General features: G+C 35.8%; 10 protein-coding genes and 2 pseudogenes across 72 annotated transcripts; 6 read left to right on the top strand and 6 right to left on the bottom strand.

Moving 5' to 3' along the window:
• Positions 1 to 250: 250 nt before the first annotated feature.
• Positions 251 to 5133, bottom strand: LOC105168846 (uncharacterized). Of its 3 annotated transcripts, none has more exons than XM_011089008.3 (6): positions 5014 to 5133; positions 2591 to 4510; positions 2060 to 2186; positions 1322 to 1960; positions 1033 to 1081; positions 251 to 635 (listed from the first exon to the last, which is right to left on the bottom strand). In XM_011089008.3, exon 2 carries the CDS (start codon positions 4481 to 4483, stop codon positions 2666 to 2668), a length of 1818 nt encoding a protein of 605 aa, XP_011087310.1. In that variant the 5' UTR covers positions 4484 to 4510; positions 5014 to 5133; the 3' UTR covers positions 251 to 635; positions 1033 to 1081; positions 1322 to 1960; positions 2060 to 2186; positions 2591 to 2665. The 3 variants fall into 3 exon arrangements, with proteins under 3 accessions (XP_011087310.1, XP_088739135.1, XP_011087311.1); XM_088883009.1 differs by having other exon boundaries at positions 2591 to 4590; positions 5014 to 5121; XM_011089009.3 differs by lacking the exon at positions 2060 to 2186.
• A 1524-nt stretch (positions 5134 to 6657) lies between these two features.
• LOC105168844 (putative disease resistance protein At1g50180) lies at positions 6658 to 9867 on the top strand. 2 transcript variants are annotated; one of them, XM_011089007.3, is made up of 2 exons: positions 6658 to 8427; positions 8654 to 8845. In XM_011089007.3, exons 1-2 carry the CDS (start codon positions 6841 to 6843, stop codon positions 8705 to 8707), a joined length of 1641 nt encoding a protein of 546 aa, XP_011087309.1. In that variant the 5' UTR covers positions 6658 to 6840; the 3' UTR covers positions 8708 to 8845. The 2 variants fall into 2 exon arrangements, with proteins under 2 accessions (XP_011087309.1, XP_011087308.1); XM_011089006.3 differs by having other exon boundaries at positions 6659 to 8427; positions 8839 to 9867.
• Positions 9868 to 12352: 2485 nt separating this feature from the next.
• LOC105169388 (putative late blight resistance protein homolog R1A-3) lies at positions 12353 to 15669 on the top strand (annotated as a pseudogene). Its single transcript, XR_016066874.1, has 2 exons — positions 12353 to 15170; positions 15495 to 15669. The product of XR_016066874.1 is annotated as a putative late blight resistance protein homolog R1A-3 (transcript).
• A 474-nt stretch (positions 15670 to 16143) lies between these two features.
• On the top strand, positions 16144 to 23413 carry LOC105168847 (uncharacterized). Of its 2 annotated transcripts, XM_011089010.3 has the most exons (8): positions 16144 to 16455; positions 17519 to 17676; positions 18759 to 18861; positions 18959 to 19152; positions 19264 to 19371; positions 19483 to 21644; positions 22029 to 22101; positions 22988 to 23413. In XM_011089010.3, the coding sequence occupies exons 2-8, from the start codon at positions 17641 to 17643 to the stop codon at positions 23141 to 23143; spliced, it is 2832 nt and encodes a 943-aa protein (XP_011087312.1). In that variant the 5' UTR covers positions 16144 to 16455; positions 17519 to 17640; the 3' UTR covers positions 23144 to 23413. The 2 variants fall into 2 exon arrangements, with proteins under 2 accessions (XP_011087312.1, XP_020551756.1); XM_020696097.2 differs by lacking the exon at positions 16144 to 16455 and having other exon boundaries at positions 18748 to 18861.
• A 2222-nt stretch (positions 23414 to 25635) lies between these two features.
• On the top strand, positions 25636 to 35226 carry DGK1 (diacylglycerol kinase1). Of its 2 annotated transcripts, XM_011089014.3 has the most exons (9): positions 25636 to 26000; positions 27229 to 28714; positions 29617 to 29983; positions 31773 to 31849; positions 32818 to 32937; positions 33196 to 33360; positions 33659 to 33796; positions 34079 to 34247; positions 34660 to 35226. In XM_011089014.3, exons 2-8 carry the CDS (start codon positions 27530 to 27532, stop codon positions 34226 to 34228), a joined length of 2202 nt encoding a protein of 733 aa, XP_011087316.1. In that variant the 5' UTR covers positions 25636 to 26000; positions 27229 to 27529; the 3' UTR covers positions 34229 to 34247; positions 34660 to 35226. The 2 variants fall into 2 exon arrangements, with proteins under 2 accessions (XP_011087316.1, XP_011087315.1); XM_011089013.3 differs by lacking the exon at positions 34660 to 35226 and having other exon boundaries at positions 25638 to 26000; positions 34079 to 34415.
• Positions 35227 to 35415: 189 nt separating this feature from the next.
• On the bottom strand, positions 35416 to 50468 carry ESP3 (RNA helicase family protein). Its single transcript, XM_011089020.3, has 27 exons — positions 50116 to 50468; positions 49428 to 49523; positions 49104 to 49234; positions 48822 to 49004; positions 48638 to 48709; positions 47928 to 48014; positions 47015 to 47048; positions 46108 to 46162; positions 45114 to 45173; positions 44940 to 45011; positions 43740 to 43803; positions 43294 to 43373; positions 43080 to 43147; positions 42938 to 42995; positions 42681 to 42738; positions 42525 to 42590; positions 41813 to 41881; positions 41634 to 41723; positions 40500 to 40586; positions 40013 to 40128; positions 39868 to 39934; positions 38241 to 39287; positions 37831 to 37893; positions 37264 to 37488; positions 36526 to 36588; positions 36358 to 36430; positions 35416 to 35814 (listed from the first exon to the last, which is right to left on the bottom strand). The coding sequence occupies exons 2-27, from the start codon at positions 49516 to 49518 to the stop codon at positions 35765 to 35767; spliced, it is 3129 nt and encodes a 1042-aa protein (XP_011087322.1). The 5' UTR covers positions 49519 to 49523; positions 50116 to 50468; the 3' UTR covers positions 35416 to 35764.
• Positions 50469 to 52256: 1788 nt separating this feature from the next.
• Positions 52257 to 60252, bottom strand: LOC148787331 (pentatricopeptide repeat-containing protein At2g03880, mitochondrial-like). 50 transcript variants are annotated; one of them, XM_088883732.1, is made up of 6 exons: positions 56504 to 60252; positions 55815 to 55912; positions 54344 to 55383; positions 53501 to 53533; positions 52779 to 52848; positions 52257 to 52671 (listed from the first exon to the last, which is right to left on the bottom strand). In XM_088883732.1, the coding sequence occupies exon 1, from the start codon at positions 59731 to 59733 to the stop codon at positions 56635 to 56637; it is 3099 nt and encodes a 1032-aa protein (XP_088739858.1). In that variant the 5' UTR covers positions 59734 to 60252; the 3' UTR covers positions 52257 to 52671; positions 52779 to 52848; positions 53501 to 53533; positions 54344 to 55383; positions 55815 to 55912; positions 56504 to 56634. The 50 variants fall into 50 exon arrangements, with proteins under 50 accessions (XP_088739858.1, XP_088739859.1, XP_088739854.1 ...); XM_088883733.1 differs by lacking the exon at positions 52779 to 52848 and adding an exon at positions 53334 to 53409; XM_088883728.1 differs by lacking the exon at positions 52779 to 52848 and adding an exon at positions 53334 to 53409 and having other exon boundaries at positions 52257 to 52715.
• A 2779-nt stretch (positions 60253 to 63031) lies between these two features.
• On the top strand, positions 63032 to 67511 carry SNAP29 (synaptosomal-associated protein SNAP25-like 29). The gene is made up of 6 exons (XM_011089026.3): positions 63032 to 63356; positions 64263 to 64858; positions 65882 to 65975; positions 66132 to 66262; positions 66974 to 67071; positions 67203 to 67511. The coding sequence occupies exons 2-6, from the start codon at positions 64364 to 64366 to the stop codon at positions 67300 to 67302; spliced, it is 918 nt and encodes a 305-aa protein (XP_011087328.1). The 5' UTR covers positions 63032 to 63356; positions 64263 to 64363; the 3' UTR covers positions 67303 to 67511.
• A 3-nt stretch (positions 67512 to 67514) lies between these two features.
• LOC105169390 (putative disease resistance RPP13-like protein 3) lies at positions 67515 to 76716 on the bottom strand (annotated as a pseudogene). Its single transcript, XR_016066800.1, has 2 exons — positions 76097 to 76716; positions 67515 to 73363 (listed from the first exon to the last, which is right to left on the bottom strand). The product of XR_016066800.1 is annotated as a putative disease resistance RPP13-like protein 3 (transcript).
• Positions 76717 to 77257: 541 nt separating this feature from the next.
• LOC105168853 (putative late blight resistance protein homolog R1B-16) lies at positions 77258 to 79932 on the bottom strand. The gene is made up of 2 exons (XM_011089027.3): positions 78311 to 79932; positions 77258 to 78226 (listed from the first exon to the last, which is right to left on the bottom strand). The coding sequence occupies exons 1-2, from the start codon at positions 79930 to 79932 to the stop codon at positions 77479 to 77481; spliced, it is 2370 nt and encodes a 789-aa protein (XP_011087329.1). The 3' UTR covers positions 77258 to 77478.
• A 928-nt stretch (positions 79933 to 80860) lies between these two features.
• LOC105168854 (putative late blight resistance protein homolog R1B-17) lies at positions 80861 to 85125 on the top strand. 7 transcript variants are annotated; one of them, XR_016066890.1, is made up of 3 exons: positions 80920 to 83850; positions 84380 to 84544; positions 84645 to 85125. XR_016066890.1 is itself a non-coding variant. In XM_088884045.1 (2 exons), the coding sequence occupies exon 1, from the start codon at positions 81270 to 81272 to the stop codon at positions 83781 to 83783; it is 2514 nt and encodes an 837-aa protein (XP_088740171.1). In that variant the 5' UTR covers positions 80861 to 81269; the 3' UTR covers positions 83784 to 83821; positions 84288 to 84557. The 7 variants fall into 7 exon arrangements, 3 of the variants coding, with proteins under 3 accessions (XP_088740171.1, XP_088740170.1, XP_088740172.1); XM_088884045.1 differs by lacking the exon at positions 84645 to 85125 and having other exon boundaries at positions 80861 to 83821; positions 84288 to 84557; XM_088884044.1 differs by lacking the exon at positions 84645 to 85125 and having other exon boundaries at positions 80861 to 83821; positions 84380 to 84557.
• Positions 85126 to 86748: 1623 nt separating this feature from the next.
• On the bottom strand, positions 86749 to 90976 carry LOC105168855 (putative late blight resistance protein homolog R1A-10). The gene is made up of 3 exons (XM_011089031.3): positions 90453 to 90976; positions 87168 to 89413; positions 86749 to 87040 (listed from the first exon to the last, which is right to left on the bottom strand). Exons 1-2 carry the CDS (start codon positions 90876 to 90878, stop codon positions 87194 to 87196), a joined length of 2646 nt encoding a protein of 881 aa, XP_011087333.2. The 5' UTR covers positions 90879 to 90976; the 3' UTR covers positions 86749 to 87040; positions 87168 to 87193.
• Positions 90977 to 105079: the final 14103 nt, after the last annotated feature.

Genomic DNA, 105079 nt, shown 5'->3' on the forward strand with positions numbered 1-105079 from the left:
AAGATTGAACAACATCAGCCTTCACACTTCACACCTATTAAATAACTTTTAATTTCTTTATTCACTTCAAGAATGAAGCTAATTTTGAAATTTAAGTACAATCATTTATATAATTTATTATGAAAATTGTAAATCTATTATCCGAAAGTAATTATTCCAAAAATCAATTCTCTCATAATTAATTATGCAACCATAAGTTCAAACTAAGCCTACATAAGAAGGTCTAGTTAATAAATAATACGCATAGATCAGCACGAACACACAATTATGTGTGTGTGTGTGTATATATGATGTTATATGGCAGAATTACTGTCCAAGCACATCCCAACAAGAGCTGAACAAATCAAACATTTGATTAATACATGGGTAGAATTTTGTTGATGCTCAAAAGTGTCAAAAGTAATATGCAGCGTTGGAAATGCAACAAGAGATGAGTAAAATCTCATAGTTGAGCTTCCCCACAGTTTATTAATAATACAAAAGCAAAAGCTCTGGACATCAAAAGATTGAGTCAACTTCTGAAGAAGCAGCAGCAGCAGTGTACTTAAGAATGGCTTCAAGTCTTGAATCCTTATTTCTGGTTTGAAATACCTATAATATAACTCCAGTTTTGGGAAAATTGAGAAGCCAACAGTCTGCAACAAATCGTTTGGGTTAGTTACGGATTGGCAGAATTTACTTGATACATAATATTGTGAAAACAGGAGGAAATGAGTGAAGTCTGAAAGCTAATTCGATCAACTTTATGCATCCTCAGACTTGTCCGTTCACACCATCTGTATATTTATTTGTCTAATAGTCCAGAATTTAACCATAAATATGTGGTGCAGCTATTGTGGATTAGTAAACATAGTAAAAAATTGGCCATAGCTTTCCATTTTTTTTACAAGGACATTCAAGTGGCAAAGAGAGCGTTGCTTTATCATTCAATGAATTAATTCCTAATACCTTGTCTAGAGAAAATAACAAGCAGTAATTTCACATTCAAATTCCCAAAACTGAAGTTAAAGCCAATATTGTATGGAGTATTACCATATAGCTGTCCAGCACGCTCGAGTTGTCCACCGTATTCGTCAAGTACCTGCAGTAATTCACCAAAATAAGAACTTTGTTCAGTATTCATCCAAGAAACAATAACTACTTGTTCTTGGGAAGAACTGATAATAAAGGTCTCACTAGAAGACTAACAGGTTCAACTCCCATAACATTATATATGTGGTGTGTTAAAATTATATCAACTTTAGAACCATTAACTCCATCATTAGACTAATAAGGTAGCACTTAGCAAAAATGAGATAAAAAATAAACTGCCTGTACTCACTTGTGTTTCAGAGGAAACTGGAGCTTCACGATTACCAGATCACCTGCATAGTTTGCACCCCGTTTGATGTACTTGCAGCTGCCACAAGAAGCTTGACAACATACACAGTAGCTAAAGCACTTAATTCACAGACATTCTATAGAATTCTGAAGAGTTCATTATCCATCTTAAACTCACTCACTCACTTGCTCAACAGGGCAGAACTCATCATTGTCAGATTATTCTCAAAATTCAATCCAGAATGCTCTCAATTTAGATAAGTTCTTTATAGGAGCTTCCTTCACCAATGATAAAGCAATTCCAGTTCGCAACGGAATTGTTGCAGTCACATGAGTTGTGATACATCTACCCAGAAACATACCAAATACTATGGGATCACCACAACATATTCGTCCATTTATTTTCCTCAGGGCTTTCTGACAAAGAATACCTTCTGTTGAATGGAAAGATAGTGCAAAATCCAAAGACAACTTACATGCAGGTGTGGAAGATCTTAATACAAAATTGTAGAATGCAGTAATATGCAGGGTCTTCATGGATCCTCTTTATCATCTTCGGATATTATATGTACGAACTGTAACCGTCATCCAGATGGTTACCACATATATAAGAGAGTCTTGCCAACTTTCGATGCAGAAACTGTTCACAAGAAACAAATTTACATCAATTGATTTTTGCATTTTGTATATTGCAGATCATGGTTTATAATGACCCACTATACTCAATATTCAATTCAACCTCAGAGGAGACTTCAAGAAGCATATCCAGATCTCAAAATTTGCCAAAGAAAAGGTTTTAGTTTGGAAACTTCATTTGCTCGGCCATCCTCAAGTAGTGCGCGCATTTAAATGAACATGATTCATCGCTGTAGAAAACAAAAGGATGTAAACATGTAGAAATCCAGATTTCTCTTCATTCCGAAATCATTACTATGAACCAGCAGAAACAATGAGAATATAAGGAAATCAAATTTGCAAGAGATGCCTAAAAGGCTGTCACTCTTTGCCAGATGCATCTTATGTTCGCATTGTTTCACTGACTATGTCGAGCTAGTCATGTTTGATACATATGTTCATTAAAGTTTAAATTAAAATTAAAAGTACGATCGCCTCCAGTGTCACAATTGTGTTGAAGTCCATCAATACTGCAAAAGCACAGATTTCTTTGCTCCGCATCATTACCCCATCTATTATAAGAGAATGTTATACTTCCAGGTTTTAGCATCTCGTTTACATTCCTATCTGATAGTTCAAGGAAAAATTTGCTTACTTGGAACGACCAGAAGAAACCAAGCTTTGAATTCAGGTTCTCCTCAAAACCTTCAAGCAAGATTTCCTCCTCCAATTACAACATTGTGTTCTCTGGCGCAAATTTCTGAATCATATTATGAAGAGTAAGATTATTTTCTCTCGTCCGCCATAAATCAAGCAACAATGTCAATGTAGAATAATCAGGGGACAACCCTCTGTCAACCATTTCCTCATGAAATGTTGCGGCCTCACCAAATTCACCCTTCGCAAGAAATCCTCGAACAATAACATTGTAGATAAGACTATTTGGTAAGCAGCTTTTGAGTTTCATGTTCATAAGAATATTTTTAGCTTCCACTAGTAGACCTTCTTGACAATACCCCTTTATCATTGCACCGTATGTTACAACATCAGGTTGCAATCCTTTAGACGGGAGGGAGCTGAAAAGAGCTCGTGCATTATCAAGTTTTCCAGCTTTGCACAATCCATCAATTGCGATATTGTAGTAATTTATGTGAAGATCTAATCCCTTTTTCTCCAGTTCATCTAAAAACAAGAGTGCTCGTTGGACATGACCATTCCTACATAGACCATCCAACATATTACAGTAAGTAAAAAAATTAGGTTTTTGGCCCACAACTTGCATCTCATCAAATAGCTCTAGTGCAGCATAACATCTGCAGTCACAGAACAGCCCCTGTAATATGGTGTTATAAGTAGTCACATCTGCCGCCAACCCTTTTTGTGCCATCTCGCGGAAGAGATGCAAGGCATAATCAATTTTCATCCCCTTGCAATACCCATTTATTAAGATGTTATAGCTGAAAATATCAGGAACAATGCTCTTACCAGCCATAGACTCAAAAACCTTCCTTGCATCATCGAATCGGCTTTGCAAACAGTATCCATCCATCAATGAATTGTAAGTGATTATATCAGGAACCACATTATTCTGTATCATGATGCGAGCTACATCCTCTGCGTCATCCACCAACCCTTCCTTACATAAGGCATCAATCACGATATTGAATGTGATCAAATCAGGATAAACTTTGCAACCCAACATCTCCTTCATTAGGATTTTAGCCTCTTGCAGTCGACTCAGACTGCATAAGCCATGAAGTAATGAGGTGTAAGTTACAACATCCGGGACGATGCCCTTTTCAAGCATTTCATAGAAAAGTTTCACAGCAGGATCTATCAACCTGTCCTTGCATAAGCCATTAATAAGTGTACTGTATATATAGGTGTCGGGCATACAACTCCCTCTTTCCATAACTCTGAACAGCTCAAATGCCCTGGCAGTATTGCCCGCTTTGCAAAGTCCATCTATCACAGTCCCATACACAACAACATTTAGTTCACACAATTCTTCACTTACTATCTTTTTAAACAATTCTTGTGCCTCATCAACCCGATTTCCTCGAAACAAACCCTTCAACAAGGGGCTGAAGGTAGTTGCACTGGGTACATAACCAAGCTTAAAAAACCAACCCAAAAGTGAAAATCCATAATCGACCCGATTGGAAATGCAATAACTGTTAACGGCGATACTCATGGTATACTCACTAACTGGAATCCCTAAAATGCGGATTTCTTTGAAAAGGGAAAGGGCGGTGGAACATTCTCTTAGCTTGACAATATGCGAAAGCAGCTTATTAAATTCGCGCACACAGGGCCGTGGGTTCATTTTGACCATTTTTTTATACACACTCAAAGCATCATTCAACCCATTAATAGTGCCAACATCAAGCTTGAATTTCTCCCCCAAAGTGCACTTTGATACTGATTTTGTAGAGAAATACCGATGTACTAAGCAAAACAGAAGCGGGGTTTGATGAAAATGGGTAGTACTTAATTTAATGTAGATCTTCTGAGAAAATAGCAGATGACCCGGAACAACTTTCCTCATCCTCCGCAGCAACCCAACATCCAATAACTGCAACACATGCGTTCTCGATTGTGTTAAAGTTCAGTCCAAACAAACATGGCATTGCTGTAGAAACTTGATTTCGCCACCTAATCAGAAAGAAAAGTGCAGTAGTTCTACTTTCATGGTAACACGCACTACCTAGTGAACTTAAAGGGCTTTAGCTTTGCAAACTGTGTGAAATCACACTACATTATTAATATTCAGAAAATTTAGCATATACAACTTAAAAACACTAAATCCCTCCACTTCAATAGCATCAATTCATGAACTTCATCGAAGCTACGGAAAATTGTCAGCAACGAAACGCAAGCATCCATTATCAATCATGAAATATCCTTACTCATCACAAGATTCAACGACTTATATTGCACCTAAATTTTAATTCAGCAACACAAGTTATGGGTCTTTGGCAGAAAGAAGGGAGAAAAAAGACAGAAAACAGGTCATGAGAAGAAGTAAAGATAAAAGAAGGAAGGAGAAAAAGATAAGGAGGATGGAGAAGGTAATACTCGGAGGGTGGAAGCGGTGTAGCCGCCGAGGTGTAGGTGGTGCGCCCTGCCCAGGAGAACTTCGCCGTTTGCTGTTCGTTTTTCTTATGCTCTTGACTCGTTTTTTGACGTACTGTTTTTCTTTAGGCCAAAACTTAAAAATAATTGCATTTTTCAAAAGGAGATTGTGAATTTTAAATTTGTAATTTCATATTAATTATACAAATTACAGGTTGCAGCTAAATTTTAATATTCACCTAATTTTTATAATTAAGAAATAATTAAAAATCGTTTTTTATAAGTATAATAAGTAATTAATAAAAAATAATTATAATGTGAAATTAAAAAAATTGCAAAAATATGATTTTGATGAAATTTAATTACAGATATAATTATTAAGAAAATATGAAACCAAATAAAAGAAAAGGGGTTAAATACATTTTGCACATCTGAATTATACATAAAGTGTACTTACATTTCTGAACTATAAAACGTAACAAAATAACCTCTCATGATATATATTAATTCTTTTATAACGAAAATGCCCTTACTATTTACGTCTTTAGAAAATCTCTATTATAATCATTCTTCTAATTATAATTTGAATTATTATAAATTTTTTATTTAATATAAATACTACTCAAAATTTATAATTTTTATACTGAGCATAGAATCTATATAAACTTCATGAATTTATAATTCTTATATTTTTTACACAATTGGTGAAAAATTTATATAATTTTTGTCTGTGTTGTTATATATATTTTTAAAAGTTAATCAATACAAATTTAAAATATTACATCAAACATATATATACTACAAAATATGCAAATCTATAATATAATTAATATATAATATTCTACTTTTTTTTAAGTAATGATGTGATATATTTTTATTATATCGATATATAATTGAATAAAAAATTATAAGTTATATAACATACTTTTTTTATAATACTATATGCATTATGTAATGACCCATATTTACATGTACTTTTTAATATAATTTATTTACTTTATAAAATATATTTGTATATATTGAGCTTATAAATACTTTTTGTATTTCACAATTAATAAAAAATTACAAATATATTATTTTTAAAATAAAATGTGAGTAAAATTTTAAATCATTAAAAATAACTTGGGGTAGATATTTTAATAAAGTTTATTTTGGAAAGTACAATAGAAAAAAAAAAAGGGTAAATGAAAAAGGCATGTTTATCTTATTAATGTCAAATTATTTTATCATAAGTGCTTTTATTACCTTTCATACTTTAAAAGTATAAATAAGATGAAATACATAGTTTAAATTTGAAAAAGAAAATATATTCCTAAAACTGAAAATATTTTGTTAATCAATCTAAATACATTTTTTATTATATATTAGTGTGTGTGACACATTTAATTGGGTGTGTGTAATTAAATAAAAAATAAAATTTAATTTTTATTTTTTGAATATAGTTTAATTGAAGGAATTAAAAGTATGAAAAATTAAAATTAGTAGAAGTTGAGAAGAGAAACAATTACTATAATTTAAGACATAAAAAATCTTACTGATATGCACTTAAATTGGGTGGATTTTCCATTCCGACCCATTTGCTTTGTACTACTTTTGATCTATTTATTTTGGACAACTTTCCTGTTTCCTTCTTTTGTCTTTAATTGTTGCAGCTTATTTATTTATTTTTAAAAACAATGACAGCCTTCCATCTTCTTCTCCTTCTTTTTCTCATAGCTGCTGCCACATTCGACACCTCCCCCTTCTCCTCCTCTAGATTTACCCACTAACAACGCCACTTTCCCTCCAACTCCCCCCCCACCTCATCTTGTGCTGTGAAGAAGGTGAGAGATGGCTTATGCTGCACTTGTTTCACTCTTGCAAACATTGGAGGAGTCCCCTCAACCTATGCAACAGATCCCGTCTCATCTTCTTGAGAAAGTTGGTCGTTTGTTAAGGATTCTTGATGATCCTTCCCGGAAAAATATCTTATCCATTAGGGATTTGGAAGGCAAAATCAGAGATGCATCATTTGAAGCACAAGATATCATAGAATCCCATATTACAGCTGATCAACTAGAGCTCTCCGAATCTGTAAGTAGTGGAGTTGGCAGTTGTTTCTGTGACATCATTTCGGCTCTGCAGAACATGTTTCCTGTCATCCATCTACGTGAAACATCCACGGATTTTATGGATCAAGGTATGAATCTGGAAGTCAGAGGCTTAGAGAGGGTGATAGATGAACTTGATCTAATACTGGAAGCACTGTCTAAGATCAAGGATGGGAAAGAAGAAGCTCCGGAAGCAGGGAATTCGCGAGCTGCTGGTTCGTCAAGATTTGTTGCTAGTAACGAGAGCGGGCTGGTGGGACTTGACGAAGATTTGATGCACCTTAGAGATCGGCTAACTGGATTTTCATCTAACCTCGACATCATCTCGATAGTCGGGATGGGTGGTATTGGCAAGACGACTCTTGCAAGAAATCTTTACAATGATCGGCTTATTGAGGAGCGGTTCGACACCCGTGCTTGGGTAGTTGTATCGCAGGACTACAGTGTGCAGGAGCTGTTGATGGTTCTCGTGAATTCCACGAGACGAGACGGCGGTGAAGTGGATAAGAAGATTGTTGAGGAATTAAAGGTTAGTTTGCACAAAAATTTGAAGGGTAGGAGGTACCTCATCGTGATGGATGATGTTTGGGATACCAAAGCTTGGGATGAGGTCAAAAGATTCTTTCCAGATGATAATAATAGCAGTAGGATAATTTTGACTACTCGCCAATCAGAAGTGGCTATGTATGCCAACCCCAGAAGCGATATTCATCGCATGAATCTTCTTAGTGTAGAACCAAGTTGGGATCTACTGCGCAAGACGGTATTTGGACAAGAAGATTGCCCTTATGCAATGAAGAAAATTGGACGGAAGATTGCAAAAAATTGCAGAGGGCTTCCACTTGCAATTATCGTGATTGGTGGCCTACTTTCAAGAGACATCACGGAAGAAAATTGGAAGCGCATTGCGCAAGACGTAAAGTCATCAATAGCTAAAAATGATGGTGATCAGTTTATGGAAATTCTATCTTTAAGTTACGATTTCTTGCCCCGTCATCTGAAAGCATGCTTTCTTTATATGGGAGTATTCCCTGAAGATTATGAGATCTTTGTCTCCCAACTCATCAAGCAATGGGTTGCAGAGGGATTCATAAGACCACTACACGATGAAAGCCTGGAAGGGCTGGCAAAGGATTATCTGAGTGATCTTATCAACAGAAGTCTCATTGAGGTACGTAGGAGAAAGCACAATGGTGAAGTTAAAACCTTTATCATCCATGATATGTTGAGGGAGTTGTGTCTGAAAAAAGCTCAAGATGAGAAATTTCTTCAGATAGTGAACTCCTATAGTCATGTTTTTACCCAAGGCGGAAACAATCATCGCAGAGTAAGTATTCATTCTGATAGTTTGCTTCCCCTTAACGTTTTTCATGACTCGTATCTCCGTTCTCTTGTTTATTTTTGTGATCTTCACTCCAGTAATCGCCTAGTGTTCTTTATATTGAGTTTTAGAATGCTCAAGGTATTGGATGCACTCACTATAAAATTCAATGAATTTCCACTTGGGATACTGGAGTTAGTCCATTTAAGATACCTTGCATTTTGCCATACAGGCAAACTGTGGTTGCCTGCATCAATATTCAAATTTTGGAATCTTCAAACTTTAGTTGTTTATCGAAGGGGTTTTGGCATATTAGGTCCGTACAATTTATATCTACCATTGAACATTTGGACAATGCCACAACTAAGGCATCTTGTGTTTGACAAAGGCTTCTTGCCTTCCCCTTTTCTTGCAAAGGCCATACTCAAAGATTCAGTTGTTCTGGAGAACCTGCAAACACTCTCAGAAGTAAAAAACTTTAGATGTTCCAAGGAGGTCTTGGAAATCATGCCAAATCTGAAAAAGTTAGGAATTCTATACGTCCACGACAGTAGCACCGAATGGTCAACCTATGAGTTCAACAATTTCGTCCACCTACACAAACTCGAGACGTTAAAGTGCCTCTTCAGTGCCAAGGATGATCTAGTTAGAAAACCTCTGCCTTTAAATCTAGCTTTCCCTCTAGATCTCAAAAAGCTGACTCTCAGTGGTTGCAGACTTTCTTGGGAGAAAATGACTGTAATTGGTTCGTTACCTAATCTTCAAGTGCTAAAACTGAGAGATTATGCCTTTGAGGGATCTGTGTGGGAACCAAATGAAGGGGAATTCACCAAGTTAAAGTATCTGCTCATTGATAGAAACAAGTTAGAGCGTTGGTGTGCCGATTATACACATTTTCCGCAACTTCAACACTTATGTCTGTGTCATTGCTTCGAGTTGGAGGCGATCCCTACTGAAGTTGGAGATATTGGAACTCTTGAAATGCTTGAGTTGTTCAGATGTCGCTCATCTGTCGTGGCCTCAGCAATGCTAATACAAGAGGAACAACGAAACTTGGGGAACGAAGGCCTTATAGTTCGTGTGAATTCCTACCGTGATTATGTCGACTCCCTCGAGGGTACCTCTCTGCGAAAGCGAGTGAAAGCTAGAGGCTGATGAGTTGGGACAAAGAATGTGAAGAACAACCCGGGTTCAATCCTGCAATGTGAGGCAAGTTTCTTGTATGTGGTGTTTTGGATGGTGGATGTTCTTAGATTTCCATCATGTGGTTATGTGATTTGATGAGAGGTGGAAGTTAGAAAAATAGTTTAGCCCTATCATAATTTAAATATTAAATTCGTTAAAATTCAAAAAAAAAAAAAGAGAGAGAGAGAAGAGAAGCTTGATCATAACAATTTTAATTTTTTCACTAATTATATATATTTAGTGATGATAATTTTTATTTTATCTCAATAATGAATTTTATTATTTCAAATAGGGGTTATTATTTTGTAGAAATAGTTTGTTATTAATAAAAATAAATAATAAAAGTAGTGCATAAAGTTGTCATTATAGACAATTAGATTCGTATATTATGACGAACTAGTGATAATAAATAATCTATGTCATTATATTTTATTGCTATTAAGTTGTCAATATAGATGTATCACAAATTATTTATAGTGATAACTTTATACACAATCCTTTCCAGTTTCCACTAATAACTTTATAATGACAAAATCAAAATCGTTATAACTTAATATATTTTTTTATTGACAACTTTAAACTTATCACTCATAGTTTGTCACTAATATTATATCGAATTAAATTCATCTTTGGTCCCGTAACTTAAGTCATTTGACGTTTTTATCCTTTTATCAAGTAGCATCTTGGTCATGTATCTTTTAATTTTCACAATTTTAATCCTTTTGTTCGCTGGAGTATGCCTCCACCAGCGAGAAGGCTGAACCTTTTAATACAATTAGTGACTCATGTATAGCTATTTATTTTACATAAGGGATAACTTGCTCATTTTCAATATTAACAAAGAAAAAATTACATTAAAGCCAATAAATTTCTCCCCCAAATTTGCCACTTAACAAGCCATGTTTAGTTATTCTCGGCAGTTTTCTGATGATGGGATTAATTTTGCATTAGAAACAGAACCTCTTAAGACTAAATTTGACTATTTTAAAATAAGTAGGACCACATTTTTTGACATCTCCCTAAACTGAGACTAGAAAACCATTTTCCCCTAATTATGTGTTTTTAAAGTTACAGTGTTACTTTCAACTGTTGCATTAACAACTTACATTAATATACAGTGATTAATTTAATAGGATCAGTTGAATTAAAACTTGATTTGAATGTAATAAAATATACATCTTATCCCGCCATTTGCGGTTTGATTTGGGTCAAACGATTAACTGGGAATCCATCACTCCATCTGTCAGCAGTTGTCCCATTTTATGGGCTAAGTATATTAGCTTTTTTTATTTACATTAACAGTCAACCCACACGCCATGTGTAATAAAAAAAAATTATGATAAAAATGTAAGAGTAAATAACATGAATATATCTCGAGCTTAGGCCAAATTATACAAATATATATATATATTGCAAAATTACAGTTACACCCTCAGAAGTTATAGTTGTAATTACAACTACACTTCCTATTTAAATACTAAACTTACACAAACACCCCCTGAAAAGTTTACACTACTAGACTAACACCCCTCAGCGGGTGTAGCTGTAATTTTACAAAAAATAGGGGGTGTTTGTGTAAATTGACCTAATATCAAGGAATGTCAATGTAATTTATCAAAAATATTAATATACATTAATCAATGTGTTTAATATATTTTGGTCAATTTTAATGCATATATAGCATCAAGTGAAATGACACAAATATAGTATGAGTTGAGGTAAAAGAAAGAAGTTTGTGAGAAGAAGAAATACCGGTAAGATGAGAGAGAAATAGTTATAATTATGGGTTTATTAAATATATAAAAATTTGTGTGGAAGAAAAATATGGAGTAGTGGATAGAAAGAAAAAAATGAATTAAGAGGTAAATTACAATTCCAACCCAATTTTGTTTTGAGAGAAAGAAATGCATGAATGGGTAAATTTGAGTATTCAAAAATTAGTATGATAAATAGAATATTTTTTTTTATAATAGTATAGATAAAAATTAATGTGGCACGCTGTCTTTATATGTATACAGTAAATAATCTTCAATGCTTCAAAATGTATTATAAATAATAATAAAATATATAAATCAAAATATCATATTTTAAATATTAAAAAAAAAAGCAAAGAAAATCAACTTGAAGATATTATCAACACAATAAAAAAATTGGTATATCAGTAAAAAGTGTCTTTTCTTTTTTTTATATTAGTATAGATAAATAAAATATATTAATGATTTAGATCATAATGTTATAAATGAAAAGAGTTGACCTCCCATACTATTTTGTTTTTCTTTTCAAACCACGCGCAATTCACACACACTCAATAAGTTTCAAACAAATCGATCAACTACAGATTTTTATTTTTCTTGTGGTTTTCAAATATCTCAGTTAATACATTTGAATATCTGCCACTTGGACTAATTGCATTAGATAACTTGAGGAATGCCGCACAAATTAAGCTGCAATAACAACGAGATTTTTAAATTTTTTGAATGTTTGTACGTCTATTTTTATAATAATTTATTTGTTTTTTATTTGGGTTGGACGTATATGTATTAATAATATATTGAATTAATTTTTGAATTTGAATGTCTTGAATCATATAATGAATTCATATATAGTATAAAAAAAAAAGAGTTAAACAGACAGCAACTTGCTTAGTAATAAATTCCATTCCTAATAATGATTTATAATGTTCAATCCATTCTTGTGCACAGTTTTCCTAAGATGTCCGAATTGCCAGCTTTGTGTTTATTAAGATTATCCAAACTTAGTACTATCTCTTACATTTATTGCTGAACATAACTTGACGATCTCCTGTTGCTGCCAACAGGCTTCAACAACTTATAGTGTGCTTATTGTTTCTGTGTGTGTGTGGTGAAGGAGGTGAGAAGATGGCTTATGCTGCACTTGTTTCATTCTTGCAAACGCTGGAGGAATCCCCTCAACCTATGCAAAAAATCCCATCTAATCTTCTTGAGAAGGTTCGTTATTTGCTAGGGATTCTTGAAGATTCTGTATGGAAAAACAGGTTATCCAATGGGGATTTGGAAGGGAAAATCAGGAACGCATCATTTGAAGCACAAGATATCATAGAATCCCATGTATTAACTCAATCAGAGCTCTCCAAATCTCTAAGTTGTGGAGTTGGTAGCTGTTTCTGGGAGATCATTTCGGCTCTTCAAGATATGTTTCCTGCCATCCATCTATGTGATACGTCGATGAACATGGATAAACACAAAGGCTTACGGAAGGTGAAAGAAAAATTTGCTTCCATATTGACAGCACTGTCTAAGATCAAGGATGGGAAAGAAGAAGCCCCGGGTGCAAGGAATTCGTGGGCTGTCGGTTCATCAAGATTTATTGCCAGTAACAAGAACGCACCGGTGGGACTTGACCAAGACTTGTTGCACCTTAAAGATCGGTTAGCTGGATGATCGTCTAACCTGGACATCATCTCGATAGTCGGGATGGGTGGTATTGGCAAGACGACTCTCTCAAGAAATTTGTATAATGATCGGCTTATTGAGGATCGTTTTGATACTCGTGCCTGGGTTGTTGTATCCCAGGACTACCACGTGGAAGATGTGTTTATGGTTCTCGTAAATTCCACGGGAAAGGATGGTAGTGAAGTGCATGAGAAGAGCGCTGAAGAATTAGCTGATCGTCTGTACAAAAATTTGAAGGGTAGGAGGTACCTCATCGTGATGGATGATGTTTGGGACACCAAAGCCTGGGATGATGTCAAGAGGTTCTTTCCAGATGATAATAATAGCAGCAGGGTCATTTTAACTACTCGTGAGTCGGAAGTGGCTGTATATGCCAACCCTGGAAGCTCTATTCATCACATGAGCCTTCTTAGCCCAGAAGCAAGTTGGGATCTATTGCGTGAGACGGTATTTGGACAAGAGGATGGCCCTTATGAATTGGAGAAAATTGGACGTGAGATTGCAGAAAATTGCAGAGGGCTTCCACTTGCAATTGTTGTGATCGGTGGCCTCCTCTCTAGAGACATCAAGGGAGAAAACTGGGAGCACATTGCGCAAGACGTTTATTCAGCCATGGCTAGAAATGATGGCGATCAGTTTATGGAGATACTATCTTTAAGTTATAATTCCTTGTCCCATCATCTGAAACCATGTTTTCTTTATATGGGAGTATTCCCCGAAGATTATGAGATATTCGTCTCCCAACTCATCAAGCAATGGGTTGCAGAGGGATTCATAAAACCTAGAACCCCTAAAAGTCTCGAAGAGTTGGCAGAGGATTATTTGAGTGATCTTATCAACAGAAGTCTTGTTGAGGTTCGTAGGAGAAAGCATAATGGTGAAATTAAAACCTTAATCATCCATGATATGTTGAGGGAATTGTGTTTGAGAAAAGCTCGGGATGAGAAATTTCTTCAGATAATGAAATCACAGAGTCATGGTTTTCCACAAGATAGAAAGAATCAGCGGCGTGTGAGTATTCACTCTGATCGTTTGCTTCCCCTGAACGTTGTTCATGACTCGTATCTCCGTTCTCTTGTTTATTTTTGTGATCTTCATTCCAGTAATCACTTAGTGTCCTTTATTGTGAGTTTTAGACTGCTCAAGGTATTGAATGCACTTACAATAAGGTTCAGTGAGTTTCCATTTGGAATACTGGAGTTAGTTCATTTAGAATTCCTTGCATTTTGCTATACAAATAAGCTATGGTTGCCTGCATCCATACGCAAACTCCGGAATCTTCAAACTTTAGTTGTTTATCTAAGGGATGTCAGCATGTTCCACCCAGACGACACTTTATATCTACCATCGAGCATATGGGAGATGCCAAAACTGAGGCATCTTATGTTCGAAAGAGGCTTCTTGCGTTCCTCTTCTTTTGAAGAAATCAAAGGGGTTCTGGAGAATCTTCAAACACTTTCAGATGTAACCAACTTGAAATGCACCAAGGAAGTCTTGGAAACCATGCCGAATCTAAAGAAGTTGGGAATTTCATACGTCCACGACACTCTCACCGAATGGTCATCCTATGAGTTCAACAACTTCATCTACCTACACAAACTTGAAACGTTGAAGTGCGTCTTCGTTACCAGGGATGCTTCAGCTAGGCAACCTTTGCCTTTAAATCTCGCTTTCCCTCCAAATCTCAAGAAGCTGACTCTCAGTGGTTGCAGAATTTCTTGGGAGAAAATGATTGTTGTTGGTTCGTTACCCAATCTTGAAGTGCTAAAACTGAGAGATAATGCCTTTGAGGGATCGGTGTGAAAACCAAATGAAGGGGAATTCACTAAATTAAAGTATCTGCTCATTGAGTCAAACCGGTTAGAGCATTGGTGTGCTGATCCTACACATTTTCCACAACTTCAACACTTGTGTCTCAATTTTTGCTCTTGGTTAAAAGCAATCCCTCAAGGAATTGGAGATGTTGCAAGTCTTGAAATGATTGAGTTGTTTGAATGTAGCTCATCTGCTGTGGCCTCAGCAATGCTGATACAAGAGGAACAACAAAGCTTGGGGAACGAAGGCCTTAGAGTTCGTATCAATTCCTATGATGATTATTTCAAGGCTCGTCGCAACACCTCTCTAGGGAAGGTAATCGCTTCAAGTGATTTAAGGACAAATTATCATGTGTTTTCTTAAAATTTATCATAATTATAAATAATTAATCGTTGTTCGAAAAATTACAAAATTGCACAGAATTAATAGACGACTAACAAATACCCTCTACATTGAGTTGTCATGAGAGGGTATTTGTTAGACGGCCGTTAATTTTAGAGGATATTTGTAATTTTTTAAGTAAGAAATAAGTAAATATAATTATATCAAATTTTAAGAAAACCCAACGTAATTTATCCTTGATTTAGTTCCAATTATGATCAGTAGCATTTCACATTTTTCCTTTTGTGTGTGCTGCAGGTAAGAACCTGAACGTGTAGATGCAGTGGCAATTGGTCTGCACAAATATTTATTCGATTGGCATGTAAAATGTTGTACGTATCTCGGTTGCATGAGGCGTAGATAGTACTCTTGTGGACTCTGAAAAGCAAAGTTTAATTTCTTTTGTATATATTTTGTTAATATTATATTTAAATTGTTTGTTCTCATTGTTAATGATCGTCTAACAATTAGTTTAATCTGTTAGATTTTCATTTATTTTTTGTGGTGAAATGATCAAAATATCCATATGGATTAAAAATTATAATTTTATTTATTTTTTAAAAATTTTCTTACTTTTTATTATTTTTTTATAATTTTTAAAATTTTCCATCCACTATATCTGGTTTTTATAAGTTTTTAATTTTTTTTAAAAAATAAAAAAATATTATAAGGGCAAATTTTTTGCTATCTTAAGTGTCTTTTTAATTTTTATTGCAAAGGAATGGACAGCCAACCAATACTCAGTTTTGTTAAAGAATATCATGCCAAGTTTAAATTTTGGGTCATATGTATCAACATTGCTGAAATCAACAATATATAATTATATTATAAATTATAATGAATATATCAAACTATAATATCTAAAAATAATTTAACTTCAAAGAAACTGGCCGAAAAAGAAACAAAAAGATAAAAAATGAAATAAAAGAGCTAGACAAGTAGCGGACATCCGTTACCTATAAACGGGCCGAGCACCCAAATTGGGAGCGATAGAGCGAAGGTGCAATTCCCTGCGGGCTACATGTTCGACGCATAATTACAACTACGGAAATCGAAAAGCGGCGGAATTCCAGATTGAACGGACAGGTTTAACTCAATCACTCTCGGAGTGTTCCTGTAATTTTCCATGATTACAGCGAATAGGAAATCGATCGGTAGAACTTCCAGATTGAGCATGCAGGTTTAACGGCGAGATTCTGGAGAGTTCGCTTATTTTCCGGTGAATTTTTCTCGCCGTCTTGTCGTTTTTAGTTGCTTCGTTCTAGTGTATTCATGTGCATATGTGTTTTGTTTAATGATATGTTACACTCATGTGCTCTCAGGGAAGACAATGATGAATTTTTGTGTGCTCTTCGATGTTTTGTAGTTAAAATGGTACCTTGGGGACGAAATTGGATCCTATGACTAATTAAGATTAGATATTCGAATATGGAAGAAGAGGAGAATTAAATTTGTTGTGTGCTGTGTTGAGTGATGTAGGAAGGTTGGAAGAGGAGGAATTTCTAGAAGAGGAAGGGAAATGTGGAGGGATGTTTTAGTATATCTATCGTTGTGCAGTGTAGAAGGAAAAAGACATAGGATGATAAGTACGAAAAGGAATCATATATGTTCATGAGATAGGAGATTATGGAAGAAGCTGATTAATGCTTGTTGAAGGTGAATTGAAATTAGAGGTAAGAGAATTAGGAGAATGAAAATAGATGAGGAAATGTGGAATTAGGGAGTTAGCAGTGTCTCTGCTTTGTGTAGTTTGTCAGAGCACGTGTTCAAGTGAGTGCATCTTAGTGGTACAAGCCAAGAGGACGGGATCACCTACCAGTCTATGCTAGTAAGAAATATGATCAGATTTAGTTTTCCATGTATTTGACTTTTTGTTTGAGTAAAAGGATTTATACATTTCATAGCTTCCTCTCAACTGTGGTGTTATTATCTTCCCTGAGTTCTCTATTTCTCAAGAGAGATAAAAAGAAGAACTTCACCTGTATTTGGGCAAAATTGTTGATACTAGCGAGAACAGGATAAGTGATTTGAGTCTCTATATTAGTGAAAAGTCTTGGAAAAGTGATGTAAAGAAAACAAATCTTGTTTGTCGTGTGGATGTATTTTCTGGAAATATGAATTAAGTGTACAGTAAAAGCAGGAAGAATGGATTGTATGTTTGTAATGCCTGAGATTCAGTTTCATTATTTTATAATTACTAAGTTATTTTACTTGATATCCCAATAGTCAAAATAGTCTCAGTGATAATGCTTTTATGCTGGAGTGCTTATATTGTAAATCAGGCTTCAAAATTACAGCAAAGAGTGCATTTTGGCTAGCACTTCTCTTATAGGAAAGATGCTTGTATCAAATTCACTTGGCTTGGTGAAAGATAGGTGGGAAAAACGCTCATGAGAGGTGCATCATGTTCCATCCAAGAAACACACCAAGATATCGCAAGGTAACACTCATCTAGTTTGATTTATTGGTATCACCAGCGGGATGATTTTTTGTTAAAGTTGTATGTCACATGACTGTTCTGTTGCACTCCTGAAATGAAGAAAAAGATAGCTGAATGAGTTGTTTATAAATGGTATTGACAATGCCAGACTTTTATCTGCTACTTGGTGGCGGTTGATGGTTGACATTCTGGTTCCAATTGACATTTATGAAAGAATTGAATGATTCTACATGCCTAAGGAATTGCTTGTCTGAAGCTTATGGTAGGATAACAGAAATATTCTGGTTTCTCTTGGTATATACTAAGAAAAGTTTGTTCCTAATACATTTGGTGAAATGCCTTTGTGAATATTGATGTTTATGTAAAAGGAACTGCACTAGCTGATTATCATATATTTAACTGATGGTGTTTTGGAAAATCTAACATGCATACTTATTTTTTATACCTTCATGTTTGGCTAGTTATGAACCATCTGCTATATAGATCTCGTTTATTGAGAAAGAAGCTTTCTAGTAGTCAATACTTGGATTTTATTCAGAAAATACATGACTCAGTGGAACTCTTTACATGGAATATGGAAATAAGAGTGGCATAATTGGGGGTCTGTTGGAGTAGGCGTGCATTAGAGAGTGTCATCAACCAGCTTCACTTCTCAAGCAAAGACTTTTAACTAGGAAAAAGAAGAAATAGAAAAGAATTGCGGGTGTTGGAGGTATTAAATATTAAATGATTCTCTTGTCTCATAGTTTAAGCTTTTAGATGACGTGGAAATTCAACATGTTATTAGAACCAAGCTAATGAAGAGGTTTTGAGTTTGAATCTTACTGCCACCCAATTGCGAAGAATAAAGTTTCAAGTTGCTTTGTGTTATTAATTATTTTGATGATCCAGTTCTGGTATGCGCTGCACGGCAATGTTGTTTTTTGCTAGTTACAGTGCCGTAATGTCATGTTTCTCTTGCATATTTGGCCAGACATTATCTTTTAGAGGATTTAATTTGCACATACCTTAAAATGTGACTTTTGTTACATCTTAAAAGTCACTTATGAATAACAGGGTATTTTTTTTTAGCTTTGAAACAGTCTTTGATGGATTGCCAGCATTCCTGTACATCACCTCTTCCACGGATCTGGGTCATCGAGACACTAGCACACTCTAATCGAGTAGATACATCTCTTTTACTAGGTACACATGGTGTGGCCTTATTTTGGTGGAAATTTTAGTTTATGGCTTTTGTAAATTGTTAATGAGAGACTTGAGATTTCCGTATTCATGGTCGTAGATTTGCTTGAGAAGACGCCAGAAATATCTGATGAATTTGGTAATAATGCAAGAGAATCAGTGTCCTTGAGAATTTTAGAGAGTTTCATTGTTCAAGGTGGTCCTGCGAATCCTGTATCTTCTGCCTCAAGTAAAAAAATTAGATTAAATCCATCTGACCGTTGTGAGGATGTCCTCCGACTAATATTAACCGAGGTACTTCACATGTTTGTATTTCAGAATTTACGTTATTAAGCAAGACAACATGCCAAGAAAAATGTTTGACCATGGAACTGCTACTCTCATAATTTATGTAAATACTGACAGATGCCTCCACCCCATCCTAAACGTGCTGGACCAGAGATAATGAAGTGGGATCTTCAGCCTTTTATAGAGCATAAAAGATCTACCTTGGCTAAATCTGCTCTACAACAGGTGAATGGAACTGTTTTACATTTATATGCTGCACTTTTAAGTAACAGGAATTCTAAATTTCTTGACTTCACTTTTACTTTGTTCTAATTTCCTCTGCTTTCCTTGAAACAGCTAAAGGATGCAATTCTGACAGGAAGCTATTGTTTTCTTGCATCTTTGAAAGGACAAAGTGGTTTGCCAGTTAGAAATCAACCTGAGCATGAGGCCCAGGTGGATGATGGTGACTGCAATGGCATGAAACAGAGACTTGAAGGATGTCGTACAAATGATATTCACCTCTTGAATAGAGATTTGGCTGATGAAAACTTAGTACCAGTTAACAGGAAAAGAAAAGCGACTAGTGAAAATGCAGGAGGAAACTCTTGTCAAGATCATATCCTGTCGGAGAATGGGTGTGAAACCGGTATATTATCCGTCAAGAAGTATAAGCATGACCGCGGTTGCAGTGAACAACATGTAGGTGGGAGATTAACATCAGCAGGTATAGATACACAAGTGGCAGATACAGTATGCCTGCAAGACCATGGAGGAGACAGATGCAGCTCCAGAAGAGAAACTCATGTTGAGGGAATGGCACTAGATAGACCTCCTGAGGGTGATAATAGTAAGAGTACTTCTTCTAATGGGCTTGTTGGTACTGATGAAGTTTTGCCTCGTGAAAAGCAGATTCCTCATTCTGACACTGAACCAAATAACAAATCTGAGGGGGAACAGGAGCAAGCCAATGACAAGAAGGGAGCAACAGGTGACAAGGAAGGCATTTGTGACTCCAAAAGAACTACCGAAGATGTGGATAAAGTGCAAAATACTCAAAGAAATATCCTCGATGTTGGTGAAGTTGAAGATATTTCTAGTGATAGTGATGGGAAGAATGATGACAGGACTGCTATTGCTACAAACAATAATGCTTCTCCAGGTCGTCTGTGTGCATACAGCCATGATTCCCTGGAAACAACCAATCTGAGAGATCAAAATCTGTCTTCAGATACAAGTAAAAGGGACAAGGAAGAAAGGTGCAGCTTAGGAAAAGAGACTATTGTAGAGGTTGATGGACGAAATGTACCTCCTGGAGATGGTTATATTGAGTGTATTTCATCAAAGGTTCTTGTTGGCCATGATGAAGTTTTGCCCCAAAAAAAGCATGCTGCTTGTAGTGGCACTGAAGTGCCAAACGAAAACTTTGAACCCAGTCCAGATCCTGATGGCGAGAATGCAGAAGGGGATAAGAACGGTTCCCATGGGCTCACAACTGCTAATGAAGACATGGATAAATTTGAGCAAAATGTTCTATTAAGAAATGACCAGAATGTCGATGAAGCTGTAGAAGATGTCAATATTTCTAGTGACAGTGATGGGTATTATGATGAGAGGTCTAATATTGATACAAAAAAGAGGAGATTTCTGAGCTCCCAGTGCACCTACAGTCAAGATTCTTTGGCAACAACTGATTGGAGAGAGCTAAATCTTTGCATGAAGTGTAATAAGGGTGGAAAATTACTGGTTTGTAGTTCTAACTCCTGCCCTTTAGTGATTCATGAGAGCTGTTTCGGTTCTGATGCAACCTTTGACACAAAGGGGAAATTCTACTGCCCTTTTTGTGCATATTCTCAAGCAATCTCAAAGTACATGGAAGTTAAGAAAAAGGTCTCCTTGGCGCGAAAGGACTTTGCAACTTTTATTTGCTTGGGGAGCCCAAAAGAAAAGAAGGAACCATCTCAGAGATCATGCAGGCTAAAGCAAGATCATTTGGAACAGGATGATGATTTTCCTGAAAGTAATGAACTTAACAAGGGAGATGTCGTAGAAAAGGTCAGTAATTGTCAACATAGGAAGAGATTGGAGTTTGAACAAGCAGGGCCTTCAGAACACCCTGGTAACAGTCCCCATTTTGGAGGAAAAGCTGTAGATTCAACCAATAGATTAGCTCGAACTTTGAGTAAAGACAAACAAGGGGGGGAAACAACAAGGCAAGAATCCCAATCTCCCAAAGTTCATGGACGAAACCAGAGGGCTGCACGGGCAATTCGTAAATCTCGGGGTGAAAGTACATCCTTCCAGGCTTCAAGGAGACCTGAGGTGAATGAGAAACAGAAACATGCCAATACCAGATCCAAGAAGGAGGTCCAATGTCCACCAGAAACAGATTTACCTTATGAAAACAAGTCCTCACCAAGTTCTCACTCTACTGATTCAGAAGAAATACCTGAAGAAGAAAATGAAGATTCTAGTGTCTCCAAGTATTTTATAAGAGTTCGAAAGCAAGAAAAACAATGGTAAGTCCTTTTCTTCCTCAATACGATTATATTGCCATTATTTATCTCAAAGAGATGATACTCATTGAAAGACGTCACTTGTGCACTAAGAAAAGCCATGGTCATTAAAGGTTAATAATGATTGGTCAATTTATAGGTATTAATCCATAAAGTTTTGTTTTGATTATATTTCTTACCCAGGTCAGAAGCATAAGTGTCTTTTTGTAATCTTTCTTGGCATTTAGTTAGATTTCTGTCCTCAGATCAATAATCTTGTACATGGTACTTGTTTGTCTGATAATGATACCAGCCTGAATAACTCAAATTTTGTAACTTTTGGAACATTGATATATAGATTGTGTTTCCACTTGAGAACAACATGAGGATCTTTCTCTTAATCTGCAGCTCATATCCAGCAATTCCTCAATTGAGACGGAAAAGACTCCCATGGACAAGTGCAGAAGAAGAAACATTAAAGGTACAAATTATTTTTCTCAATATACTGACCTTTAATCTCCTTGCTGTCATCTCGTTTGCTAATTCCAAATCTGGAATCGAATGCACAAGTACAATAGAAGGGAGTCACGTGGTTTTCATGCAAATTAAAGTTACTTTTGTCTCCTTGTATGCTTATATTCTCAGCTATTATGTCCTAAGAAAGCAAAGCTCCTTTCTATCTAGTACAATAAATAACAGAAAAGGTCTATGTAGCTGCATCAACAGGTCTGCCCTATCCTTCGACTTTTAGTAAAGAACTGTTTTGAATAAATATAAATATTAGCATACTGTCCTGTCAGGATCTAGGTTTTTTCAGTTATTACACCCGAGCTTCCGTCCTCTTGGGTTATGGTGGGGAAACCCATTTCACCAGTTACTAACCATGTAAATGTGGCCCAGTAGCAGTACCGCTATTCGGCCTTTGCTTGGATGATTACTTATTTTGCTGATTAGATTAGAGATAAAAGAATTGTCAATTGACAGCACAAATAGGAAATATTATAAATTCTTCCTCTTGCTTCGGCATTGAAAGGAAGATTATAAATTATCGATCTTTTAACTTGATCGGAAGTATGACTTCCATGTCAGTGGAAGTGCAAGAACGCATTGCTTCCACATGATATGACAAGCAATTGGATTCATAGAGAATAGGATGTGTAAGATTGTATATCAAATCCTTTTGATCATTAGAACTCTCTCTATACAACTTTTTTATTGTAGAGCTTTTGTTTGTGAATAAAAGGCAAATTGGGGTTCTACAATTAAAAATTCAGCTAGAGTTCTAGTTCAACTGTAGGTTTTTCTTTTTGTGATTGGTGCTGCTCAGTCCTTTGCTCAAGAATAATTTGCGTTATTCTCTGAAACAGAAGGGAATGCGGTTATACTGTAGCCCCTACGACAAAATTATTCCATGGAAGAAAATTCTGGAATTTGGGGCCAATGTATTCGAGCAAAGCCGTACTACGATGGACCTTAAAGATAAATGGAGGAATATGTGCAAAGGAACCCCAAAGTCAAAATAGAGTTCTGTGCGTATGCTGGAGTTTGTGCAGTCTCCTAATTTCCATGCTGACCACGCCAATGAAATTACCGTCCGAGACATTGGCTTGGGCATATTGTAAGTAACGCTTTGCTCGACGTTAGTATGCGTATAGAGTTGTTGTAAGTAATGATCACTCTTTAAGTTTGGGGGTCTGGACTGTAGTTATGAAGCTCTAGTTACTCTTAGCCTTCGCCGTCAGCTGTTGCCGAGCTCTAGATTGCTTATGTTTGAAGTTGGTTTCCTTTCGCTATCCACTTGAATGTGACTGTGTAGCTATTACTAGTTTCTCTTTTTAATCCGCGAGGAAGTCAAAAAGAGGATACTCTCAACTGTCATCTTGAAATTATATCGATTTTGTTTTTGAAATTAAATCGATTATAATTAAAATTATTTTTGTCAACATCAATATCTAACAAAAATTATTACAATAACATAATTTGCTCAATAATACCTACTATCATAGTAGACAATAACTTATATTATACAGTAGACAACATCCATGACCTTAAAGATCATAGCGTCTCAACTTTACAAATTAAGCTAGGTTTTATTAAATTGATAAATTGATTTAACATTGCAATTCAATACAAAATTCAATTTCGTTAGCCAATTCAAATATATTTTTATTTCAAATGAAAATTTATACAAAATTAAATATACATTTTCCACTGAAAATGAAAACTTAAATCCTTTAACCTGAACTCGACAAGTTGAACCAAACGTAGTGGGACGCACCCACCCGTTAAATTTGGTAACCCTATCATGTAGTGTATATATATCGGGCCCTTGACCTAGTGCTCTTTCAGTAGCATTTTCACTACTGTAGGCTGCAGCCTAATCTACTTTGTCTTGCCCAACAACTGCCATAAGTAATGATGCTACTTACTTATAATTGAACATTAAATAGTTGTATTTATTTAAATGTCTCTGGTCTGTTACTAATGACATTTTAAATTATCTTTTACCATTTCTTTTTTTGAAAAAGAAGAACACTTTCTCTTTATTTTTTCTCTTCTAATCCCAAGTTTTACTTGTCTTAAGCAATTTATTATTAATATACTACAATTTTCTTCTTTATCTAAAAGAAATTAAGTATGAAATATAAATTTTTTTAATTAGAACATAATTTATTACTGTTAGAACATTTCATACACGGTATCAGGGTGACACGCGTACCTGTACCTCTAATACAAGATAATTATGTTTGGTTGTAAAGTGCATCTCATCTCAATCCATCTTAACAAAATTAATATTTCAATCCCTATCACATACTCCAAATAAATTTTATCTTAACAAAAATATAATAGGAGATGAAATCACAAATTTAGCAACACGATGAAAGAGCAGATGCATGCACCAGCACCAGCACCGCATGGAGCAGAGTAAGGAACCACAGCAACACCAATGTGAATGTGGTATGGTGCAGTGAGTGTCACTGATTCCAACTCCCAAACCCTGGCCCACAATATCAAAACCAAATCTAATGGCTTCAGTTTATCGACTCGGGACAATAAAATAATATCATTTATTGTTGTAGGACCCCACAAAATTAGCAACCACTTTATGCCCAAATTCCAGCTCCTCAACTTACAAAGAACATGGCCTTCCATATTGCACGGATAGTTGAGGTATTATAAATTTAAATTTCATCAATCAATAAATTTTGATATGTTTTATTTGTAGTGGTTGATTTATTATATAGTAATTACTAATTAGCATAAATATTAATGGATAATGATATTCTTCTCTTTTAAAATTTAGCATAATTATATATAGATTTTATATAATTGAAAAAATTATATTTAACACTCTTAAAATTTGCTTTTACTTAATAAATAAGCAGGATGAGAAGAGAGAGAAAATATTACACGACCAAAGAAAAGGAAGAGAGAAACTCTTTCGACTTCCTTAACGTGGTTAAATTCGTCAGTACACTTAAAAATGTGCTTCTCCATTTGATTAAACTTAACCGATTCAGCAAATTCCATCACATTAAACAAATTTAGATTATTTGAAAGTTTGTTACTTCTTCATGTGGAAAGCAGGTTAATTAGATTATAAAATGTTACGTAATATATGACAAGATTGATATTTAATTTTATAATGCGATTACAATTTATATAAATAATTTACTTTTTATGGAATCAATACCCTTTGTATTTAAAATCAATTCTCTTATAATTAACTAGAGTCATCAGACCAAACTGAACTTATAACTATTGTACAAATTATTAATTTCTTTGTAATTTTTAAATATTTAATTATAATATATATATTTATATAATTAATTATAAAATTATGAATTCATAATATTAAATATATTTTTTAATTCATAATTTTATAATTAATTGTATAAATGTGGGACCAAAAAAGTATAACTTTGATCTCTTTCTCTTTATAGAACAATTCATTATTTATGGAAATTGGAAAAAAGTAACATGAAATTGGAAAGAGTGTAGTGAACTGGAACCCACTCCACACTGAATTGCCTTTATATATGCAGCCACGTATCACTCCCCAAAATTCCAACACACTTCTCGCGGAGAATCTCGATTCAGCAGAATCTCCAATCAATATGGCGTACACCATCCAAAATTGAATTTTCTGTGATATCATTCTCTCCCTCAGAACCTATGAATTTTTTACAGAAATACGTTTCACACGCCTTTTGATGCAGAGTTTTTAGCTTTTATATATATATATATATATATATATATATGTGAGTGGCTCTGTCGTTGATTTCTCTGATCACTGGAGAGGGACGCTTGGTCGGGATATCTGTGTGTAGGGTTTTCGTGTATTCATCAGCGGGCTTGAGTTCTTCGAAAGTACTCTCGGTATATTTGGGATTTTCTCCTTTTTATTATTTCTGATAGAAACATTGTGTGTGTGTGTTTGTTTTTTTTTAAAAAGAGATTGTCTTTATGTTAATGACTTTGGTTATTGTATTTTTTTAACTGTTTCTGTGTGTTTAAATGCTCTATAAGCTTGATGGCGCTTCCTTTCGAATTTGTGGTTGATGTAGGATGAATTGAAAGGTTAATTGCAGGTTTGCTTGTTGTTAGTTATGGCCATATTGATTTGGAAATGGGGTGCGTTGCGGAGGTCTTTTGTTTTGTGTGTGAGTGAACTTGAGTCAGCTTAAAATGAACTTTAGTTTGCAATACTTGTAAAATCAGGATTCCTTTGGATTAAAATGGGATTTGTTGGTGAGTTCGAGATATTTTGACAAGTTTGGTCATACTTTTTCCTGGAAAATTCTTTCCTAATATCAAGATTTGTATCTCCAGAATGACTGGTCATTCAGTTTGCACTTAGCCCTAACCTTAGGTAGGAGCATGGAAATGGAGGTGTATTTTATCAAGGCAAGTTGGTTCTTTGTAACTTCAAGCATATTTTTTGTATGTTACGCTGCTAGTTGGTCTGGGAATTGCTTGCACCCGATATAGGAAATGAAAATGGTTTATAAAATGTGCTACCGCAGTGTTTCTAGAATTTACTTTGCGGTATGATTTTGGTTTCTTTAATTCGTCACTCTTGGATAGAACTATGAAATGAAGTATTCACCAAGTCGGCCAGCATAAGAAGTCTTTATGGTTTATGTTGATGCATGTAGTTTGTCCAAGCTACACTTTGTAGTGATGCTCCCATCTACGCATGTAACTCGTTGGGTTAAAGTAAACTGAACATGGTTGTCTCATTTCGTCATTCTTGCTAAACCGAACATGAATATGCTGCATAGTTAGAGTTTCAGGGTTATGCTGCTTTTCTTTGTTTAATGACAAAGTATTATGTAATATCCATGTAACTAATGACATTGTTGTGGTATATATTTGAACTCTTATACGTGTATTACATTTTCAGAAAACTATCAAAATCAAGGACGTTGGATTTATACTTTGTTATTAGTTAAGGGCATTATAGATGCAGAATTTTGTCAACACTTTCACCTTCTTTTTAGTTCCTACAATCTGCAAGTTTTGTTGAACATTTAGATTTTAATTTATGAATTCCGATGAAGACTTGTCTAATACTAAGGTGTTTGTATTTGTTACATCTTCACAGTTAAAGGTCCTTGCAGTACTCCTTAAAAGATTAGCTGAATGGCAGACATAGGAAAATCGATGCAACATATCCGTAGAAAGAAAGCTTCATGGTAGTGGCTTTTTGGAAGAGTGGAGTTAAACTCATTTGACGGTTTATGTGAGAAACACAGTTGAAGTTTCTAGCAAGCAGTACGTGAGAATTGGCATGTTGATGCACAAGCCTTCTCTGGCCTCACTTGGGACTTGCTGACCGATGTCTTATTAGAGACCTGGTTGGCTTGTACACGTATGAGCAGAAGCCAGTGACTAGAATTTAAGCAATGGATGAGTTCAGGGAACCTGAAGCTTTTATTGCCAGCTGGATAAGCAAAAATCCAGCTGAAATGGCAGAATCTCATCTGTTTATTATATCTTGCTTCATTGCTGGCCTGATAGGGATGTCGACTATATTGTATACAGCTTTCCAGTGGAGAAGAAATATTAATTTAAGTTGGATGAAAGCCATTGCCAGGTCGAAGAAAAATCCTAAAACAAGGAACAAGGTTCCGCAGGCACCTCATATTTGGGGTTTAGAGTCTGTAAATCGAGGAAAAAGTTTGAACTGCTGTGTATGCCTAGAGTCTGTATCTCCTTCACAGACTCTTGGCCCAATGGTTGCTTCAGATAGTTTTATCCACCGTTGTAGCATATGTGGTGCAGCAGCTCACTTGAGTTGCTCTGCTAATGCTCAGAAGGATTGTAAGTGTGTATCAATGTTTGGCTATGACCATGTTTTGCATCAATGGGCAGTACAATGGACAGAGGTAACGGATCAACCCGATGATTCTTCCTTTTGCAGCTACTGTGAGGAGCCATGTAGTGGTTCTTTTCTTGGGGGATCCCCGATATGGTGTTGCTTATGGTGTCAGCGCCTAGTTCATGTTGAATGTCATGGTAGCATGTTTAATGAAACAGGTGATGTGTGTGATTTGGGGCCTTTTAGAAGGCTTATCCTCTCACCCCTATATGTTAAGCAATTGAATAGGACTTCTTCTGGTGGATTTCTCAGCTCCATTACCCATGGAGCCAATGAGATTGCATCATCTGTTCGTGCTAGCATCAGAAGTCAAAGCAAAAAGTATAAACATGGATATGAAACCACTGCTGATACTGGAAATAGAAGCAATATGAGTGATACGTCGACAGAAAGTGTCGCAGCAACCAGTCCCAAGGGTGCTAGTTGTAATAAAGTAGAAGGACATTATGATGGCCCTGTGTATATGGAGGAAGTGAATCAACAACAAAACGGAGAAGGAAAAAAGATGGATAAAGCACCCAGTTTCAAGAGAAGTTCATCAATTAATCAAAAGGATGAGTTTCAGTTAATAGGCATGAGACAGACATACGAGTTGATTGATTTGCCTCCAGAGGCAAGGCCCTTGCTAGTGTTCATCAACAAAAAGAGTGGAGCTCAACGGGGTGATTCACTCAGGCAAAGACTCAACATTCTTCTGAATCCTGTACAGGTTAGAGCTGTTAAACAGAAGCTTCTGTTCTAGCTGGCATTTTGACTGAATGTCCATTAATAAAGCCTAACTATGTAAATGTGTATCTAGATTCAGTCACCACTTGCCCAATGATGTAATGTAAATGTCTGCTCAGTCATGATAATTCAAGCTTAATAACTAATGAAAATTCAAGTCTGTATGAGAAAATCTCAGCTGTGAACTGCAGTTATATTTTGTGGTTAGCTCTGGATAAAGTATACACTCTCTGCTAACACTACATCGGATGTCTTTAAACAATGAAACGAGTTCCTATAAAATTACATTGCATTCAGGTGGGGAAGACTAATTCACCATTTGTTCTATCCATTTCTGTAGAACACATGTTTGCATATGAAACTTCTTAAGCAGTTGATTTGATTTACTGCTTGTGTGTCATTGCTGGTAGCTGGGACCTGGTTCCTTATACAAGGCCGAGTAACTCATCGAGAAATAGAATGACATGAAAAACTGAAAATTAATCAGGGTTCTTTATCCACCCATAAATCCTCCTATCGGTCATTGTTTTGCAACAAAATTGTAAATGAAAGTTGAAAAAGGGTTAAATATGTTCCAATAGCATTCTGCAAAGTGTAATGAAGGAAAAGAAGGCACACGCATGCTCATGCTGCTGGAGGGGGCTGGGGGAGGTAGATACAATGTTGGGTGCTTTTTGATAATTTATAGAGTTGTACATTGAAACAGAAATAAAGATGGTTAATTTTCATAGTAATTTGTATGACTTCTTGGGCCTAGATATTTTATGTGTCTTTTCTTGGAGTAGGCCTTCTTTTTTAGTTGATTCTATTTTACAGAAATCTACCATCATTTGTCTCTGAGCTTCTTTGTATATGAATTTACTAATTCCTTCATGTTAATTTTAGGTTTGTGAATTAAGCTCTGCACAGGGGCCAGAAACTGGACTCTATTTGTTTAGAAGGGTGCCCCATTTCCGTGTTCTAGTCTGTGGAGGAGATGGCACTGTCGGCTGGGTTCTGGATGCCATAGACAAGCAAAATTTTGTTTCTCCTCCACCAGTGGCCATTCTTCCTGCAGGAACAGGAAATGATTTAGCTAGGGTTCTTTCTTGGGGGGCTGGTCTTGGTTCAGTTGAGAGGCAAGGAGGCCTTTGCACACTTTTGCATGATATAGAACATGCTGCAGTTACCATTCTTGATCGGTGGAAGGTATCAATCTCAAACCAGCAAGGAAAGCCACTCCGACCCCCTAAGTTTATGAACAACTATCTTGGTATGTTTAGATTGTTACTTCTCGGTTACATTTGGTTCAGTTGTGTGTTGCCAACATGACTTAAACTTCAAGTTGGTCAAAGTGGTTAACCTTGGTCAACTTGTTTCTTCATTAGGAAATTGTCTTTGTCTTTGAGTTCTTTCTTTCTTTTTAATCGAGCAATGGGGAGTGTTATTCTTCTGGAACATTGTCAATGAAGGAACACTAGGCGGCCTGAACATTACATGAAGATCTGCTGATTGAGCAGTCTGCAGTAATGTGAGTTTAGGGTAATGTCAAGCTGCATCAACTTGGTTAATCATGAGCTACCACCTTCAAGCTATATCATGAATGAAGCAACGTTTTTTAACCTTGCACCTTATTTTTGACAGTGCAAAAATCAAGTAAAAGGCATAAGTAACATTCTCGTAATGTCTTAAATTACTCAGTAAATCTCCTCTAAAACTTAAAATTCGACCATTTTGACAGAGTATTGCAGGATATTTTCCACATTGCATCTTGCTGCTTCCTTCTTAAGCATGGTACTTTTTTCTGATTCTGCTACAAAGGACTGGGAGTATGGGGTAGTGAGGCCTTTGACTTCTACTTTGGATGATCTAGTTAGATTTTCCACAACTATTCCTTTGAGACATGGAAGATATGTTCTTGTTCTAAGCCCTTCTTGTTTATAACCAGATGTATGGTGTAGAGTGATATGGGTTAATCTGCAATTTTAGCCACCACCAAGTTTGAAAAATTAGCATCTTCTTTGTTATGAAATTTTGCTCTGTTCTTGACTCTTGTATAGACATATCACTTGGTGTTCTGAGCCTGAAAGTAAGTTTGACCGAACCATTAGTTTTGTTTTAAAAAAACAATTTTGCAGACAAAAATTCATTCGATCTCCAATTAAAATATGAGTCAGTGGCTGCAGTGAGTGTATATATCTATCAAATTGAAATAGTTTGAATACATAGTCATAAAATTTTCTCAAATCTCTTACTAACAATTACTGGGTTCGCCAAAAGCTTATGTCTTGGATCCATTACTAGGTGCTGGCTCTCATGAAGTGTTGCGTTGTGGAGTTTGATGCAATGTTATATTTTTGCCCAGCTTTTGCAGACTGTTTTCAGAAAAGTTGTAAACCAAAATTTTTCATACTTCTGGTAAAGGGTATGCCAAAAAATAATTGCATTTAAATTCTTTTGGCAATTAAGTATGGAGATATGCTTTTTAACCTTGACATTAACATATAATTATTTAGATGGCATAAACTATGCCAATAAAAGATATAAATGCTAGGAAAATAAAAATAGTCTACCTGATCTGGTGGATATGGAAAAAGTATCAAATGAACAAGACTTCCTCTCTTCTGGCCAGAACATGCAAGGAGGCTACTTTATCTCCTGTAAGAGGTCAAGGTAAAACTTAACAGTTGGAAAAGATTATCTATGTTTTTATTATAAAAAAACAAGAATTTTAGGATATCTCTAATAGTGGATCATGAAACTCTTACTTTAGAGAATAGAGCTAATTAAAGTAATTTGAAGTCACTTAGACAAGTCAAAGATAGTTACAATGTTTCATTGGGCTTTTTTTGGTTCTGAATGAATTTGCTTTATTATCTGTATTTTAGAGAACATATGCTAAGCGTGTAATGGTTTGGAAGATGTCTTTATATATGGTAAAGATGAGGCTTTGATGGTGATATGCATGGACTTGCATCAATAACTTCTCTTGGGACCTTAACATATATTTTACACTCAATATTGTTCTGCTGAATAATTATGAATCGTCGGTATTGTTGCAGGGGTTGGATGTGACGCAAAGGTTGCTCTAGAAATCCATAATCTGAGGGAAGAGAATCCAGAAAAGTTCTATAACCAGGTAGATCAGTTTGTGCAAAATTGGCATTTAGATGTGTTAGGCAACTATATTTGACTAGTGATGTTGATCGTATGCTCTCCTCTTTAAATAACACTGTTTATGTTTTTACCTTTAGTAAGAGCCTTGCATACATATTGCAGCGAAGTTATGCCTTGATTTTTCTAAGTATTGTCTGCAAGAAATAGAGACTTTATGATTTGCTTTGTTCATGCATCAAACTCATCTTTGTTCTTGTTGCTATCTTTAATGGTATGATTTTTCTCAAATTCTGACAGCAGCAGATAGCTAAATATGTTTGAAGAATATCACATGATAAGTTGATATATACTGTTGATTGACATAGAACTAGACCGCAATCATTGTTGCTAGTTCAGAATGTGTTCCTATTTGGCGTCAATATCTTTTTGAATATAAGGTCAATATCTTTTTGAATGTTCATTCGGACTGCTGGCAACTAGGTTTGCAATTATTTATCATATGTGCTATATTTCTATTCAAGTTGGATAGAAATTGTTTGGACTTGATATATTATTACGTAAGGTGGTCAACTTTCAATATACTTGCCTCTGATATAGAATCCCCTATATCTCCGAGGGAAGGCAAGTGTATCATAAACTTTCGCTACATGTTGCTGGAAAACTATGATCCCTCTGTCCTCGTTTTTGAGGGTTCAGACTCAAGTCAACATGTGCTACGTGTAAATTATATGTTCATGCTCTGGAAAACCACATACACATACAGTGGTGCATAGAAGAAAAAGTTGGAAAACATGTTTCCCAGTCAATCTACACATTGATCTTGTTGAATATTTTGGTTCAGCCAAGTGAATGTTAAAGAACTGTTAAGATTATGTAAGTGCTGGAGTTACGCATCTATTTGCCTGCTTGCAAGGCTAGGATTTAAATGTTTTCTTGTTATTGTTTATTTTTCCTCACTTAGGGCTGAAATAACTATCAGTTTCACTGCAGTTCATGAATAAAGTTCTTTATGCTAGAGAAGGTGCTAAGAGTATCATGGATCGGTCATTTGCTGACTTACCTTGGCAAGTCCGTGTGGAGGTTGATGGTGTTGAAATTGAGGTTCCTGAGGTGGGTACAGCGAAGTTATCATAGAGGCATCAATTTTATTTGATTTAGCTGGACATTTAGCTAATTCCACTCCTTGCAAGCTCCGTTACTTCCAAAATAATTTTGCCTTCAAACTGTTTATCATCTCTCAGTTTTCATTTTTTCTTGTTCTTATGTTCTTCTTCGTGTAAAGTTATCTTAATATATAAAGCACTATATATGGCGCAACTGTGGCGCAATGATCTTATGGAAAATATGATCTTGCTTTCATTATTTTAGGATGCAGAAGGTGTCCTTGTAGCTAATATTGGAAGTTATATGGGTGGTGTTGACTTGTGGCATAATGAAGATGAGAACTATGATAGTTTTGATCCTCAATCCATGCATGACAAGGTGCTCGAGGTTGTAAGCATTTCGAGTATGTGGCATCTGGGAAAGCTGCAGGTAAGATTGGCTTCACCTTTTGGGGGCTATGTCTGAGCAATGTGTCTGGAAAATTTCACTATTATAGTACGATAATGATTTTGTGGCTGCAGGAATGAAACATCTTTGAAACTTTGATTGGATTGAGCTCTGTTTGGTATTTGGACCAACATTTTTTGTCCCCTCTTAAAGTAGTTTGAATAGAAATGCATAAGAATTTGTAACTGAAAACAGGACCTTGTGACTCTTAGATGAGATATCATACTCCCTTTCCATGAAGAATTCATAAGGTTAAGATGGTTAATTTCTGTGTGGACAGGTCGGGCTATCCCGAGCACGCAGGCTTGCACAGGGACAGTCGATTAAAATCCAGCTTTTTGCAGGCTTTCCAGTTCAAGTAGACGGAGAACCATGGTTTCAGCAACCTTGTACATTAACCATCACGCATCATGGACAGGTCTCTCTCCCTCCTCCCCCCCCCCCCCTCCCACCGCCCCCCCACTCTAAACAAAGTAAGAAGCAGGAAAAATAGATATAAAAGGGTCCCAATATGCCTTAAAATTAACTCAGGTTGCTATTATTGGGATACCCAATGTTTTACAACATTAGTCTTTGATGAAGCAATACTTGACTAGCACACGTCCCTCACTTTTGAATGTGATACTACATTCAGTTTTGTGTTTTTCAGATGCACATTATTTGTTTATTATCATACTACTATAAAAATCACATGATACAGGCATTTATGTTGAAAAGAGCTGCAGAAGAACCTCTTGGTCACGCAGCTGCAATTATCACTGACGTCCTTGAGAATGCTGAAACCAATCATGTTATTAATGCATCACAGAAACGGGCGCTGCTTCAAGAAATGGCACTGAGGCTATCCTAGAATCTATGAAGTTCTAGCTGTAAGCTTGTCTACTGAGCGTAAATGCTTGATTTTGTATTCCACAATCTGCTTCATTCTTCACTTGTATCATCTGTTTGATATGTAACATTCACAAGAAATAATGCTTTTACAATGGTATACAAACCCAATGTCTATCAATGCAAACAGTTTTTTGGTGGTGTTGGCACATTTATATCCTTACCTTGCTTTTGGAGTTGAGATGATAAGACGAGTCCATAAATTTATATCTTTAACAGCTCATCCCTTTCCATTATTTTTGTTAGTGGTGAACCCCTCCTATTAGCTTTTGGCATTGAGATGGACAGTTGATATGTTGGTACTATCAGATCGGTCACCTTGTCTGGTCACTTTGGAATTTGCAATTGCTTTCATGTAGCATTTTGTCTCTGAATTATGCTTTGTTTTGGCAGATATTCTGCATATAAATCTGAGTGATGAACGGTTAGCTGTGGAAAATTTTCCCTCCTGCAATCCCATTGTGACCTCTTCCAAAACCCTAATCAATCCTATGTACGCTCCTCTAGTTAGCTTTGACAAGAAATCTTCTTGGCTGTCTTTCCCTTACAATGGATGTAGAAGGGGGATTTCAGGTAATTCCAATGAGTGCTATTTAGTACTGCTTTGAGCTCATAGGAGTCAAGCAGGTTGCTGCCATTGTGCTTTACAGTAGGTATCCAGGTACATGCCCTCGTCAGTTTGTTGACTTAAACTCCATCCCAGTCCTCACTGATGTTTAGGGGTATTCACTGCGTGCAAGTTTTTGACTATTGGTTTCTTCTGGTTCTTTTACAAGTGGTAAGCGCATTGAAAATTTGTAAATATCGAAGTGCACGGGGATTTGTGTTACTAAGATAATGTTGTTTGTAATGCTCAACCGTTGGCACATTCCGTATCCAAATGGTGATAGTTTTAGTTTAGGATACTTTGTATCCTTAACCATGAAAATTATTTGTAATATTATTTAAATTTTATCTGAACTCCATAAAGACATTTTTATCTTTTCATTGATTTCAGACTACAAGATCGTGGGAGGTAAATGTTATTTTTAGTCTAACAAGGGATCTTTTATAATTACAAAACCCCCATAGATAATACTAATGTAAGCTGTTGAAATCAAATTTAAAGTAACCAAAGCAGCTAAGAATTGATGCATTTGCAAAGGAACCTTTGCCTAAGAGACTAATACATTACCTTCTGCAACCCAGTATAATTATACAACAGAGCTGGAAAAATAGAGTTACAAGACATTTAGGTACAAATAACCCTACAAAATTGTATTTACAATTTGTTTTCTGAAATGAAGAGGGCGGCCTTCTCTTTCTGCAAATGCCGTTTCACCAAGGCCTAAACCCGCTTGCTGTAACATGTGATTTCAGACGATGTGAGCAGCCATCAGTCTCAATCCTTAGATGCACGACCCTGGCCGGCCTTTTCTTTCTGCAAATGCCGTTGCACCAAGGCCTAAATCCCCCTGCTGTAACATGTGATTTCAGACGACGTGAGCAGCCATCAGTCTCAATCCTTAGATGCACGACCCTCACCACGAGGCATTTTCTTTGATGCCGCTGCAGAGAAGAGGTCTGTAAGTAAGCTCAGCAGAACAAGCATATTTTTATATATAAGAAATACATTGCTATTTTTGGACCTGGTTGTACTTCCATGCATATTAAGAAGTTTGAAAGGTATTCAGCCTAATAGTATACATTTGATGAAAAGTTCACTTAGGATTCAAAGTTTATCTTGGACCGTTGTGATGACATAAGACTGACAAATAGTATATGAGAACACAATCATTTTCATGCTTCATGTAATGCGATCTGACTTTCATTGTGGTGTCTCCAGGAAATATGAACTGTCTCTTTACCAGGAGAAAAAGATCGTTTCATTATGATACGCTAACTGTACTATAACATCTTTACCCTTCCAGAAGCACAAGCACGAGAACCTTTGCACCAGAAACTGAATTTTCTTGCTAACAGCTTTATCACAACTATAATGTATCACAACTGTATATGTTTCAACAATAATTCTAAGCAGCATAATGGAACAAGCAAACATGAACTTGCACACGAACTGACAAGTGACAACAAAGGGGGGGGATTGCTTACTATCTTCCACATCCTTCAACTGGTAATAGTGAGGAGCTATTTCCACCAGCCATTCTGGTTTTAGTTCGGTCACCTGTACGTCAAACTCCACATGTAAGCTACATAACAGCAAGCGCACACATATACACAAAATAGTGAATAAAGTACTGGAAATGTGTAAACTCTTACCTGCCGCATGTACTCCTTAGTTGTTAAAACCAACTCGTGGTAGACAACCCATCTCGGAAGCACCTGAACAAGGAGAAAATAATGTAAGCGACACTGCACCTTTGGCTCAAGTTCTTTCTCACAAATACTTGACTCAGTTAAACATGCATAGAGATTATCTATAGTCTATACATACTGAGATATATATACATATATGGATAAATATATATACCTGAACAAGGAGAAAATTAAGCGACACTGCACATTTGGCTCAAATTCTTTCTCACAAATACTTGACTCAGTTAAACATGCACAGAGATAATCTACTCATATAAATATACACATGCATACATATGACCGCATGCATATATGTTTACATACATACATACATGCATAATACATGTTGATACGTCTGAGGGGCTGAAAAGTGGGTAAGACAATGTATAGAGTAGGAGGAGGGAGCAGAGGCATCTCCTGGGAAGTAGAGGAGGGAGCAAGGGCAGATTCTGGTGGGCAGGGGTCAAGCATGTCCTCTTGTAATCATTTTATCTTTTCATTCGCTAGATGGATTTGAAATCCACTGCTGCTGTAGTCATTTAAGATCCTTAGCTCCAGATTCTTCTTTCCAAATATAAACACACTTATCCTCAAGAAAACAACTCTTAGGTCGGCCCACATCAGAAACAAAATCTTCTAGAAACTTTTGATGCAAGGCAAACAAATATTACCATTAGCTATTTAATGGAAAAATGGTTTCACCTGTGCCAAACCGGAGCTTGGGTGAATATGAACAGTCTGTGGATGTTTGACAGTTCTATATGATCCGTTCTTTTGTAGCTTTGCTGAGTTGGGAAAAAACCCTGAAGTTATGGCTTTCTTTATTGCGTCTAGATCATTTGAATTCGATATCAACTCAATTTCGACCCTTTCCAACAGCCCCTCCAGCTGATCCCTTATATCTCTAGCTCTTTTCATACTCCTGACCTGAAATACAGAAATCGTCGTACTTAAGAATTTAATTTTCGACAAAGGTCAAAGACAACATCTAACTGCTCCACTGCATCTTCCCTCCCTACCCATGATATGAGACCTCATTCTGCAGGAAAATCAATTCACAAGCTACTATGCCAAGAAGTCGTGTTTTTAACGCCATACAGACTCTAAACTATGCGTAGTATGTGATTTATCTAACAGCAATATAAGATCACGTGATTAGAACAACTTAACAACATTATCAGAAGCGACCAGGCCTCTCATTAGCAGCAAATTGATGACCAAAAAGGTGTAGCGCTTTTGGAAAAAGAACACTACATTATCACAACTTACCTGGATATAATTCTCATAGCACCACTGAGTTGAAAAATTGGTTTCCTTCCATGAGCTATACACCTGATGAAGAAACGTTATCAAAGGTCAAAACATTGGAACTTTGGTGTCTTATAAGACCTGCACTAACAAAGTTGCAACTACGAAACTTCTACGACTACTGAAATCATGTTTGATCGGACTCAATAAATTACTTAAACAACACATTTTTTTGTTTCTTAGAGAACAGTTGCATCAGTAGCTCCAAGTGCTCATTTCTCAGTTTCAAGATAACAAATTTGAGTCAATAACTGTTAAGTGTGTAAAACTATTAATAGAAAAGATTAAAACAAATAATATATGTGCATCACATCACAAAATCATACAAATGAATATGAGATGAATCACAGATAAAAACAAAATGCACTAACCTTGAGCAATGCTATATGATCTCCAACATTCCCCATGTGAAAATTCAAGCGGGCATTGTCTGCATGAACTTGCTTGTCCTTAGGACGATAAAAGATTGAGTTTCCAATAGACAGCATTGCAGCAATAGATATGATCTCATCAGAGCACTTGTATTTGTCAGAAGCAACAATCATCTTGGATAACATAGGATCCAGCGGGAATTCAGCCATCCGTCTACCAACTTTTGTCAATTCGCCATGCTTGTTAAGTGCACTCAGAGCATAAAGCAGTTCCAAGGCCTTCAACAGAGCTTCAGATGGTGGAGGGTCCATGAAGTCAAAGTTAAGCAGGTCATTGATGCCAAGGCTCTTGAGAGAAAGCACTACATTTGCCAAATTGGTCCTTTGTATTTCAGGAATAGTATTATCATCTAAGTCGTTATAGTAGTTATAAGCAGTATACAAGCGAAAGCATTTCCCAGGACCTGTTCTTCCAGATCGACCTGCCCGTTGATTAGCTGATGCTTTTGAGATTGGAGTGACCAATAATGATTCCATTCCAGTCCGAGGGTTATAAGACTTCATCTTGACAAAACCCGGATCAATGACATACTTGATCCCATCTATCGTCAATGATGTCTCGGCAATATTTGTTGCCAGGACAACTTTGCGTGCCCCTTCAGGAGTGGGTTCAAATATTTTAGCCTGCAGTTCTGTCGGCAAGTTTGCATAAATAGGACATATGATGAGTTCTGCTATTTTTGTCCCTAACCCTCTAGTCCTATGCTTAAGAATCTCCTCAGCAGTTTCGATCTCCTCCTGTCCAGTTAAAAAAACTAGAATGTCACCATCTCCTGGTGGCTGTGTCACATGAATCTGAAGAGCAGTAACGATAGCAGCATCCAAGTAATCAGCTTCCGGGGCTTTAGTATAATGTATTTCAACAGGAAATCTCCTTCCAGGTATTTTAAAAATTGGAGCAGAATCAAAGTAATCACTAAACTTCTCTGCATCAAGAGTGGCACTCGAAATAAGCAATTTGAGGTCAGGGCGGAACCGAGCAATATCCTATCACGGGAAAGATGGTTAAGTGAGAAAGGTTACAGGTTGTACAATTATAAATGGCTTATGTATAGTTCGACTAATGCGAGCATGAAAGAGATAGCACAACAACCGGTGAAACACTGACGTAAAACAAGTACTGCATATTAACCAAGACAAACATTAGGAAGTAAAGCAGACTCATTGTAAAGAGGGAGAAAACTCTAATTCCAAGTGCACATGCACTCTGCAGTCCTCCTGTTTCCTTTTTCATGTTTCTTCGTTGGCTGCTAATGCAACTCCTCTAATATTTTGCTACGATCTCAGAACATAATTCCTTCTTCCTCCATAAAAAATAAAAACAAATTTATACAGCCAACATCATCCCAATAAGAGAAACAGCACTTCTTAAAGAGGACTCTTCAGCTAGGATTAACAGCTGAAACAAATACTTTTTTCCTAGAGTTATCTTCGGTCTATCCACAAGCCCATCCGCTAGTAAAGTTTATCTATCAGCCAAAAATTCTATCAATAGTTTTAAAAATTCTTGTTTACCGAGGTTGTCCAAAACCAGAAAACATCCAAAGCAAGCGATCCAAAATCTCACCTTAACCAAGCCAAATAGAATGTCCGTGGAGAGAGTTCTTTCATGGGCCTCATCCACCATCACCACACTGAAAATTATAGGACAAATAATTGTTACAACTCACATAGGAAATTATCACACGGTTACTTCTGAAGCTGGCACGCACCTGTAACTTGCAAGGTCAGGTTCTCCAAGGAATTCACGCAACAACATTCCATCAGTCATATATTTTAAAACTGTCTTTTCTGAAGTGCAGTCTTCAAATCGAATAGAATAACCAACCTTAAAAGGGAACAAAGTGCATGAGTTAATACAGCACATTCGGGCAGCTGAAACATGAGATAGAATTTGGAACTGGCAAACAAAACCAAAATGACATGGGGAACACAGGCCATAATAGACACCATTCTAATGTATCAATTGATAGGAAATGAAATCAAATCATGTATTCTTTAATATACAAAGTTGAACCTAATTTTTATGCAATTAAATGCACATGTACAAAACAAGTTAAGTTTCATGGAATTGCCATGATTACTATTCAACAGCTTAAAGCAAAATCTCAACTAAGGAATGTTTTCCCATCATTAGCTGGTTGATAATACAAATAAGCAGCCAACCAAAGAGCAATATGGTAAAAGCAGAAGACATACCTCGTGCCCAAGTTTTACTCCCATTTCTTGAGAAACTCGAGCAGCAACGCTCATAGCAGCAACACGGCGTGGCTGGGTACATCCGATCTGTTGACAGATGATACCAATTTAACAAATTCAAGATCAACTAAACTCAAATACAGAGGTTTTTACTATTCTTAAAATGTTACATTCAATCGCAAAGAATATAAATGGGACATTCAGATCACCAGTATGAATCAAGCAAAACAAATTGATGAAGGTTTCAATATCCTCAAAAGATATGCAAACAATATATGGAAATTAAAGATGGGTGCACCAAGTATTATGTTGCTGAGACTAACAATTGTCAAGGTTTAAAATAAAAGCACCAGCATATGTTCACAAAATACTATTTCGCTGATCAGATATGGTAGTTGCCATTCTAAGAGACCCAAGTAACATTTATTTCCCAATATATGCTTTTCTTAAATGGAATACCTGAAAGTTAGACTTCTCCATATGACAAAGTACAAAAACTAAAACTCCAATCTGTTATGTCAACTAACTTGTTTTGGTGAGAAAATTCATGTACAAGAACTCCTAGGGGATTATACGGTTAATTATGTTATTAAGATGAAGTGTAAAGGCAAAAGCACTTTTTTCCAGTATAAATCAAATAATCATGGGGAAAATTGGAAAATTTAAATAAACATGATCTTCTTAGCATTGCAGGAAAGACGAAGTTGACATACATTTGAGTAGAGAGGCAACAAAGTAGAAACCAAATACATAAAAGGGAACTGTGACTTGCATGCATTCCTCTGGTAATTAAAAAATCAATTTAGCTACTCCATTGAAACACGACGTTTCTAACAGACAAACAAACTTGGATGCAATTTAAACTGTTGACATTGTAATTTTGCTTCAGAATGTGATCAACTATAAAAGCATGTCCATCTGCATCGTAATGAATAATATGAAAATGGTAAAATTAGTAAAACTGCAGCTCCACAAGTTATTGGCCATGCAAATATGAAATTAATACAAGGACAATTTTTGCATATGCCCAGATAAATTCATTTGAATCAAGCAAGACTTAACGCAAAATATGCAAATGGAATTCTTACTCATGATCCGTAAAAGATGAGAATAGGATTGGATAAACCCTTGTACCTTTCCTCGTGCAGTGTACCCTGCCTCATGAAGGTACTGAGGTATCTGCGTAGTTTTGCCAGAACCTGTCTCTCCCACTATTACAAGGACCTATAATATATGAATCAATGAATACGTCATCATGTGTGATAAACAATTACAAGATCAAACACATGAAACTGAAAATGAAATTGTCAAACCTGATGATCATTAACAGCTTGAAGCAACTCATCCCTATAAGGATAGACTGGCAGAGTCTTTCTGTCATTCTGAAAATCGAAGGACCAACAGAAAGGTCAATACCACATAGCACAACATTAATCAGACATAAGCCAAGAACAATTTACAAATGTCCCATTTGAAAGGTCCTTTAAATTCAGAACGTTAAATATGTCCTTTTCTTATTCCCCAATTTTCTGATAGAACTGTTTCTTAGTGGCATTCCAACTTTCTTGTAAAACTTCATCAACGTATATACATGAGAAAGCTTTTGTTGTGGTTCTCGGAGTCTGTCATAAAAAGGAAGAAAAAGTTTAAAAATGTAAGTTCTTGATCGTGGAATTTGTTGTTTCTTCTGTTGTTACCAAAACCAAAAAGTATTGCTAGCTCTTAATTACATGAAGTGAATTTTATTTCATTCTTCATCAGTTATAAGAAATTGCTTTTTTTTTTCTATTGAAAGGAGATACATCCAGCAGCAAATCAATGCCAGATGTAGAGCGGGCAATAAGGTTTCAAACAGGCTTGCTTCATGTAATCAACCCGACCATTTAGCCAACTTCTTCTGCAATCAAATCATTACTTTTAATGCCAAATATCAGATTTGAGGAGCTAATGTTCCTAAACATGTTTATACTCACAAATCTGGAATTGAAGTAGAATTCCGAAAAGCAGGATGCTAGAAGTACAAACCTGGAGTTTTTCGAATGCTGTTTTGGCAGCAGACACCTCTGGAGCTTCTGTTAACTCTTGCTCAACCTGCAGAACAAGATGAAGTTATTATCAAGTAAAGTTGCCTCAACCACTTTCAAGGACATCATATTGTGTTGTGCACAGAGTTGTACATACATTAACACCATCCATAACTGTTGCCTTTATAAACTCTATTTGGTCTTCAAACACAAACCTACACAAAGAATTAAAAAATAATAATAATAAGAGGAGCACCCAGCCATCAATGAGTTTTCCTACCCAAAAGTAGATAAGCAAGCTTGTACAGTGCTGTTATAGGCTCATGTTGTTCATTTTCAGGAGGTAGGAGGGGTGGTTCAGGTGGTGTATGCAAATCTCATCTAAGATAAGTGCGCTATGAACTATAAACTTACTCATAATCATCATGTTTTTGCTTTTTATCCTTAGATCCAAACTTGAGTGTTGCTTTACCTGAAATGTGATGGTCATATGATTAGTAATTCAAGACTATAAGTTGACAATTAAAAAGAAAGTGACAAATGACTCGAGAATTACCAATCTGATGCTCCTCCCATGCCTCTTGTTCAGCAAAGGGATTCATTTTTTCTTCTGCAGCAGGATCCCTGGAAGATGCAAGGCAAGTCAAAGAACTTTCCTGTATATCTTACTTAACGTCTCGCTTGTGCTCACGACTGTGTACTTGAGTTTCAATGGTAGTATTAGGCTATTGCTTCTAGAGACATATAGTGCCCTACATCTTGAAACGAACCTGTAACGCTGCAATGCCACAGCAAATCTCTTTTCTTGATTTACACCACCTTCCTGATCATATGCTTCAGGCATCCTATACTGCAACCAAAAACAACAAAATCGAGAAATGTTCTAAGTAATCAACTAAAAGCAAGTGAAATTTATTATCATGACAAAAAATATAGTTAATAGGATTTAACTACAGCCAATCAAAACTCAAAATAAAATACCCACTAGAGCCCTTAGCTGCAACTCTAACTTTACACACAATAATCAAATATTGGAAAATCAAAGTGTATACGTCGCATACCATACATGTGTAAATATTATATCAAATGTGTACATACAACTGGGGCAATATACAATTCCATGCAAGTGAAGAGAACAGCCAGTCGGGACAGAGAGTTAACAAATGGTTGGTAAAAATAACACTTAAAAACATATATTTGATGAAAAATTAATCACCTCATTTGTATAATCAGACTCTTCTGTCCTCTTCTTGACGAGTTCGTATATTTCTCTCTTATACCTGCCAAAATCAAAGATTTCTGATATCAGTCGTACATTCCTCTATGTAAATGATGGAGCAACAATGTAAACATCACCAATTTTTATCATAAACAAGTATGCAGAAGTGGGGCATCAAGTTTGAGTTTAAGAACTGATACAGTTGCATTGAAATTCAGAGAGAAGTTCTGCCATTAACAGCACAGTCACTTCAGGAGGTAAAACTTAACAAGTCCATGTCATGAGCTAATTGAAATGGTAAACTACAACCTAATCTCCTGCAAACTGAACTGGGAAGAATACCAAACAGCAGAGTATTATACATGAACATGGTAGCTGAAAGAGTCGCCGAGGAAGGTAAATAGATTATAAAATGTTTGGATATAAAATTGGTGAACTTCAGCACATATTCACCTGATCATGGACAGCAAACATGCTTAAAGATCATCTAATTGACATTTTTTACTATTGAAAAGCCTGAGCAATTCCTAAATCTTCCCTTCACATTCAGACTTAGCAAATGTTTTTACTTAGGCAGGACTTCAAAAGGGGAAGCGGCAAGAAATATAAAAGAATAGTGTGAGCTAGACAATAAAAGTGTTAATTACATGTGGAGTAGTACATTTACATGCATGCAACTGTACTGTACAGTTTCATGTTTTACCTACATTTAGCCTGGCACAGTTAGATTTTGAATATTAACACAGCTTCCTGGTATTCATAGAAAGAGTAAACAAACATTAGGAGCACAAACCGCATGTTTTTAATGCGATAATCTGTTATCCAGAAATAAGAAGATAAAACAATTATATAGATGATAACTAATTATGTCATCTCATAAAATGGGTAAATGCGAAATTACTTGCTTTTTTCCCGCTGTTTTGTTTTTGTTGACTAAATTGATATGTTGTCATCTTTGAAAGTTGCGACAATGCATAATTGCCTTGTCTTTTCACTGTTTCGCTTAAGAAAATAAATTGATTACATCAAAGCAATCTCTAGAGAAATAAGACACCAAAACACATCCTTCGCATCATAGCATCAACAACAGCAAAGCAAATATTACTCGTGAAACTCCAAGAATAACAACCGATGGAAATGTTTGTGATAACTAAAGAATTCTTGATATCAATGAAATTTGATTGAACATAAATCTACCTCAGCTCACGGTACTCTGCTTCAGTCAGCTTCACACCTTCGAATAAGTATTGCTCGTCTTCGATATCATCTCTTGATTATCCCAAAAAGAATAGAAATGTATAAAGAACAATTCAGTGAAACAAGAATAATTACATCCACTTTCAAATGAAACCAACATCTTAACATCATTACCTAAGCTCTTCTAACTTCTTTTGCTCCCTTTTCTTCAAATACTCTTGCCTTGAGACTTTCCTGATACAGAGGAGAAGATAATGTAAGTGAATAAGCCAATAGGAAAAAGACTGGTCTTGTACAAATAACACATCTTATGCAGGTCCTGAAGATATTAGACTGCAATCAGGTTTATAATGGTATGCTGGGCCAATTAAATGCTCCAAGACATTTTGGCACCAGAAGCTTCATAGCTAAGCAGTGCCCAAAAGTATTCAGTGTATACCTTCGGATCATATTCTATCTAAACATGACATTTCCATTGACTTAGACCATTTATTGTACAAGATCATCCTGGGATTTTCTCTTGGGGCATACGTCATTGATGTGCCCCCTTGAACTTGATGGTCAAATAATGAAACGAAATTACAAATGCCACCAATTCTATAAATATGGAGAAAGTAAGTGCTTGTTTGCATTGAAACACAAAAACAAAACATAACATTATTATCTGAAAGAGAATCAAAAAAGAATTGCATCTGGCAGAGAAGAAAGAATGCAGTAATAGATATCAAGCTATGGCCAAAATAGTGAACACTCTAGAGTGCATCACAAAATGCTGTTGGGTTTGTCAACCATGATCAAAGTTTCTATTTTTCTTTGAACTCAAGTTCCATTCCAGATGGGGAACATCAAATTGATATATATTGGAAATCTGCATCGATACTTTATATCATACATAAGTGAAGAATTTCCTGGAAATTGGTCAGCGTTGCCAAACAAATGAAAGAGAAATAATATTCCCAAATTGCAGGTACAACCTGAAAAAGGAGTAAAACTATCATTCTAGAAACCTCAATCATCAGAAATCTTCATAGGCCAATAGTTTCTAATTTGGTGGTCGAGAGTTGAAATTTCAGTGAATCCCTATAAGCTCAACAAGTTGTACATCAGAAGCAAGACCATCATTACCTAGAAGAGAATAGAATATTGTTAAGACAATGATATAACAAACCTTAATGTGCCAATGCCATCATTCTCCAAAACGTTGGATCGCCGAATTGCCTCTTCTGCAAGGTGTGCACCAAGATAAATAGAGTCAATCCATGTGCTCTGGTAAGTATGTCATTAAGAGAACAAAACAAAAGATTAACAACATTTACACTATACACTCATGCACTTACAGAGGTCCCATCAGTTTTCAAATAAGACATGTTAATTACCGGTGTCGCTCAAACTTTAAAAACAAAACAACTTTTTTTTGTAAAAATTAGTACATCTTAAGGAGGAACTACATGGAGTTTCTTTCTGCATTTGTGTGTATGGAGGGCTGTAATTCTTTTGTGTTAGAAGGAAAGAAACAGACGAGTGCACACACACTTGGCCTCTCCCTTCTACCACATTTCATGCATGTGCACACATCTAGAAAGAAGTCACAACTACCTTAATTCTGAAATACCACCACCAGCCTATCACCCATATCACCTTATTCCAGTTTACATAGCAGGTTCACCTACTGCTTGACAATATATATACACATGGGCTTTCATGAATTTTAATTATCAATATTTAGGCATTTACCACACTGAAGGAACTTTCACTAACTGCGGTTATAATAAAAGAGACTCCACAGTCCATAGAAGCTAATAAGCAGTCACCAAAAAAGATGACAAGGACAAAACATGTATCCAGGAGATTCAATAGCTAAATAGTCAATATGGCATGTACCAGCATCTGCATAATAAATTGGGTCCTCCTGGTGGATGCATACACCCTAGTAAACGCTTGATATTTGGACATTTTGATGGAAAGGTTTGAATATTATATTGTTGCTTAATCACTGCATATACAAAACACAGATTCCACACACGTGTGTATATATTTAAAAAAAACATAATGATCATACAAATTAGATTGTTTACCTTCTTCCTTCTTTGTTAACTTCTGATCTGTCAACTGTACAAAGATAAAAACAGAAGAAGAATGAGTTGAACAGTTTAAGAAAGCAAGTTTCAAAAATTCTTGGACACTGCCACAAGTCTAAGCACAAAACCAAAAACTTATTAAGGAGTTCGTATTAAAGACAAAGAGCATAAAGAAACAAAATACTTGCAGGCAGGTACTTGTTAAAATGTATCAGCCAACACAGACTAGGAATATATTGGGGAAGGCATAAGACAATGGTGGTAAGAAAACTTAAAAGCCAAAACATTTTAAGTTCACATAAATATGTTAGACAAACTTCCTATGTTAAGCAAAACATGCAGATATTAACTATCTGGCTGTGACCCATGCCATACTTTTAATATGCAGCAACAGGCTAATGAATAAGTTTATATCTTTAAACATTCAAAAGGTTTTAATTTATTATATAGGTATTGTGTACCTGAGCCACAGCTATAAAGACAAAAGGATCCAAGTATGGGGATCCAAAATTTTCCATTTGTTCTACGTAAATGTCAACGAGAAATATTTGCACAGCATTTCTAAGATGCATGATTTTCTTTGTTATACAATAGAAACTAACAAATAAATGCACAACCAGTTATAAACGAGAAGCTCTTGAATGAGTGCTGATAGCATTTGAATTATGGCAAATTCAGAATACTTCGATTGTACCCAATCGATGCATGTAAAAAAATTGAATCAGTTCAAAACACAGTGGACTATTTGCATGTTTAGTTAAGTAAATAAGTGTATGTGCTTGGTAGCACAGAAATGAATCTCCACCTAACTGCATGCCTGAAACAGCATAATAATGATCATTTAAAGGGGAAGCATAGCAGCAGATCTACAAAGAATGAAACAAAGTGAAAATAATTCATTTATCTGTACCTTCCTGGTTCCTGCTGCATCACGTTCTTTCATATGACGCTCTAACTCCTCCCTTTCTCTCTGGTCACGCAGTCTTTCTTCTTCTGACTGTAACCAGAAAAGGTTGCACGCAGTATTAAAGAACTAAGAAATGAAGATTACAAAAATAATTGAAGAAAGGGAAAACACAAAAACTTGTATAGAGCAAAGAAGTATAGTGAAAAAGAAAAGAGATGGGAGGCTTCCACTGAGAGAATTGAAATAGATGAAGCATAAGCATGACTATGATGATAAAAGAACCAGCAGAAACCTACATCAAGTGTTATAGGATGGCCTATATAAAAAGCATCATCTCTCAGATGCAGATGAATAGTGCGACTGCACTGGGCAGCTCCTCAACATGGCTTAAGCATTTGTCAGTAAATTGGCTGCTGTGCCACTAACTTGACAAGGCCCGGATTCTAATGAGTCCTTCACTCCTTCGATCTATAATATTGTGACTTGCATGATCAAGTACTCAAAAGTAAGTTTTCATTTGATTATCTAAAAACAATCCATGAGTGCTCTACGTGGATGTCACTATTTTTGCAGATGGAGCAATTATACATCAAAAGCAAGGTCATGGTCAAAGTCAATGCCTAACACATGGCACGACAACGTAAATAGAGATCAGATAAAAAGAATAATCCAAAAACAAGCCAACATTGCAGAATAAAGCTTTAATATAGTACCTCAGAATCATCATTTTCGTCATGGGAAGTCCGGCTTTTTACTCGTCTTTCTTGCGCTCCTTTTTTCACTACCTACATCATCAAATTCAGTAAAACTAAAGCATCTTATAAATACAAGAAGATCTGATGCCGTAACGTACTCATCCATAAACCATCATCTATAGATGAAAGTACAAGCATGTACCTCTTCATCTATGTCATCCTCAGTTTCACTTCTTTTCCTGAACTTCTTGCTTCTAGTTTCCTCCTTTTTGGTCAATGAAACAACAGGAACCATGTCGTCACTCCCATCATCTGCCTCCAAAATTTTGTAGGTCTTTTGTTTCCGTGCAAGTATTGCCGCCTCCCTTTCTTGTTGTTGATATAGCTGATAAACAAGTGTAATTACGGATGCTAGTATCGTATTAGTGTTTCACAAAATAAATGATTACAGGTAATTTTATGTGAGAGGATTAGCAACACTCACATTTGGCCCAGAAGTCTTATGCTCTACTCTAGCAAAAATTTCTTTGGCAAACACGAACGTTTCAGCAGAGGATGGGATTCCCAAGTCAACAAGTTGATTTACAATCTCAGAGTGAGATGAAGCTTTCTTAGCTGCGTCGTTATAGCAACAATAGATCAGACTTAACCATTAAAGAAACTGCGAACATACAGTTGCTACAACTTGAGTTATTCTAACTACTACAGTACTAACCATATGCAAATATGTACTTTACAGGCATATAGACAAAAACCACAAATGTGTATGCTGTATATTAAGAAACTTAAGTATTCAAAACCAACTTACACAGTGTTATCACATATTGAACAACAGTAGGCTGGGAGTAGCCCAGGAGGGACATCAATTTATCAGAAACCCATGTCTTCAAATCACCCATTTTCACTGCATTGACAGAAAAATGAAGGTTATGTAAGCTCATTCCACATACTAAGTATTATTAACAGTGAAAGTGTATCATTGTATTACTTCCGGGACTACTTCATTCAAATGCATAAGGTATTTCAAATATAGCTAAACTTTCTTCTTAATTTAAGTAAAAAGAAGGGATTCACAATGCATGTAAACTGAACATTAATCATAATGCGAGGACATCCAAGCTTCCGGTGTTCTACAAACTACATGTCGAGTTCCAGAACACATTGTTTACATAGGTTATTGGGCGTGTGCATCAATCAGTTAGAAACACGCAATCAACCAAAAATTAAACGCCGGATGCCTGTAGAGCTCATAATCAAGTAATCATTTTAGGGTTCTCGATACTGTGATTTGTATCATAGCAATTAAAGCTTAAAAGGCCAAAATAACTACAAGGATTTCGATGTTTGTATAATCTTCAGTTTCGTTAGAAAATAAGAAACTAAAATGGGAAACGCAAAACCAAGTCAATTGATTGAACATAGTTTCAGTTCTCGCGGCAAAGCAATAAACAAAAACTAAAATACGAAAAAATAAAGAAACTTCATTTACGAAATACCTCTGAAGAGTTAAAGAAGCGAAGCTGTGCACCGCCGAGGATGTTAAGACAGAAAGAACCTTGCGGTGACAAAGACAGCGGCGGAGATTTTGGTGCTTCTGAGTGTTAGGGGTGGGGGGCAGATCAAGGTCCAGGGGAGTAGAACCGGGTGGCAGACGGGCGATGGTGACAAGGCTGTGTGGGAGAGAGGCGGAGACTAGATAACGGCGGCGGGTAGCGAGCAGTAGGAAGCAGAACGGACGGAGAGAATCGAGAGAAAAATTTGGTGAGGAAATAGATTTATGTGTTCTTCAATTGTAATAAATTGGTAACTCTATAATCTAAATCAATCCACCATTTCATAGTACCCAAAGATTCTCACATCCTTACTAATTATATAAACAGATACCTTCTTTTTGTTTAAAAATTGTTATTGAATCTTTTGGTTATGTCGTAACTTATTTTTACGTGTATATAATAAATAATTTTTTATATTTTAAAATATATTATAATAATAATAAATAATTTATTAATTAATATAAAATTTTAAAAATTGAATGCGTTAGCATCTTATTAGTTGGAGACTATTTTTTCAGCTAGTCAAATTTGCATTATTATAATACTTAATATATTTAATTTTTCTTTCAAAGCAGGCTAAAAGAAAATTATTTATAATTTGTTTTGTAAATATTTAAATCTATGTGTCTCAAATCACATATTTATTAGAATGATATATCTACATATATCGATTTTATTTTATTTTATTTTACTTGATGTTATGTATTTAAATTGACCAAAATACGTAATTTGAAAGAGGCCAAATATTTAGTAGGACTCTAGCTTATAACAACTTGTAATTTCAAAGTACTTATTTACCGTAAATGAAATAATTTTTTTTCAACATTTTGATTATGATTTAAACTATTAAACTTTTAATTTTCATAATTACTACCTTCTTCTATTGATATTCACCTTTTTTAAAAAATATATATTAAATTATTGTTGGTTCTAACATTTACTTGTTTGACCCGATATTAATTTTCGATAAATATTACTTATTACTTAATAAAATACCTAAAATATAATAACAGAAAACAAAATTTTATATACCAACATTGTTTAGACATAATGCATCATAGTATCAAGTGATGACAACTCTTATCAATATTAATATCAAATATTTATATCTAATCAATAATTATTTCTAAAATAAAAAAACAACTATTATTAAAAACTTATAGACTTATCGCCATCAAGTTTGGCCAATTAAGCTAAACCTTATTGGTCAGGCATGCTATTTATTAAGGCCCAAAACATTATAATAGCTATCGCGATTAACAAAATATGGATCTACTAAAATGCTCTAATTATATCTATTTTCCACAAATAACAATTCTCTTTGATTAATTAGTTCTGTCAATATTAATTTTTTTCATACATACTTAAAATGAATTCATTGTATCAGTTTTAAAAATCGTCATTCATTTTATGTTCCATTTCTTTTGTATAACAAAGATTTAAATTACACATGCGCAGCGAAAGTGCTTGGACAGACCGGCCGAAAGGACTTTCTCAAGGCTTTGATTGGATATGTTTTGGACATAATTCTTGTAAAACACACAATTGAGAGTAAATCCCTTACAGTGTGATGCACCCAGCTAGGTTGACAACGCAAGAACGCTTCTAAGAGTAGAGCATGCCTCTGAAGCTGGGGAACAAATGCAACGTCGCAAGTATTTGAATCAGTTAAGGTAATACAGACCTCACATTCATGTTGATGTTTTGTCTTAGAGATTGATAGTCATATATTTACAACATACATTGTCAAGAACTAGGTGAAAAGTGAAAACACTTTCTTGGGTGCTTTTCCGAGTGAAAACACAGATAAAGATGCTAAAGATGAGATCATGAACAGGATTTCATGTATGTTGAAAGCAAACAACTGTAATTTTTGTATGAAGTCAGGTTCCGTTCAAACATACATTGAACTGAAAGCTTTGTAGGGTGTTGCCAAGAGCAGAAGTGTCGTTTACAAATACTTTTTGTCTCCGTCTACAAGTGAAGATAAGGAGACAGAAGGCTAAGTTGAATTAGCCCTCCAGTGCTGATGCTCCAGAAATAATTTCTATCGATTCGCGAGTAATGGATGGATGCTTCACAAATTCTGATAGTTACCACAGAAACTAATCAATTAGTTGATGAGAAGATTTAATTATGTTACAACAAAATAATACATAAAAAACCGAGTAATTGTTTCTAATATATCTTTTGATTCACAGGTCTACCATTAACCATATATGACATTGATTTGCAACGGAACTCCACCAAAAGTAGCTATGTCTCTTCCTTCGGGAAATTCTTGAATATAACTTCAACGTGCCAAACAGGTTATAGCTCGTTTGTTTATGTTCATGAGCTTAAAAAATGTTGACACCCAGTATGCTTACTCAGCTGTAGTTGTAGGTCAGAAGCAAGAACCTAGAATGGGATATAGTATTGTTATTTTCAATGATATGACAAACCTCAACGTATCAACGCCATCATTCTCCAAAGCGTTGGATCTCCAAATAGTCTCTTCTGCAAGATGATGCACCAAGATAAATTGAGTCCACCCATGCGCTCTGGTAAGTATGCCATTAACAGAAGAAAACAAAACATCAACAGAACTTCCATTATACACTTACATAATTACAGACGTCACATTACTTTTTCTGAGATTAACTACAGGTCCCATCAGTTTCCCAAATAAGACATCTGAATGAACATATCACTCAAATTATTATTCAAACAAAAAAAATCTCTTTTTTTTTCTTTTTTGTTGGTAAAAGAGTAGTATATCTTAAAGAGGAACTACATGGTTTTCCTTTCTACATTTTGTGTGTATGGAGGGCTGTAATTCTTCTGTATCAGAAGGAAGGAAACAGATTACTGCCGACATGCCTTCTACCACCATTCAAGCATGTGCACACATATCTAGTAAGCAGTCACAAACCTACCTCAGTTCTAAAATACCACCACCAGCCTAATACCAACACCACCCTCTTTTTAAATTTAGAAGTTAGGGGGCCAGGGCCTCGTCATGTCTTATAGCAGGTGTGCCCACTGCTTGAGAATATATATAGACATGGGCTTTCATGTTTCAATTACCAATATTTAGGCATTTACCACACTGATGGAGCTTTTGAATACTGAGGTTATGATGAAAAGACTCCAGACTCCACAGATATAATAACTCTCACCGGAAAAGATGACAAGGAGAAAACACATGTGCAGGAGATTCACTAGCTAAATTGTCAATATGACATGCATCAGCATCTGCATAATAAATTGGGTCCTCTTGATGGATGTATAAATATATATATATTTAGAAAAAGATGTAATGCATCATATAAATTAGATCTTTTACCTTCTTCCTTCACTGTTAACTTATGATCTGCAACTGCACAAAGCGAGAAACAAAATTTACAGGCACTGCCGCGAGTATGATCATAAGCACAATAAAACCAAAAACTTATTAAGGAAAGACAGAGCAGAAAGAAACAAAATACCTGCAGGCAGGTACTTATTAAAATGTATCAGCCGACACAGACTAGTAATATATTGGGGAAGGCATCAGATGATTGTGGTAAGAAAACTTAAAAGCCAAAGCATTTTAAGACTCACGAGGATATGTTAGACAAATACTTTGTACGTTAAGGAAATGCATAAATTTTAATTATCTGGGCTGTGACCCACGCCATACCTTTGGTATTTAGCTACAGGCTTATGAATAAGTTTATATCTTTAAACATTCTAAATGTTTGATTTCTAATGTAGATATTCTGGTACTCAGGTCGCAGCTCTAAAGACAAAAGATCGAAGTATGGGATCCAAAATTTTCCATTTGTTCTAAGTCAAAGAAAAATACTTGGACAGTATTTATAAGATGCGTGATTTTCTTTGTTATACGATAGAAACTAACACATAAATGCACAACTAGTTAAAAATGCGAATCCCTTGAGTGGTTCTGATATCACTTGAATTATGGCAAGTTGAGAATACCTCTACTTTGGTCAATTGTTGCATGTTAAAAAATTGAATCAGTTCAAATCACAGTGGTTTCCATTTGCATATGCAGTTAGGTAATACAGAAGTGAATCTCCAGCTAACTGCATGCTTGAAAACAGCAAAATAATGATTATTTAAAGGGGAAACCCAGCAGAGATCCACAAAGACAAGAAACAAAGTGAAACTAATTCATTATCTATACCTTCCTGGTTCCTGCTGCATCACGTTCTCTGACATGACACTCCAACTCCTCCCTTTCTCTCTGGTCACGCAGTCTTTCTTCTTCTGACCGTAACCAGAAAGGTTGCATGTAGTATTAAAGAACCATGAATGAAAGACTACAAAAATAAATGAAGAAAGGTGAAACAAAAAGAAGTACACAGCAAAGAAGTATATGGAAAAAGAAAGAGGGATGGACTCTTCCACTGAGAATAGAAATACAATGAAGCATAAGCATGAATATGATGATAAAAGAACCATACCTACATCAACTGCAACATGACGGCCAATATAAAAGGCATCCAGTCTCAGATGCAGGCGAATAGTGTGACTGCCCCTGGGCAGCTCCGACTTGTGAACATGGCTAAAGCATTTTTCAGTAAGTTGGCTGTTGAGCAACTAAGTTGACAAGGCCAGGGCCCTAATATTAGTCCTTTGATCTATATATCTTATTACTTGCATGATCAAGTACTCAGAAAGAATTTTCCATGTGATTCTTTCATAAAGATTCCATGCGTGCTTGCATGAGTGTCTTTAATTTTGCAGATGGAACAATTATACATCAAAAGCAAGGCAAACTCAATGCCTAAACACATCGACCAATGACGTAAATAGGGAACATATGAAAAGAACAAACCAAAGTTTTCATACATATATAATAGTAACTCAGAACCATCATATTTTTCATTGGAAGTCCGGCTTTTTACTCGTTTTTCTTGCCCTCGATTTTTTACTACCTACACCATCATATTTAGTAAAACTAAAGCATCTCATAAATACAAGAAGATCTGATGCAGAATCTTACCATAAAAAACCAAAAAAGATTCTGCAGATGAGAGTACAAGCATGAGTACCTCATCATCCATGTTATCCTCAGTTTCAACTTTTTTTTTCCTGAACTTCTTGTTTCGAGTTTCCTCCTTTTTAAGCAATGGAGCAACAGGAACCATATAATCACCCTCATCATCTGCCTCCAAAAACTTGTAGGTCTTTTGTTTCCGTGCAAGTACTGCCACTTCCTTTCTTGTTGTGCATACAGATGACAAACAAGTATAATTATCGATGCTAGTATTATATTAGTGTTTGAAAATAAATGATTGCATGTAGATTGATGTGAGAAGATTAGCGATGCTCTCATTTGGCCCTGAAGTCTTATGCACTACTCTAGCAACAATTCTTTGGCAAAAACGCGAATTCTTCAGCAGGGAATGAGATTCTCAAGTCTACCAGTTTATTTACAATTTCAGAAGGACTTAGCTGCGTCAATGTAGCAACAAAGAACAAGACTTAAACATTAAAGAAAATGTAATTAATATTATCCAATTGCTACAGCTTGAGTTATTCTAACTTTGGTGCTAGCCATATGCAAATATGTACTTTACAGACATATAGACAGATACCACAAATGTGTATGCTGTATATTAAGAAGACTTAAGCATTCAACACCAACTTACAGAATGTTATCACATATTGGACAAAGTTGGGCTGGGATTAGCCCAAATTAGGGTCATTAATTTATCAGAAACCCATGTCTTCAAATCACCCTTTTTCACTGCATTGACAGAAAAAATGAAAGTCCTGTAAGCTCACTCCATATATTAAGTATGTAGAAAAACACAATCTAACAAAAAGTAAAAGTTGGAACCTGTAAAGCTCATAATCAAGGAACCTTACATAGTTTAGGGTTCTCAATACCATGATTTTTATCATAGCAATTAAAGCTCAAAGGCCAAAGTAACTAGTTAGGATTTCGAGGTTTATATAGTTTTTCAGTTTCCTTAGAAAAAAAGAAAGGAAAATGGAAAATCAAGTCAATTGATTGAATATGAGAATTGCACCAAAATAGGTTTCACTTCTCACAGCAAAGCAAGAAACAAATTCTAAAATCCCGGGGGGGCGGGGCGGGGGGGGGGGCTATATTAAGTACTTGTTTTTCTCCTTGTGATACAATATGCAATACTTTTCATTATTATCTTGCAAAGGATACACCTTCACCTGCTCAGAAGAAAATTCTGTCTCCAACATAATCAAATTGGACGAATATGCTAATATTCTTATGTAAATGGCAAGAAGCTTCAATGAAAAGTTTAATCCAGATGGTCTCTTTACAGAAATTTTCAAAACCATAGGGTAGCAAAACTACCTGAATTCATCACACTTCCAAGAGAAGGATCTGCTATTCATTAAAATCCAAATTCTGTTGCGTATGCCCATAACTTCTCTTTGACTTCACTTCAGCAATTGACGTCAACAGTCTGAGAGAGTGTACAAAAATCACCAATAATCTTTACATGAACACAAGCCATGGCGAAAGTGGTGGAAGCGGTTGATATCACGAACTACAATTTCTTGATTCATGGTGCCAGAGACGAACTTCATAAATTCATGACAGTCCCCACAGATACGAAGGTTCTTGAAGATTCTAATTTTACCACTACTTAATTTGCTTATTAGAGCAAAACCTAAAGCTAACCTTTCACTATGATGGAAAAGGTTATCTCTTTTTTCCTTGTCTGTTACATTATGAAGCACATACTTTGTGTTAGGCACATACCCTGCTTCAGAAACTCTCTTTTCCAAGTCCTCCAACTTCTGATGGATATCCGACAGTCTTGGATGTGATGCATCCTGAGATAAGAAAACATGAACTTGGGCGTCAACCTCAACCCAGCTGCACCCAGGTTCCTTTTTTATGCCCTTACTGGTCATTAATGCCCTAACTTTAGAAACATCATTCCACCTCCCTCTGCTAGCATACAGATTTGATAACAAAATGTAGTTCGAATCTGTTTCGGGATTGATTTGAAAAAGTTCCTGAGCAGCTATTTCACCCAATTCCAAATTTCCGTGGACTCTACATGCCCCAAGAACATTCTCCCAGATCAGAGCATTTGGTGTTAGCTCCATATGCTCGATTAGGCTTTCAACCTCATCGAATTTGCCTGCTCTACCTAGTATATCAACCAAGCAAGCATAGTGCTCAATAATCGGAGTAATTCCATAAGATTCACTCATCGAGTAAAAATGCTTTCTTCCTTCTTCAACTAATCCCATGTGGCTGCATGCAGAAAGAATGCCTACGAAAGTAACTACATCAGGCAACACTCCTGTGTTCACCATTTTCCTAAATGCTTGAAGAGCCTTATCAGCCTCCCCATGTTGAGAATATGCACATATAATTGTATTCCAAAGGACGGTATCACCTGAATGCATGTCATAAAACAATGTTTCTGCATCATCAATGCATCCACATTTGCCATACATATCAACAAGTGAACTGGCTACAAACATATCAGCTGACTGCCCACTCTTAATTGCCAGGGAATGCAACTGTCGCCCATTCTCAAGGCTTGCAATCCCAGAGCAACCCCTCAAACAGCTAGCTAGCGTAAACTCGTTAGGAATAACACCTTCTCTCCGCATCTGATTGAAATAATGAGCAGCCTTTTCTCCTTGATTAGTCTGTGAATAACCTGAAATGATAACTGTCCAAGCGAAGACATCTCTCTCCATTAATCTGCTAAAAATTGCTTCCACATCTTCCATGCACCCACACTTAGCATACATGTCAAGTAAAGCAGTTCCGACATAGCCATTATTGATAGAGTTATCTTTAATTATGTGAGTATGTACTTGTTTCCCATATTCAATATTCAAGAAGCTTGAGCAAGACCTCAGCGTGCTAATGAATGTGTACATATTTGGCCTAAAACCTTCTGTAAGCATCTGCCTAAAAGTCCTGATTCCTTGATCAGAAGTTTCATCATGGAATCCAGATAGAAGGGCATTCCATGAAACCACATCTCGATTAGTCATTTTACTGAAGATATGGTACCCATCATAAATAGATTGAAATTTCATATACATTCCAATCAGTGCATTACTTACCAAATCATCAGATTCAAAGCCAAATTTGTGAGCACAGGCATGAATGCTTTGACCATAACGCAGGTCACCCAAATCAGTGGCAGCACTAACAAGACTGGAGAGGGTAAACTGATTGGGCGTCATATCAGTACACCTCATTAAGCGGAAGAATTTGGCTGCTTCTTCCTTTAGACCCTGCTGATCAAGTACACTGATAATCGAACTCCATGCAACTATATCAGGACTTTTAATCATCTCAAACACTTTAAGGGCATCATTAGCTACTCCACATTTAGAATACATATTAACCAGGCTGCACGTGACAAAATCATCAGGTTCACCCCCAATCTTGATCGCTATTGAATGGACTGCCTGGCCAGCTCTAAAAGCACCAGAGCTAGCAATTCCTTTTAAAACAATAGATAATGTGTAATTACTAAACCTCATCTCTGGCTCTGTCATTTTGGAAAACAATTGCAAGACTGCCTCTCCGTCTCCCTCCTGTGCATAACCATTAAGCAAAGTATTCCACATTACAGCATTTTTCTCAGGCATCATACGAAAAACATCAACCGCGTATTCCATCTCCCCACATTTGGAGTAAAGATCTATTAAAGCAGCACCAACATAAACATCTGAAAGACAACCAATCTTAACCACCTCCCCATGCAATTGTTTTCCAAACTCCAAATCCAACGACATTGAAGATCCCTTCAGAACAGTGGCAAAAGTAAACTCATTAGCTCTCACATCCTCCCTCCTCATCTCATAGAACAACTCAACACTTTCAACCCCATACCCTTGAGCTACAAAACCTGATATCAGAGCAGTCCATGACACCACATCTTTCAACGGCATTTGGTCAAATACGTGGTACGAAGATTCCAAAGCCCCACACTTTGCATAAAAATTAATCAAAGAAACCCATAAGTGCATATCAGGCTCTATTCCACTTTTAATGATACGGCAATGTATCACTTTACCTTTATTCAAATACATTTCAGCTGCGCAATTTCTCAGCACTTCTGAATACGATTTAAGCCTATTAATGTCACTCACACTTTCTGAACCTCCTCTCAGCCTTCTACTTCTTTCCACTCCTTGATTAACTGAAACCTGTAAGTAACAACTCTGTGATTCTTTTGACGCTTGCCAAGGTAGTATCTTTTCTCGGTTTCTTCTATAACTAAACTCCCGACTGGGCTTTTCTGTAGTCCTTAGAGCGGCAGTAGAAAAGGAAGACCGGGAACCAAACGAATAGAAGAGATGGTTATTAGTCAAGGAAAACGCAGAACACCTTCCGGGAACTCCAGGAAAAGTTGATAAAATACCACGGAATACTGTTTGGGGTCGGTTGCGCATCTGTGAAGAGGCAAAATGGCATCCCATTAGCTTGGTTAGAAGATAGAAAATAAAGAGCTGCGCTATTTCATACCACTCGTCAAGTACCGGACAGTTATGAAGCTGTCGCCGCGGATTGTGGAACGCAGCGGTGTTGCAAGGCATGAACTTCTGTGGAAAGGGAAATAATTAAATTACTCTATCTACACTGTTTATCGACCTTAGCAGTCCGCATACTCTAATATCTACGTAAGCAAACCAAATTCCTCATCAATAAAACACCAACAGTTTTCAAATATCTACTAGCAAATTCTCCGCGTACAGAATAAAAGAAACATAGCCTATAATCCCGTAATGCTCAAACTCGCAATTCTCGCAGCAAACCAAGAAACACAGAAGCTAAAATACGAGACGAAACTTTATTTTGCGAATGCCCACAAGAGGTAAAGGAACAAAGCTTCAGGTTGACAGCAAAAGGCACCACGAAGACCGGGATGTAGACAGAGAGAAGGTTGAGGTGAGAGAAACAGCGGCAGCTGGATGCAGTTGGTGGAGAATGGAGGTGGCGGTGCGGCGGCGATGGCACTGTAAACGGAGGGGACAGCCTCCGCCTCTGAGATTTTTAGTTATGAATTTGGTTTTCCCCGTTTGTTATCCCTTTGGACTTAATTCTTTAGCCTCTCTTTACAAATTAAAATTACCTATAAATAACACTAATTCAAAAAATAATAACCATTGTAGCACATCGTTGCTACGTATATATATAAATATTTTTTTTATATTTTAAAATATATTATAAATAAAAATAAAAATTATATACTAATATATCACATTTTCCAAATAAATAAATAAAAATAAACCAACTCACGACTATTATCAGTACAATAGGAAAAATAATTATAAGAATGTTACAAATTGTCGTTTCTGAGTAAAGTATAGTGGTTTTGTTCAACTCTCTCGATATGAAAACATCAAAACAAAAAATAGAATATATTCTATTGATATTTTTTAAGTTAGATCTAAATACATAATAAACACTTTTTAAGGTAGATTTAACTGACACTTTTTGAGGGGGGTGTACCTGTAATTTATCTATACTAATATAAAAAAAATGGGTTTTATACTCATAAATGGTAGTTAATGACATTGTCGCACTAATTTTTTATAAAAATAAAAATGTCCTTAAACTAATAAGATAATTAACTTATTTAACTTTTCAAATTATATTTAATTAATAAATTAGTTTTCTTTTTTTCTTTTTAATATAATGTAGTGATTTGTCTATATTGCTCTTATCTAAAATCTATTTTAAAGTGTGAAAATTTATTTATTATATACATATAGAAACGACGTGTCACAACAGCTAGTCTTATAAAAGATAAAAGGTGTTTGTGTATTTAAATTTATTTTTAAAATGTGTCAGTGTAATTTACCTTAAAAAATAAGGGTATTACGGATAGAAGAGCTATTTTTAGGGGAACTAAACTTCAATTTTCTTCTAATCACCTAAATAAAATGTAAATGTATTCTTTAATATATGCAAAAACTTTCTGTTGTTTCTATTCTAAAATGGTGTAAAAAAATAATTAGAATTACACACTTATGGTAGTGGAAATATTAATATCATTTTTAAGATAATAATTAACAAAATAGAAAAATTCCCATGTTGAGAATCATACATTTACATTAGCATATTTCATATATATACATAATTTAAAGGGATAATTAAATTCCACTCCCCGTAAGTTTTGTATAATTATACGTAAACCATATGTGGTTTGAGAAATTATACCTAATATCTTTGAGGTTTACTTTCATCTAACAAATAAGTCATTTCATTAGTCAAAATTATTATTACTGACTTCTTATAACCTTAACAATTTTATTTTATCCACTAGTTTACATTTTGAATAACATTCAATATGTAATAAGATGTAAAATATCTTATAAAATGTATGAATTTATTATTTCCTGCTGTATCGAATTTGGATCAATGTATTTCAAGAATAGAATTTCCATTTCATATAAGTGAAGTCAATCGAACTAGTTTGGATAATCTAATATTACAAGGTACTTTTGGGGACACCCATCTAATGTTTGAATTTGTGTTTTAAGTGTTTGATTTTGTATTTTGGAGATAGAGAGAGAAAAATAGAGATAAGTAAGTGTATGTTGAATATAAATGGTATGTTTGGATCTGTGTTTTGAGGTAACTTGAAATATTTTAAAATAAGTGGTGTAAGTTTGATATTGAGATTTGGAGACAAAAATCACTGTTCATTGTAAAATCATATCTCTTTTATATATATTTTTATACATAAATATTGTGTATTTAATATTTTATTTTTGAGAAACAAGAATGACTGTTTATTGTCAAATTATGTCTCTTTTATATTATATATGTAAGTGTATATATACATATCTTATAAATAGAAAGTTGAAAAATAAAAAACACACATATAAGATATAAAAATACAAAAATAAATATAGGGGCAGTGTTTGAGAGTTCAACATCTCAAAGTTGTTGTCTTGGGTTCGAAATCTATTATGCTCGCATCTTAGTGGTTGTATACGTGGAATGGATTATTAAAAAAAAAAAAAAAAAGACATCAATCCTTAAATTCAATTAATTATATCCAAATATATTTTTAGATAATTTTCACCAAATATACTTTGAGTATGTACATGATTTAGTAACTAATTTTTAAAAATAATGATTTTGTTAAATGTAGATGAAAAATGATTGCACTCACACAAACGAAACCCAAAACACTGTCGTTTTATAAGGATACGATCGAAAAAAAAATTGAACCAAAATAATATATATATATATTTATACTATTATAAAAAAAAATATTTTGTCTTATCAATTTTTTTTAAATACCCGAATTATCTTTTATTTTATTTATTTCCTTTAAATTTTTTTGGTCATATTAATAATTTTAATATTTTTTAATAATGTCATAATTAATATATATTTTTCTCTTAACTACCCATTATTCTCCACCTTTATTATCTTTTCATAATTTTTTTTTTCTTATCATCTTGAGGTGTTTTTTTATATGCTTGCAGGAGTCGCGTGCCATGATAACTAGTTCTATTATAAAAGAGAACCTTTTATTCTACCAATTTTTGAAATTTTTTTCTTTTATTTTATTTTTTTCATTAAAAAAATTTAATCAGACTAATAATTTTAATATTTTTTAATAATTTCATAATTGTATATATATATATTTCTTTTAACTACCTATTATTCTATATTTTTCTCTCACTTAATTCTCCATATGTATAGTAATGTATAACTATAATTTATTATTTCACATTAATTTTTTATATGATCTCGAAAATCACATGCGATGATAATTAATATATATATATATATATATATATATATATATATATATAGACCTTTTTCAAAATAAAATTACATCTAGAAAGACTATGTCACTAGGCAAAGACAAATACGTTGAAAAGTTGGTTTTGAAAGAGCCATAGCCGAGTTTTTGAATTTTTCCACGGACTGCAGTTTCTTACCAGTTTCACCTTTCATCACTTGTCCCCTGGTTTACCAATTCTCTTGATCAAGATTTTCATGTACTAGTATTTAATTTGTATGTGTCGATCGAATTGAAAACTCAACCACTTCAAGATTCGTCCTTTTCCAACTCTCTCTCTAGTTTCTCTCAAGATTTGGGCGCTCTGAAGTTTGGTGAAAGAAGTGTTATTCTCGGAGCTCTTCACTTCTATCCAAGTCAAGATTATCCCTTTCATCTTTCTTGAAATTTCAGGTATTCCGCCAAGATTTCTTTCTTAATCTGCACGTTTTTGAATCATATTTTTTGTTTTGCTTCTAAGAGATGGTTTGGATTAATCTTTCCAATATTTGGAGTTTTGGGTCAACTACCCTTCATGGTTATTGTTTTGATCAGAACTCAATTTCTGATTGTTCTAGCTTAAAGATATGTGATTTCTGAGTTTATCTGTGATTGTGCAGTTATTTTTGTTTTTACTGATTTTATGCTTGTTTCTCAATGCAAATTCTGAGTGGTTCTTTTCCTTTTCTTGGTTAATTTGCTTGTATTGATTATGTGATCGAAAGCCAGGTTTTAAGAATCTTTGATGTAGTTATTATCATGTTTGAACTTTTGAGGAGCCCTTTTTGCCTTTTTGTGAATCTTCCTTTGAGGGTTTGGTCCATTTTGTCATTATTGCTGCATCAATTGTAAAGGAATAAAGGGAAGTGAAAGAAAGAAAGAAGGTCTTTCGGTTATGAAATAGCATGTAAAAGTGCAAAGCTGAGATGCTTTATGTTGTGCTGACCTGTGATCAAGAAATATAACATCTGGATGTTGGAATTTTGTGTAATTAGACAAGTCATCTGGAAGGATATCATTGATAGTGGCTTTCGCATGAAAGTTTTCTAATATATCCTTAACATTTGCATTTCAAATCTCTCTCTCTCATTGTAAATCTAACCACTTCATCTTCTACATCACATGGTTTCAATTGTTTTTCCATTCTGCAATATTAAGTTTCCATTATAATAACCTGTTAATATTTCTTTTACCTATGTGTTCATGTCATGCTGCCTTTCCAAAATTGTTTTGCCTATTAGTTGCTTATGGTTGTAGCTATGGTTTATCAATAACAAGCATGCTCTCACAGTTTTTTTCCATTTGGTTCTGTACTTTCAGGCTCTTGTACAAACCCAAGACAGAATCTTTGGTTGATCAAAAGTGCACCTTCCCCAACAAAACATAGTGTAATTTGATCCATATTATTTTCCCACTACAAAATGTTTGGTCTTAAGAAATCTCCCTTACATAGGTTTTCTAAGCACAACTCAGCTGACTCTGCATTTCCTGTTAGTAACCATGCGAATCCTTTTGATTCGGATGATGAGTTGGATAATAAGAAAATCCGTGAAGCTTCTGCAAGAACATCGTCAGAACCCTCGCTTGTTGCGTCAAATTTGAGCACGAATCCTTTTGATGACGATGAAACTAAAGGAACCTCCTCAACTCAATGGTCTATTAATTCATCAGCAAGAAACAGGTACAAGAATGATTTCCGTGACTCTGGAGGATTAGAGAACCAGACTGTGCAGGAATTGGAAAGTTATGCTTTATATAAGGCTGAGGAGACTACGAAGTCTGTCAATGATTGCCTCAAGATTGCTGAGGAGATGAGAGAAGATGCTACTAAAACTTTGGTTACTTTGCATCAACAGGGGGAGCAAATTACTAGAACTCACATGGTTGCTGCTGATATGGACCATGACCTTAGCAGGGTATGTCTTATTAAGTTTCCAACTGGTATTATGTTAATGCATTAAGATTTGTCAATTAAACGGGAAAAAGATTGACTATTTGTATTTTGATATACATGAGAGGATTATTATTGATATATGATGCAACCTTCACTTTTTGCCTTCTTAAGATTTAAACCAGAGTATGGATAATCTAATCCTGCTACTAAAAAAATAAGCAGAAAGAATGAGCATGGGTCATTTTTATGCTTCATAATGAATATTTGGGTGGGGGAATGAGTATTGCTAAATTAGGTTAAAATCGGTTCCTTCATTCGGTTTCAGTGGTTTCATTAAGGATTAATTTCTCACAAGCTTCCTATTTTCTCTCTCATTATTCAGTTTCAATTAGGACCTATACAATTTCTCATGAGAACCTGTACATTAATTACTTCATATGCCTTTGTCAAGTATTGCTTCTGTGATTTTCTTGTTTGCTTGTTTCTCCTTCTTTTTCATTGCCTGATGTGTGTGTTTGGAAGGATGAGAAATGACAAAAAAGCATGGCCTAAATCTCTTTCCATTACTGAACTTTATAACAATCTTGTATCCTATATCCCACATGCTTATCCAATAGAGTTGGAAACAGCCAGTTGTTTCTCATATCTTTCCCCGCAGTAGTAAGTTCTGCAAATCAGATTCGATTGGATTCTAAGTCATGTAAAGGCTTTTTGCCTGGGAATAATGCAGGCTTCTGAAATATACCTCACATCTAAGACTTTCTTTCATTTCTCTCCTTTATGTCTTTAGAACTTTAAAAAATTTGTTTTCCCTATTTGCAAGGGAGAAATTGACCTACACTCTGTGGAACAAATATATAACTCTGGCAACCAACCGATCTTATGGATTGGACGATTCATGTGGAATTTCATTATGATTTGTCATTATGCTACTTAATGTTGAAGATGCTGTATCTTTCTTTTGTTCTTCTGTAAACATTTTGAAGCTGTAACTTCCTTTTCTGTTGATCATCTAGGGTCTTAAATTATTTGATATTGATATTAGGGTGAGAAGCTTTTGGGAAGCCTTGGGGGCATATTCTCTAAGACATGGAAGCCGAAGAAGACTCGCCCAATAACAGGGCCTTTAATCACCAGAGGTACTCAGTCAACTTTCTACCCCCTATACCAGTAGTAGCATTGTTTGTTAGACATGTATACAGAGGTAATTTGTGGCTTATGACTAGACATTTAGCAGGGTTTTTACCTTGCTTTGTGTGAGCGACTTGTCGTTTAATACTTTGATGATCTTGCAGACGATGCAGTACATAGGAAGGGTAACCACTTGGAGCAGAGGGAAAGATTGGGGCTGACTTCTGCCTCAAAGGAAATATCACATACACGCAAACAATCTTCTGAACCCACCAATGCTTTGCAGAAAGTCGAGGTATGCTAGTGATATGCTGAAAATTTTGACGTAAATTTCTAGAGTCCTGTGCTGTAGGCAGTGATACTATTTGTTCTATTAGTTTCTGGCTTGTGTTAATGTTAATATTACTTTAGTGAAGTAGGTTGTGGCTACTGTCTCTAGTCTTGAGCGACCCTTCTTGAGAATATGCACATATAAAGTGTTCGAGAAGTGCAACTTGGCGTTAACCGGCTATTTCTTTAGGAACTGTTCAACTGAACTTATTTAAGAGATCTTATAAGTTCCTATTTTGTGTGAGGTTTTACCTTTATTTTAGAAATAAACTCTTGAAGTGTTATGATAAAAAAAAAGGATAGAGTTTATAACTCATAAAGATCGACAATTTTGTAATTAATATATGATCAAAAGTGAAAACTGTTATTAATATCTTAAAATTAAATCAAGAACTCTTTTCTTTTCTTTTTTTTTTTTTAATTTTTTATTTATAGAAAATCAACTTACAACATCCTAACTTATAATCTCCTCTAAAAATTTTACCTAACATTTTAAAATAGCTTATGAAAGGTTTGAGGAGCTTATAAGCTCACCCAAAGCACCCGCCTAGTCTTGTGAAGATATCTGAAGCTTTTGATTCCTCTTTTATTCTTTTGATGTATAATTTATCCACTCTGCAACTTGGAGGTGTCCTCACGTACAAGCAACTTACTGAATTGCGCGGGATTATGACAGGTAGAAAAGGTGAAACAAGATGATGCCCTTGCAGATTTAAGTAATATTCTGGGGGAGCTAAAGGATATGGCTATTGATATGGGATCCGAAATCGAAAGGTAGTTTTCCCACCTTTCTCATTAATTCCTTTTTGTTTCGTTTTCATTTTCCGCATTATGTGATACCAACATCCTATGCTGACCTCTGGAGGGGCTAATTATTCTCTTAATTCTTTTTCTAAACAATGCAGGCAGAACAAAGCTTTGGACCATGTTCAAGATGATGTTGAAGTGCTAAATATTCGTGTTAAAGGTGCTAATCAGCGTACCCGTCGTTTGCTTGGCAAGTAGGACACTCAATCTGACAGCCCTGTGACGTTGGCTTCATCTATTGTGTAACTTTCCGTTATGCTGTCTCTTGGCAATTACCTGTTCAACCAACTCTCTCAGCTTTCTATCCATTCTTAGAATTTGTTGCCTCCATGTAGAGTTACTAATTACAAGATTCAATATATTTACCTATTGATCGTCCTAAATATAGTTGATGATGGTTATTTGTTTGTGTTTGTTCCAATGCAACCCTTATCCTTCATAGTTAGAAGATGCTTGGGAACTGATTCTTTGCTGACTCTGTTCATTTTTTGAGTGCTCTAAGTTTTGCAGCACGAGAACACGAATGACTCGGTTCTTAAAAGCATGGTTGGGGTCTGGCACAAGTTCTCGGACTTAGAGCTTATAAATTATTGAAAAGTGTTTAGTAAAATTTTTAAAATATGAGCTTATAAGATCCACAAGTATAAGCTCCCCTAAACAAAGTAAGAAGTTCTCAGCTTATTTTGAGATTTTGACGAACCCCCATAATTTTTTGTCGTATGAAGAACAAAAATGCCATTATTAACGAGCCTCATAATTTTATTTTACTTAAACATTTAAACAATTTACTTCTAGAATAAGATCTAACTTCTTGTCATTAGTTTCAAAAACATTTTATAAGACGTATTAACTTATATTTCATAATTGTTGCTGAAGGTCTTTTGTGAAACATCATGATGTTTTTCTGCTGTAGTTTCCTACTATTTCATACATAAGTTTCCTACTCGTGTGCATAGCTTCTAGATGATGAGCAACTTTATGATCAAAATGTTACAAAGTTGTTAATTAGATCGAAAGCCCTTCACTGCAGAGTGGATTTAATTTCTCATAAATTACTGTCATAAGTGAATTGGGATCCGTCTACTTATGAAGAACTAAGGATCAAAATCAACTTAACTGCAATAGATCTGGACTGCAACTAGATCGTCAGTATTGGTCTGTTAGACCCGATCTTGATCAACGAAACGTTGTCCCGTTACTACTACCTTTGGTCTTTGTTGTGAAGCTGTAGAAGATGTTATACGTATGTTATCTCAAGTAACTTCGTTCAACATATTTATTTTATGTATGATAAATCAATCTCAAACGACCTTTATTGATCAATCTCAAACCAAATCTAAAGAAGCATTAATGTGCTACTAATATTGTTACTCATAGCAATGCAGTAATTGCTTCTTATCACATAGTAATAATCACTATTTGCTTTAATATGTGTAGTCATCAACCGCATTTGCACTTGAAAGGCAAAGCCTCCCACAAGTCTTCCATTGCCTATTTTCATGCTCTAAACATACACCTTATCAACAAAATCACCTTTCCCCCCCCTCCTTTTTGGTACCGAAAACACAGTGCCTCATTCATTGTAGCATTTATGGTGTTAAGTACATGGTTCATGGGTCACTTGTTTGAGTTTTAAATACCCCATTTACAAACTTTCATTTTCATCATGCTCTTCTTCTTCTTCTTCTTACCTCAAATTTCACTGTCAACTTCACTGCTATTCTGCCCCTCTCCTCATCACAATCTGCATGAAGAACTCACGGCCACCCACCGCCACCGCCACCTCAAGTAGCTGGATTGCTGTCGTGGTTGTTATGGTTGTTATCATGGCTGCAGCAAATAGTGAATGTTCAAGTGTAACACCACAAGCAACCATCACTACTGATTCTAACAAGCCCCAAGTTAGCAATTATTATGCGTTTCCTCCAAGCCGGCCTCGTCTCCTCCTTCGACCTCAAATGCACCACCACCCACCACAGAGGCCACTTCCACCACCACCACCACCACCACCATGTAGCAACGGTGATGATGATATCGACCCAAGATATGGCGTTGAGAAGCGACTCGTCCCAAGTGGACCGAATCCCTTGCACAATTGACATCATGGACATTACTAATCGCAATATATCTCTAGTAACCGATTCTCTTCTCTTTCTTACCTGCGCTTCTTCTTTTCTCATTCATGTACTATGAGCACTTGTACTAAACCAGGAAGAAAAATTAAAAAAAAGAAAACATTGATTGAGACAGCTTTTCTACTTAAGTTATACCAGCATGCATGAATTAATTCATTGCAGGAAAATTATAGTATGGGAGGAGGCAAAAAAGCCTGTCACCTTTGTGTGTAACGTATGCATGTAAGCTAAGGCAGTAGTGTAGTAAACCTTTTTCCATGTCCCTGCTGCTTCTCTTACCTGAAACAATTAATGTGCTTGACTTTTTAGTACAACAGCTGCATTGGATTAGAATCAGAATTTACTCTTACCTGCCGTTCGACAGAATAGAGGGTTTTCTAAGTTGTTGCAGAATCTCAATGACCATGTCATAATGAACTAATCACAACTGACGGTGAGAGAATGCTGTCAATGTATTGAGATATGAGAAAAAGGCAACGGCATTGGCTTCTCTATAGCAGAGGTAGAGACAGAGTTTTCATGATGTAGTAAGTCGAGCATTAATGTAAGAGCAGTGTGTCATAGGAGCATGCACCTAAGACAGGTCATTCTTGAAGATTTGAGTCTTGTGAAGTCATACCTCTCCTTGCTGGAAAAAGTAAGGGGTAGGAAGGTTGTGTATATATGTTAGATAACAGGTGCGGCAAAAATTTAGCTCTTGCAAAGGTTTCTAGGCAATATATCATTGGAGATATGACGACCAGTTTTTCAAGATAGCAGCACTTCAAATCTTAAAAAATATATGAGTTAAAGAATGCTTTGAATCAATCTCTCCAATATTACTAAAATGTGTTGCCTTTTTAATTTGATATCCTTAAAAGTGCGTCATATTTGGATGGATAGAATGAAGAATAAGTGGATCTATATATAGAAGTTTAGACATTGTTCTCGCACATTAAGGCCTATTTAATAGATTAGACACAATTAGATAATATATAATTGGACACTGCTAATCATAGTACCATGTGTTTATGATCTTATTATGTACCATATATTAAGATCTATTATTTATTATCGAAATTTAACGAGAAGAAAATAGAATGAATTATATCAGTTAAAATCATGTCTTCCATCTCTCCAAAGTCCAAAAACATACCAGAATATAATTTTTCTACAGATTTGTTCAATGGACAAAGCATGAATGCATGCAGTACATTCATTCAAAAAGTCAAAATTATGAAAATTCAAATTGGTACACAAGCATCATGTGTTGGGAACAGTTCAATTAATAAATATTGTGCACTTCGCATTTGCATTGCACAATCAGAACAAATTGCAATTTCAATGTAGGCTTATCTAAACAAACCCAAACATCTGAAATTACAAGAGATTCCATAGCTAAATAATTGACATGTATTATCAATTACAGAACATTTCGTGTATGTTCATGGAAATTGAAAATTTTTAAATTTGTTTTAAATCGTAGTATATTTCTATTATGTTGTACTTGCTGCATTTATGTGTTAAATGAAATAACATATATAATATGGATTGTAACAAAAAATTCAATTTAAGTCTCGTAGCGGCACAAATATGTATCAATAATATCGACTTTGTTCAAATACAAATCAAGAATAGGTCCTTAATTTCACCGCCTTACAGAAATTTCAAAATGCACAAATCTTCAAAAACGTGCAGATTAAGAAAGAAATCTTGGCGGAATACCTGAAATTTCAAGAAAGATGAAAGGGATGATCTTGACTTGGATAGAAGTGAAGAGCTCCGAGAATAACACTTCTTTGAAAAGATGTTATTATGCACAAACCTTAATACCACCGTCTGCCTCTTTGCGACAGCAAGCGCGTGAGGTCAGAGAGGCGGCGGTTCTGGTGGAAGGCGTCAACGGTCATTGCTTCGCCTACTCCCTTATATTGTAGCCAAGTCGTATTCACGAGCAATTAGCTTCAGTTCACCCCTTGTGTTGCTTTGTTGTTGTGCAGATCTCTGTTGTTGTATTCTCCGGGCAGAATCAATTGCGGATTTCTTGACGTTATCCATGTCCAACGTCTCAAGTTTCTCCACCAGGCTATCCGGAACTTGTTGGAGTTTCATGCAGTTCCTAAGTAGAAGACATTTGAGTTTAGGGAAATGGTGGGATGCTGGTCCTGAGAGGGTCCAACACTCCAGATAGACATGGTCTTTAATGTAGAGATATTCGAGGGAAGTGAAACCTCCATCCACATCCACAACGTCCCAACGTTCTCCAATGCATGCTAACATTTCCAGCTTGAGGATCTGCAGGGCATTAAGCTTTCCCAATACAGACATATGCTCCCACTTCAAATTTGTCCCTTTTAAAGTGAGCTTCCTCAGATTTGGTGGGAATAGTTCTGGTTGAAGAACGCCTTCCAATCCATCAATATATTCTAGCTTCAACTTTTCAAGATGAACCATGTCTGCCAAGCAGTTGATATCCCAATCAATACTGTCTTCCTCCCCCACAATTCCTAATTTCTTTAAGTTTGGGAACTTGCCAAGCACTTGCTTGGTGCAACATTCGGCTCGTATTTGGGAGAGTGTCTGAAGCTTTTCTCCAGCTCCGCCTTTCCCTTGCTTGTTGGGTAGCATAATGGGTCCGAAGGTTGTCTTGACATGAGTTAGCTGCATTATTTCCGATATATCTGCTTGGAATGTCACAGAAAGTCCGCACAATATAATAGTCTGTAAATTCCAGAGCTTTGAGATATCCTTTTGAAACCAGAGGGGGCTGCCAGAGCTATATACCTCAAGTGAACTAATTGGTAAATTTCAGTGGGACTTTTTTCTATTGTAATAAGCTCGGCATCAATAACCCTGAGCATATTAGAGGTCTTGATGAAACCTCGAAAGCCGTCTTCGTTCACCTTGCAGAAGAGGTTTTCCCTGTTGAAAAAACAAAAAGTACGGAGTTTCCTGCCTTTTGGTCTTTGTCGGAAGAAGCACTCATTAGGTGGTTGGATGCAAAGGCGACGCAAGTTCTGTATTTCTGAAACCTGAGGTTCAAACTCACCATCCCTAAACATTCTTATCTCTTCAAACAAGTTCTGATTCTGGAATGCAGCATGATTTTTGCAGAATTCGCGTATCACGTCGTGAAGACGGCATGTTTTCACTCCACCTCCCAGCTTTCCTTTATTGACCATCACCAAGTTCCTTCTTATAAGATCCTCCAGCTTTTCATTTCCAATTTCCTCCAAGCTTTTTCCACCAGGCTTTCTTGTTATGAATCCTTCAGCTATCCACATGCGGATCAATCTCCAAGCCGTTATCTCAAAGTCTTCAGGATACATCCCCAGATACAGAAAGCAATCTCTCAAGTCATATGGCAGTTCATCGTAACTTAATAATATAATCCTCTCAACCCGCTTCTGCTCCTCATCATTAACATATGTTCCCAGCCTATCAGATACATTTTCCCACTCATTTTTGGTATTGCTAATGGATGACAATTTATTTAACAGAATTCCTCCTATGACAACAATCTGAAGTGGCAAGCCGCAGCATCGCTCGGCTATAAGTCTTCCAGTCGGTTCCAGTTCCGATGGGCATCTATCCATGTCACCAAATACTTCTACCTGGAGGAGCTCCCAACTTTCCTCCCGACTTAGAAACCGTAACCTGTGGGGCTCTCTTTTACGATTTGCACGCCGCACCACATTCTCAAAACAACTGGTGATCAGGACTTTACCCAATTTATTACTTTTAGGCAGGGCTGCTTCGATTTGATTCCAAGCATCAACAGTCCACACATCATCCATGATTATCAAGAACTTCCCTGCAGACGACAGATGCTGCTTAACTTGTTGACACAATTCCTCTTCACTCATTCCAGACATGTATTCCTGAGTGAACTGTTTGAGAATAGTGAGAAAGATATCCTTGTTTTTGAAGTCTTGAGAAACGTAAACCCAAATTACAGTGGGGAATTTATTTCGAATTCTTGAATCACGATAAATCTTGAAAGCCGTAGTTGTCTTTCCAAGGCCAGGCATACCAATGATGGAGATAACTTCAAATTCCTCCGAGTGTTGTTCATTCAGATGCTTTATTATTTTGTCTGCCTCATCATCAAGACCTACTATTCTCTTTTCCTGTGATAATGAAACCTGTGCATGATTGACAATGCATAGATGAAATTAGAGAAATTCAAGACTCTCATATATAACTAGTCTATATATTGGTAATATTTTCCCTGTTTTCACCATGATTTTGACATTTTACTTGGAGCCCATTGTGAAAAGACAATTATACCATTGCTTAAGTATTCCTTTTAATAATAAATAAAAGTTTAGTTATAATGAAGTGTGTGAACATTAATATAATAAATAACTAATTTAAAACCTTACTGAGCAGTAAAATAATTGACATAAATGCAAGTATTTTTATGCTTTAAAAGAAGCATATTGGTCCCATTGTATTGTATGTGTGCTAATGAGAACAAAAATTGATATAAAAAAATTCAACTATTGAGACTTGAGTCAATCTTTTACTACTTGTCTTTTTTAGCATTAGATAATCTAAATGCATTACTTTTACATCTATTTTCATATTAATTAACTTATACAATAGTTTTCAACACGTGCAAAGCACGAGATATGTTTTAATATATATATATATATAAAAGTATGAATTCCAAAGTGTGAAAGCACAATTATACCCTTACTACTTGACTTTTTTAGCACTTATCAATTAAAATATTTTTTTTTCAATTTATTTGAAAATATAATCGTATAATACTCATATTTCAGTGGCAGTATCATAACTAATATCATCAACTTAAAATTTTATGTTAAGCAAAGGTAACGGATCGGAAGGGGAGAGTGTACATTATTTCAAAAAATACACTAGTTTTTTGCTTATTGGTTTAACACATGACAGTTTTCAACTAAACCTTTAAAATATTGGGGGATTTTATGCAATTTGCCCAAAAATAAAATATTTTTTTTTAAAAAAGATAAATTTTATTGATACCCATTTAAGTTAAAAAATAAAGCTAGAGCTCTACCCATTAAGGAGTGTTAATGTAATATTTTTTAGTGGTGTTTGTGTAAATTTTATCTCTAAATAAGGGGTGTAGTTGTTGTAATTTCAACTATAAATTCAAGACTATACAAAAATCATGAAATGTTTGTCTAATTTAGCCTAGCCTCCTGGATGTTAATGTAATTTACCCTAAAAAATTTACAAATAAAAAATTATCAATTTTATTAATTGAATTTCTTATCAAGGATTAAAATCTCTATGGGACTTTAGTAATTAGATTTATTCCAATATTATTTTTTTATATTATATTTTACTTTTGCTTAACAATATCAGTGATTCTAAAAGTTAATTACAAAGAACACAATATTTCTCATCAATTAAAACAATTACCATCATTTTTTTAAAAATAGTGCTATATACTAATATTTAGATGAGATAAATATAAAAAAATATTATGGGTTAATTACATTTTTTCATCTGAATTATGACCGTTTTTACACTTTGACATCTAAATATTATTTTTGTACCAATTTACCATCTCAACATTAAGAAATTTTGCACTTTGCCATTAATAACTATTTTTGTACAAGTTTTTTGTCAAAAAAAAAAAAAAAATATCACATGCATTACGCATGTGATATTTAAGAGTTATTTAATGTGATATTTTTTGCATATGCACATGCATGTGATTTTTCCAGCAACAAAATCAGCAAAAAATCGGTCATATATGGTGAAGAGCAAATTTCACAATGTTTAGATGATAAGTTGACTCAAAAATAAATTTAGATTGCAAAGTGTAAAAATAGGCATAGTTCGAATGACAAAATATAATTTGTTCTAAATTATTAACTTAATATTTTTCTGCAGTTAACAAATAATATATTCACCTCTAAGTATATACTTCTACACGAACAGTGCACATGATACGTTCTAGTCGCCTGATAAGTTTGGATACTGCCTCTACCAACAAATTAAACTACTGCATCAAAACTTTGAAAATTTTGCCTTATGTTTGTTTTCGGTTTTGGGCCATCTCTGAGATGGCCCAAAACAGAAGCAATGTTTGCCATTGCTTGTTTTGCTATGTTTTTATCTTGTTTCTAAGTATTTAATTTTTAAATACAAATATATTTTATTTTAACCACTTAATATTTTATACGTAATATTTTCTACATCATTGGAATAATTAAAAATTTTAAAAAATATAAAATAATATAATTATTCTACGCGGTTAATTCATATATTACATTATTTGAATAATGTATTTAAATTTATCACCTCGAATAGAACAACTAACAAAAAATATTGTTAATCCATTATTAGAGTGCATTTAATTATTTTTAAAAGTGTATTTACATAAATTATTTTTTTTCATTTCCATACATATATAATTAGGAAATAATATTTATTTTAATCCACTCACAACTAAATAAATTATATATATTTTTATACATATATATATAAATATATATAAAAAAGACATGATTTGACAATGAACAGTATTTTTTGTCTCCCCACTACCCAACATCAAACATAACATACTTATTTTATATAATCTCCAAAAACAAATCCAAACATACACACTATCTCTAACTTATTTTTATTTATTTTTGTTTTTCTCTCTCTATCTCCACAAAATACCCAAAAACAAGTTAAAAACAAAACCAAACATAATGTTGTAGTTTTGGTCCTTTTTGGCAGAAAAAACGCCTGTGCCAGGCACGTAACTTTATGATTGGGGCTTTCTAATTAGATGGAATTATGACGATAGGATTAAATTACGAAAGTTAATTTGGGTATTAATCTTAGGATCACCATATGATCTTAAAATCATAGAAATTTAAATACATACGTACCCTTCGAAATTTGTCCACTGCATCTTTCTCTGGAGGAGCTTCATCTACTATTGGGAGAGTTGCAAATTTGATTTTAGCTTCATCGAAGACAGGTTTGATCTTATGTATCCTGATGGATCGGACCTGTTTTGCGAGGCTAAGGCGCTTTGGGGTGAAGGTGAACAATAATAGGGGCGGCATGCAGTATCTGTGCGCTGTTCTTGCTGCTGCAGCAGCATGGCTCACGCAAGCATCGATGGTGTCTTCCGCTTCATAAACAGCTTCCCGTATCTGTTTCTCCAATGCTTTGAAGAGTTCTCCCTTTAAGCGTCTGCGGGCTGAATCCCTGAGGAAGGATTGCATTAGTTCAAGCTCCTTATTCATCTCTTCCAACTCATCTTCCGCTCCGGCAATCAGACGGATTTGCTCCGCCAACAGCTTCTGCAAGTTGTCAAGAAGGAACTGTAGTGCAGTCTCTGCCATTTCTCTCTCTCTCTCTCCCTGTGTGTGTGTGTGTCTAAAATTGATTTGATTATCAGCTAACTATATATAACACTCTATTCTTCTCTTCCCTTTTGGTAGATGAAGTAAAGAATAATAATAATTAAAGCATGCATGTTTCTCTCGTTCTTGATACTTGTCTCAATAATTTCATCTTCTTCCTTCTTTTTGTCCGGACCTTGTTCGGAGATTCTAATCTAATTATACGATAAATGTAATATATTTACTCTGTAATTGGTATAAATTTTGAGAAAAATACCAATCAATAGTTATGACTAACAATTATGGTAAATAATAATTATTAATCAAGATTAAATAAAATAAATGGAAAAAAAAAAGAAACTTTTTCACAAAAAAATTATTTACCAAAGTCAATGGTAAATTGATGGGTGGTTAGTTTGAGCATCTAAATTAAGAGGGGAATTGGGTCATTATTCCATGTATATAAGGGTGGTTGGTTTTATCAAAAGCAAAATTGTTATTTCATCATTAGATTGATATAATGCAAGGTATCTTAAGATGCTTGAATACTTTCCACAAGATATCCAATACCCTCCCTAATCTCAATTCACAAATCCCAAGACATGTGCTCTGTCTTTCGCCCTTCAATCACAATCATCCCACTTCCATTCTTTTCATCAGCAAATAACCTTCTTCATCATATCCCCCACCTATCAAACCTTCATACAAACGCAAACCTAATTTATCATTTGTCTCTTGTACCATTTCATCATCTGGTTTTCCAATCACACAGGTCATTAAATTCTTACATCATTAAAAGAGAAAGACAATTTGAAAAGTAATGGATTCATAACGAAGAAACAACAGTGTTTAGCGATCCACAATTGCCTCTGATGAAGGTAATGAACAAGTGGAGGAAGAAGAACACATAATTATTACTGCTACAAAGTGCCGAAACGAACTTCAAGGTATTCATTGCCCCAGCTCTCCTGTTCTTCCTGTATCATTCTTGCTGAATCCAGCACAGAACGTTTGCATTCATGCACCTCAATTACTTGGAGTGTTGGAATGTCTCCGATGCCAGAAGGGATTTCATTAAGATGTGCGCAATGTCGAATAACCAGGTGCTCAAGTCTTGGGAAACAGATATCATCCGCTGTCCAGAATACCAGATTCAACTTTTCCATTATCAAACACTTTAGTTCGCAGAAGTCCCCTTCAATTGGCTCCCACTCTCGATTTTCGAATTCACAACCTCTTAATTTGAGAATTTGAAGATTGGGCAGGCTACCGATTATACTCATATCCCGATAACAAATTCCACAATCATCCAGACACAACTTTTTGAGGGAATACGGAAAATTGAGATTGGACAAGAGGTTGTCTTTGAGATACTTGGAGGATGTACAATTGAGTGTGTGGAGATTATGAAGACGGGATAGATCTATTACATGATCAAGTTTTTCATCGCAAAAGATTCCTAATTTCCCCAAGTTCGGAATTGTTTGAAGCACCCTATCATTAAGTCCAGAGGCTAGTATGGTAGATAGACTTTGAAGCTGATCTTGGACAACAAAATGTTCCCTATACTTATCATCATACCAGACATAAATTCCCTTGAACTTGATGTGTCTTAGTTGTGGCATGTCTAATATTTCAGGCGTCACTACATGCGGGTTAGACGAGAACCTGATTGCTTGAACAATTAAGATTTGCAAATTCCACAGTCTAGATATTGAGGAAGGTAATTCAGAAGTGGATAGAGCAAGGTACCTTAAGTTGACCAGTTGTAGTATTTCCCCTGGAAACTGATCAAGTTTTATGCCCAATATATCCAGTACCCTCAACAATCTGAATGTAGAAATCAAAGGGGATAATATCTCCTGACTTGCATCACCGATGGATAGAAAAGAACGGGTTAACTGCATTTGATCCAAGGGTCTATCAATATCTCGAATGCTATGAACACAGACACGACGTGAACATAAGTCTCCTAGGATATGCCTTCGCTTGATGGATAGAAAGTTCTCTTCATAAGCTTTCTTCACACACAGGTCCCTCAAGAGATCATGTATGCCGCAGCTCTTCACATTCCCTTGAGGACTTTGTTGTCGGATAAAAATAAGATTTCTGTCAATGAGAGCCTTTAGGTACATCTCGGCAGCCTCCTCCAATCTTTTCCCTGAAATTGGTTTCAAAAATCCCTCTGCCACCCACAATTTGATGAGTCTAGAGGCATCGATCTCAGAATCTTCTGGGAAAGCACCCATATAAAGGAGACATGGTTTAAGATAATAAGGTAAATAATTGTAAGGCAGAGATAATATATCGAGGATTTCTTCGTCCACATCAGCTCTATTCGAACTTAAATCCTCTGCAACTTGCTCCCAGAAATCTTGCCTTCTCTTTGCATAAGATAGAAGTCCACCAATCAAAGAAATTGTAAGAGGAAGGCCTCTACAGTTGTATGCAATTTTTCTCCCGATTGACTCCAATTCAGGAGAGCAAATCTCTCCAGGTGCAAATACCTTTTGATGTATAAGATTCCAGCTTTCATCATCTTTTAGAAATTGCATGTTGTGATGTGGACTCCGGAAGGCAATGAAATTAGCCAAGCTCGAATTCCTGGTGGTGATAATGATCCGACTTCCATTGTCATTATCCGGAAAGAACATTCTTATATCATTCCAAGAAGAGCTACTCCACATATCATCTAAAATAATCAGATATCTCCGACCAAACAAAGTTCGATACAGACGTTGACCTAATTCCTCATTTCCCATTTGAAGCATTTCATATGTGGGTCGTCTAGTAACAAGGCGAAGGAGGCCTAGTAGAATCTTTCCCACATCATAGTCTTGTGATATTGTAGCCCATGCTCGAACATCAAAGTGCACACTAACAAGTCGATCTTTATAAAGATTTCGGGCCAAAGTAGTCTTACCAATACCTCCCATGCCCACAATTGGAATGACCTCAAGTTTAGATCCTCCCCCCGTGAGTCGATACTTGAGCTGCATCTCACTTTCTTCCATGCTCGACATCATATCTTTGTTTGCAGAGTCAAAGTCCTCAATTAGTTTCTCAAGATCTGGAGGTGAGAAAATGAAGCTCTCACCTTCCCCACATGAAAGAAGTTGATCCACGAGGTGAGATTCAACAACATCTTCTGCCTTATATGCTATATCTCTGATTCGACTCTCCAAACCTCGTCTTCTATAACCACTCACTGCTGAAGAAGAATTTTCGAAAAGATCTTTGAAGAAATAGACCTTTTGTAAGAGGGTTTTCATTTGTGGTTTCTTGTCAGAGTCAAGAACCCAAAGAGGCTGGTGATGATCAGGGTACAGGAACTGCTCTAGGATTTGGACAAGGGATTCAAGGTTGTAAGCCATGTCGCCGGAGTTCTCTTCCTTACACAAGTGAACTAATTGGTAAATTTCAGTGCGACTTTTTTCAATTATAATAAGCTCTGGTCAGAACACCAATTATTTTTCTAGTAAATCACGGAATATAACATCGATAAGCTGATATTAATTGATTTTATAATTGACTTAAAAGTCTTTAAATAATAGATATTGTAGAAATCTCAACCTACCCCCAATCAAGTTTTGGCATCTTGAAATAATTGGTACAACATAAAATACAAAGAGCAGATGAAATGGCACTTTTTTGGGGGTGCTTTAATTAATTAATTGAGTAAAGCGGCAGTAGTAGTAGTAGAGCTGAGCATGGTGGAATTGGATATATACACATTTGTTTTCAATTAACTTTCTAAGCGTGGATGTGAATCCACAAACCATATATATGGCTCCACCTTTTCTATTTTTCTTCCATGAATTCCTATTATGTCAAGTGTTGCCTTTGAATTCTAAGTCAATAATGGCATAAATTCTTGGTTCTCACTTCAATTTTTGATCTAATTAGTCTTTACCAAATAAAATCTAAATATGTAATAATTTGATCAAATTTGTCCAAAAATTAACACTCAAAAACAAAATCCATTCCAATCCGAATTTAATTCTGATCTACTGTACCTATTTGCACACCAGAATTTGAAACCAAGACATACCCAAAAGACTTTGCACACCAGAATTTGAAACCAAGACATACCCAAAAGACCAAAGAAATTCTCAATCCAAAAGTTCAATTGACCACTAACAAGGTAAAATAATATAGGTTTGAGATCCAACTAGTACCTGGAGGGAAGGTGCAATTCTTTCCGTCTCTTTAGTTTTAAATCAAACTTCCACTTGTACGTTTTAAAAGAAATTAATATGAACCCTAGCTCTCACAAGAAGAAAATTAGTGTTGGTGTTTTCAACCCAAGCACATATATAATACACATGATAATGTAATAAGATGAAACATCAATTTGACTTATTCAAAGGGAATCTGGCTGGCCGGTGAAGTGTATAATTATTTGATGAATTAATTGCACAAATCTCAAGACTAATATCACACAGTCTGTTAATTAAAATTTGCAACTTGTTCTTTTTTTAATTGAGTACAATTGACATGACATTATGATTTTACATTGATAAAGAAATATTCATTTCATATTGTGTTTGGTGCCATATATATCACCACAAAAAAACCACAAAATATGTTATTGTAATGAATTTCTTTTACAAGTTGTTGACTAGCAGTAGAGCATACATACAAGCTGCAACTGCTTCAAACTAATTATTCTCTTCCAGTGAGAGTAATTGCGAGGAGAAATCAGGCAAAAATGGCTTACAATCTTGAATCCCTTGTAAAAATTCTTGAGCAGATCCTGCACCCTGATCATCACAAACCTATTTGGATCCTTGATCCTGACAAGAAACCAATGATTGAGTCCCTCCTGGAAAAGGCCCGTTCCTTGAGAAATTTTTTCGAGAATTCTTCTTCAGCAGTAACTGTTGATGGAATCCGAGATCTGGAGAGCTTTGTCGGAGCTGCAGCACAGGATGCAGAAGATATTCTTGAATCCCACCTTACGGATCAAATTCTTTCAGCTCCGGGAGGTAAGGGATTCACTCTCTCCCCTCCGAACCTGTCGGAACTAAATACAAGACTTGATTCTGCGGTGGAAGAGATGAGGAAGATCATGAGCAGGATTCGGATGGCAAAGCAAGATCAAGATCCAAAGAACGTCGTAGTGGGAATTACCGAAGACGTGAATAAATTGAGGGATTGGCTTACTAATTTGCAAGACACTGGAGCACGCAAAGTCGTCCCAATCGTAGGCATGGGAGGCATTGGTAAGAGCACTCTCGCGCGACATCTTTATGATGATTCGTTTATTATTTCCCACTTTGATACTCGGGCATGGAGTACAGTTTCACAAAACTATAACGTGCACAAGATTCTACTAGATCTTCTTGGTTGTGTTACCGGAAAACCCACAGATGAAATGCTTGGAGAGGAAGATGACCAATTAGGTTTGCGTTTACATCAAAATTTGAAAAGGCGGAGATATCTGATTGTTTTAGATGATATATGGAATATTGAGCCTTGGGAACATATTGCAAGAAGGTATTTTCCGGATGATGGAAATGGAAGTCGGATCATCGTCACCACCAGGGAATCGAAAGTGGCTGACGACACCGGCTCAGGAAGCCCACATCACTTGATGAATCTTCTGAAAGATGATGAAAGCTGGAAGCTTCTTCATCAAAAGGTATTTGCAACACAAGAAACTTGCACCCCTGAACTGGAAGATGTTGGGAGAAGAATTGCAAACAATTGCAGAGGACTTCCTCTTGCAATCAATGTGATTGGTGGGCTCCTCTCGCAGGCAAAAAGAAGCCCTGAATCATGGGAGCAAATTGCAAAGGATGTAAGCTCAGTTGTAGCTGACAAGGAACAATTCTCGAATATATTATCCTTAAGTTACAATAATTTGCCGTATCATCTTAAACCATGTTTTCTTTATATGGGTGCTTTTCCAGAAAACTATGAAATTCGTGCTTCAAGACTCATCAAATTGTGGGTATCCGAGGGGTTCTTAAAACCAGTTTCAGATACAAGCCCAGAAGAGGCTGCACAGATTTACCTGAAGGCTCTTGTTGACAGAAATCTTATCTTTGTCCATCGACAAGAGCCTAAAGGAAATGCGAAAAGCTACAGTTTACATGATCTCTTGAGGGATCTATGTGTGAGGAAAGCTCATGAAGAGAAGTTTCTACTTGTCAAGGCACCCGACGGTCTCCCAAGTGACACACTACAATTGCGTCGTATGTCTACTCGAGATCCTAATATATCAGCCAAACAAATGCAGTACGCCCGTTCTTTTCTATTCACTGGTGCTGCAAGTCGAGAGATATTATCTGATGTGGTCTCTGAATTCAGATTGCTGAGGGTATTAGATATATTGGGAATAAAATCCGACCAGTTTCCAGAGGAAATACTACAGCTAGTAAACCTAAGGTATCTTGCTTTATCCTCCGCTGAAACTTTACCTTCTTCGATATCTAGACTACGTATTTTGCAAACCTTAATTGTTCAAGCAATCGCATCATCGTCTTGGCCATGTGCAATAACGCCTGCAATATTAGATATGACACAATTAAGACACATCAAGTTCAAGGGAACTTATGTCCGGTACCATGATAAGATCAGGACGCGTTCTGTTGTGCAAAAGAATCTTATAAGTTTATCTACAATAGCAATCTCTCAACTTTCTCATAAGTTCCTTGAGACTGTGGGAAACATGAAGGAATTAGGAATCATCTGTGGTTGTCCTAGTTCCCCTGAAAGAGATCTAACCCTTCCTCATAAACTCGAAAAACTCAAATGTAGCTCCACTGATTTGTCGTATACACAAGTCTTCTTGTCTTGTCTTATTTTTCCATCTACACTCAAGAAGTTGACTGTGAGCGGCTGCATTATCATGGACGGACATATGAATAAAATTGGTGAGTTGCCGAATCTTGAAGTGCTCAAGCTGCGAAAAGATCACTTTGATAGCTCAATGTGGGAGCCAAGTGAAGGGGGATTCTCCCGGCTCCGGTTTTTGCTGCTTGAAGATTTGGATCTAGTTAACTGGATAGCCGATTACAGCCACTTCCCACGACTGGAGCACCTGGTTATCCGAGGTTGCTCCGATCTTGAGGAAATCCCTCCTGGTATTGGAGAAATCACAACACTTGAGATAATCGAGGTCCAGCGTTCCAGCGCTTCAGCAGTGGCTTCAGCACTGAAAATACAGGAGGAACAAGCAGACTATGGGGTTCAAGTTCGTTTCGGCCCTTCGCACTGATAATGATGAGCTCCTCCACTTATTCATTGCCTTCAGAGGTAATCAAAAACCATCCTTGGATCATCAGGTGATTATGTATAACCACTTTACTTCTTGTCAGATTCATTTCTTCTTTGTTGCAGGATTTGATAATTGAACCCAAGATTGTTAATTTGAATAAATTTTGTGATGGATTGAAGACTGTCAAAATCTACTTCTTAGTAGGGAGAATTATTTTTAAAATGTTAAAAAAAAAAAGAAGCTAAGAACCGGGTTTGAAATCGCGGTTCTCAGCAGAATTATAAAAAAAAAAAAAAATGAGTTGGATGCTTGTGCAAGTTTCGGTGTTTGTGAAGAGCTTCCAGCCTGTCATGAAGTTCTGCAATTTCCTTATCAACAATGCCGGATTTTATTTCACCTCGATTTGCTTAGAAGTTGTCACTTTTTGATGCAGACAAACATTTTCCTTCCCCTGAGTTGGATTGCCATATAATGCACCATTTGAGAGTAATTTCCATTTGGCAGGGGAACAACTTTGTGCACGACTGAACCGTTGTCTTCTTTCTTCTGATTTAATGTCTCACCAAGATTAGCAAGCTATACTTTGATCTTTTCAGGATTTAGGACATACGGCATTTCATCTAATTTCCCACTAAGATGAGCTTGATGGAGATTAGTCTCCAACTTGTTTAAACCTTGCCAGACGGAGAGTTTTTCATCATTAAGGTTTGTTGCGGAACCGTTGGTCGGTATGGGCTGCGACTTGATTATACACAATGGAGGTCTCTTTCTGTACGTTGTATACCTCTTGTTCATGAAGCAAGTTACTTGTGTAGAAATCGAACTTAATTTCCATGTCTCGCAATTCCTTCTCCCTTTCAGCAAGGCAGTGCCTCCATATCATACTCCGCTTGCTCGTCCATCATCCGTAAGTAACGTAAGGCCTCCATATCAAAGTGTCGCCTTCTCCTCCTGCAATCTTGTGATCATGGCCATTGCCGCAATAGCAGCAGCATTTCTTTCTTCCTCCAATTCTTAATGATGTTTCGGTCGTGTTCAATCTGACGTTTCAGTATATCAACAGTACTTTCACCTTCAATATAACTCACACTGATTCCTACCATAGTCAGATTCATTTTTGGTTGGTGACTCTGAAACCGGAAGAACCTGAGAACCAGCATCTTCTTCTGTTCTTGTCATGAGCTCTTGGACTGGTCTCATTTGATGATAAACCCACCTCATAACCCCATATTTGTGGCACAATCTTCACATTTGATTCTACAGTTTTAGCAGAATCACATTTATTAACTGGCTCAACTTCATGTTTATCTGACCCTGAAACCCGAAGAACCTCAGAACTTTCATCTATTCTAAGACTTATCATCTTCGTCATGAGCTCTTGGACTGCTTTTTCACTTTTTTTTTTTTCTTTTTTATATTTATGCTAAATCGCGGTTCTTAGCTTTTTTTTTTTTTTTAATTACAAAAAGTGTCACCGTGATCTAAAATCGCGGTGACATAAAATTTAATTTTTTTAAAAAAAATTGGTAGTACCATATTTTGTGAACACAGTACTACCTATATTTATAACAAATTCAAATTCACCGCAACTTTGTAATTTTTTTTATTTTTATATTTTTAAAATAATTTCTCCTCTTAGTAGAGACTCCATTACGTTGCAATTTATCTTTCTATTTTAATGTTGTTGAAATTTTAATTTAGCTTGCTGTCTTCAAAGGACAAACTGCAATTTTAATGCTTTAACTTATTGGATTGTATAAATTGATTTTTGCAATTTAGTTCTACAATTTTAAAATTTTGGCAACTTTCATACTTTTCAGGCAATTACATGTGACTTGCACGTGACCTAATTAAATTATAATTTTAATCTTGTAATTTATAGATATTGACATGTATAGTCCTTGATATTTTTTAATAGTCATGTTGCCATCAATTGTTTGCTTTTGACCCGGAAAAAGAAAAAAAAAGCCTTGATTTTTCTCATTGTGAATTCTTATTTATAAATATTTAATTAATTTTGTCACCACATTTATTTATATGTAGGAAAACTTTTACAAAATTTACTCAACTTTTTGAGTTTTTAATATTTTATTGTTTACTTTGACTAATTACAAAAGTAAAATTGTTTATAACGATATATACAATTTGATTTGAAAAATATTCAAAGAAATACTTTTTCTCCAAAAACTTTCATTCTATTAAATATTTTTCTCCAAAAACTTTCACTTTTGTCAAATGAGTAATGTACATATTTAATAGAATGTCATAATTTTTATGAAAGTAATCCTCACAAAATACAAACTTTGGTTAGTAAAATATATGGTATGTGTAGCACTGTAGGAAAAAATTATTTTCGATTATAATAAAAATAGATTAAAAATTCAAAACTACTATATTTTGCCAATTAGAAATGAAAAATTTTCTTTTACAAAAAAAAATTCTTTAATAAGCAATATGTTAATATCTTTATATTTTTAAAAAAATTATATAACCATGCTTAACACAGATTGTACGCAAGTATCAATATACTTAAAATAGGTGATACTGCTAAATGTTTTATTTATAATTTAAATTTTAATTAAATATTAAAGATAAAATTTTGGATAAATACTAAATAAATATCTAAGATATTTAAAATATATAATATTTCTAATCAATAAAATCTTTTCTTGACAATTAAATCCTGGAGATAAAATTTTGAATAAATACAAAGTAAATATTTAATTAATTTAAATTAGATGAACTATCTAACCAATGAGATATTTTCTTGTCAATTAAAAAATTCAAAATTACCAAAAATTAGTATTCGGTCAAGATTGGCTTAATTTTGATCAAGCATCGTTCTGATATATATATACATAGATGTATGGTATAGCTGATTAATGGATTAATAAATTATCCAAGTTTTCAAATTTCAATTACAACGTTCAAATCAAGAATTTAATTGAAAAGTGCAAGAAAAAACTTACTAAAGATTTGAATCTCCGGGTGTGATAACAAGCATTCTCAGAGTAACAGATTACAACAAAAGCAACTAAAAACCTGATAGCCAGGTTAGGTAGAGAGAGAGAAAATATATATTAGTCATCATAGACAACAAAAAATAGAAAACTGACCAGTTTTAAAGATCAGCACTCAGAATAAATTGAAATGCTCCCGGGCAATTAATAAAGCAACATATGTTGGAGAAGAGGTGGTGGTCCAGGAAATTACTCGCTGCCCAGATAAGATACTTGCATTGCATATCATGTGTAAACCTGCCACAAGTTATTTGTCATACAACCCCACAGCAAAGTGATTATATTTGTCACATAAACTTAGTGTACATTAATTTCAGAATACTTCTCAGGGGAAAACCAGCAAGAGACATTAAATGAATCTTACCAGATGGATGCATATGAGTAGTTTGATCATTCATCTCCAGGAGCAATGATGAGCTTGAATCCACCCCTTCTGGTGCTTTGTTCTCCATACTTCATTTGTTTTTCCTGCTCGATTTTCCGGGCTGCAGCAACTGCGTGTTTGGTGACTCGTTCCATGTCCAATGTCTGAAGTTTTTCCACCAGGCATGTTGGAACTTCATGGAGTTTCTCGCAGTTCTTAAGCACAAGGCATCTCAGTTTGGGAAAGTGGTCCCCTCTCCCGGAGAGGGTCCAAAACTGGAGATCTGTGCGTGCAATGTACAGAAATTCAAGGGAATTAAAGCCTCCAGCAACAACATCCCAGCATTTTCCCATGAATGCATTCTCTTTCAGCTTGAGCACCTCCAGTGCATTAAGCATTCCCAGTACAAACATATTTTTCCAGTCCAAAAACGTAGATGACAAAGTGAGGATCCTTAGATTCGGTGGGAACCTGTCGGGCTGAGGAAGGCCTTGCAATGGGTTTTCGGATGCTACACGAGGAAATGCATCATTCACTAGTTTCAACTTTTCAAGACGACCCAAGTTTGCCAAGCTCCTGTTATCCAAAAGAGTCAGTAATTGCCCACGAATTCCCAATGTCTTTAGGTATGGAGCCCTGTCAAACACTTGTTTGGTACAACACTGAGGTGATAATCTAGTGAGAGTTCGAAGGTTTACCCCAGCTTCGCCTTTGCCTTCCTTGGTTAGAATAACAGCTGCCTTTGTCTTCAAATGCCTCAGCTGCATCATTTTCAATATATCTGCTTTGATTTCTAAGGTACGTGATTTTGTGTTGATTATAATAGTCTGTAAATTCCAGAGATTTGAGATGTCCTTAGGAAGAACCTTGAAATCATCGCCGGATAGAGCTATGTACCTCAAATGAATTAGTTGCGTAATTTTAGTGGGAAATCTCTTGAATCTGATGGGGTTCACATCAAAAACCCTGAGCAAATTGAATGTATCAATGATAAATGGAATGTGTTCCAGCGCCAAGGTGATGTCTGCCTTGGAGAAACACCAAAAAGAACGGACTTTTGGGGCCTTTGGTTTTTTGAGGAAGAAGTCCACAACATATGAATGGACACAAAGGCGGCGAAACTTTTGCACTTCTGAAATATTTGATTCAGAAACTCCATCCTTGGACATTTTTATCTCTTCGAACAAATTCTGATTTTTTAACGCAGCTTCCCGTTTGCAGAATTCACGTATCATGTCGTGTACGTGGCATGTTTTAACTTCACCTTCAGCCTTCATCTTATCAACCATCACCAAGTTCCTGTTTACTAGTTCCTTCAAATTTTCCTCAGCAATATCCTCCAAACTCTTTCCTGGCTTTTGTTTCACAAAACCTTCTGCAATCCACAAGTGAATCAATTTCCAGGCCGGAATCTCATAGTCTTCGGGAAACATCCCCAAATACAGAAAGCAATCCCTCAACTCATAGGGCAATTTATTATAACTCAATGAAATAATGTTCTCCATGCGTCTGTTCTTGTCATCATTACTGATATATGTTTGCACGCTATCAGATACTTTTTTCCACTCCATTTTTGTATCACTAACTGATGATAATTTATCAACCAGAATTCCTCCTATAACAACAATTGCAAGAGGCAAGCCATCGCATTGCTCCGCTATAAGTTTTCCAGTAATTTCCAATTCTGGAGGACACACACCTTCCTTACCAAATACTTCTAACTGGAGGAGCTGCCAACTTTCGTCTTCATTTAGGAAACGCAACTTGTGGGGCAGTCTCTCACGATTTGCACGCCAAGCCACAGTCTCGTAGCGACTAGTTATCAAGATTTTACCATATATATTACTCTTTGGCAACGCAGCTTCAATTTGGTCCCAGGCATCAACAGTCCACACATCATCCATGATTATCAAGAATTTCCCTGTCGACAGATACTCTTTAACTTGCTGAGCCAATTCCTCTTCACTCTTGCGAGACATGTCTTGCTGGGTGAACTTTCTGAGAATGGTGAGAAAGATATCCTTCTTGTTGTACTCCTCAGAAACATAAACCCAAATTATGGTCGGAAATTCGTATTGGATTCTTGAATCACGATAAATCTTTAATGCTAGAGTTGTCTTCCCCAGGCCAGGCATACCAATGATGGAGACAACTTCAAGTTCTTTTGAATCTTCATTCAGATACTTGATTATCTTGTCTGCCTCATCGTCAAGTCCTACTATTTTCTTATCGGCCGTTAATGAAATCTGTGCAGTAACAAGTGACGAGATAACATTTACTATATGAAAGATTCTTCATAAAAGAAAATTATAATAGGGGATCTAACCGGTTATGTCAAGTAAATGATCTTTACATTTAAGAACTCAGAATTAAACCTAAATATAGGGGTTCAATATTGTTAGTCCTCTCTACTTTACAAAAATTTTAAAATAATCCTAAAATTGAGAAGATTCGACGCATTTATTCCTCTACTTTACATGATTTTTATGATAGTCCCAAAATTGAGAAAATTCGACATATTTAGTATTTTGTTTTACGGGATTTATCGGACTAAATATATCAAGTTTTTCCTATTTATTACAAGTTATTTTCTTTTCATACCAAACAAAGAAAAATATTAGAGAATTATTTTTCATTTAATTTTACTAAAAAAAGAAAAAGCTTAAGACTTCATTTTGATGGGAGGATATAGATTTGAGCGAGGGACTTGAAAGAAGAATTTCAAATGAGTCCATATTAAATAGATTTGAACTCCATCATAATGTTATTAAAAAAAATCAAAATGAGAATCGAAAAATTTCAAGTCATCTGGATCATAGAATCATCCAAACAAGTGTAGTGAATTTAAAATATTTTGACTCCTCTCCCCCTCCTTTCCCTTTTCACCTCCACTTTCTTCTCAACTCTTAACCAAATAAAATCTAAATATGTAATAATTTGATCAAATTAGTCCAAAAATTAAACATAAAAAACAAACCCCATTCCAATCCGAATTTAATTCTGATCTAGTGTCATATCCCTACCTATTTGTAAGGCATGTGGATCTAGCTAGGTTTTCTATCACAAGTTTTTGTTAAAAATTCTTAGGTGCAAGTCAATATATAGAACTTTGATCTGGTCAACGACCCACCAAAGTTACCTTTTCTTTTCAAGATGAGGTCAAGTAGCTACATCTCCTTCTACACCAGAAACTAAAACCAAGACAGACCAAAGAAAATCTCAATTCAAAAGTCCAATTGACCACTAACAAGCTAAAATGATACAGGTTTGAGATCTAGCTAGTACCTTTCGGGGGTCGGATGTATCCTGGAGGGGAGGTGCATCTGCTACTTGAAGGGTTGCGAACTTCATCCTAGCGTCTTCGAAAGCAGGTTTGACCTTCTCTTCCCTGAGTGACTGGACCTCTTTGGCAAGGCTAAGACGATTCGGGTTAAGGTTGCGCTTGAACCAGCTGCCTGCTGCGGCCTGGCTCACGCAAGTGTCGATGGTGTCTTCTGCAGTGTATACAATTTCCCTGATCTGCTTCTCCAGGGTTTTGAAGAGTTCGCTCTTTACGCGTTTGCTGGCTGAATCCTCAAGGAAGGATTTCATCAAGTCCAGTTCGTTCTGCAGCTGCTCCAACTCATTTTGAGCTCCGGAGATCAGACTGAGCTGATCAGCCACCAGCTGCTGCAAGTTTTCGAGCAGGAATGTTACTGCAGCCTCCGCCATCTCTCTCTCTCCCTCTCCCTCCCTCCCTCCGCCCGCGTGGCCAGTGGAGGGGAAGAATTTTGGGACTAGGTCTCAGCTGGCTGCGGTACTGCGTTGTATGTATCACCATCATCATTGACCGTAAAGTATTCCTAGTGGGTACGACAAATCATTGTAAGAAAATATTTATTAAAGAATTTATAATTTTAAAAAAATATTTATAATTTTTTAGAGGGATAATTATATTTATACCTATAGACATATGATCTTTTTACTCAAATATCTTTTAATTAATTATACATATATCAATCAAAATATCGATAGCACTTACATAAATCATTCCTTTTTTTAAAAAATTACACACACTCCTAACAACATTAGCATCATTACACAAACTATCCTTATTTTTTATTTTCAAATGTAATTTTTATAATTATGCAAAAAATAAAGGTGGTTTGTATAAACATATCATAGAAAGGTGATTTTTCTTCTCTCCAAACTTGCACAAAAGATGACCAATTTATCTTCCACATCATCATTCTAGCTATATAGGATTATAAATAAACAAAAACGCATCTAAGTGTCATGCCATGTCACTTTTCATGCGCAAATTGTAAATTCAATCAACCGGAGGACTAAAACTAATCAATTTTGCAAGTTACTGGAGTTAATAAAAAATGGGCATACTTATAGGACTAAAACTAAAATTGGGCATACTTAACGGGCTAAAAAAATATTTTTTTCCCTTTTTTAAATACCAAATGTCTTTATAATCTATACTTTTATAAAGGAATCTTATAGATACAAAAAGGTAGTTATCATACCACTTACACCAAATTTTTTAAATGCTAAAAATGCCCTTCCATTGATAAAACCTATCAATTGCTGCACTCATAAATTAAACTTATTCACTTTCGTTTAATTTTATTATTAATTAAATTAAAAATAACATATTAATATTTATTTTTACATATAAAAATATAATCATCGTTGTTATAATATATTGTATAAATATTTAATTTTTAATTTATTAACAATTAATGCGTTAAAAAAGTTATCAATAATTTTTTTATGTGAGTTGTAAAATAAGAAACGACAAGTTGCAAGGGTTTGTGTCGAGGCACATGTGTCACGATAAATACATATGTGAAATTCAATTATTATGTATATATGATCAATCATCACCAATATCATCAAATATATATATATATATATATATATATATACATAATATTTGGGATGAATTTGCTAAGGAATTAATTAAGTCTAGTTATGTAATAAATGTAAATTTGAGGTTAATTTCACAATTAAAATATTACTAGCTACATTGTGATTCAATTACTTTATTAGTATTGGATGTAATTTTTATTTGAAATTAATAATTGTGGCACTCTTAATGTGCTGAAATTTACTTAATATTTATATAATTATATAAAATCAATATGATATACTATATAAATGTCATTTAGTGATGCTTCTCAAAATTAAATAAATTTACAAAGAGTATTCTGGAATTTAGAGGATAAGAATTTACTTGTCACTTTATTTTTATATGGCGTTGTTTAATCCGTAGGTTTAAATATATTTTTGGTTGTGTAATTATGATATTTTGATATTCCTATCTCTTAACCTTTTAAGGTTGCAAAATAATCTTGTAATTTTTTTATATTTTTTGATTTTGGTCTTTTCGGTATTGGATTTTATAAAAATTATCGAAATAAATCAGGTGATCCTCACAATTTTGATATTTTTATCCTTTATTTTTTTGGGGATTGCAAAATACCACTGTAATATTTCATAGTTTTTGTCCTTCGAATGTTATTTTTTGCAAAAATATTCTGAATTAAATATGTGCTGTGATGTTCATAGAATTTTATAACAATTAGGAGACTAATTGGTAATTATTTAGAGAATTTAAATTTTATTATAATAAATTATATATAGGTTGAAACTTAAATATAATAAAATTTGAATGAAATAAATTAAACTTCATTACAATATTTGAAAGTAAATTATATGAATTAAAAAATTAGATAGCACGTAATCAGTATTTTAAAAAAAGTCTAAATTAATAAAAATAAAAATAATATATATATATATATATATATATGTTTAAGGCTGGCTTAACAAATTGGAACATGAACACACATTTGCACACACTTGCCGCGAAAACATGTAAGGAAAATTTTAGATTTTAATTTATATTAATTTATATAATTATATTATTTAAATATTCTATTTATTAAATATAGTTTATATTAACCGACGTAATATTTTATGAGTTTGATTATTTAAATTAGTATTGAATTAAATATCAAGCTTGATTTAAAAATGTTATAGTTGGTTAATTAAATTTTTAAATTTGTTAGATTTAATCATTTACTATAGTTAATTTATTCAATTTCATCGGGCCTATTGCCTAAACACTTGGTGTTTAATTAAATTTTTTAGTGGCGAGAAATTGACAGAAAATTCAAAATATTCGATAACTATATTTAAGAAATAATAGAAGAGTATAATTGAGAAATATTATAGTTATTAGAATGAAAAATGAGATTTTCGTGATAATTCAATTTAGGGATGTTATTAAGAATGATAGTTTTAAGTATCCAAGGGGTTTAAGTTCATAAAACCTTAACAATTAAATGGTCTTTGAATGGTCTATCGTCTATGTGATTGTTCGATGGGATTTATGGATTTATGGCTCGGGGCTGGATGGTTTGCGGGGCCGCTGGGGTAGCATTGGGCTGTCAGTTGAGGCTTCGTTGTTCAGTTCCCACTTGGGTGCCCTTTCACGGTGTCACAAGCGTGCTCTTTTGTCTCGCATCGGAATGTAATTCTCATATATTTTTCGCCTGTGCGGCATCTCAGGTTATGCCTAACCTTCGACCAGCCTTCGCACATATCAGAGTATGTCGACTATCCGTCGCGTATCCTGAACACTAAAGCTCGCTAGCGCGACATCCGAACACATCCCTACGTGGCACCGCATGCCCTTGCACTCGCCTATTCAAAATGCCCATGTTCGTCGAGGCTCTCGGCATTCACGCCTCTGCGTCTCTTAAAGGCCGACCGCAACCAGCTAGTCTGCCGCCATGCGTCTGCCCACAATCTTGGAACTTTCCGACGCATTCCTCAATGGCAAGGAGCATCCTCGCTCCGCCTCGGCATACGACGCTACTCATGCGCCCGCAACACCCATCTCATGCCCAACGCTCACTCGGTGCATCCTAGGTGCACGCCTTCATCACAGTCGCCTTCCATGCCTCGCCCGAGTAGGACTGCATCATAATTCCGAGGCCCATTCGATATGCCGACATCTTGCCTTGATCTCGCACAGCATGCCCAACATGCTTTCTTGCCTTTTGGCTTGGCACAATACGACGTCGTCTCACGATCGCTCATCTCTAGCCAACGGACCCCCATAGACGGCTAGAATTCGATAGCACATCCCATGAGTTGGATCACGAGGTCTTAGAATGCTTTGCCTCGTTCACCCATTCGCACGAGAGGTGTTACCCCTGATGTCTCGCGGCCCGCGGGGCAACCTTGCATGTCACACGGAGCATCTCGACAGTATTGGTGCCCAACGTAGGCCATCCTGGCCCTACGCTGCGCATCAGGTTTCCAAGCCCTTCGGGGACTCTAAGTACTCAACTTGAACTGCCTAGAGCCGGCTCTTGAAGGCCCTCATCATGCCCCCAAAAGAAGCTCATTTAGTGCAAACGTCATCTCATTCTACTGCCGTCGTGCACTGGGAGGGCTGGCTGGAGCTCACCACTGCATGCCCCCTTATAATAAGCTTAAAAATATTTTCTCTTGTTCCAGGAGTACACCACTGAAAGGGCCGAGGAGTGCACTTTTTCTGCATCTTCTTCGATCAATGTCCAAATCACGTTCCCTCTGAACCGTAGCGTAGCATACGATTTCCACATAATAACTCGTCTTGATACATTTGCCATTCTCCTTCAATTTCTAAGTTTTCATTTCTATCATCACAACCCTTTTTCTCGAGCAGGATGTCACCATAATTTCGTAATATTTTATACTAATTACGGGTGTTGTGGTCTTTGTGGTATATCTATGTTCTTTGTAATATTTTGTGTGCTTTCATAGATGTGTATTCTCATTTTCTTTAACCTGATATGAAAGAATACTTATTGAAACGAAAAGCAATAACAGGATAGGAGAGAGTGCATTGTGCCTCTTCTTTTTTCCTTTCAATATATCTCATTAGCAAGAGTGGTCTTGGATTGATTTACTTTACTAGAGGGGATATAGTGAGAGAAAATGAGTGGAGGATTGATAAAATATGATAAATGCTTTGGGTGGTTATGATCTGCTAACCAATTCTTGAATTGGTTGCCAGCGACCAATACAAAATGTTGTAGTTTTGAACCATGACTTCGGTGTATTTATCCATTTTAATTTTCTTCCTGCTAATAGCGGTCTCAATAATTTTCACCATTGAATTACATGGTAGTTTCTGTAGCATCACCTTGATTTTTGGTACTCGCATGGAAGAGGGAGAATGGTCCATTTGCTCAGGAATAATTAATCAGTTATATATGCTGTAGCTGATGCTTGACTCATGCTTGTGCTTACACGAGGCTTACTGTTTATCAGGTAAAGAACTAATCATTCACCTGCCCAAGTTTCTGTTATTTTTCTGCCTTCAGGTACCTATGGGCAGTTTCATACATATTTGAGTGGTAACAGTTTCCTAGTAATGTGGTTTTGGTATTGCAGAAACCAAGATATTAGACCTATAAGTTGTTGAATCTGTGGTGTTGTTTGATAAATGGCACAGTTGTTCCTGTGACTCTTCTTTAGAAAGTGAATGATTCCTTTACTGTAAGGAGACACTAGCTTTAAGTTTTTGCATCTTCTTCGATCGATGTCCAAATCACGTCCCGTCTGAACCGTAGCGTAGCATACGATTTCCACATAATAACTCGTCTTGATATATTTGCCATTCTCCTTCAATTTCTAAGTTTTCATTTCTATCTCCACAACTTTTTTTCTCGTGCAGGATGTCACCATAGTTTCGCAAAATTTTATGCTAATTACGGGTATTGTCTGTCTTTGTGGTATATTTATGCCCTTTGTAACATTTTTGTGTGCTTGCATGGATGTGTATTCTCATTTTTGTTTACCTGATATGAAAGAGTATTTATTAAAACGAAGAGCAATCACAGGACGGGAGAGAGTGCATTGTCCCTAATCTTTTTTTCTTTCAATATATCTCGTTAGCAAGAGTAGTCTTGGATTGATTTACTTTACTAGAGGGGATATAATGAGAGAAAATGAGTGGAGGATTGATAAAATCTTATAAATGCCTTGGGTGGTTATGATTTGCTAACCAATTCTTGAATTTGTTGACAGCGACCACTACAAAATGTTGTAGTTTTGAACCCTAACTTTGGTGTGTTTAGCCTTTTTTATTTCCTTCCTGCTAATAGCGGTCTCAATAATTTTCACCCTTGAATCACATGGTAGTTTCTGTAGCGTCACCTTGATTTTTGGGTACTCGCATGGAAGAGGGAGAATGGTCCATTGGCTCATGAATAATTAATCAGTTATATATGTTGTAGTTGATGGTTGACTCATGCTCGTGTTTACATGAGACTTACTGTTTATCAGGTAAAGAACTAATCATTCACCTGGCCAAGTTTATGTTATTTTTCTGCCTTCAGATAAGTATGAGCAGTTTCACACATATTTGAGTGGTAACAATTTCCTAGTAATGTGGTTTTGGTATTGTAGAAACCAAGATATTGGGCCTATAAGTTGTTGAATATGTGGTGTGGCTTGATAAATGACACAACTGCTCCTGTGGCTCTTCTTTAGAAAGTGAATGATTTTATTACTGGAAGGAGACACTAGATTTATGTTTTTGGAAGAGAGGAAAGTTTCATGAAGTAAATCAAATCCATTACAAGTTTTTATGCTAACTTTGTTAAAGGTTGAGGCGTCTTGTGTGATTTATGTTTTGTCACTTGGGCTTTTGCTGAAATATCTTAGTAAATACAAAGCTAATCCAATGCTAATTGCTGTCTTTTAACCATCCCATGTATTCAGAGCATTTAGGATTTTGGTTTACTTTTTGATCTCATGTTGCTTTTGAGCAGTATGGGTAGTTGGATTACCTTGAAAATACTTTTCTATTTCTTTTTTGTTTTTCTTTTTAAGGAATTGAATGCACTTTCTGAATCAGGTAAATTGCAGGCATAAATTGCTGGAATTGAAGCGCAGGCGAAGAAATAGGAAGTGTAGGAAGGAGAAGAGGAGGAGGAGGAGTCACCATCATTTAGATGATTATTCTTCTGATGATTTTGCTGATCTGCGGCATAAAAGGAGGAGCAAGAAGGCATATTCACACTTTGATTCCAACGTCAGTGCTTTAGATGATTCGCGAGTGGTAGGGGCAAGAAGCGATTTGAGAAGAAGAGCAGGAAACATCGGTATGAAGAGGACTAGTTTCTACAGTAGGTGATATGTCTTGTGCTTTTAAGATTCCTCTAAACTGCTGTTAAGTGTGCCCTATTCAATCTTTAATCTGATGGTTGATGAGCTTCTTGATGAAGCCTACTTTAGCTTAGTGGACAATGCATTAGTTTGGTGCATTTGCTATTTTTCAATTTGATGTAATGTATCATTTTAATTGCTTTGTTCTTCTGGTTGTAAGAATTCTGATATTTACTGAGTATGCTATGTGTGATTCCGATATGTGATTGGTCCTGTTATTTGAAATATTGCAGTAATGCTTTGAAATTTTATTGAGTTTAAAGTTGTTTTACTTGTTGGTTGTTATTCGATGCTTTGGGCGATGCTTGACTGTGGGCATCAAAAAGAGCTTAACTATTGCTGCTCTTTTGAACCTAGTGTTATTATTGGAGCAAAGAAGGTTGCAGTATTTTTCAGTGTATTTTATGTATGTAATTGTATTAGGACAATGATTTTGTGATTAATATTATCCAGTTTCTGGATCAACCTCTCTGAAAATGATGATCTATTGCAGCAGGTTTTTGTTGAGATCATGATGTTAAGAAAATACAGTTTTCTATGTTCTAATAAGTTACTATATTTCTTTTTCTATTTTATCAACCACAAATTTGAGAAGTTTTACTGAATGATGCCCCCTCCTTATTCTGGTTTTTTCATTTCTTTGTCTGTGTGTATTTTTCTATTTTGTGTGTGTGTGTGGTGTGAGTGTGTGTGTGTGTGTGGGGGTGTGTGTGTGTGTGTGTATGGTGTGTGGGGGGGGGGGGAGTGTGTGTGTGTGCGTGCGTACGGGGTGTGTGTGTGCGTGCGTGCGTATGGGGTGTGTGTGTGTGTGTGTGTTTGTGCGTGTGGGGTGTGTGTGTGTCACGGTAAAATATATTTTATTTCCATTTTGAACATAGAAAAAGAGAGGTGTTGATTTTATCTTCTGCGCCAACGAATGCCATCTGCATCTTCTTACATTTGCCATTCTCCTTAAATTTCTATCTTCACAACTCTTTTTCTTGTGCAGGATGTCACCATAGCTTGGCAAAATTTTATGCTCATTACGGGTATTGTCTGTCTTTGTGGTATATATTTATGTCCTTTGTAACATTTTTGTGTGTTTGCATGGATGTGTATTCTGATTTTTGTTTACCTGATATGAAAGAGTATTTATTGAAACGAGAGCAATAACAGGATAGGAGAGAGTGCATTGTCCCTATTCTTTTTTTCTTTCAATATATCTCGTTAGCAAGAGTGGTCTTGGATTGATTTACTTTACTAGAGGGGATATAATGAGTGAACATGAGTGGAGGATTGATAAAATCTGATAAATGCCTTGGGTGGTTTTGATTTGCTAACCAATTCTTGAATTGGTTGAGAGCGACCACTACAAAATGTTGTAGTTTTGAACCCTGGCTTCGGTGTGTTTAGCCTTTCTGATTTCCTTCCTACTAATAGCGGTCTCAATAATTTTCACCCTTGAATCACATGGTAATTTCTGTAGCATCACCTTGATTTTTGGGTACTCGCATGGAAGAGGGAGAATGGTCTATTGGGTCAGGAATAATTAACCAGTTATATATGTTGTAGCTGATGCTTGACTTATGCTTGTGCTCACATGAGGCTTACTGTTTATCAGGTAAAGAACTAATCATTCACCTGGCCAAATTTCTGTTATTTTTCTGCCTTCAGGTACTTATGGGCAGTTTCATTAATATTTGAGTGGTAACAATTTCCTAGTAATGTGGTTTTGGTATTGCAGAAACCATGATATTAGGCCTATAAGTTGTTGAATATGTGGTGTTGCTTGATAAATGGCACAAATGTTCCTGTGGGTCTTCTTTAGAAAGTGAATGATTTTATTACTGGAAGGAGACACTAGCTTTAAGTTTTTGGAAGAGAGGTAAGTTTCATGAAGTAAATCAAATCCATTACAAGTTTTTATGCTAACTTTGTTAAAGGTTGAGGCGTCTTGTGTGATTTATGTTTTTGTCGCTTGGGCTTTTGCTGAAATGCCTTAGTAAATACAAAGCTAATCCAGTGCTAATTGCTTTCTTTTAACCATCCCATGTATTCCGAGTATTTTGGATTTTGGTTTACTTTCTGATCTCATGTTGCTTTTGAGCAGTATGGATAGTTGGATTACATTGAAAATACTTTTCTATTTCTTTTTTATTTTTCTTTTTAAGGAATTGAAAGCACTTTTCTGAATCAGGTAAATTGCAGGCATAAATTGCAGGAATTGAAGCGCAGGCGAAGAAATAGGAAGTGTAGGAAAGAGAAGAGGAGGAGGAGGAGTCACCATCATTTAGACGATGATTCTTCTAATGATTCTGCTGATCTGCGGCATAAAAGGAGGAGCAAGAAGGCATATTCACACTCTGATTCCGACGTTAGTACTTCAAATGATTCGCGAGTGGTAGGGGCAAGAAGCAATTTGAGAAGAAGAGCAGGAAACACCGGTATTTTTATTTCTTTGTCTATGCGTGTTTTTTTATTTTGTGTGTGTGTGTGTGGTGTGAGTGTGTGTGTGTGTGTGCATGTGGGGTGTATGTGTGTGCGTGGTGTGTGGGTGTGGGTGTGTGTGTGTGTGTGTGTGGGCATGTGGGGTGCGTGTGTCACGGTAGAACATATTTTACTTCCATTTTGAACATAGAAGAAATGAGGTGTTGCTTTTATCTTCTGCGACAACGAATGCCATCTGCATCTTGTTACATTTGCCATTCTCCTTCAATTTTTAAGTCTTCATTTCTATTTTCACAACCCTTTTTCTCATGGATGTCACCATAGTATTGCAAAATTTTTATGCTCATTACGGGTATTGTCTGCCTTTGTGGTATATTTATGTCTTTTTTAACATTTTTATGTGCTTGCATAGATGTGTATTCTCATTTTGTGTTTACCTGATATAAAAGAGTATTTATTGAAACGAAAAGCAATGACAGGACAGGAGAGAGTGCATTGTCCCTCTTCTTTTTTCCTTTTAATATATCTCGTTAGCAGGAGTGGTCTTGGATTGATTTACTTTACTAGAGGGGATATAGTGAGAGAAAATGAGTAGATGATTGATAAAATCTGATAAATGCCTTGGGTGGTTATGATTTGCTAACCAATTCTTATATTGGTTGCTAGCGACCACTACAAAATGTTGTAGTTTTGAACCCTGGCTTTAGTGTGTTTATCCTTTTTGATTTCCTTCCTGCTAATAGCGGTCTCAATAATTTTCACCCTTAAATCAAATGGTAGTTTCTGTAGCATCACCTTGATTTTTGGGTACTCGAATGGAAAAGGGAGAATGGTCCATTTGCTCAGGAATAATTAATCAGTTATATATGTTGTAGCTGATGCTTGACTCATGCTTGTGCTTACATGAGTCTTACTGTTTATCAGGTAAAGAACTAATCATTCACCTGGCCAAATTTCTGTTATTTTTCTGCCTTCAGGTACTTGTGGGCAGTTTCATACATATTTGAGTGGTAACAATTTCCTAGTAATGTGGTTTTGTTATTGCACAAACCAAGATATTAGGCCTATAAGTTGTTGAATATGTGGTGTTGCTTGATAAATGCCACAGCTGTTCCTGTGGGTCTTCTTTAGAAAGTGAATGATTTTATTACTGGAAGGAGACACTAGTTTTAAGTTTTTGGAAGAGAGGTAAGTTTCATGAAGTAAAGCAAATCCATTACAAGTTTTTATGCTAACTTTGTTAAAGGTTGAGGCGTCTTGTGTGATTTATGTTTTTGTCGCTTGGGCTTTTGCTGAAATGCCTTAGTAATACAAAGCTAATCTAGTGCTAATTTCTTTCTTTTAACCATCCCATGTATTCAGAGCATTTAGGATTTTGGTTTACTTTCTGATCTCATGTTGCTTTTGAGCAGTATGGGTAGTTGGATTACCTTGAAAATACTATTTTATTTCTTTTTTGTTTTTCTTTTGAAGGAATTGAAAGCACTTTTCTGAATCAGGTAAATCGCAGGCATAAATTGCAGGAATTGAAGCGCAGGCGAAGAAATAGGAAGTGTAGGAAGGAGAAGATGAGGAGGAGGAGTCACCATCATTTAGATGATGATTCTTCTGATGATTCTGCTGATCTGCGGCATAAAAGGAGGAGCAAGAAGGCATATTCACACTCTGATTGCGACGTTAGTGCTTCAGATGATTCGCGAGTGGTAGGGGCAAGAAGCGATTTGAGAACAAGAGCAGGAAACATCGGTATTTTTATTTCTTTGTCTGTGCGTGCTTTTTTATTTTGTGTGTGTGTGTGGTGTGAGTGTGTGTGTGTGTGTGCGTGTGTGTGCATGGTGTGTGGGGGGGGGGAGTGTGTGTGTGTGAGTGTGTGTGCGTGTGGGGTGTGTGTGTGTGTGTGTGTGGGTGTGTGTGTGTGTGTGGGTGTGTGTGTGTGGTGTGTGGGTGTGTGGGTGTGTGTGCGTGTGGGGTGTGTGTGTGTCTGTGTGTGTGTGTGCGTGTGGGGTGGGTGTGTGTGTGTGTGGGCATGTGGGGTGTGTGTGTGTGTGTGTGTCACGGTAGAACATGTCTTACTTCCATTTTGAACATAGAAGAAATGAGGTGTTGCTTTTATCTTCTGCGACAATGAATGCCGTCTGCGTCTTGTTACATTTGTCATTCTCCTTCAATTTTTAAGTTTTCATTTCTATCTTCACAACCCTTTTTCTCGTGGATGCCACCATAGTTTCGCAAAAATTTATGCTCATTAAGGGTATTGTCTGTCTTTGTGGTATATTTATGTCCTTTGTAACATTTTTATGAGCTTCCATAGATGTGTATTCTCATTTTTGTTTACCTGATATAAAAGAGTATTTATTGAAACGAAAAGCAATGACAGGACAGGAGAGAGTGCATTGTCCCTTTTCTTTTTTCCTTTCAATATATCTCGTTAGCAAGAGTGGTCTTGGATTGATTTACTTTACTATATGGGTTATAGTGAGAGAAAATGAGTAGAGGATTGATAAAATCTGATAAATGTCTTGGGTGGTTATGATTTGGTAACCAATTCTTGTATTGGTTGCCAGACTACAAAATATTGTAGTTTTGAACCCTGGCTTTGGTGTGTTTAGCCTTTTTTATTTTCTTCCAGCTAATAGCGGTCTCAATAATTTTCACCCTTGAATCACATGGTAGTTTCTGTAGCATCACCTTGATTTTTGGGTACTCGAATGGAAGAGGGAGAATGGTCCATTTGCTCAGGAATAATTAATCGGTTATATATGTTGTAGCTGATGCTTGACTCATGCTTGTGCTTACATGAGTCTTACTGTTTATCAGGTAAAGAACTAATCATTCACCTAGCCAAGTTTCTGTTATTTTTCTGCCTTCAGGTACTTGTGGACAGTTTCATACATATTTGAGTGGTAACAATTTCCTAGTAATGTGGTTTTGTTATTGCCCAAACCAAGATATTAGGCCTATAAGTTGTTGAATATGTGGTGTTGCTTGATAAATGCCACAACTGTTCCTGTGGGTCTTCTGTAGAAAGGGAATGATTTTATTACTGGAAGGAGACACTAGTTTTAAGTTTTTGGAAGAGAGGTAAGTTTCATGAAGTAAATAAAATCCATTACAAGTTTTTATGCTAACTTTGTTAAAGGTTGAGGCGTCTTGTGTGATTTATGTTTTTGTCGCTTGGGCGTTTGCTGAAATGCCTTAGTAATACAAAGCTAATCCAGTGCTAATTGCTTTTTTTTAACCATCCCATGTATTCAGAGCATTTAGGATTTTGGTTTAGTTTTTGATCTCATGTTGCTTTTGAGCAGTATGGGTAGTTGGATTACCTTGAAAATACTATTTCATTTCTTTTTTGTTTTTCTTTTGAAAGAATTGAAAGCACTTTTCTGAATTAGGTAAATCGCAGGCATAAATTGCAGGAATTGAAGCGCAGGCGAAGAAATAGGAAGTGTAGTAAGGAGAAGAGGAGGAGGAGGAGTCACCATCATTTAGATGATGATTCTTCTGATGATTCTGCTGATTTGGGGCATAAAAGGAGGGGCAAGAAGGCATATTCACACTCTGATTCCGACGTCAGTGCTTCAGATGATTCACGAGTGGTAGGCGCACGAAGCGATTTGAGAATAAGAGCAGGAAACATCGGTATTTTTATTTCTTTGTCTATGCGTGCTTTTCTATTTTTTGTGTGTGTGTGGTGTGAGTGTGTGTGTGCGTGTGTGTGCATGGTGTGTGGGGGGGAGTGTGTGTGTGTGTGAGTGTGTGTGCGTGTGGGGTGTGTGTGTGTGCGTGTGGGATGTGTGTGTGTGTGGGTGTGTGTGTGTGGTGTGAGTGTGTGTGTGTGCGTGTGTGTGCATGGTGTGTGGGGGGGGAGTGTGTGTGTGTGAGTGTGTGTGCGTGTGGGGTGTGTGTGTGGGCGTGTGAGATGTGTGTGTGTGTGTGTGGTTGTGGGTGTGTGCGTGTGGGGTGTGTGTGTGTGTGTGTGTGTGTGTGTGTGTGTGTGCGTGTGGGGTGTGTGTGTGTGTGTGTGGGTGTGTGTATGTGGTGTGTGGGTGTGTGTGTGTGTGTGCGTGTGGGGTGTGTGTGTGTGTGGGTGTGGGTGTGTGTGTTTGGTGTGTGGGTGTGTGTGCGTGTGGGGTGTGTGTGTGTGTGTGTGTGTGTGTGTGTGTGTGTGTGTGGGCATGTGGGGTGTGTGTGTGTGTGTGTGTCACGGTAGAACAGATTTTTCTTCCATTTTGAACATAGAAAAAATGAGGTGTTGCTTTTATCTTCTGCGACAATGAATGTCGTCTGCGTCTTGTTACATTTGTCATTTTTCTTCAATTTTTAAGTCTTCATTTCTATCTTCACAACTCTTTTTCTAGTGGATGTTACCATAGTTTCGCAAAATTTTATGGTCATTAAGGGTATTGTCTGTCTTTGTGGTATATTTATGTCCTTTGTAACATTTTATGAGCTTGCATAGATGTGTATTCTCTTTTTTTTTTACCTGATATAAAAGAGTATTTATTGAAATGAAAAGCAATCACAGGACAGGAGAGAGTGCATTGTCCCTCTTCTTTTTTCCTTTCTATATATCTCATTAGCGAGAGTGGTCTTGGATTGATTTACTTTACTAGATGGGTTATAGTGAGTGAAAATGAGTAAAGGATTGATAAAATCTGATAAATGCCTTAGGTGGTTATGATTTGCTAACCAATTCTTGTATTGGTTGCCAGCGACCACTACAAAATGTTGTAGTTTTGAACCCTGGCTTTGGTGTGTTTAGCCTTTTTGATTTCCTTCCTGCTAATAGCGGTCTCAATAATTTTCACCGTTGAATCACATGGTAGTTTCTGTAGCATCACCTTGATTTTTGGGTACTCGCATGAAAGAGGGAGAATTGTCCATTTGACCACGAATAATTAATCAGTTATATATGTTGTAGCTGATGCTTGACTCATGCTTGTGCTTACATGAGGCTTACTGTTTATCAGGTAAAGAACTAATCATTCACCTGGCCAAGTTTCTGTTATTTTTCTGCCTTCAGGTACTTATGGCCAGTTTCATACACATTTGAGTGGTAACAATTTCCTAATAATGTGGTTTTGGTATTGCAAAAACCAAGATATTAGGCCTATAAGTTGTTGAATATGTGGTGTTGCTTGATATATGCCACAGCTGTTCCTGTGGGTCTTCTTTAGAAAGTGAATGATTTTATTACTGGAAGGAGACACTAGCTTTAAGTTTATGGAAGAGAGGTAAGTTTCATGAAGTAAATCAAATCCATTACA

The sequence above is a fragment of the Sesamum indicum genome, linkage group LG8 (assembly GCF_026168435.1).
Source record: "Sesamum indicum cultivar Baizhima isolate 11 linkage group LG8, ASM2616843v1, whole genome shotgun sequence".
In the NCBI taxonomy this organism is placed as follows: domain Eukaryota; kingdom Viridiplantae; phylum Streptophyta; class Magnoliopsida; order Lamiales; family Pedaliaceae; genus Sesamum; species Sesamum indicum.

Coding starts and splice junctions, on each gene's coding strand:
- LOC105168846 (XM_011089009.3), bottom strand. CDS start 4,483: ATGAGGAAAGTTGTTCCGGGTCATCTGCTATTTTCTCAGAAGATCTAC.
- LOC105168844 (XM_011089006.3), top strand. CDS start 6,841: ATGGCTTATGCTGCACTTGTTTCACTCTTGCAAACATTGGAGGAGTCC. Junction 8,428..8,838: donor GCGGAAACAATCATCGCAGA/GTAAGTATTCAT, acceptor TTTCTTGCAAAG/GCCATACTCAAAGATTCAGT.
- LOC105168847 (XM_011089010.3), top strand. CDS start 17,641: ATGTTCCATCCAAGAAACACACCAAGATATCGCAAG. Junction 18,862..18,958: donor AGATACATCTCTTTTACTAG/GTACACATGGTG, acceptor TCATGGTCGTAG/ATTTGCTTGAGAAGACGCCA. Junction 21,645..22,028: donor CGAAAGCAAGAAAAACAATG/GTAAGTCCTTTT, acceptor CTTAATCTGCAG/CTCATATCCAGCAATTCCTC.
- DGK1 (XM_011089014.3), top strand. CDS start 27,530: ATGGATGAGTTCAGGGAACCTGAAGCTTTTATTGCCAGCTGGATAAGC. Junction 29,984..31,772: donor GTTTATGAACAACTATCTTG/GTATGTTTAGAT, acceptor GTATTGTTGCAG/GGGTTGGATGTGACGCAAAG. Junction 31,850..32,817: donor CAGAAAAGTTCTATAACCAG/GTAGATCAGTTT, acceptor GTTTCACTGCAG/TTCATGAATAAAGTTCTTTA.
- ESP3 (XM_011089020.3), bottom strand. CDS start 49,518: ATGGGTGATTTGAAGACATGGGTTTCTGATAAATTGATGTCCCTCCTG. Junction 41,882..42,524: donor CAGCATTCGAAAAACTCCAG/GTTTGTACTTCT, acceptor TTCGATTTTCAG/AATGACAGAAAGACTCTGCC. Junction 39,288..39,867: donor TTCTATTTGGCTTGGTTAAG/GTGAGATTTTGG, acceptor TTCCCGTGATAG/GATATTGCTCGGTTCCGCCC.
- LOC148787331 (XM_088883700.1), bottom strand. CDS start 59,733: ATGCCTTGCAACACCGCTGCGTTCCACAATCCGCGGCGACAGCTTCAT.
- SNAP29 (XM_011089026.3), top strand. CDS start 64,364: ATGTTTGGTCTTAAGAAATCTCCCTTACATAGGTTTTCTAAGCACAAC. Junction 65,976..66,131: donor AGGGCCTTTAATCACCAGAG/GTACTCAGTCAA, acceptor ATGATCTTGCAG/ACGATGCAGTACATAGGAAG. Junction 67,072..67,202: donor ATGGGATCCGAAATCGAAAG/GTAGTTTTCCCA, acceptor TAAACAATGCAG/GCAGAACAAAGCTTTGGACC.
- LOC105168853 (XM_011089027.3), bottom strand. CDS start 79,932: ATGGCTTACAACCTTGAATCCCTTGTCCAAATCCTAGAGCAGTTCCTG. Junction 78,227..78,310: donor CTACAACTGGTCAACTTAAG/GTACCTTGCTCT, acceptor TCAAGCAATCAG/GTTCTCGTCTAACCCGCATG.
- LOC105168854 (XM_088884045.1), top strand. CDS start 81,270: ATGGCTTACAATCTTGAATCCCTTGTAAAAATTCTTGAGCAGATCCTG.
- LOC105168855 (XM_011089031.3), bottom strand. CDS start 90,878: ATGGCGGAGGCTGCAGTAACATTCCTGCTCGAAAACTTGCAGCAGCTG. Junction 89,414..90,452: donor ATACATCCGACCCCCGAAAG/GTACTAGCTAGA, acceptor GTTACTGCACAG/ATTTCATTAACGGCCGATAA.